Here is a 144,179-nt window from a genome sequence, read left to right on the forward strand (position 1 = left end):
AAAATTACATAACAAATCTGATTCAGAGCCTGATTTTCCTGGACCCATGGAAACCTAAATTTTCTCCTTTCTGCTAAACTTGACTGTTCTTCAAAACTGTTTTAAAAATGTAAATTTGTCCCTTAAAAATAGATTCTGGTAAGGAAGTTGCCACTGATTGACTGTCAATGTCCCTGCCTGAGGCTGCCCATCTGTAAAAGCTTTTGTAAGATGAGCCCATTGAAATTTCCAAGTAGGAGCATCATACACAGTGTCAGTATATTTGAACTATTATCTTATTGTATAACATTAGTTTCTTATTCTTAGATTTCTGCAGGATCAACCATCTTTCAGAGATTAATTAAATTTTCTTGTACTTGAGAACCAAGACTCATAGATGTTTTGAGCCTACATGGTCACACTGGAATGACATCTTAAATGCCAAGCACAAAGGAGTCTGACTGGGTGATTGAGATGACAGGAGAAAGAGGCTTAATAGAGATTTAATCCTTTATTGGAAACAAACTTGAATAAAAATCCCAATCGTGTGTGTGTGTGTGTGTGTGAAAATGTACATATGTTTGTGGTTACTTTTTGCAGATTTTTTTCCCCTTGTAGTTGATTTCTAGTCTCATAGCATTGTGGTTGGAAAAGATGCTTGATATTATTTCAGTTTTCTTACATTTTATTGAAACTTGTTTTTGACCTAGCATGTGATCTATGTTGGAGAATATCCCATGTGTACTTGAAAAGAATGTGTATTCTGTTGCTTTTTGATAAAATGTTCTACACATATCTATTAAGTCCATTTTGCCTAATGTGTCCTTTAATGTCAGTGTTTTCATTTTGATTTGTTTCCTGGATGACCCGTCCATTGATGTAAGTAGGATATTAAAGTCTCATACTATTATTTTGTTACTGTCAATTTCTCCTTTATGTCTGTAAGTATTTGCTTTATGTGTTTAGGTGCTCTTATATTGGGTGCTATGTATTTACAATTGTTATATTTTTATGTTGGATTGATCTCTCAATCATTATATATTATCTTTCTTTGTTTCTTGTTACAGTCCTTGTTTTCAAGTCTTTTGTCTGGCATAAGTATTACCACTCCAGATTTTTAAAAAATTTCCATTTTCCTGGAATGTCTTTTTTCATCTCTTCACTTTTAGTCTGTGTGTGTCTTTAGACCTGAAGTGAGTCCCCTGTAGGCAGCAAATATAATGAGTCTTGTTTTTGTATCCATTCAGCCACTCTATGTCTTTTTATTAGAGCATTTTGTCCATTTACACTTAGAATAATTTTTGATAGGTATATACTCACTGCCATTTTGTTTATTATTTTGGAGTTGTTTCTGTAGTCCTTTTTTGTTTCTTTTTCTGTTGTTCTTTTACCTTGTGACTTGATAACTATGTTTAGTGTTATGTTTGGATTTCTTTCTCTTTTGGTATTTTTATCTATTATGGTGACTGCAGCCATGAAATTAAAAGACGTTTACTCCTTGGAAGTAAAGTTATGATCAACCTAGATAGAATATTAAAAAGCAGAGACATTACTTTGCCAACAAAGGTCCGTCTAGTCAAGGCTATGGTTTTTCCAGTGGTCATGTATGGATGTCAGAGTTGGACTGTGAAGAAAGCTAAGTGCTGAAGAATTGATGCTTTTGAACTGTGGTGTTGGAGAAGACTCTTGAGAGTCCCTTGGACTGCAAGGAGATTCAACCAGTCCATCCTAAAAGAGATCAGTTCTGAATATTCATTGGAAGGACTGATGCTGAAGCTGAAACTCCAATACTTTGGCCACCTCATGGGAAGAGTTGACTCATTGGAAAAGACCTTGATGCTGGGAGGGATTGGGGGCAGAAGGAGAAGGGGATGACAGAAGATGAGATGGCTGGATGGCATCACTGACTCGATGGACATGAGTTTGAGTAAACTCCGGGAGTTGGTGATGGACAGGGAGGCCTGGCGTGCTGCGATTCATGGGGTTGCAAGGAGTCGGACACGACTGAGCAACTGAAATGAACTGAACATATTTACTATTTTTGACATCATATTTTACATCTTTTTGCTTTGTGTGTTCCTTAACTACTTATTGTGAAAATAGATGATTTTACCAACTTTGTCTGTTAGCCTTCCTTCTATGTTTGTACATGGTTGATTTACTACCTTTACCATATTTACCTTTACCAATGAGTTTTTCCTTTCATAATTTTCATGCTTTTAGTTGTGGCCTTTTCTTTTTCATTTAGAGAAATTCTTTTAACATTTCTTGTAAAAGTGGTTTCATGGTGATGAACTCTTTTAGCTTTGCTTCTCTATAAAATTTTTTTTATTTCTCCTTAAAATCTGAATGAAAACTGTGCCAGGAATTCTTGGCTGCAGGTTTTTCCCTGTCATCACTTTAAATATATCATGCCACGCCCTTCTGACCTGCAAAGTTTCTGCTGAAAAGTCAGTTGATAGCCTTATGGGAGTTCCCTTGTATATAATTTGTTGCTTTTCCCTTTTTGTTTTTAATATTCTCTATTTTTAAGTATTGCCATTTTAATTACTATGCATCCTCTTTGTGTTGATCTTATTTGGAACTCTCTGTGCTTCCTGAACCTGAATGTCTGTTTCATTTTCCAGGCTAGGGAAGTTCTTAGCTCTTACATTTTCAAATATGTTCTCTGTCCCCTTTATATTCTCTTTCTAGGACTGCTCTAATGTGAATATTATTATGCTTAGTATTGTCTCAGAGGTCTCTTAGACTATTTTCATCTTATTCTTTTTTCTGTTCAGCTTCAGTAATTTTCACTACTCTGTCATCGAGCTCACTGATAAATTCCTCTGTATCATTTAATCTACTGGTGATTCTTTCTAACATGTTTTTCATTTTACTTACTGTGTTCTTCATCTGTTTGGTTCATTTTTAAATTTTCCAGCTCATTAAAAACTTCTAACTTCTCACTCTGTTCATCCATTCTTCTCTCAAGTCCTTTGATCATCTTTACAATCAATATCTTGAGTTCATAGTTCAAGGTATTTTATCCATCTTTTTATCTCCAATATCTAAGATAGTGTATTATATATACCAATAAAGTGTTAGTTGCTCAGTCGGGTCTGACTCTTTGCAACCCCATGGATTATAAACTCTGTCCATGGAATTCTCCAAGCAGGAATACTGAAGTAGAGGCACTCAATAAATGATTATTAAGTGAATTACATTTTGGACCAGTCTTTAGGCCAACTGGAAAGCCTTCTCCAGATCATGTTTTGAGAACTATTGCCATAGCAACATGTCTATGAATCTTCCTTTATTTTATTTAAAGCATTCTCTAGCAAAATGAATAACTCATGTAATCTCAGTCCCAGTTTTATCAACACAGATATTAATAGCCACTCTGGGTCCAACTCTCACTTCCAATTAGGACACAGAACTCCATAGGCCTATAAAATTCATTCTATTAGAAAGGAGTGGTCTTAATTTTTAAATTTTACACAACAGTTAACCAATGGCCTAATGGTTTTTAAGCCCACAGTTTTCATTTCTACTTTCATTATGAAACTGATACATTCAACACATACATCTTCTACTACAAATTCTTCAAGTAACAACACTTAAGATCAAAGCTAGATTAAAAATAAATAAATGGGCCATGACTCCCACTCCACCCACAAAATGATCCAAGCAGGAAATTTCTGCTTACCCATTGCTCAATCTAACCTTGCTAAGGAAAGAGACCTTTGGGTGGAGAAGTTCTTATGCAAATAAATTCCTAAGGATGATGCTCAGTAAGAGAGTCACCTGTCTGGAAAACACTAAGCCCTATGTCACTTGTAATGGACCAATCTGGAGTCCAAATAGATGACAGAGCGCAGTATCTCCCAGGTCTTCCCTTCCTCCTCAGTTCCACTGCTGAGGCAGACTTTAGAGGCACAACTTCTTCCTCCATGGATTCCCTACTCACCACATCTAAATACTACATCAGGTGATTTCAGTTTCTTCAACTACCTCTCTGTGAATCTCATGGTAATCTGGTAAATATGCTTTTTATGTGGAAATAATGGTAGGTGGATTCATGGCTAACATTTATGGACCACTATGGGACAACAATTATGCTAAGCACTTGACAAATTATTTACAAATTTAATTCTGTCAGCAACAACACAGGGTAAATATCCTTTAGTTTATTATTATCATCATCCTCACTTTAGAGATAAAACTGAAAGAGGTTAAGGCCAAGTCGCTTAACTTCCAGGCTAGTACCTGAACATTATGTAACATTGCTGTAGCAAATGTCACCAAACACAATTAATTCAAACAATTAACTGTGAAACAGGGTGGGACCTGGGACCTTTGCTGCAGTGATGTAATGCTTGCACCTGGACAAACATCTCCTTGAGCAACAAAATAAAAAGAAACTATAAGAGACTAAAAATAACTGTATGCATGCATAGTTGGGGCAAATTGGGCAAAAAAGATACAAAAATACCAAAAGACCCAACTGCCACTTCTGAAGAGCTGGGAGCAAAAGCCCAGTGTCAGGAGCAGAAGCAAGGTACTGTGCATGGCCTCCACACAACACCACTGAAAGATTCGACAAAACACTTAAGCTACCCTTCCTGCCTGACCCATGGACACACTACTACCCTTACTCCATATAAGAAACCAGCTTGCTCCCACTTTGGGGAGTGGGCAAGGGAAGCTATTGTTTTCACTCCTTCCTGCAGCCACAGGAGCCTCAATAAAGCCTTCCTTAAATTTCTTGTCTGGCACTTAGTCAACTTTTATTGATTGGGGAAGGCCAAGAATCGTGATTGGTATCAATTGCTTTCAAACTACCTGAGCATAAGTCCCTGGCAGTTTGGGAGCCCATGAGGACTTCCTGAATTAATTCAAAGATATATTAGTCCCAACAAGTCTGTAACCTGAAATTCTATAAACCTCTCTATGTGTCATCCTAGTAGGTTTTTTATTAGCTGCATTTTCCCAAAGTTTATTAACTGATGAGAAATGCTTTGTTTTCTTGTGACAAAGCTATGTATAATAGTAGTTTTTCTTGAAATAGTACCTAGTAGTCAGCTAAAAGATAAAGGCTATTTTATGATGGCGACATTTTATTGGTATAGACTAGCTAAAGAATGAAGAGAATACCTACTCTACTGAGATTGATTAAGAAAAGGAAAGAAAGGTTGGGCTTCCCTGGTGGCTCAGATGGGAAAGAGTCTGCCTGCAATGCAAGAAACCCAGGTTCAATCCCTGGATTGGGAAGATCCCCTGGAGAAAGAAATGGCTACTCACTCCAGTATTCTTGCCTGGAGAATTCCATGAAACAGAAGAGTCTGGTGGGCTACAGTCCATGGTGTCACAAAGAGTCGGACATGCCCAAGTGACTAACTTAAAATAACAAGCTAATTCCTAGGGTGATGATGCCCAGTAGTCTTTCTTCTTTGGTGCAGTGGGGAGAGCTGGATGTCCATTTTTAAAAACATGGTGGGTTGAGAATGTGGAAAAGAGAAAAATTTTAAGGATAGCTGCTGTGAATTGGAGGAGGTAATAGTAATACTGATTTATAGATGATAGATTGTGGCTTTAGCTAAAACACACAAATTTATAGTGAATTGTGGCTAGGATTTTCTTCCACAATGCGCTGTGGAACCTTAAGGGTAGAAATCTGTGAATTTGTGACTGGAGGGAAATTAATAGAGTAGAAAAGGGAAAAACTGTCTCCAATCCTAGACTTATTAAGAAGACTAGTCAGAAAAGATGTATATAGTCTAGGAAATTGAGAAGAGTTGAGAACCTGTATACATTCATTCATTATTTCACAATCTTTTATGGAGGATCTATCACATATTAGTTATCTGTTAAATTCTTTAATACAAGGATGAATGAGATCCTGGCCAGAGTTAAACATTAATACGTGGCAAGGCTGTCTCTAAATGCTATGGAATACATGTATACAAATCTACTTTGGAAAAGTTGGTTCTTTTTTTTTTCCATTTATTTTGATTAGTTGGAGGCTACTTTATAATATTGTAGTGGTTTTCTAAGTGGTGCCAAGTCTGTCTCACATTCAGACCATAAAAGAAACAGGGAGAAAAGCTCAAGTTATTCAGACAGTAGGTAGAAGCAAACAGTCAACTAATACATGACAGAGAGAGAATAACTAGGAACATAAACAGAGGTCAAAGGTGGTAAGAAGGTGAAGGTTTAGGAGGTGAATGATCCTGGAAGAGATGTTTGAGATGTAGGAGATACGAGAGTCCAGGCTGAATCTGGCCACTGGAGAAATGCCATTCTTTGAGGTTAGAAAAAAGATATAATTTTGTGTGGGGATTAAATTCTCTGGGCTTCCCCTACCCCTTCCAATTCATCATTTGAATTGCAGGTCTCTACCTCTAGGAGCTAACTGAAAGAGTCAAATGAAAAGAATAAAAATCATTGGCAGGGATCCAAGTCCATGTAATGTGGTTGACCAAGAGCTATCATTATTATTTTTACTGATATTTTTGAGAGAAGGAATCAAGGCCTATAGATTAATTTGATGAACACAAAGACAAAAATGCTTGGTCTGTGTCCTTGGAGATTATTTACTTTGTAGGTGTTTATTGCCTATCTTCTTCAAGCTAGATTTTAAGCATTATGAGGGCAAAGACCATGTCTGTCTTGTTCACAATTGTTTTCACAGAACAATGCCTGCACAGTAAATTGTTTTACATTACTTAAACAATAGCAGTAGACTGTGATAAGTGCTGTAACATCAGTATGCATTGGTGCTCTGGAAGCAGAGCATTAGCTCTACCTTGGAGTTGGGGGAAGTGTTCTGAAAGAAGGTGGCATTTGAATTTGAAGAATGGGTAGGACTTTGTAAAGTGGAATGGAAAGAGAAGAGTCTTCCAGAAAGACTGGAACACCATAAATAAAGGCAAAGCATTATGAAACACATGGAATGTTCGGGAGCTATTGAAAAGTTTATTTTTTGAGCACTGATACTTTAAAATGTATGCAGTCTCAGTGGAAAGTAAATTTCTTCCCATGCAAGTATACTTTACTTTATGGAATAGTAGTAAAAGAAGAATATTAAATTACTTTAAAAATCGACTTTGGAATGAAATTCTTCTGTCATGTGGATAAACCTGCCAACAGTGAATCTCTCCTAAAAAGCTTTTCCTTCCAAAGAGGACTCATATATGGCCACCCAAGAGGTTTTATTTAAAAATATGAAGAAACTGAAGAGTATAAAGGGAAGGTAATAGTGGATAATGCTTCTAAGAACAATAAAAATTAGAAGGATAAAGCATAATGGTTATATAATGTGAGGAAGGAACACAATTTGTTCACCATTTAAGGACTATCACTAACCTAACCTTTCATAAAAACTGTATGGTGGAGGTGGAACCTAAAGGAATTTTATTCAGTGAACATTTACTATGTAACAGGTGCTTTGCCATCATTGTCTCACTTAATCCTCACACCAGTCCAGAGAGGAAGTCCAGGACTCATCATTTTATAGATGAGGTAACAGAGAGGAAGCATAGCTGGGTAAACTACTCGGGTGGTAAATGAAACCGAAATCAAGGCCTGCCTCCAAGGTCATAGTCTTTCCCCCACTCTATCCTGCTTCTAACTTAAGAAACTGTTTAATTAGAGAGAAAAACGTTCTTCCTTAATACGAAACACAATACAAAAGAAAGGCACAGGTCTCCGTGTGTGTGTGTGTGTGTGTGTGTGTGTGTGTGTGTGTGTGTGTGTTAGTTAAGTGAGTTCAGAGCCAAGTCCTCTTGCACTGTGAAGCAAAGTTCCCCAAACAGCCCCAGGTCTCGTTGTTCATAATTCATCCATTATAATTAACCCCAGGGTTAAGGTATTGTTTCTGAAACCTGATAAAAATGCAAATATGTAACCTGAGAGGATTGACGCGACCTCAATTACAAACCAAACTAAAGAGCTGGCTCTTTAACTTGACCGGACTGGTCTAGTAATCGGGAAAGGCGGGTACTGCTGAGGCTTCCCTGCAGGTGAGGTCCCCAGGCTCAGGAGAGCAGGTGAGGGCTGAATGTCTGGATTGGAGAGATCTCACTTGGTAAAATAAGCTGAGCTAAAAAACAAACTTGGCCCACTGAACAATTTTCTGGGAAGGGAGCGAGGAATACAGCTTGCCTTCTTATTCCAGGACTCTTTAGGAACCCCATAGACAAGACTCCTGAGGTTCACCATCTTCCAGCCTGTACTCCTTGCTTTCTGCTCAAGCAGCCAGGTCTGCAGATTTAACCCTTCGGCTCCAGGCGCCCGCGCTCCCTCCCCCGCGACTGGGCATGCTCAGTGGCCTCCCGGGTTGTGCTTCCAGGGAAACCTCCGCACGCCCTACCCGGGGCTTCTCTCGGTTGCCTCTCGCCGCCCGCCGCCTGGGGCCCATCCCAGCTTGCTCAGCTCCTAGCGACCCAGATTCCGGCCCTGCCCCCGCCCCGCCCGCGTCCGCAGCTAGTGCGGCAGCCGCGGCCGTCCTGGTCCAGGCTCTGCGCTGGGACCGACCTCGTCCAGCGCCGGGCGGAGCGCGCAGTCGGAGCGCTTGAGAGAGCAGAGATGGAGACCCGACAGCCGCACGCCGGGACCTGCTGAGCTTCTGCGGTCGCCGAGTTCACGTGAGTAGCGGCGTCCTGGGGCGACCCACCAGGAGCGGAGAGGAGAGGCGCGAATGCCCTTGAAGAGGAGCGAGGTGGCAGCGAGGACGCGAGGCATCGCGCGAGCAGTGCAGCGTGTGGGGCGCAGCAGGAATGCTGCGGGTGTGGGCAGAGGGTGTTGGAATGAAAAGTGCATGCTACCTCGGTGCAGGGGCTTCGTGGTCATTGAGGACCGTCATCGGTCCCCCCATCTTGCCACCCCAAATTAACACCCAGGGGATGCAGGTCGGCAGGAGAGGCTGTTTACATCTTGGCTGGGGCGCGAATCACCTATTGACCGAACGCCGAGGGCTTTTGAGAAGGCATGGTAGGCAGAGACCAAAATAGGAGCCGAGACAAGGGCGGCCGGGCCGGGCGAGTGGCCCATCGGGGTCTCGGGGCCCCTTGCCCCACGGCCTGAGGCCCCAGGGGCAGTGCAGGACTTCGGGTCGGCGGGCCGCAGAGCTGGAGGGTCATCAGCGCCGGGAACCCGGGGACCTGTCTGAGGGGCTGGCGCGCGGTGCCTGCTACTACCCGGACACCCTTCACTTAGGAGAACATCTCTTTCCTAGGCAGGTAGAATTGAACAGGCGACTGGGGAGCGACGGCTGACAGAGCTGTTAAAAGCAAAACAGTTAGTGTGGTGGTGAGGTGTGCGATTGAGTGCCTTTGCCCCCCCCGCCCCCCAAGTGTGGGTGCTCCTATTCACCGTGTTTCCTCCCGACCTCTAAGTGGCGAGTCCGGTAACACACCTGATAAATATTTCAGCAACGACCTCGTCGGCTAGGTTGCTTCAGATCAAGTTTAATGAATATGTTTGTCAGCCTTTATGCTCTGCACAGGCAGGTGGAAGCCCCGTGCCTCAGTTTGCCAGATCTTATCCCTTTCCTATACCCACTAGGGAAAAGATGCTGCTAACCCCCCCCGGTGAGCTTTAGATTGGTACCGTAAATTTGAGTCTGTCGTTCGGAGAGACTAGTCTTGGGCAGATATCCAAGCGTTGTTCTGCATCTCTGCAGTGTGCGTGTTGAGCCTGGAGCTTGACAAACCGGAGCTTCCAATATGGTGGAAAGCAGGTAATATGCTTATGTTGGAATAAACGTCTTAATTCATTATCATCTTAAGACACCAAGTAGTTACACAGAATTAGTCTTTCTCTCCCTAGAAGTTGAACCTGAGATCTAGTTGAAATTTGGAGGAAGGCAAAATTTGTATTCCTCTACAACTGGGAGGCATTTATCTCTCCTGAATTCTTCCGTGGAAATAAGAAATGAACGTCTTTTCCATAATCACTTGTCAAGAATACTGAAAGAACACAGTAATGTAGGGCACTTTCAGGATTGGAACAAGCTGTAGGGCATCTTTCCTTACACTTTGGGTTATAACTTCCACTATAACACACACACCATTAGTGCTCTACAGTGGTACTCCTTTGCTGAAGAAACCTGCTTTTTTTCTCCCTTAGTGATACTCTTAATATGTCTCTAAACAACTTCTGAGGAATTCCTCTGTTGACCAAGATTTCAACCTCTAAGATTTACATTATGCTGAAAGAGACAAGTCTCTTCTCTTCTAAGACCATGCACATTGAAGCTGAACAATTCGGTGTACAGATATTTTTCATTTAGAGAAGACTTTTCCAGCAAAGACCCACTGCAGTTACATCACAGGCTCCACCTCCGCCTCCCAGGCTGCTTCTCCCCAGCCTGTTAGTGAGGACAGTATGTCTCACTGTGCTTGATGAAGAAAAGGAATCCCCAAAAGAAAGACATATATTTCTCATATTGTTTTCAAAATTAAATTTTCAAAAAATTTTAGTTATTAACACATATATGCAAGGGCTTAATTCAGGAATAGTATTGATAATGACTCTGAATGTCAGCTTTCCAAGAAATCTGGGGCAACATTACAATATTCTCTGTGCTGAAATTATTGATAGATGGTATTAGACAGGAAGTCTATGAAATTAACAAACTAAGTAAAAATTTTGTATAAGAAAGAGCATTTCCTAAAGTTTGTTACTGACTTGCTCAGAAAGTAACCCAGTATCATTAACAGACATTAAATATGACCAGTTAAAGTTTGCAGAGCTCAGATACAAACCTCCAGGTGCTCTAAAGATGCATTCTTTGAGTCCTGTGAGAATTTTTAAAGAGTCACTGGTAAAGCTATCCAATTTAGCAAATAAAAATATAAGCTGCTCATGACTTAAATTTTAATTTCAGATAAACAATGAATAATTGTGTTTAGTATAAGTATATCCCGTGCACAATCTGGGGTATACTTATACTAAAAATTGTTTTATTTGTTGTTCATCTAAAATTCAGTTTTGACTGAGCAGCCTGTATTTTATCTGGCAACTCCATAGCCACTGGAAATGTTTCGGTCCTCTTTTTGGGGTCACCGTGTTTTGAAAAATGAAAGTGGAGCGGAAATCATATGCTTTTCTACAGACAATCTGGGACAAGGCCAGTTCTGGTTCAAGCTATTGAAAATAACTCATGCTTAAAAGTGAGCTGCATACACGTTCCGACTCACCTCGTTGTACAGCAGAAACTAACAGATTGTAAAGCACTTATATTCCAATTAAAATTTTTTTTAAAAATACTTTTAAAAAGTGAATTGTTCAACACATCTCTGCTGGCTAGATTTAGTGAGAGGTGCCAAAAGATCCAAAGATGAGTAAGGGAAGTGGGGGTAGAGGAAGATATGTAAGATATGAGACTTGCAGGGTCCCCTCGAGGAGCTTGGGAAAGCCACTGAATTCTGCTTAGCGGCTCTAGTCAAAAATGATGAGCAGTTTTGACAGGTCCGACCTTGAATGAGAGAGATCTTACCCTGGGAGGCAAGGAATAAAGAAATTCATGCCTTTATACCTAATGGAGTGGAGCTAGAGGTTGACGGCCTCAGTCAGAGGACAAAGAAGCGTGCTGAGAATGGGGAAAATGAAAAGGGAACGCTAAAGGACATTATATAGTTGGTGATGGGAATGGAAAAGGGAGCTGAAAAGGGATTGGTAAATGGTACTTGGGTGAATGCATCTCACTGCATTTTAAAAAATAGTTGGTTTGCCTTTTGACTAATACCTAAAGGACTTCTACACAGTTCTGCTACCTTCCTGGTTTCCTCAGGTTAAAAAAAATCATCAAACAAATCTGGTGTATAGTATTTTAAAGTTTTGTTATTTTTATGTAAAAGATGATATTTAAATTTGATATTTGTGATGCTTATCAATATTTGGTTGCTTCAGCACAAATTCCTGAAATAAGATAAGCAGATGTTTTGGCTTTAGCAAGTCTGTTTCTTCCAATAGGAAAAGATACTAAATTGCAATCATTTTCTGATTAGTCCAGCTATCTTTAAGGAAGCAAATTCTGATAATGGAAAAAAATGTAGATTTTACAGAAATAGAACTATGTGAAAATGACCATATGCTTGTAGTACTAGAGAATACCTACTTGGAATATTTCAAATGTAATTAATTCTGTAAACACACCACTTATATTTGTGTCTCTGAAGACCCAGTGGGTACTTTCACTATTGATCACTATAGGAATTTTCCAGGAAAGTTGAAGATCAAACTACTATGGTCCAAGTAGAGAACAGAAAATCTCCTTTTTCTGAAGGTTCCCATTTGCCAGTCTCAAGCAAATGATGATAGAGTGCCATTCTAGATTGCGCGTCTGTCAACAGATATAGTTATCTCTAGGGACCATCTTCAGAAAAGCTTCATATGATTGAGTATCCATGCAGTGCTGTGCTGTGCTTAGTAGCTCAGTTGTGTCCAACTATTTGGGACACCATGGACTGCAGCCTGCCTGGCTCCTCTGTCCCTGGGGATTCTCCAGGCAAGAATGCTGGAGTGGGTTGCCATGCCCTCCTCCAGGGGATCTTCCCAACCCAGGGATCGAACCCAGGTATCCCATATTGCAAGCAGATTCTTTACCATCTGAGCCACCAGGGACGCCCAAGAATGCTGGAGTGGATAGCCTACCCCTTCTTCAGGGAATCTTCCTGACCCAGGAATCGAACCGGGGTCTCCTGCATTGCAGGCAGATTGTTTACTAGCTGAGCTACCAGGGAAGCCCTGAGTATCCATATGTATGGTTAAATTTCTACTTTATATTACAGTAAATAAGCATATAAAATATAAACTTTAAATTACAGCAAGTTTTTAAAATCACAAGTTTACTCTATGCTAAAATGCATAGTGAAGCAGTTAATTCAGGTTTTTCTTATCAAATTCCTTAAAAAATTCCTTAGCAAATTCCTTAAAAATAGAACAGAAAACACTGTATTTCAAGTATTTGTATTGTTCCTCTTTGTAGTGTCTGGCAAACATACTGCCTTATAATTCTGATAGTACATGAGAAAAAGAGTGATCAAAGACATATTGAAGTTGCCAAAATCTCAAAGCAATTAGACTACAGTTTCTATTTTCAGCAGGGTTTCACTTATTAAAGTGATATGACTTATTAAAAAAGCCTTACTTCAGTGATCTCTAAAGACAGCTTATGTGAACTGTCACCCAAAAAGAGCTTTAACTGAAATTGTTTGCCCAGTTCACATTCTAAGTCTTCAGTAAATAGTCTGAATTTAGAGAATCTGAAGACAGTATGTTTTTGCATCCCAGGAATTTTTAGCCCTCCAGTTCATTTATGCTGACCATGAGCAAGTCTTATTTAACACTAGTTTCTGTGCTGAAAAATGAAAGATATACACATTTCAAAAGAGAATATTGTGTCAACTCCAATCACCTTTGTCTATAAAATAAACATTAATTGTGTTCTAAGGGATAAATAACTTCAATCTCAATGTAATTAGACAATTTCTATATTGTCTGTGTACAATCTGTAATGTTTTTGATGCCATCAGAATAATTCAGAATTTGCTGTTTGATCTTTTGCTTTTTTTTTTATATAAGTCAAGATGATTGTGGTAAATGTTTAAGGAGAGCTCATTAAGCCCCCTTAAAATCAGTTTCAAACAAGCTAATGACTACAGATTCAAAAGTCTTTATATAACTTTTAAATGTAGTTTCCATTTTAATTATTGGGATTGGGACTTTGTTAATTAGAATGTGTGGTATAAGGTCTTATTTCAGCTGATATAATTCTCAGTCCTTTTTCCCTTGTATAAGTAAAGATGCCGTATGTTTAGAAGCTTTCATTCATGATGAAACTAATAACTTATTTATACCACGGCTGCTTTTTGGTTTAGCAAATGTCATCAATGATAACATAAACTCTGTTCCCTTTTTTTTTTTTTACATTACAGTTTGGCATTATAAATATTTTAAGTGTGAATCAGTCTCTGGAATGAATTAACTATGCAAGTATATTTCTTCCTTTTGCTTCAGAAGAAGAATCAAGATGCTGTACCCTTCAGTATTTGAAAGCCAGATTTTCTGAAGATTCTGTATTCTAGTAGAACAGTTACATTTTAATTTCAGATTTTCTTTGGTCTTAGAATCCATTTGGATTAGCAAAACTCTTAAAACAGTTGTTTTTAATTGAGAAGTTTTATCATATATTCTTTAAAATGGTAAACATTTATCAAAGCTATTTTAATTAATATATATTATGCACATCATTAATCATAATAGTAGTAAATATATATTCACCCAACATAGGACCACCTAAATATATAACTTAAAACTTTGAAAACTTACATTAAAATATCTGGCATAGAAATTTGATGTTCATATTCTGTCTCATGTATGATCTGTATGTAGCCCAATATGTGAACTTGTACATGAAAATCAAGACATAAAACAGAAGGAGTGGATTAAAGTTTTTGAATGTTTGTATCAAGTATTTTTTCTATTATTCCTTTAAATTGTAGATAACCTAGAATATTTAAAATAGAGCCAGACTTATCAAATTTTTACATCTGCACCAACCTTCTGGAATATATCTGTCAACTAGACTCTTGAGTAATCTTTGTAGATGAAATGAAAAAATGAGGTCTGGGATGAGATCTAATAGCTGGATTCATCAGCTGTAACCAAAGAATGTTTCTAAGTGTGAAAGCCACATAGAACCTTGTTTCTGTTGGCCTGCTTCAGGTCTCTTCCCTTGACCCTGACATTTCTACAATTTTATCAATGACTCAGATATACTTGGGCTTCCCAGGTGGCTCAATGGTGAAGAACTCCCCTGCTAATGCAGGAGATGCTGTAAAGACGTGGGCTCTATCCCTGGGTCAGGAAGATCCTCTGGAGGAGGAAATGGCAACCCACTCCAGTATTCTTGCTGGGAAAATCCCATGGACAGAGGAGCCGGGCAGGCTACAGTCCATGGGGTTGCAAAGAGTCAGACGCAACTGAGTGACTGAGCACAGACACACACAGATAAACTATACATATATCAGGTTTGTTGATAATGCAAAGCTCCAAGAACTAGTGAATTTGAATGACAATCAGGGTTACACTTAACATCCCTTAGCCCAGAGCAAGAGCTGAAACTAAAATTATGTGCAGAAAGAGTTGGTTTCATTTAGTTTCTAAAATTAGTTGCCTAAGGCCAGGGAGTGGGAATCCTTCTTTAACAACAGTTTGAGTTGTAAAAGTTAGTTCACTTGAGTATTAACCAATAGTACAGAAGAAATTAATGCTTTCTTTGGTTGGATTCATAGAGTCCATTTGAAAAAATCAAAAATAGACACTATTAATGAGCTATACTGAAAGTGATGCATTTTGGGTCATCTATCAGGAAAAGTAGTAAGGGAATGCCTGACTCTTGTGAGCCTGGGTAGGATGTTGGCTCATATGACTTTAAAAGCAGCTCCTAAATCTGATTATGCATTTTACATTGAGTTCTTAGGCACTTATATATGAATCTGCCAACATCTAATTAGTAACATTTAAGTAGCACATAACTATTGTACATCCTTTCCTTGATTAATAATGAATATCTCTCCTCATTCTTTTCTACTTAAATATTATTCTTTAGATAATTAACCAATCATCACTTAAATGCTTCTACTTTGTGACCACCAGTGGGTTCACCTAGTTAGGATCAGACTTGAAATTCTTAGATAAAATAATATGTTCTTTGAATAGCCACAAAGTAGCCACAAAGGATCATCTCCAGGTTCTAAAATAAAATGGCACAAACTAGACAAGATGAAAGGCAGACATGTATTCACTCAGTGTAGTCTATGTGTACTCTGTTTGCAGTGTATTTTGGCTTTCAGAGGTATTTGTTTATAGAGTGGATGCCTATCTTTACTCTTGAACACTGCTGTATTGAGGGGGCTGTCTCACATTATGAGACAGAGGCCACTTTCTCACTATAGCAGCTAAAAGTGCCAGATGCTTTCTCTCCCAGGCATCTTTGCGTGTGATAAGACATGGACTCATCAGAGACATGGACCCAGACTCTGCCCCAGCAGCACATATTTTTTTGGCAACACTCTTGGTTAGTCCTGGGGAGGGGTCAGTGGAGCCAGCTATTGAGTCTGGACCTGATAATGGAAGTAAAGGTGTCTTTATTAGATTGGCTCTATGTTGTCATTTTAAGCATTAATTTTGTCTACGTAACCTCCAAACCCACTTCTCCAGTCCTCCTGGAGATTCTGTAGATTACCTTCAAATTCCTTTTCTGCTTAAATAGGCAGAGCTAGTTTCCATTCTTTGTGATAATAAAAAAGCCTGACTGGTACAAGGCGAACAAGTCCATGCTTACATTGGCATCTTAGTCAGTCACTGGGACCTACTGAGTACAAAGTACTCTGAAAGGCTCAAAAGGAAATATTTATTCATTTTCTGAGTATTTCTGTAACAAGGCATCTTGCTTGTCATTTGGTAGGAGAGGCAAGCAAAACTGGTATTTTCAAATTAGTGCTATGAGGACAAGTAGGAGAAGGTAGGGACGCCACTGTCAAACTTTGATAAAGGCAAATATTCTTTGAATTCCTGACTCTCAAGATTGATTTATTGTAGGGATGAAAGGCTGGGGTGAGAAAGAATGCTGTGGGGGAAAAATATATGTTTCATAAGAGTCAAATTGTTTTCTTTTTTTTTTCATTTATTTTTATTAGTTGGAGGCTAATTACTTTATAATATTGTAGTGGGTTTTGTCATACATTGACATGAATCAGCCATGGATTTACATGTATTCCCCATCCCAATCCCCCCTCCCACCTCCCTCTCTACCCAATCCCTCATGAGACAAGTGCTCGGGCCTGGTGCACTGGGAAGACTCAAATTGTTTTCTTCATCTTAACTTTTATGAAATTAGAAAACATTAGAAAAATTAGAAAACAAGTGTGTCATGTTTTCATTGTCACCTTTCTCTCTTCAACCCATCTAACATATTTCACCAAGTCTAAGATGTCACTGAATATATACTACTACATTTTTACTATTAAGAAAAAGGCTCTGTAAGTAATTACTAAAAAATGATGATACATAACAGCATACTGGGGGCTCTAGAGTAGATTTAAAGAGAACTTAAGATAATTAAATCAGTCATGGAAATGTTGTGAGTTAAACACCAAATTCCGTTTCATTGTTCTAGTAGTCTCCCAAAGCTGTTATAAAATAGTAGATTTACGTTATGAACAAATTCAGGTACTAATCATTTTAGCTTTGTTTGACTATAAAACATGCCTATATACTTACAGTGACTCTCAGTTTTGTGGATGGCACATTTATTTTTTATGACTTTTCTATTTGTACAAAAGTCAACAGAATAACATAATGGATTATAGTATTTGACAATTATCAATTCATGATTGATGCTGTTTGATTTTTAGCACCTACTCTCTATCCACCCAATTTTATTTTGAAGCAGATCTCAGACATCATACCATACCATTTGTGAATATTTCAGTGTATAGCTCTAAAACACATACTTAATATATTGTTTCTACTTTCCTAGGACCTTTTAAAATAAACAAATTGTGTGTTTATTTTAATTAGGTTTTAAGCTACCTTTTGGGGGAGATTTTTAAAAAGAAAACCATATGAAGAATACACCAGTGCCCACTGATTTCTTTTTAAGACATTTATATGATGCTAGTAGGTCATATCATAATCCTGCAATAATATATATCTTGATTTTCCACTCTGCAACTTTCTTTTGAATATGTTCTCTAGTTGAAGATTTGTTTAAAGAATATACTGCTGTTCTTGCCATTTCCAAAGCAACCTTCAGAAATGTCATATCTATTCTGTTATTATTTTTGGCCCCAAGAGGAGGATTCCTAGTTATTATATCAAATGACTTGAACGGTGTCAACATTTGTCAGCTCAAACTCTTCCACTTTCCCATTAAATACTTTCAACACATTTTAATTTGTGTCAAATTCAACAAACAACCTACAGTATGTGGTCTGGTGGCATACTATTATAAAGTAACTCGGTCTTTTTGAATCTATCTACTTGATGTAAGCTGACTAGGAACCTTAGTTTCTTATTTTTTGTTTTTTTAAAGTGTGGGTTCACAGGGTTTCAGGGCACTGGACCTCAGGAGGCTGGAAACACCACCCTATGTATGTCACCTTTTTTTAAAAACAAATTTTGTCTTTAATCAAAGTAATACATATCATTTAAGACATTATATAATTATACAGTATTATAATGTAAAATAGACCTGTTGCCCAGTCCTTCTCCATTCCACATGTGTTTCTCAGGTGTACTCACTTTAATTGTTTTAGCTTATTCTTCTGGTGTATTCCACCTTACTTTTAAATAATACTCTAATATTGCTATTTCTCAATATTTAAAAATATCAGATCTACTGATTTTCTACTATGGAAGTGAAGATTTAACTTTCATACCTAACATCTTTCCCTTATATACATTCTTTTCTCTTTCCTCAGTTCTCCCATTATCTCTGTTTTTACCTAAGAGAGTTTCACATGTATCTTGGTTTGGATGGTTTTCTGAAGGGTAAATCTGAGGACTAGTAATCTGTCTGCCACTGTTCTGGGAGCTGAATGGGAGAAGAAGGCTGGATAAATCTCACCTTTATCATGTAGACTTTCATTTAACTTCCTAATATTCAGTATAGAGCTCAGCCTCATTTCTTGTTTCTAGAAATTCAGAACCTATTTAGCTCATCCCCTTCAAGAGTTAATCTCACCTCTTCTGATGGAATGGAGAGGGGTTGTGCCTATTCTCTTTAAGTGGGGAGGAGGTCCAGACCCTAACTTATTCTTATGAAAACTTTCAATGTGTTGTTTCATTCTGCATTCCCATTTTTAGAGGAGTTTGGCACCCCTAACTCTTGAACATGACTGAGATTCTGTACTCTGAATTATATTGCCTTTGGGTCACTTCCCTCACTGTAGGTTTAGTCAGGTAGGTGAAGTAAATTACCATTTGCTTAACTATCAGCTTCCAGATTCTGCTGACATCTCATGTGCATTCCTGTTGCCCTTAGCCTTATGGATTTACACTTTTTGATTTCTTTATGTTAGTTGGATTCAGTTCAGTCGCTCAGTCGTGTCCAACTCCTTGCGATCCCATAGACTGCAGCACGCTAGGCTTCCCTGTCCATCACCAACTTGGGAAGCTTGCTCAAGCTCATGTCCATCGAGTCAGTGATGCCATCCAACCCTCTCCTCCTCTGTTGTCCCCTTCTCCTGCCTTCAGTCTTTCCCAGCATCAAGGTCTTTTCAAATGACTCAGTTCTTGGCATTAGGTGGCCAAAGTATTGGAGTTTCAGCTTCTGTATCAGTCCTTCCAATGAATATTCAGGACTGATTTCCTTTAGGACTGACTGGTTTGATCTCCTTGCAGTCCAAGGGACGCTCAAGAGTCTTCTCCAGCACCACAGTTCAAAATACAATTCTTCAGTGCTCAGCTTGCTTTATAGTCCAACTTTCACATCAGTTCATGACTACTGGAAAAACCATAGCTTTGACTAGACAGACCTTTGTTGGCAAAATAATGTCTCTGCTTTTTAATATGCTGTCTAGGTTGGTCATAGTTAGATTATGTGTTGGAATACATGTGTTTTATTTTCATGTTTAGATGGAAGTCTATAAACATGTTTAGATGGCAAGAATACATGGAAGAACTATACAAAAAAGATCTTCATGACCCAGATAACCACAATGGTGTGGTCACTCACCTGGAGCCAGACATCCTGGAATGAGGAGTCAAATAGGCCTTAGGAAGCATCACTACAAACAAAACTAGTAGAGGTGATGGAATTCCAGCTAAGCTAGTTCAAATCCTAAAAGATGATGCTCTGAAAGTGCTGTACTCAATATGCAAGCAAATTTGGAAAACTCAGCAGTGACCAGAGGACTGGAAAAGGTCAGTTTTCATTCCAATCCCAAAGAAAGGCAATGCCAAAGAATGTTCAAACTACCACACAATTGCACTCATCTCACACACGAGCAAAGTAATGCTAAAAATTCTCCAAGCCAGGCCTCAACAGTATGTGAACTGTGAACTTCCACAGTACGTGAACTGTGAACTTCCAGATGTTCAAGCTGGATTTAGAAAAGGCAGAGGAACCAGAGATTAAATTGCCAGCATCTGTTGGGTGATAGAGAAAGCAAGAGAATTCCAGGAAAACATCTACTTAGGCTTTATTGATTACGCCAAAGCCTTTGACTGTGTGGATCACAACAAACTAGAAAATTCTTCAAGAGATGGGACTACCAGATGACCTTACCTGCATCCTGAAGAATCTGTATGTATATCAAGAAGCAACAGTTAAAACTGGACATGGAACAACAGACTGGTTCCAGATTGGCAAAGGAGTACGTCAGGGCTGTATATCGTCACTCTACTTATTTAACTTCTATGCAAAGTACATCATATGAAATGCCAGGCTGGATGAAGCTCAAGCTGGAGTCAAGATTGCTGGGAGAAATGTCAATAACCTTGGACATGCACTGGACACCACCCTAGTGGCAGAAAGCAAAGAGGAACTAGAGTCTCTTAATGAAAGTGAAAGAGGAGAGTGAAAAAGCTCAGAGCTTCTATATTGACTTCAGAAAGGGCAGTAGATCCCTTATGTGAGATCTGCTCGATTTCACATTGCTTGTGGGCAAAGACTGTTTTACTTATTTTGAGTCTCTAGTGAACGTAATAAGTGCACAATGATGTTTATTGACTAGAATTAAGAACTGAGGTCTGTTCCTACCAATTGGATGTATGTCCTTGGATAAATCATGTATTGAATTTGTTTGAGGCCACACAAGGTCACTTAGGAAAGGTATAGCAGAAGAATAGGAACATTGGGGAAAACCTAAACCTAAAGGGCAGGCAGAGGAAGAGTGTGAGATAGACAGGAAATCAGGAGAACATGGAAACATGGAAGCCAAAAGCAGACCTTTCAAGAAGTAGCATCACATGAAATAATATCAAATGAAGATAGGAAAATAGAGCTTGAATTAGACCATGCTCTGCCTTCAACCAAACATTTATATACTCACTCACTCAGTCTATGTGTGGATAAATGTTTATCATTCCTGAGACGTTTATGGTCAGAGTGATGTTAGTAGTATAAGGAAGTAGTCTTGAACCCTGTGTATAGGTGAGAATATGAATGGAATGACTGTGATGACTGTGATAGCGGAAGGGAACCAGAGCTCAGGGAGACTATGCAGTATAGAGTTGGGAGGCTGCTTTTGAGGCTAAGAAGGACATGAGTTAGTCATATGTGATCACCCTATAACATATTACAGACTTAATTAACCTGGTTTACCTGGAGAAGGAAATGGCAACCCACTTCAGTATTCTTGCCTAGAGAATCCCATGGACAGAGGAGCCTGGTGGGCTACAGTCCATGGGGTTGCAGAGTCAGACATGACTTAGCGACTAAACAACAACCTGGTTTAACCTGAATAAAAATGTTTGAGTCAGAGAATATGTTTTATGTTTCATCATATTGCAGATGGTGATTGCAACCATGAAATTAAAAGATGCTTACTCCTTGGGAGGAAAGTTATGACCAACCTAGACAGCATATTAAAAAGCAGAGACAGTACTTTGTCAACAATGGTCCATCTAAGTCAAGGCTATGGTTTTTCCAGTAGTCATGTATGGATGTGTGAGTTGGACTATAAAGAAAGCTGAGTGCTGAAGAATTGATGCTTTTGAACTGTGGTGTTGGAGAAGACTCTTGAGAGTCCCTTGCACTGCAAGGAGATCCAACCAGTCCATGCTAAAGGAGATCAGTCCTGGGTGTTCATTGGAAGGACTGATGTTGAAGATGAAACTCCAGTACTTTGGCCACCTCATGCGAAGAGCTGACTCATTTGAAAAGATTGAGGGCAGGAGGAGAAGGGGATGATGGAGGATGAGAAGGTTGGATGGCATCACCGACTCAGTGTACATGGGCTTGAGTAAACTCCAGGAGTTGGTGATGGACAGGGAGGCCTGGCATGCTGCGGTTCATGGGGTCACAAAGAGTCGGACATGACTGAGCGACTGAACTGAACTGAACTGAAGCTTCATCAGGTTAATGTCAGCAGTATAAAATACTTGAGAAGTCTATCAAGGCTACTATTTTGTTAGAGTGCCATGCAAACAAAAAGTAAATTCAAATTTTCCCTGAGCTTAGGCCATGCCCAGCCACTTCAGAAATACTGTTTTGGCTACAAAGAAGTAGATTAACTCAGCACCACTTATGGAAAAACAATTCAAAGGACATTTCTCATCAGTAGTGTCTCAGAGTATCGTACATTGCATACCAATTATGATTTGTTCCTGTCTTTTATATAGATTTTCTGGTTAACAGTAACTAGTATATTAGCAGGTATGCCTCCTTTAAAACAAAGCTAGATTTAACAAATAAAGTAATTCTTTTTGCTTTCTATAGAAAACATTTAGAGAAGTTATTTAATGAGCACCCGGTGAGCAGGGACTTAAATACCATTTGCAAAATGCTTTCTTCTACCACCCAAAGCCATTTTTGGTGTTTCCTCTTTAGGGGCAGATAATTAGAACTAATTGCTATTTTTGTTTTCTGTTTGGAGAACAAATAATTAGGACTAATTACTATCTTCCTTCCCGTCACTTGTCCTACACAATCAGCAAGTCAGTTTGATTCTACCTTTGAATTATATTTTACTTCTGTTTGCTTCTCTTTATCACCATCTTTGGTGTGCTAGTTCAGGTCATAACCTGCCAGAATTTATCTAAACAGTCTCCTAAGTGATTCTTGACAAAATGAGCTTTTACTGTAGGGGAGGATATATTAAGAATGACAAAGCATTAATAATAATACTAGAAATGAGTAGCAACTCATTGATTGGATATTGCATTTAACTATGCTATGCTTTGGTTGATTCAGTTCTTAGAGCAATCCTTTTAAAGGTAGTTGTGATATCTCTCCCCATCTAACTGAACCCCAGAGTGATTAAGCAACTTGTCTAAAGCGATTTGGCTATTGGCGAAGCTCAGACATGAATTCTGTCTCCAAAACTTGTGCTCTTAGCCACCATGCATCTTCTCTGCCATATTTGACAAACTTCCCTTAAATAGTAAGGATCCTTTGTAGTGTTAAACTATGTTGCCTTACCCAGAAAGGGCTCCCCCTGTGGCTCAGTGGTAAAGAATCTACCTGCAGTTCAGCAGCCCCAGGAGATTCAGGTTTGATCCTTGGAGGAGGGCATGGCAACCCACTCCACTATTCTCGCCTGGGAAGGTCAATGGACAGAGGGACCTGGTGGACTACAGTCCATTGGGTAGCAAAGAGTAGGACACAACTGAAGCAGCACAATTTAGCATGCATGCACATGTTACCCAGAACAGTACCGGCACACAAATATTCAAGAAGTTTTTGTTTTGTCTTAATGGAAAGACTCAGGAACCACTATGTACAGGTCATGAAGCTGAAGTATTATACTTGATTTGTCCCGCATCATTATGAATGAGTTTTTTTTTTTTTTTTTAGGTAAACCAGTTTTCTAGCTAACTGAAATTAAACCATTAAGTATAATTTTTAAAAATTTTTATAAAAATCTTTCTGAAATGTACTCCATTACTTTATTGCCTTAGTACTATGACAATCCTAATTTAATATTATCCTGATGACAAAAAGTATTGTTAGGAACAACAAATGTTGCATATGCTATTTATTTATCATTTCCTCTGGGCTGTAGTTTTAACTACCATTTATATGCTGAGGAAACCCAAATCTTTGTATACAACTAAGATTTCTCTCCTGACCTTCAGAAACATGTATATCTACAACCCCTCTTGAACCTGAAAATTCAAAATGAACCTAAGATCCCCAGAAACACCCAGACCCTCAAATCTGCATTTCCAAAATTCCATATCTTAGTGGAAAATTCTACTGTCTAACTAGTTGCTAGCCATAAACATGGGCATAATGTTGGACTCCTCCTTTTCCTTCACTAATCACCCTCAATCAGTCAATTAACAAACGTCCTATTGATTTTACCTTCTAAATATCTCTCAGATCCATCACACTTTGTCTGTCTTTTGCTTTATCCTGCAATTATTGTGTTTGCCTAGATGATTGTAATAACCTTAAAAATGATGCACCTAGTTAATAATTTCACCACAATCTAATTTATTCTACATTCTACAGTGAGATTACATTTTTAAGAGTATAACTCTGATCATGTCACATCCCAGTCTACAACTTTCAATAGTTCTTCACTTCTCATGGAGTAAGTTTGAAAGGTCTTTAATATTACATAAAGCCTTCAATGACCTGATCCTTTCTTGACCATCCATATTTTGCCATCTCCGTTTGTACCTGTTCTTCTCACTGAGCACTACACTAGGTCATATTGAATGTTTTCCCCTCCATACATTGTGTGTAATATATTCTTGCTTCTAGGACCTTGCATGTGCTATTTGGGGGAACCCCCCGAACCCTACATCTAAGGTAAGCACCTCTTACATTCACTGTCACAGCACCCATCTCCACTTGTAATATTGTGGTTAAGTACCTATTTGTTTTTGTATTGGTATACCATCTTCTCTTCTCCCTGCCTTAAGACTGTTGGGTCTGGAAGATGGAATTTATAACCTCTTGTTCACCCTATATCCTTAGTGCCTAACTCTGTGTTTAGAGCATAGTAGGCGCTAACATATTGTAATAATTTTTTAAAATAGCTTTAGAGTCACAGAAGCATTACAAAGATACTATAGCGCTGCCTTGTACTAGTGCCCATTTTCCTCTGTTGTTAATTGTGTGTGTGTGTATGCACGTGTGCTCAGTTGTGTCCAACTTTTTGTGACCCCATGGACTGTAGCCTGCCACGCTCCTTTGCCCATGGAATTTTGCAGGCAAGAATACTGGAGTGGGTTGCCATTTCCTTCTCCAGAGGATCTTCCTGACCCAGGGGTCTAACCCACATCTCTTTTATCTCCTTCATTGGCAGGCAGATTCTTTACCAGCTGAGCCATTACTCAGCCACAAAAAGGAACAAAACTGGGCCATTTGTAGTGAGGTGAATGGACCTAGAGTCTGTCATACAGAGTAAAGTAAGTCAGAAAAATAAAAACAAATATCATATGATATCATATATTAGCATATATGTGTGGAATCTAGAAAAAATGGTACAGATGAAGCTGTTTGCAAGGGAGAGATAGAGACGCAGATATAGAGAACGGACATGTGGACACAGGGGAGGGGGAACAGATTGGGAGGACAGCACTGACATGCGTCCACTGCCACGTGTGGACACATAGCCGGGGGAGCTTCTGTGTCGCACAGGGAGCTGTGTGGTGCTCTGTGATGACCTGGGGTGGGATGGGGGGCTAGGAGGAAGGTTCGAGGGGGACGGATATATGTATACACACAGCTGATTCACTTAGTTGTATAAAACAAACCAAAACAACATTGTGGAGCAATTATACTCTGATTTTTAAAAACCTTATATTAATATGCTATATTTGTCACAACTAATGGATAGATATTGATCCCTATTAACTGAAATCTATGCTTATTCAGATTTGCCTAGTTTTAACTTAATGTCCTTTTTCTGTCCTAGGATCTGATCCTTGATACCACATTGTATTTAATAATCATGTCTCCATAGGCATCTCTTGACTGGAACAGCTCCTCAGACTTTCCTTGTTTTTGATCTTGAGAGCTTTGAGGAATACTGGGTATTTTCTGGTATATCCCTCATTAAGTATTTGTCTGATGTTTTTATCATGATTAATCTGGGTTTAAAGGAGGAAAACCACAGAGGTAAATTGCTGTTATTTTTCTTTCTTTAAAAGATTTAATTTTTGCCCCTCCAAATCTGAAATACACTGATGCTCCAAGAAGGTGCCAAGTTTTATCAGTTTTGTCAAAGATAAACATCACTGGTTAACAACTTTCATATATCCACAAACCTCATCTTCAATACTGTGACATACTTTCTGACAATCACACTGCCGCAATTTTGTATCTTTGTAGTTTCCTATTCACCCAGCATCCCAAACACTGAGTCCCATATTCAGACACATCAAGGCCTTCCTAAGCTCAACCCTATTCCAAAACCATATTCTAAGTAACTAGCCAAAGCTTTGTACATAGCTCACAGATCTCAGCTGCTCACCCCCCACAACTTCTGCATCCTCACTCCACAGGGTATTGACCACAAGTCACAAGTCCATGGAGAAAGTCTTACATCATGTATACTTTTGTCTGAACCTGGACATCTAGAAGCTGGGCCAAAACTCTTAGGATTCCTTGGAGGTGTCCAGGCAAGGTCAGTAAGTCAGTGTGGACTGGGCAGACCAGCACCTGAGAGAAAGGATGACCATCTCCCTTGTGGGTTCAGCAAATTTGCAGTTTGGGGCTGCATTTCTTAAAGTGCCACTTCATTACATCAAGGGTATATACTGTGAACATGAATTATCACTGTAGTATTCATCTTTATCATCCACCCAAGTTAATATTTGTCAGCTTTCTCAACTGTAAAGTTACTTACTTCTACACTTTCCATATTGTACTCAGGAAGTCACTACAGGCATACCTCAGAGATTTTGTGGGCCTGTTTCTGAACCAATGCAGTTAAGTGAATAGTAAGAATGTTATGGTTTGCCGGTGCATATACACGTTATGTTTAAACTATACTGTAGTCTATTAAGTGTGCAGTGGCATTATGTCTAAAAAATGTGCATGCCTTAATTATTAATATAACATATTTACTGCTAAAAAATGCTGGCCATCACCTGAGCCTTCTGTTAGTCATAATCTTTTTTCTTGTGGACTTTCTTGCCTTGATGTTGAGGCTGCCAACTGATCAGGGTGGTGGTTGCTAAAGACTGCAGTGACTGTATCAATTTCTGAAGACAACAGCAAAGTTTCTTGAACAATTTCTCTGTGGTGTTTGATGGCACTTTACCCACAGAAGAACTTCTTTCAAAATTGAAGTCAATCTCTCAAAGCCTGCTTCTGCTTTATCAACTAAGTTTATGTAATAATCTAAATCCATTGTTGTCATTTCAATAATCTTCACAGCATCTTCACCAGGAGTTGATTCCTTCCCAAGAAACCACTTTCTTTGCAACTTCTCATCTGCTCAAGTTTTATGAGGTTGCAGCAATTCAGTCATAGCCTCAGACTCCACTTCTAATTCTAGTTCTCTTACTGTTCCCACCATATTTGCAGTTACTTCCTCCACTGAAGTCTTCAGCCCCTCAAAGTCATCCATGAAAGTTGGAACCAAATTCTTCCAAAATCCTGTTCATCATGAATGTTCTTAGTAACATCTGGAATGGTGAATCATTTCCAGAACGTTTTCAATTGACTTTGCCCAGATCCATTAGAGGAGTCACCATCTATGGCAGCTATAGTGTTACTAACATATTTCTTAGTTAATAAGACTTAAAAGTTGGAATGACTCCTTGACCCATGGCCTACAGGATGGATGTTGTATTAGCAAGCATGAGAACAATATAGATCTCATTGTATATCTCCGTTAGTGCTCGTGGGTGATGACCAGGTGTATTGAGTAGTGATATATTTAAAGGAATCTTTTTATCTAGCAAAAGTTCCCAACAGTGGGTTTAAAAGAGTCAGTAACCCATGTTTTAAGGAGATGTGCTATCATTCAGGCTTTGTTGTCCCATTTATAGAGCACAGGAAGAGTAGATCTAGCCTAATTCTTAAGGGCCCTAGGATTTTCTGAATGATAAGTGAGCATTAACTTTAACTTAAGGTCACCAGCTGCATTGGCCCTTAACAAGAGAGTCAGCCTGTCTTTTGAAACTTTGAAGTCAGGCAGTATCTTCTCTTCTTCATCTCTGAAAGTCCTAGATGGCGTCTTCCAATATAAGACTGTTCTGTCTTCATTGAAACACTGTTTCATGAAACCACATTCATGGATTATCTTAAGCTTCATACTTTTTAAAAGACACAAAAGTACAAAGAATAGTATACAGTCCCACTACTCAGAATGAACACATTTATCATTTATTTTGCTTTTTAATAAATAGAATATTTTAAAAATTGGAGGCCATTATCTCACTCCTCAATAATAAAACCCTCCCTCTTCTCAGAAGCAACCACAATCTTTTTTTTTTTTTTCATTTATTTTTATTAGTTGGAGGCTAATTACTTTACAATATTGTAGTGGGTTTTGTCATACATTGACATGAATCAGCCATGGATTTTAAGTTGACACTTAACACTTTTTTCATGCATAAAATATTTACAGAAATTGCTGTGTATTAAAATACTGGCAAAACTCCCAACAAACAAGAGTCTAGCTACCAGATGGCTTCAAAAGTGAGTTCTACCAGACATTTAGAGAAGACTTAATACCTGTCCTTCTTAAACTACTCCAAAAAATTGCAGAGGAAGAAATTCTTCTAAATTCATTTGATTAACTCACCATGATACGAAAACCAAAGATATCACACAAAAAGAATATTAAGGCCAGTATCACTGATGAACATAGTTGCAAAAAACTCAAGAAAATATTAACAAATCAAATCCAACAATACTCTAAAAGGATCATTTACCATACGCAAGTGGGATTTATCTCAGGGAAACAAGTAACCATAATCAATCAATGTGATTGATTAACAAATTGAAGAATAAAATCATACTATTGAGAGGGGCAAGATACAAGATGGTGGAGTAGAAGAACTTGAGTTTAACTCCTCTCATGAAAAAACCAAAATCACAGCTAACTGCTAAACAGCCATCAACAAAAAAGACTCAAACCTACCCAAAAAGATATTCTACACCAAAAGACAAAGAAGAAGCCGTAATAAGATGGTAGAAGGAGCACTTTTATGATATAATCAGATCCTATACCTGCCAGGTGAATGACCCACAAACTAGAAAATAATTATATTTCAGAGGTTCTCCCACAGGAGTGAGAGTTCTGAATCCCAACCTCAGGGCCTGGCATTGGGAGAAGGAGCTGGCAAAACATCTGGCCTTGAAGGCCAGTGGGACTGGAGTGCAGGAGCTAAGCAGGACCTGAGGGAGACTCTATTCTTGGAGGATGCACACATGGTTTCATGTGCACTGCGACCCAGAGAAAAGCAGTAACTCCACAGGAGCCTGGGTCAGGCCTACCTGCAGATCTTGGAGGGTCTCCTGGGAGATCGGAAATGGCTGTGGTTCACTCTGGGAATAAGGACACTGGTGGGGGCCCCAGAGAATGTTCATTGGTGTGAGCTCTCCTGAAGGACACCATTTTGGCAGCAAGACTGGGCCCACGCAACAGTATACAGGCTTCAGTGCTGGGACACCTCAAGCCAAACAACCAACAGGATGGTTAAAAGTGCCTAAAGTCATCCTGAGCCTACTGCCAATTCTAAATGCACCCCTTGATGTGGCCCTGTCCACCAGAGGGACAAGAACCAGCTCCACCCACCAGAGGACAAGCCAGTCCCTCCCACCAGGAAGCCTGCAATACTCACCAGGGGCAGACACCACAAAATAAAAAGGAACTATAGTCCTGCAATCTGAGGAATAGAGACCACAAACACAGAAAGATAGACAATAAGAAATGGCAGAGAAATATGTTCCAGATGAAGGAACAAAATAAAAACTTGGGAGAACAACCAAGTGAAGTAGAGATATGCAAACTACCTGAAAAAGAATTCAGTGATGACAGTAAAGGCCATCCAAGATCTTGGAAAAAGAATGGCGACACAGACTGAAAGGATACAGGAAATGTTTAATAAAGAGTTAGAAGCTTTAAAGAACAAACATAAATGAACAATATAAATTCAACGCCCATTTATAATAACAACAGCCCAGAAAGTGGACATAGAGGGAACACACCTCATCATAATAATGTCATATATGACAAACCCACAGCTAACATCATACTCAACAGTGAAAAGCTGAAAGATGTTTCCTCTAAGATCAGGAACACGGCAAGGATGTCTACTCTCACCACTTCTATTCAACACAGTTTTGGAATTCTGAGCCATGGCAATCAGAGAAGAAAAGGAAAAAGGAATCCAAACTGGAAAAGAAGAAGCAAAAGTGTCACTCTTTGCAGATGACATAATACTATACATAGAAAATCCTAAAGATACTACCAGAAAATTCCTAGAGCTTATCAACAAATTCAGTAAATTTGCAGGATACAAAATTAATACACAGAAATCTGTTGCATTTCTGTACACTAACAACAAAAGACCAGAAAGAACAATTAAGGAAGCCTCCTGCTTACTATCATATCAGAAAGAATAAAATACCTAGGAATAAATGTACCTGAAGATACAAAAGCTGTAAGATGTATTATAGCTTTTGTGTTTGTATTCCAAAAACTATAAGATGCTGATGAAAGAAATCAAAGATGTCACAAACAGATGAAAAGATATACCATGTTCTTGAATTGGAAGAGTCAATATTGTGAAAATGACTATACTACCCAAGACAATATACGTATTCAATGCAATCCCCATCAAATTACCAATAATATTTTTCACAGAACTAGAACAAAAAAAAAAAAATCTTAAAATTTGTATGGAGATACAAAAGACCACAAATATCCAAAACAATCTAAAGAAAGAAAAATGGAACTGGAGGAATAGGCACCCTGACTTCAGACTATACTACAAAGCTACAGTTTTCAAAACAGTATGGTGCTGTCAGAAAAACAGAAATAAAGATCAATGGAGCAGGATGGAAAGCCCAGAAATAAATGCACACACCTATGGTCAATTAGTCTATGACTAAGGAGACATTGAAGGCGGGAGGAGAAGGGGCGACAGAGGATGAGATGGTTGGATGGCATCACCGACCCAATGGAGATGAGTTTGGGTAAACTCTGGGAGTTGGTGATGGACAGGGAGGCCTGGCATGCTGCAGTCCATGGGGTCACAGGAAGTCAGACATGACTGAGTGACTGAACTGAAAGAGGTGAAAATATATGATGGAGATAAGATTGTGTGTAAGTGGTGCTGGGAAGACTGGACAACTGCATGCAAAAGAATGAAAGTAGAACATTCTCTAACACCATCTATAAAAACTCTAAATGGATTGAAATCCTAAGTGTAAAGCCAGATACTATAAAACTTTTAGAGGAAAACATAGGCAAAGCATTCATTGACATAAATTGCAGCAAGATCTTTTTTATCCACCATGTAGAATAATGAAAATAAAAACTAAGCAAATGGGACCTAATTAAATTCAAAAACATTTGGAAAACAAAGGTAACCATAAATGAATTGAAGACAGCCCGCCAAATGGGGGAAAATATTTGCAGATGAAGCGACAACAAGGGATTAATCTCCAAAATATACAAATGGCTCATGCAGCTCAATATAAAAAAAACAAACAAACCACAAATAGCCCAATCAAAAATGGGCAGATGATATAAATAAACATTTCTCCAGAGAAGACATACAGATGGCCAAAAATACATGAAAAGATGTTCAACATTGCTTGTTATTCATGAAATACAAATAAAAAATACAATGAGGTATCACCTCAAACTGGTCAGAATGGCCATTATCAAAAAGTTTGCAAACAGTAAATGCTGGCATGAGTGTGGAGAAAAGGTAAATCTTGTCTACTGTTGATAGGAATGTAAATTGGTGTAGCCACTATGGAAAACAATATGGAGCATTCTTTAAAAACTAAAAATATTACTACCATATGACCCAGCAATTCCACTCCAGAGTATGTTCCCAAAAGATACGAAAGCACTAATTTATAGAGTTATATGCACTCAATATCATAGCAGCATTATTTACAGTTGCCAGTGTATGGAAGCAACCAAAGTGTCCATCAACAGATGAGTGAGTAAAAATGGATGTGGTGTATATACACAATGGAATACTACTCAGCCATAAAAAGTGAACAGATTTTTGCTGTTTGCAACTTGGAGGATGTTATGCTAAGTGAAATAACTGAATACTGTACTGCATGGTATCTCTTATATATGGAACATAAAAAATAAAATCAACTTGTAAGTAGACAAAAAAGAAACATATTCTGATATAGAGAACAAACTAGTGGTTACCTGTGGGGAGAGGGATGAGAGAAGAGCAAGAGAAAAGTAGGGGATTAAGAGATATTAATATAAACTACTATGTATATAACAAATAAGCTATAAGAATGTATTGTACAGAACAGGGAATATATTGAATATTTTACAATAAGTATAAATGGAATATAACCTTTAAAAATTATGAATCACTATGTTGTACATCTGAAACTTATGTAATATTGTAAATCATCTATACTTCAATTAAAAAGAGAAGAGACTGTCTTTTGTTTAGGCTGAGTTTCCACATTCCTAGGCTGTTCTAGTTGGTAATTATGTCTCTACTGAAAGCCATTTGTCCACACATGTAGTTTCTTGCCTTATCTTTGTTGGCAGCTAGTGTTGTTTTTCTGTCTCTCATGAGGTAACTTCATTCTGCTGTTGCTCTCAACCACTCTCTATTCTCTGGTCTGTTTCTTCATATCTCATCCCAGTTTACTGCTTTGTAGGCAGCTGCTGGTGTCCTTCCTTGTTGGAAGACCATTACCTTGATATTGTAGATTTTGTGAAAGTGTGTTGTAAACTGACATGCATGAAACAAATATATAATTTCACCAATTTATTTAGAGTGCCCTCCAGAGATGGGGTTAGGGACATATTATTCATTTGTTTGGAGTACTTACTTTTTATCAGCTTTTTTTTTTTTAAAACTTAAAAAACATCACCAGTTGCTTCGAGTTACTTTTTGAGTTATACTTCTGAAAGGTTGAGGCTGCCAGATTTAAGACCATCTGATATCTGGAAATCAGAATAGTTAATTTATTGGTTCTTCATTTTTATCTTTCATATAAATACTGTTCTTCAAGGTATAGGAACAGTATCCAAAATAGATGAAAAGTTTACTATTGAAGAGATTGCTCATGAAACTAGCAATTTCTCCAACAAGTGACTTGGAAGACATTGTGTAATTATAAAGTAAAAGGCTTTAGCTTTAATCTCCACCCATTGAATTACATTGCTGTGTGGTAAATTTGGTTGATAAAGTTTTGGGTACATAGCACCTTATCTGCTTACTAAGATTAGCAGAAATTTGAGGTTTGATTTTTCTAGCCCCATTAACAGTAAATATATCTAATTTCTTCCCACAGTTTACATTTACTTTGACAAAGGCAAATTTGGAAACAGTTACTTAAGAACAGTTTGTATAACATCTGGATAATCAAAATAGTCACAATGAAGCACTTCCTGAGGTGAGTATTTATGGTTTCCCGGATGAGCCCTATGAAATGGAGAGACTTCCTTAACAATTAGTATAGTATTTCTGTTCACCATATGTGATCCTATAAGCGGGTCCCTTTGGATTGCATGAAATAGCATTGTATTTTGGCTAAGAATAATTTGGCCATAGAGTTCCTTCTGCTAACTTTATATGCATACTGATCCTAAGAGAGAGCACTTGCAAGTAGGAGATTACAAGAGATTATAAAAGAATATAGGCACAAAAGCATGGGGCAGGTATACTTCGATGCTTTGTGTTTATAAAGCCCAAAGGTTTAGGTTTGAGGAATTAGTAGTCAAGGAATCAGTATAATTTGTATAGAATCATTTTCTTTGAAAAAAGTAATTTTAAATATAGATTTTGGTTGGCCAGCCAATCCATACAAGCATTTTCAAATCTTCATTTTTGGGGGAAAATATATAGTCTAAGATTTTGCATTTTCTGCCTCGGTGATTCCTCTGAAATCTGCATTAATTTTTGGTTCCCTGAATATTATGCTGTATAGGGTGCCGTGTATGTTTGTGTATTTTAGAATGATCTTGTTTTGTTTTGAAAACCATTTAGTTGGACATACGGTCACAATTATTTTTAAGAGTATTGACTTCATTCACAATTCTATAAATGCTCAGAAATTTTACATTAAATTAAAATATGACAAACTAAAGTTAATTTGGTCCTGAAAGTTACAAAATGAAACACACTTTCTACAATATTGAGTTTCTTTCCTGCAAGATGGTGACCTACCTATATTTCATATTCTCATCCCTTGTTCTGGCTATTTTTTCTAAGAAAATAATTAGTTGGCTTATTTCTTTTAGGAAATGATTTAATTCTTTCAGTAGATGCAATTTAAGATTTTCTTTTTCCCACTGGTTTTCATTGCGTTGTTATTTCTGGAGCACCTAAATCATTTGGGTGGAATTCACTATGTTTTGGTGTGTCTACTGGTGTTTATTCAATCTTAGAATTGTGAAAACTCAGAAGGTTGGAATTAAATCATTTACATGCATTAGCATTTATTTTGTTGTGCAGAATATTCCTCAACCTGTTTATTTTAGATGTGTAAAAAGATAGTATTTGAAAAATCATTGGGACATTTACCATCAAAGTACTTAACGCATACATTTTTGGTTGCCGTGGCAATTAACCTATCTGTTTACACATTCATGAAAAATTAGTAACTATAAATCTCCCTTGAATGTAAATGTGGTATTTGTTAGCTATAGAATCATATTAACAGATAGCTTTAGTATTGGTTGAAGATTAGGAGTTCCTTTTGTAAAGGCGGGGTGGTAATGATGAAGTGTGTACCAAGCCTTGAACTACTGAATTTCTTCTTCAGTGTTTTATTTGTTTCAGAAAAACTCGAGTGGCCTCAAAACTAGCCATTTAGAGAGAAATAGCATTTGTTTCTATTAGTTTTTGTTAAGTTGAATAGGTATAGAGATTGTATTTTTAATATTAATTTGTATTTGATGATTTGAAACTGATACAGTGGAAAATCTACCACTCTCATTTCACACAGAGCAGCACCAACGGTGATGGAACTGGCATATCCCTTTCAGTTATGTGTTCTGATACAAATTTTTCTCTTTTAACTTGGCACATTTGTTTTATAGACGTGACTTAACTTTGAAGCTAGGATAATAAATTACACATCAAGAAAGAAATGTGAGGATTTTCTCATTAACCCTTAGTTTTGAAGTAATAAAAGGAAACTCAGTCATCATTTCTTATTAGTTGATTATTGCTTTTAACTTTAATTTTTGTTTTTAATTAATTTTAATTAATTTGCTCTTATTAAGTTGTAACTTGTATGTATTCATTATATGTTAATGTTTGTGGGATTTGGAGAAATAGGAGGACAAGGAGCAAGAATCCTGCATCACAGGCTCTATCAGGTCATTTAGATCGCCTTCTGTTCCCTGTGGTCCATTCCTACAGATGCTGGACAATTTAGCAATCTTTTCATTGGAACCAAAGAGAAGGTTGCATAAATATAACTTGAACAAATCATGTGTTAATTCCTGAGCTCAGCAAATATATTATGCAGAATAAGGAGCTGACTTTCACTGAGGAGAATCAGCATCATTTAAAAGCTCACAGAGTGATTAATCTACTTCTGAGTTACTCTAGAATAAGCAATTTCTGAGGTCATGTACAGCCTCAGAAGAGATGAAGTTGATCTTAAAGAAACAAAGTGTGGGAAAAAATGAATTTTAATCCACATTTCAGGTACATGGAACCCACACTCCTCTCTGAGTACCTGCTACCATCACGTACTTTAATGGTGTAACTACTCAAAGCTTAAGGGAATAGAAAACACATTACGTGAGATATTAGAAATAAATGCTATAGGATTAATACACCCAGCTGAAGGGTGTGTTTTAAGTTGACATTAGATATGGGATATTGGATAAGTACCCCATAGTCACCCAATATGACTTTAGCCTTGATCTACATTAAAAAAACACAGGGGATAAAACTGAGAAGAAAGTATGTCTATGTGTGATCAGAAAGAGGGGACACTTTTTGAGTCTGAAATAGAACTGAAGCTTAGAGATTAGTTTATTTAATATATTTTATTAATTTCAACTCAGTTGATGTTTATAATAGAGAGAACCTAACACTTATATTAAGATCTTTTCCTTTACTAGAATTTAGTTATTTAGATTATATACTTTTAAGGTCACTGGAACATTATTAATTTTGAATTTTTCTAATAAAGGGGATGTTAGAAGTCATCCCATATAAATAATTGCTTTCAACTATTTCAGCCTCAAGATCTCAGTTTCTTGGCATGGACCTTACTGCTTACTTTCCTTCCTTAGGCAGAAGAGAGGAAAATGAAAACATCTGCCAACCTCACACCTCCATGGGAGAAACTGAGATATAGAGCAGACTTGTACTGGCTGTGAAACAGTAGAGGGAGAAACAATATTTCCCTACTGTGATTAATAGATACAGGCTTCCAGTTCACAAAAATATCTATAAATGGAGCTTTAGAAGTTCACGCTTGATTAATAGCTTCATCCACTGATTGAATTAGTACTGTTTAGTACTACTAGTAATTCTAGTACTATGCCACATTTTAACTTTTATTTTCTCTTCCTAACAACTGTAATAAAATAGGAATTAATACTTCACTTTATAGCACAGGGCATAAAGTTTATTAGCAAAGTTAAAAAATCTCAGGCAAAGCACACAGATATTGAATGCATGCCTATCTGACTTCAAAGTTTTTTTCTCTTAATATCTGTAGCATGTTACTCCCTTACTGTATACCTGTTGTGAGGCGTTCTGGGTGATACAAAAGTGAATATGAGATGGCCTCTTCTCTAAAGTAACATACCACTTGGTAACGAGATAAAGCCACACATATAAAATTAAGATGTAAGAAGGAATGTGATTGGTGACATGCTGCAGCTATTTTGTGACAGGAATATTCAGGGAAGGCTTCACTGAGTTGATGTTGAAGGAAAGAGATAGAGGATGTAATAGATGGAGAAGGTGCTTATGAGCAAAGCCTGAGGAAATATGACCAGCTGCCACAAGCATCATGTGGTCCAGGTTTATTGGAAGTAAATCCTGTTTAGGGTGAGTACAAGATAAGGTGCAAAGATAAATTTGGGGGGCAGTTCTTGGACACCTTTGGAAGCATGGCATAAAACAGCCCAGAAGCATGGTAACACTTTCACCAAGAAATAGTATGGACCTTAAAGAAAAAGATGAACCTGAAAGTGAAAGTTAGTCACTCCGTCGTGTCCGACTCTTTTGTGATGCCATGGACTGTAGCCCACCAGGCTCCTCTGTCTGTGGAATTCTCCAGGCAAGAATGCTAGAGTTGGTTGCCATTTCCTTCTCCAGGGCATCCTCCCAACCCAGGGATCAAACCTGGGTCTCCTGCATTGCAGGTGGATTCTTTACTGTTTGAACCACTAGGGAAGCCCTTAAAGAAAAAGATGTCAGGCAAAAAAAAAAAAAAAAAAATAACACCACTTTTCCCCTTTTAACATATGTCTGACTTTATCTTAGAGCCAGATATCTAGTCCATTGCTTCCATTATGAGTAACTTGTGCAGAGTCACACAGCTCATAGTTGTATTGAGGCTAGATTTGAAGTCAGACTTCAGACACTTTTCTATTTAACTGGGTAGCATTTCCATTCAGCACCAACTGATTTCCATTGCTTTTGAAGGGCTGAAGGTGCAGGGTCATGTAGTTCTTCCAGAATTTGACTAGCCTCACTTGAGACTTTAACTGAGCTTATTTTTTGGATGTTTAAACAAAGTCCTGAAAAAATGGTAGATTTATGTTGCATCTGAATACCTCTCTCATCGTAGACTGGTACTTTTAGCCATAGTTTTCTCTCTCTTTTTTTTTTAGGACACATACATACACACCACATATGTATATACACACATAAATATACATGTGTATACGTATATGTGTGTATGTATATATATTATACATAGACCCATACATAGGTACACATGTTTACACATATATATTTCAAATTACTTTCTTTCCTGCATTAAAACAAAGTATCCATACCCTTGTTGAAATATGTTAACCTGAATAGTTTTCTAGGCAGTTTCCTATAGGTTATCTCACCAGAGCTTGCCATGACATATTTTTTGAACCTGCAATATTGGTTCTCCTGCCCTGTCTGTTTCCTTTCCCAGGTTAGGGAAGTTTTCAACTCTTATGTCTTCAGATATATTCTCTGTCCCTTTCTCTCTTTTCTCTTTCTGGGACCCTTATAATGTGAACGTTAGTATACTTGATGTGGTCGCAGAGATCTCTTAAACTGGCCTCATTTGTTTTTCTTCTCCATTTAGCTTCAGTGATTTCCACTGCTGTGTTTCCAGCTCACTGATTTGCTCCTGTGAGCAAATGTCTCATCTAAGCCTAATTCTTTCTAGAGTATTTCTTATTTCAGTTATTCTATTCTTCACCTCGGTTTGGTTCTTCTTAATATTTTCTAAATCTTTTTTAAAAAATTCTAATTTCCTACTCTGTTCATCCAGTCTTCTACCAAGTTCTTTGAACATCTTTAAAGCATTAACTTTACCTCTTTATCAGGTAGATTGCCTGTCTCTACTTTACCTAGTTCTTCTTCTGGGGTATTTTCTTGTTCCTTTGGAAGATATTTCTCTATCTTCTCGTTTTGCCTGATTTGCTGTTTTTATTTCTATGTATTTGGTAGGTTTGTTTTGTTTTCTGACCTTGGAGAAGTGGTCTTTCATAGGAGATGTCTTATGTATCCCAGCAGTACACTCACCTCTTATCACCAGAGCTCTGTGCTCTTGGGGTGCCCCCTATGTGGACCACATGCATCCTTCTACTGTGTGTGTGTTACTTGCTTAGTCGTGTCCGACTCTATGCAGCCCCATAGACTGTAGCCCACCAGGCCCCTCCATCCATAGGATTCTCCAGGCAAGAACACCAGAGTGGGTTGCCATTTCCTTCCCCAAAAGGAACTATAGAAAGAAAGAAAGTGAAGTTGCTCAGTCGTGTCCGACTCTTTGCGACCCCATGGACTGTAGCCTACCAGGCTCCTCCATCCATGGAATTTTCCAGGCAAGAGTACTGGAGTGGGCTGTCATTGCCTTCTCCACCTTCTACTGTAGTGGGCTGAATGCTGTAGATGGTCTGGTAGGCATGGCTGTCCTCACCCCTCACCCCCACCCCTGCCTTGATCAGTCAGTTGCAAAGTGAGCTTTGTGCAGAAGCTGCTGGCAGCTGCTGGCAGGGATGGGTCATAAGACAGCTCGGTATAACACTTTGGGGAGTCCAAAGGCTAGTGTTGGCCCTCCTGTGGGTTGACCTGGGATCCAGGACAAGTGTTTGCGGGCCTGGGGGTCTTTGATCAAGTGTTGGCCTGCTGATGGGCAGAGCCTGTTCATTACCTGGCTCACTGCATGGCCTGGAATGTCCCCAAATAGTTTCAGCTCATTGGTGAGTGGGGCTGGATCCCACAATGACTGGCTGAAGGGTCCACAATGTCTCAAAACTGGTATCATATCAGCCTGGGGTAGGCAGAGCCAGGTTCTGGGTTCTCCAGCTGCACAGCCCTGGGGGTCCTAGAGCTGAGGTAGGATGATGTCTGTGTGTTACTGGGGGAGGCCAGCTCCTGACTCAGCTGGCTGCAGGGTCTGGGGTGTCCCAAAGCTTGTATAAGCCCACTAGTGATCTAGGGGCTGGATCCTAGGGTGCCTGACAGAGAGTCTTAGAACCGGTGTTGGCCTGCTGTTGGGTAGGCTGGGTTGTGACATTTTAGGCTGTGGGGGGTACTGCCATGGTCCTGGAAGTGGTGTCTGTCTCCTGGTGGGTAAGCCCTGGTCCTGGGGTCTCAGGCTGTAGGACCCGGGGTCCTGGAGCTGGTGTCAGCCTGCTGGTGGGTAGGGCTGAGGTCCTGGGGTCCCAGGGCTAGTGCCGGGGCCCTGGTGTGTGGGGCCAGGTCTTGGGCCCTCTGGTGGGCAGGGGGTCTTAAGGCAGTAGTCCTGTTGGTAGGTGGGACCGTGTTCCTACCCAGCTGGTTGTTTGGCCTAAGGCATCCCAGTACTGGTGCTGACAGGCCGGTGGATAGGGCCAGGTCCCAGAGCTAATAGGTTCCAGGGAGGATTCCAAAATGGCACTTGCCGGCATACATGTCCCTGTGGTGGGACACACTCCCCACAAGGGCTGCTGCAGTGTCTGTGTCCCCAGGGTGAGCTCCAGCTGCCTCCTGCCTCTCCAAAAGGCTCTCCAAGATCAGCAGGTAGGTCTGACCCAGGCTCCTTTCAAATGACTGCTTCTGCCCTGGTTACCAGAGCATGTGAGATTTTGTGTTGTTGAGTCACTCAGTCATGTCTGACTCTGTGGGATTCCATGGACTGGAGCCTACCAGGCTCCGCTGTCCTTGGGAATTTCCAGGCAAGAATACTGGACTGATTGCCATTTTCTTCTTGGGGATCTTCCTGACCTGGAAATCAAATCTGCATCTCCTGCATTAGCAGGTGCATTCTTTACCACTGAGCCACCAGGGAAGCCCCGTGAGATTTTGTATGCGCCCTTTAACAGTGAGGTTGTTTTTCCTACAGCTCTCTGGGTCTCCTGACTGGCCTTCAGACCTTAACTTTTTGGTGATCATCTTCCTGGTGCAGGATCCCCAGACTGGGTAGTCTAATGTCGGGCCTGAACTCTTTGCTCCTTGTGGAGACCCTCTGCAGTTGTGATTGTTCTCCCATTTGTGGGTCACCTACCCAGGGGTCGGACTGTGCCTCATCTCCACTCCTCCTACCTGTCTTGCAGTGGTTCCTTCTTTATAGCTTTAGTTGGAGAAGATCTTTTCTGAAGGTCTTTTCTGCTAGTCTTCTGGTCTTTCTTATCAACTGTTGCTCTGTAAATAGTTACAATTTTGGTGTGCCATGGAAGGAGGGGAGCGATCAGTCTTCCTACTCTGCCGTCTTGGTCAGTCCCCTTGTCTAAATGTTTCCTGAATGTCAAGGCATAATGTGTTTGCTGATTCCCTTACAAATAAACTAGTAAATATGTTGTCCAAATAGAAAAAAAAATCTGAAGTTTAAAAATAAATCCTGTAAAATGTATGGATTTAACATTGTTTATAATTGAAGTGATCTCATTAGTAATTTAAGAGACGCTTTTGTCTCTTTTCTTTGAAAGGAAAAGAATAAACCATTAATTTATTATTTCAGTTGTACCACAGTCAGCTATTGCTCTTTAATCCCTCATATGAAATGTCCCTGGAATTAAAAAATAGTGCCCTTTACTATAGCAACAGCATTTGGAATAATGTCTATTCATGATAGATTTATACTCACTACTTTTGAAAGGCAGCATGTCTCTTCAGATAAAGAATGATGGAAATGAGTGGGGGAGGGACTTCCTTGCTGGTCCAGTGGCTGGGATGCTGTGGTTCTACTGCAGGCCATGCAGGGTCCATCCCTGGTCAGGGAACTAAGATCCCACATGCCACAAGGCCAAAAAAAGAAAAAGAAAAATGATGGAATTCCATCCAAGGGGCTGCATACTGCCTCACTGCCGCTCAATGTGGGGGAAATAATCTTGTTTCTCTAGAGGCTCACAAATGGTTTATTTGTATGATTTCACATTTCTAATTCATGTATCAAGTCCTCCAGAGCCTCTTTTCCTATGGATTCTCGTTATTTAGAAGGGCCCATTTACTAGGCCAAATACCTGTTGACAAGTTAATTTCCATCTGACTGCCAGTGCTCCTAATTGGGAACTTCAACTAAAAATTTTTAAAATGTCATTTCAGAAAGTATATATGATGTTGGAAACATTCAGTAGTGTGCTGTTCGTTATGGCCATTCAGATGAAAAGTATTTTGTTTAAGAAAGTTGCTTTGATCCAAGAATTATGATTATTTTGTATGTGTCCTTCCTCACCAATAGTGTACTTCTTGTTTATTATAGGATTCCTTCAAGCAAGAATTAACTTTCAGTAGCAAACTCATTGAAACTGTTCAAAATAAGCTACTTTTCTCTTCCTGTTTCAAAAGAAGATAATCAGAATCACAAATTTAAGATGACAGAGTAGTGTACAGGTACCCACACCCCCACCCCACAAGCAGGAGACTACATGGTCCAAGGTATATCTCCTGTTTTAGAGGCCTTATCACTGCTGAATGGATTCCTCTAACAAAGAAGTACAAGACAGGAGCTCACTTATTTGGTAGAGATATGATTCATTTTGAATAATTTACATTGGGTGGCTATTCTTGTGCAAACTAGAGGATGAATGTTAAATGATAAAAGTGATCATTTTTGCCTTATGGAAGGACATTGCTGTGAATTCAGCCATAAACTTCACTCTGCAGCATATTAGTAAATAACAGTAACAGAAAATGTTGGAAATAGAACATGCATAAGTAGCTCTTGTTTATTCATTCAGTTTTTGCTCCTGGACAGGGATGTGAACCCTGGGCCCTATATAAGTAGCTGTATAAGACTGTATAAGTAACTCTTATGTTAAATCAGATTCTTCCAGTGCTTAAGCCAGGCATTCATCTTTGAAACTGCAGTAGCTCCTTTTGGAACATGATCAAAAAGCTGTGATTGAAAAAAGAGAAACAAACACAAAAAAACTACTGACAATACATATAGTTGTTAAAAATAGGAGATGGTGGGAATTCCCTGACAGTCCAGCGGTTAGGACTCTGCTTTCAATGTGGGCCTTGGTTCAATCCCTGGGCAGAGAACTATGATCCAGCAAGCTATGCAGCGTGGCAAACAAACAAACACACAAAAAAACACATGCATATAAAAAAACAGAAAACAGGAGATGTGACAGTATTTTCTTTTTTTAGTCTTGAGAATTTGATTAAGTTCCTATAAATATAGCAGATCTTTGCAGTAGTGATTTGAGAATCTTCCATAAGAACTAAGAAAACTGAGGATAGTGCTATGCCTTCACTCCAGGCATGCTGTCAGAAAGGAGATAAAATTAAAAGAAGGAAAAGTACTATAAATCCAAAAGTTCCTATTCCTAAACACAGAATGGAAAGAGACACACCTTTCTCCCTTTTTCCCTCCTTCCTTTCTTTTTTTCTCCTAAACCAACTACTAATTAGCTTAAGAGCATTTAAAGATCCACTTCTCAATTTCTTCCTTTTCAGGGTAAACATGACAAACCAATATAACATTCTCCCCAAATATTTAATCATTTTTATTGTTCTCTGGACCTTAATCAGTTTCTCCATACATTTTACAATTGATGCACTTAAATAGATTCAAACATTTAAGGAGTGATCTACTGGTAGGTGGCATTTGATGATGAAGAACAGCCATCCTGAGGTGCTCATATGGAGGTTTTGCTGATCTGGTCCTTTCATGAGGAAGCAACTTGGGTACTTGTTCTCATAAAAATAAGGCTTCCAAATTAAGAGGAAGCAGTGATGTTTGCTTCTCTGACCATGCCTTAGGTTTATGATCTAAATGCAAAATAAATAGTATCTGGCAAAACATGGTTTGATCTGATGATTGGCTGGAAAATACCTCACATAGAAAGAAAGTACAGTGCCTCCCATAACAAGCTGGTTACTTAATGAAATATTTGTGGGCATGTTGGCCGATTAAAAACACAAGGGGAAAAAATCAAAATATATCCTGGATAGTATTGATAAATAGCATAATTGGACTATCGGCCCAGAAATTATGAAAGGGTAAGGAAGCAGTGTATAAAAGTTAGCGCCTGTAATGCAGGAGACTCAGGTTCAATCTCTGAATCTGGAAGATCCCCTTGAGAAGAGAATGGATACCTACTCCAGTATTCTTGCCTGGAGAGTTAATGGACAGAGGAGTCTGGCAGACTACAGCCCATGTGGTCACAGAGTCAGACACAACTGGGTGACTAACACTTTCACAACTGAAAGGAGCATTTCTCTTTCATGGTTTGTGATAGTCTTCCTGTGATTATATGAGAGGGTTGTGATGTACTTTACAGAGCAGTGAGCCCTAAGAAATGAGGCATCATCTTTAACTCCTCATTGTGGGTTTCCACCAGATTTTGTTGTCTTTGACAGTGTGAATAGCCTCAGGGGAACTGAAAAAAAGACATGCATAGAACATGATATCTTTTCTCTCCTTTTGTGTAAGACTGTCTGATGCAAAATAATTCCCCAAGCATTTTCTTCTCATTTGCAAGGAGGCCAGTGGGAGAAATTACAGATGGGCTGAAAGTCACTCTACATCTGACTGCTCCCTACCACCTAGAAGGACACCTCTAGGTCTCAAGCCACACCTTTGTATAGCTCTGATGAAGAATTTGCATGGGGGAAACTTTCTGCAGTTTAACTTAATTGGCTTGTACCTAAGTAGGGTGAATACAAAGATACTCCTTAAACAGTAATTAGAACCTTTTCTCTAGGAAGATTTAGTACTACAAGAACCTGATTATTATGCAGTCCTAATGTATAGACTTAAAAGAGGCTTCATCTGAGTAGCTGGTCCACATGCTAGACAAACTTTACGGGAAGTTGCACATGGGTACTGTAGGGGCAGATGTCATAGAAAGCTTTATTTTTGACTTAGTAATATGATTAATGCCAACCAGTTATTAATATCATTACCATTTGGCTGATAACCAGTTAATAAGGATATTGCTCAATCGCTTCTTCTGTCATAGCTATCCAATAGTTGGAAAAATGGAAAATTTTTTCAAGAGAGCGAGTTGAAGTTTTGTATAATTTCTCACTCGTCTAATTAAAATATTCCATTTTAATCATTTAATCATTTTCAGGGTTACATTTTTTTAGAAGCTGGTAATCTAAATCTTAATAGATCTTAGAACATATTTGACTAAAACAGTTGAATTGCAGACTTCACCACACAGTAAATCCATTTTTTTGTCTTTCAGTAGAATCTGACTTTATATAGAAATTTCATATGTACTTGTTTGTAATGATTTTTCATGATCACTGTTATAACTTTCTTTTTTCTTAAAATAATGTATCCATATTAAAAAAGAAAATTACTTAACCAGAAAGCAAGTAAAAATTACTCATAATTCCATTACCCAGACAAATCTCTGTTAACCTTTTTGTTGTATATCCTGCCAATCTTTTTCTCCTTGTTTGTATGTCATCATTAAATTTTTTTGTTTTATTTATTATAAGAAAAGACATATTATTCCATACATGTTCTATGGATATTTTGTTATTAGGTCCTCTAGAATCCAATTTTATTATCTACAAAGGATTCTCTCATATTCAATGTAGCAGCTTGGTTACTTGTATGTTTCCTCTGTTCCCTTTGCATTTATATGATATACACTTCATGCTTTTATACAAGTTAGTTTGTTGAACTTGTTGTTTTTAACTTAGGCTGTTCTAGGTATTGGAGCCAGAGCATTGAACAAAGGAACACAATTAAGGTGTTTGTTCACATCAGGGCTTCATCACATCACTGAGGCTAATGTTAACTGCACTAATTCATCTGAATGACCCTGGATCACCATATGTTAGAATTGGGGGAAATTAGTGAACATCTGAGAAAAATATCTTTTAGAAATGACACCAATAAGAAGTATTATAAATAATTCTGCCTTCTAGGAAAATAACTCTACCTTCTAGGGAAGCTCTCGTATTCAGAGAAGATGAGTTGAATACAAGTTCCTGGATAATAAATCTTTACCTCTATAGCCTGAGTCATTTGAGACTCCGAACAGTATCATGAAGTAGTAGACATATTAAAAACTAAATATGTGGACTTACATATTAAATATGTAAATATGCAGAATCATGTATTAAATATGTAGACTCATATTAAAAACTAAAAGTTCGCATAAAACACAAATTCACATGTGCCAGAGACATTGTGAATAAGTACATGATTGGTGACAATACACTTTATAGTTTGTCCAATAAAGTATAGTTCCAATACTTTATTGGAGTGAGACAGGGTGTGCAATGAAGAAAGCTTTGTTTAGCAGGAACCAGGAACAAACTTCTCAAGAGGGGGAGATTTTGGAAGGTTTAAATCAAAGAATGTTGAAGAACCAAAGGTCAACATGCTTGTTTAGTGAGCTGATGAGGAGGCGTTCTGGCACATCCAAGAAGTATTGGGATTGGTCAGCAGAGAAGACAGGTGGCCACACAATCAAGTCCTCAAAGAGGACAATAGTACCAAAACAAAAGCAGAGGGAAGGAGAAAAATGGGAGCAAGGGAAGAAATAAACAGCAGCCAAAAAAGGCATGAAGGAAAAGCTGTAAATTTACTAGGGTGAGCTGAGAGGTGTTCACGGAGGCAGATGAGAGTTGCTATAGCATGTTCTTCCCCATGTCTGTAGGAGAGACAGCTTCTAAAACACAAGGATTCTGTGTTCAAGGTAGTGATCTGTTTTAACAATATTTTTAGGCAAAGGTAGGAAAAGAAAGAATTTCCCATGCTTCACTCTCTGTTGGTGTATCAAATTTACTAGAATAGGCATTCTGGAACTTGCTGTCATAGTAGCAAGTAGCAAGCCTTACAGACCTAGGGCTTCACTCCTGATGATGGATTTTGTAGCTACCTCAAATAAAGTAACATGGGATTGAAATAATGAAATACGCTTGTGAACCCAAGAAGTCTAATGGTTGATTTTCTTCTGGGCTTGTTGCTTGCTGGTGGTGGCTGCTTTCTATTCTCTTCCAGAGTTCTGTTGGAAGAGTGCTGTCTTTTATTTTTGACAGAATGCTGATCCAGGTCTGCCTGTATTTTTATTGTAAATTTTTGTGGCGTTGCCTGAAATTTGTAATGAGAAAACTGACTGGAAGATGTGAACTGCAACGAATCTGTTATAATACCAAGCCTGGAGCTTCTAGAACCATGAAAATTGGTAAGCATGAAACAAAGAAGTAAGCAAAATGTAGGCTTTCTGTAATTGAGGATACAGTGTTATATTTCAGTACAGTAATTGTAAACCACTTGTAAAAGATAATATTTGAATAGCTTTTAAAATTATCTCTTTTCCAGAAACATCACTGAGAGATTCAAAAAGTAAGGTAAGTAAAATTGTTTCTGTATTTTTCAGCAACTTCTCACTTGGAGGCTTACCTCCAATCATCCAAAAGTAAAAATCTTAAGAAACAAAATATACCTTTGGCTATGGGCTTCCCTGGTGGCTCAGATGGTAAAGAGTCTGCCTGCAATGCAGGAGACCCAGGTTCAATCCCTGGGTCAGGAATATTCCCTGGAGAAAGAAATGGCACCCCCTCCAGTATTCTTGCCTGGGAAATTCCATGGACAGAGGAGCCTGGCGGGCTACAGTCCACGTGGTCACAAAGAGTTGGATACAACTGATCGACTAAGCACTTGAATACTAAGGCAAACTGAGAAGAAAGATTTTTTTCCCATCACAAAACACTGCTTTTTATCTGAAAACAGGCACTCATGAATTTCCAGACAGATTTATGCTGCACATATTACTTCCTTCTTGAATTCATCCCTTTTTATATCTCTTTCCAAATCATAAATATTCCATGGAAATAAGAGAAGTGTTATCTCTCTGCTAGTTCCTCAATATCCAAATCATTTAACTTTATACTCAAGATTTTCCAAGCCACTATGCTAGCATTTATAGCACATAGTTAAGCATCCACATAAGAAAGAAAAATTTGTTTCTTAAGATTCTTGAATATTTAATTTTGACATCCTTAAGACTATATCTCCCATGTACTTCACACAGTAATAGATGTATGCTCATTAACAGTGGAAACCATGTGAGTTCAGTAAGAAAAAGAAAATATATTATTTCTATGTGAGTAACTTGAAACAGATGAAAGTGGTAAAAAAAAAAAAAACAAGCTTATGTATTTTTGTTTTATGTTTATTACCTTAATCAGAAAAATACCAAATTTACTAGAATTTAAAGGCTACATCAATTTTTGTTTTTAAGCTTTAAACAAATATTTGAAGCCCCAATTTAAATAGACCCCACTTAAGATACTAGTGTTCATGACAAGTGAACTGATTTAAACTTGTTTTCTAGCTATTACAGACTTCAGTGAGTGTTCACCCTGATGCTATTGAAAAAACTATAGACGACATCATGGAACTGAAAAAAATTAACCCCGACATAAATCCACAGTAAGAATATGTTCATTGTGTTATAAATATAAAACAGAAGTCACATGCCACATACTTAGTATTTCTAAATATTCTGTTTCTAAATACTTTTTCACACATGCTTTCTCTGTCTCTCTCTTCTTTCTTTGCCCCAGATAATTATCTGCATGTTTTGACTTTCAGGTGAAAAATAAAGAAAAAAGATGCCTTTTTCATATTTGTAAATAGCAGCAACTTTGTTATTCTGTTGTGATTTATGTTTATGCTTTTGAGATGCAATGAATGTAAGAAATCTGATGGACACCCTTGATATCAGAAGATGAAATAAAGGGAGTCCATTCATCAACAGTCACTCCATATGATGCCTATGTTTTACATTAACAGTAAATGTACAAATTGTAAATGTGCCTGAGCTGACTCTGCTGTATGAAGAATATTTCTTAAGTTCATGACAGGCTGTTAATCTTGGAGACAGTTACTACCTTCTTGTGAAGAAGACAGACATGTGTGGGAAGAGAGATGACTTTTATATGAAGACTTTAGAATTTTGTAATTAGTTGTCTTATCTTGGAAGTATTAAAATGCATTTGGTGATGTACATGACATTTAAAATTAGCTTTATATTTTCCATTGGGTACAGGAATTTTTCTGTAAAATTTTAGTCTAAGGATATTGGGTAGAATAAATTCTGTATGCAGATACATTCAGATACAGTTTAGGTAGGTAACAGTCAAACTGTCTTTTAGATGTGCATGCTTAACTTCAGATGTTACATTCAGAGTGCACTTGGCATAGGTCTATATATTGGAGGGATTCCAGGTACTAGCTAATTGCTCATCACAAAACTTCATTTCTACATGGTATCCATAGCATTCTTCTGCAGATGCTTCAGCTAATTAGCTGCTTTCCCTTATTCAGCTTTATTAAATGTGATTTAGTTATATAGTAAATGTCTTTTTGAAACCTACTGACTTATTTCTCTGAAATTGTGGTAAGAATGCAATTCATTTAAAATTTAAGGTTACAATTATGCATGAAAGATATATTAGACCTGTAATCATACTTAGAGATTGGGTTAGATTTAATAGCAAATCTTTTCTGTCTCTTTTATGAAAGTTATATATTTCATTCAGACGTGTTTCCTTACCATCTATTCTTTTGATTTCCTTTAGGAAGAAAAAACTTTTATAGGTAGTATTTAATTGCAGTTTTGGACCATGAATTTTAAAATCATTATAACGGCTCAAAGACATCTTCATTAATCAAAATAGGAACTATTACAATCAACACATTTTTGCCGATGAGAAATGTTCGTTTATTCCTGTAGCATAAAAACCCATGCTTTGGGATTTGACAAACCCTTGGAAAGCATTTTCTGCCCCCTGCTGGTTGTAGAAGTGTTTTCCTTGCAAAAAGTTGTTAAGTTGCTTGAAAAAGTAGTGGTTGGATTTTGAGGGGTCAGGTGACCACAGTGGGTAAGCAGAACACCGTAGCCTAATTTGTTCAACTTCTGAAGTCTTGGTTGTGCAACATGTGGTTGGGTGTTGTCATGGAGAATTGGGCCCTTTCTGTTGGCCAGTGCTGGTTGCAGGCATTGCAGTTTTCGGTGCAGATCTTCAGTTTGCTGAGCAGACTTCTCAGAGGTAATGGTTTCGCCAGGATTCAGAAAGCTATAGTGGATCAGATCTGCAGCAGACCACCGAACAGTGATCATAACCTTTTCTTCATGCAAGTTTGGCTATGAGAAGTGCTCTGTAGCTTCTTCTTGTTCAAGCCACTGAGCTGGTTGTTGCCAGTTGTCATACAAAATCCACTTTCATCACACGTCACAGTCCAATTGAGAAAAGCTTTGTTGTTGTTACATAGAATAAAACACTTCAAAATGACAATTTTTGATTTTTGGTCAGTTCATGAGGTACCCACTTATCGAGCTTATTCACCTTTCCAATTTGCTTCAAATGCTGAATGACCATGAAATGGTTGACATTGAGTTCTTCATCAACTTCTTGTGTTAAAAGGGTCAGCTTCGACAATTGCTCTCAGTTGGCCATTATCAGCTTCCAATGGCTGACTATTGCACTCTTCACTTCCAAGGCTCTCATCGTCTTTGCAAAACTTCTTGAACCACCACTGCACTGTACATTCATTAGCAGTTCCTGAGCCAAATGCATTGTTGATATTGTGAGTTGTCTCCGTTGCTTTACAATCCATTTAAACTCGACTAAGAAAATTGTTCAAATTTGCTTTTTGCCTAAACATCATTTCCATAGTCTCAAATAAATATAAACAGCATCTAAGAAGTCATTAGCAAAAAACATAAAGCAAGAAATGTGCATTAAAATGATGTATAACATGACCACATTTATTTAAGACTGTATTCCAATATCAAATGGCAAATTTCAACAATGCAGAAATTAGGGTTACGGTTAGAGTTAGGGTTAGGGTTTAGGGTTAGGGTTAGACCCTGACACAATAGATTGTCTTTTACAGCCGAATAGGAATTTTAGTATTTTTTTTTCCAGTTTGACATTGACAAGATGTGATCTTTAAAAAATTAAATAATTTTCTGGAAAAAAAATCAAGAAATAGAGCTGGGGGAAATACTATTTAATCTATCAAGTCATCACTACTATTAACCTTACTTTGTTTTGTACATTTTTTCAGATGCCACTTATGGTGGTGGTAAGAATTACTACTGTAAAATTGAATTGGCTCCCTTGTTTTCTTTTTTATTTCTCCCACTCTCCTCTTTCCTTAACTCTCCTCTCTGTCCTCTGTTGATTTTCTGGGTGATGAGTACCACTGTGCCTTTTTCCTAAATTTAAATATCAAATTCAGGTTTTTTTTAATTGAGCATTCAGTTTTATATAAGTTTAGTGTTCTGGGTTACCTGACACTGCCCTTTGTGTTTGAAATAAACATACAGTCCTAAAATAAGATTTTCTATTGCCCTCAACTTTGAGTTAAACTCTATACATCTCTTCCCTCTCAAAAAGATGGTTATGACACTGTCATTGTGATTATGATGTCATTGTGATTATGATGACCACTGCAACAAAAAATGTTCAAATTTAATGAGTGAATTAGAAGTCAGAGTATATTGAACAGTAATTCTTGGCTTGAATCATATGAAATTGCTATTGTTGAATCACAAAGTTGAATGACTACAAAGAAACTAGCAGCCATCAAATGAGTACAGGAGGGTAATTTATGTAACAGTAATTTATAGAAAAACAGGATCTTGGTGATTATTTAGTCACCTGTTCAATGAACTCATAATGTTATTTGACTGCTTAAGGAGACTCTATTTTACGTTTTGTGTTATAGGAGAGAAAAACAGCATTCAGATCACAGGAAATAATGATCATCTCTATGTCATGCTTGCCAGATTGATTTTTGTTCCCATGATATGTTTTAAGGGGAAAATCACACAAACTGTACATTCAGAGAAGACTGAGAAAGATAGTAAAACATCTGAAAACCATGTCCCATGAGAAGGAACTGAAGAAAGTGGGGATTTGAGATAAGACCCTGGAGATGAGACTAGAAGAAAATTCCTGTCTTAAAATTAATATACATGTCAGGGAAATGTGGAAATAAATTTTCTCTGACAACAGCATTTGAACCATTTTGTAATAAAGCATGTTTGGTTTCAGCATAAGAAAAAGCATTCAGACAAGTAGAGTGGTTCAAATGGAATGGGAAATGTAAAATAGTGAGTTCTTTCTCTTGGCATTGCCTTATCTGTCAGGGGTGCTTGCAAGCAGAAGTGTTTTAATTTTTGTTGTTTTCATTTGTTTTGAAATTTCTCTTACCCCTAAGCCCCTGGGATGATTTCTTTCTCTCACACTAATAGCTGCCCCCGCACACCCTTCTGAAGAGTTTCTGATATATCTACCTAAGCGAGTAAAATGATCCCTAAGAAACTGTGACCACCTGTATTTTCTACATCTTTCAAGTCACCTGCATAAAGAGCTCCCATGTTTTTAAGCCATATTATTGCAATTTGACCTAAGAAAAAACTGGAATGAGATAAATTTTAACTAACTTCCACAATTGTCCATGTGGAGTTTCAGTTAAAAATTGTGCTTCTATTAGATCCTATTTCATAAATATTATATAAATATGAAAAGCCCTATTGTACATACATCAAGTGAACAAATGTCAAAGAATATGTTTTGTTTTTCCTAATATGTATTTCTTCTATTTTTTAAAACCTTAGATTGGGAATCTCTCTTCAGGCTTGCCTTCTGCAAATTGTTGGCTACAGAAACCTTATTGCAGATGTGGAAAAACTGCGCAGAGAATCCTACGATTCTGATAATCCCCAACATGAAGAGATGCTTTTGAAGGTTAGTACTTGAACACATTTCAGTTCTTCACTTAGGTCAGCTAATGTTTGCCAAGCCCCTGCTGTGTGCTAGGCCCTGGTCTGGATGTGGGGGAAACAAATGTGAACATGACATGAACACTGAACTAAGAGGTAAAGCCTACCTTTTCTTGCTAGTTCAGATGTTGAAGGTTAATTTTTCAATAGAAAATTCATGTGAGAAGTTAAAAATAAAGCCACTTTTCATGTGTAATCTGAAAAGGTATCAGAGGTGATTTCTATGGCCTCTCACATTTGGCTCAAGTTCAGATTGTTTAGAGCTTCCTTGGTGGCTCAGATGGTGAAGAATCCTGTGCAGTGCACGAGACCTGGGTTGGATCCCTGGGTTGGGAAGATGGGAGAAGGGAATGACAACCCACTCCAGTATTCTCGCCTGGAAAATTCCATGGACAGAGGAGCCTGGTGGGCTACAGTCCATGAGGTCACAAAGAGTCAAATACAGCTGAGCAACTATAATACTTTCCCTTTCACTTAGATTGTTTAACTGTGTTGAAAGCCAATAGAAATAGCATTTGTCAAAGAGTGACCTAGGATTTCCATTTATGGCTTTCAGTAGATGGCAAAGAAGATAAAGTTGGTTTCTGCTTCCACAATAGCTCCCTGGGGAAATTACCCAAGATCTTAATGCTGATTATTTATTCATGTAACTTGGAGAGTATTAAAGAGTAGGTAAAAGTTTATATATGGTGTATTAAAGCTGTTTGAAGAATAATACACAGTTTTAAACACTCCTTCTTGGCTGTCAAAGCAAAATCTTAAAAATCTTATCTGATTTGATACTGTATTATGACACATCAATAAAACTTTAAAAAATCAAGACACATCTTTAGAACTATTGTTTTATAAATTCATTTCTGAAAACAGATTTTTAAGTTGGAGTGCTTCTTTGTCTTTTTCTAGAATTCAAAACGGCAGTAATGAAATTGGAAGAAAACATTTGTTTAGCTGCTTTAACTTATTTTATTGAAAAATGTAAATAGAAACTGTAATTTGGAAAATGTATCCTTTTGTGATTTTGTGTGTAGTATGTATTTTTGTATATGTAAATACTTAAGCAGATGACTCTTTTATCCCTACTAATGAGTGCTAGATCTGATGTCAATCTTTAAAAGTAACAATAGTTTCATTCTTAACAATGGTTTCTTCTTTTTCTCCTCTGCTTACTTTTAGCTACTTAGTGGCTGAGCTTCATCCCTTTGGTTGTTTTTTCCCTGTGTTCTGCTAGGGATAGTCAACTTTAATTAAATGAACTCAAAGGCGGGAAATAAGAGGTGATGAAAGAGAAAAGAAGTGTTGTAGTTAACGCACTGGCCATATGCTCCTGAACAGTTCATTAAAATGACTAAAATGCCCTCTGAATCAATGACATTTGGTTACCTGATATACATCATCTTAGTTGATCTGTTGTATGTGTCCTGGCACATAGGTTTTCAGCAAAAATGAGTGAATGAATGAATTATTGAAGTCATTAGATACAGATCAAGAACTTTTATGATATGACTTTTATCTGTGGTCACAATTTGAGTATGTCGGTGTTATTTTTATAGTCACAGCTATAAGAGATAGGCGGGGGATGATTGTTTCTGTTATTTAGTAGCTAAGTCGTGTCTGACTCTTTTGTGACCCTATGTACTGTAGCCTGCCAGGCTCCTCTGTCCATGCGGTTTTCCAGGCAAGAATAGTGGACTGGGTTGCCATTTCCTTCTCCAGGGGATCTTCCCAACCTAGGGATCAAGCCGTGTCTCCTCCATTGGCAGATGGATTCTTGATGATTGTTATCTTAATTTTTTTCATCATTAACTTTATTTAAAAAAACTTTTTTTATAGAGGTACTGTTGATGTACAATATTATGTTTCAGGTTATACACAGTCAAATTGAAAATGAAAGTGGCTCAGTTGTGTCCAATTCTTTGAGACCCCATGGACTATACAGTCCATGGAATTCTCCAGACCAGAATGCTAGAGTGGATAGCCTTTCCCTTCTCCAGGGGATCTTCCCAACTCAGGGATTGAACCCAGGTCTCCCATATTGCAGGAGGATTCTTTACCAACTGAACTATCAGGGAAACCCTAAATAATAATTCATAATTTTCAAAGGTTATACTCCACTTACTTATAAAATATTGGATATATTTCATGTGCTATACAAAATACCCTTATAGCTTATTTTATACATAGTAGTTAGTACCTCTTAATTCCCTACTCTTATCTTGCCCCTTCATGCTTCCCTCTCTCAACTGGTAACCACTAGTTTGTTCTCTATATCTGTGATACTTGTTTAACGTTTTATTTACTAGTTTCTTCTTCTAGGTTCCATATGTAAGTGATATCGTGTAGTATTTTTCTTTTTCTGTTTGATTTATTTCACTTAGCATAATATCCTCCAAGTCCATAGGGCTGAATTCCATTGTATGTATAATATATATACCATGTCTTTATCCATTTATCTGTTGCTGGGCACTTAGTTTGCTTCCATATCCTGGCAACTGTAAATAATGCTGCTATGAACATTGCAGTACATGTATCTTTTCAAATTAGTGTTTTCAGTTTTTTTGAACATATATTCAGAAGTGGAATTGCCGAGTCATATAGTAGTCCTATTTTTAGTTTTCTGAGAAACTGCCATACTGTTCTCAGTGAATGCACCAATTTATATTACCACCAACAGTATACAAAGGTTATCTATCTTTTCTCTACATCCTCACCAGCAGTTTTTACTTGTGGTTTTTTGATGATAGCCATTTTGACAGAAATGAGGTGATATCTCATTGTGGTTTTGATTTGCATTTCTCTGAGGATTAATGACGTTGAGCATCTTTTAATGTATCTGTTGGTGAAATATATGCCCTCTTAGAAAAAAAAAGTCTATTCAAATCTTCTGCCTAATTTTAATCATATTTTTTTAAAATTTTTATTGCAGTACAGTTGATTTGCAATTTGTGTTAGTTTCTGGGGGCTTCCTAGGTGGCTCGAGTGGTAAAGAATCCCACTGCCAATGCAAGATACACGAGAGATGATAGCTTCTGGTATATAGCAAAGTGATTCAGTTTCATACGCACACATATGTATATATATATTCTTTTTCATATTCCTTTCCATTATGGTTTATTACAGAATAATGAACACAGTTCTCTGTGCCATACAGTAGGAATTGTTGTTTATCCATTCTATATTTAATAGTTTGCATGTGCTAATCCCAAATTCCCAATCAATCCCTCCTTACCCACCGTCTTGGCAACCACAAATCTGTTTCCTATGTTCTGAGCCTGTTTCTGTTTTGTAAATAAGTTCATTTGCATCATACTTTAGATTTCACATGTAAGTGACACCATATGGTATTTGTCTTTCTCACTTACTTCTCTTGGTATGATTATCTCTTTCTTGTTGTTCAGTCACTCAGTCATGTCTGACTCTCTGCGACCCCATGGACTGCAGCATGCCAGGCTTCCCTGTCCTTCACCATTTCCCAGAACTTGCTCAAATTCATGCCCATTGAGTCAGTGATGTCATCCAACCATTTCTTCTGTCTTCCCCTTCTCTTCCTGCCTTCAGTCTTTCCCAGAATCAGGATCTTTTCTGGTGAGTCAGTTCTTCCCATCAAGTGGCCAAAGTATTGGAGCTTCAGCTTCAGCATCAGTCCTTCCAATGGACATCAGGACTGATTTCCTTTGGGATTGACTGGTTTGGTCTCCTTGCTGTCCAAGGGATTCTCAAGAGTCCTCCAACACCACAGTTCCTGCAAATGGCATTATTTCATTCTTTTTTATGGCTGAGTTGTGTTCTATTTTTATCCATTCATCTGTCAATGGACAGTTATGTTGCTTCTATATCTGGGCTGTTGTAAATACTGCTGCTATGAACATTTGGGTACAGGTATCTTTTCAAATTATACTTTTGTCCAGATATACGCCCAGGAATGGGATTGCTGGATCAGATGATCAGCCTATTTTTAGTCTGTTGAGGAGACGCCACACTGTTTTCCACAGTAGCTATACCAGTTTACATTCCCACCAACAGTGTAGAAGGATTCCCTTTCCCCCACACCTCTCCAGCATTTGCTATTTGTAGCCATTTTAATGATGGGCCATTCTGACCAGAGTGAAATGATATCTCATTGTGGATTTGATTGGCATTTCTGTAATAATTAATGATGTTGAGTATTTTTTTCATATGCCTACTGGCCATCTGTATGTTTTCCTTGGAGAAATGTCTGTTTAGATCTTCTGCCCATTTTTTGGTTGGGTTGTTTGTTGTTTTGTTATTGAGTTGCATGAACAGTTTGTATATTTTGGAAACTGAGCCCTTGTTGGTTGCATTGTTTGCAAACATATTCTCCCAGTCCATAGACTGTCTTTCATTCTGTTTATGGTTTCCTTTGCTAGGCGAAAGCTTGTAAGTTTGGTTATCCCCTGTTTGTTTATTTTTGCTTGTATTTCCATTGCCTAGGGAGGTTACTGGTGCTAGACTTTGTTTATTGAGAGGTTTTATTATTTTTTTTTTCATATTACTGATTCACTTTCATTACTTGCAATAGAACTGTTTATATTTTCTATTTCTTCCCCAGTCAGCCCTAGGATATTGCACTTTCTAGGAATTTTTCCATCTCTTCTAGGTTGTTCATTTCATTGGCATACAGTTGTTTATAGTAGTCTCCTACAATCCTTTGTGGGCTTTCCTGGTGGCTCAGATGGTAAAGAGTCTGCCTGCAGTGCAGGAGACCTGGGTTCGATCCCTGGGTCAGGCAGTCCCTTGGAGAAGGGAATGGCAACCCACTCCAGGATGCTTGCCTGGGAAATCCCATGGACAGAGGAGCCCGGCAGGCTACAGTCCATGGAGTCACAAAGAGTCGAACACAACTGAGTGACTTCATTTTCTTCACGATCATTTATATTCTGTGGTGTCAGTTGTAATTACTTGTTTTTTTCCTTGTTGAGTCTAACTAAAGGTTTATCAATTTTGTTTATCTTTTCAAAGAACTAGCTTTTAATTTCATTGATCTTTATATTATTTTCTTTGTCTCTGTTTCATTTATTTCTGCTCTGATCTTTATGATTTTGTTACTTCTGCTAACTTAGGTTATTGTTTGTTCTTTTTTTAGTTGCTTTAGATGTAAGATTAGGTCTTTATTTGCATTTTTTCTTATTTCCTGAGGTAAGGTAATAGGTTTTATTAATATAAACTTCCCTCTTGGAACTACTTTTGCTGCATTCCTGGGTTTCAGATCATTGTGTTTTCATTTGTCTCTAGGTATTTTTAAATTTTCTCTGATGTCTTCAGTGATCCATTTGTTTTTTACTTTTATATTACTTAGCCTCCATGTGTTTGTGTTATTGTAGTTTTTTTCTTGTTGCTGCTGCTGCTTCTAAGTCACTTCAGTCATATCCAACTTTATGCGACCCCATAGACGGCAGCCCACCAGGCTCCCCCATCCCTGGGATTCTCCAGGCAAGAACACTGGAGTGGGTTGCCCTTTCCTTCTCCAATGCATGAAAGTGAAAAGTGAAAGTTAAGTCGCTCAGTCGTGTCTGACTCTTCACGACCCCATGGACTGCAGCCCACCAGGCTCCTCGTCCATGGGATTCTCCAGGCAAGAGTACTGGAGTGGGGTGCCATTGCCTTCTCCCATTTTTTTTTCCTTGTAGTTTATTGCTAATCTCATAGCATTGTGATTAGAAAAGATGCTGGATATGATTTAAATTTTCTTAAATTTTTAAGGCTGACCTTGTGGCGTAGCATGTGGTTAATCCTGGAATATGTCCCATAGCTCCTGAGAGTAATGTATATTCTGCTGCTTTTGAATGGAATGCTCTATAAATATCAATTAAGTCCATCTGGTCTAATATGTCATTTAAGGCCTATTTCCTTATGATTCTCTATACGGATGATCTGTTTGTTGATGAAAGCAGAGTGTTAAGTCCTCTACTATGATTGTGCTGTCGATTTCTCCCTTTATGGTTGTTAGTATTTACCTTACATATTGAAGTGCTCCTATATTGGGTGCATATATATTTATAATTGTTGTACCTCCTTCTTGTATTGATCCCTTGATCATTATGTAGCATCCTTCTTTGTCTCTTATAACAGTCTTTGTTTTAAAGTCTATTTTGTCTGATACAAGTATTGCTACTCCAACTTTCCTTTGATTTCCTTTTGCATGGAATACCTTCTTCCAATGCATCACTTTCAGTCTGTATATATGCCTACATCTGAGGTGGGTCTGTTGTAGACAGCATATATAGGGGTCTTGTTATAGTATCCACCCAGCCAGTCTATGTCTTTTTATTGGCACATTTAACCCATTTACATTTAAGGTAATTATCCATATGTGTATTCCTATATCAATTTTCTTAATTGTTTTGGGTTTGTTTTTATAGGTCTCTTTCATTTTCTTCTCTTGTGATGACCATCTTTGGTGTTGTGTTTGACTTGCTTTTACTTTTCTGTGTGTATATATTGTGGTGTGGAGGTTTGCTGTTCCCATCAAGTTGTGATATAACAGTTCATCTGTTTACATGGTTTTTTGTCTGTCTGTTTGTTTTGTTTTGTAAATTGCTAGTCTCTTTCCCACCTAGAGAAGTTCCTTTTGTTGCACAGTTGATTGGGTGATTCTCTTAGCTTTTGCTTGTCTGTGAAGCTTTTGATTTCTCCATCAAATCTGAATGAGGCCTTCTAGGTAGAGTGTTCGGCTGTCGGTTCTTCCCTTTCATCCCTTTAAGTATGTTGTGCCACTCCTCTGTCTTGCGGAGTTTTTCCTGAGAAATCAGCTGATAACTTTATGAGAGTCCCCTTGTATGTTATGTAGTTTTTCCCTTGTTGCTTTTAAGATTTTATCTTTGTCTTTAATTTTTGTCAGTTTGATTACTCTGCATCTCAGTGTGTTCCTCCTTAGGTTTGTCCTGCCTCGGACTCTCTTCTAGATCTTTGTTAAACATTTCTTACATCTTCTCAATCTTTGCTTCCATTTTCCCCCAACATCCTGTATTATCTTCAGCATTATTCTGAATTCTTTTTGTGGCAGATGGCCTATCTCCACTTCATTTCATTGTTTTTCTGGGATTTCATCTTTTTCTTTCCTCTGAAACATAATCTTCTGCCTTTTCATTTTGTTTAGCTTTCTGTGATTGTAGTTTTCTTTCTGGATGCTGCAGGATTTCAGTTCTTTATGCTTCTGTCTGCCCTCTGGTTGATGAGGCAATCTAAGAGGCTTGTGCAAGTTTATTGTTGGGAGGGACTGGTGGTTAGTAGAACTGTATCTTTCTCTGGTGGGCAGGACTGTACTCAGAAAACTTTAATCTGCAGGGTGGGCCTGCACTCCTTTTCTGTCAGTTGTTTGGCCTGAGGCAACCCAGCCCTGGAGCCAGAGGCTCCTCTAGGCCTCTAGGAGGGCTTACACCAATGAGTACTTCCTAGAACTTCTGCTACCAGTGCCCTTGTACCCACACGTAAACCACAGCCACCCCCACCCCTCTGCAGGAGACCCTCCAACACTAGCAGATAGATCTGGTTCTGTCTCCTTTGTTCACTGCTCCTTTTCCCTGGACTCTGATGCACACAGGACTTTGTGTGTGCACTCCAGGAGTAGAGTCTCTGTTTCCCCTAGTCCTGTGGAAATCCTGCAGTCAAATCCACATTGGCCTTCAAGATCAGATTTCCTGAGAAGTCCTAGTCCCTTTGCCTATTCCCCAGGTTGGGAAGCCTGACGTGGGACTCAGAACCTTTGCAACAGTGGGAGAACTTCTATGGTATAATTGTTCTGCAATTTGTGGGTCGCCACTACGCTAGTATGGAATTTGATTTTATTGTAATTGTGCCCCTTCTACCATCTCATTGTGGCTTCTCCTTTGTCTTTATACATGGGGTGCTTTTTTTGGTGGGTTCCAGCATCTTCCTTTTGATGGTTGTTCAGCATTTAGTTGTAATTTTGGTTCTCTTACAGAAGGAGGTGAGCGCACATTCTTCCACTTCACCATCTTGAACCAATCTCCTGCTTTTTTTATTTTTATGATCTAGTAGGTTGATTATATCTCCCATACTTGGAGTAGTGGCTTTTTGTAGGAGATGTCCTATGTGTCCCAGCAGTAAACTTCCCTCTCTTTACCCGAGCTTTATGTTTTAGGGAGTCCACCTGTGAGAACTGCATGGGCTCTTCTGTTGTGGGGAGCTGATTATGTAGGCAGTGTGGCAGACTTGTTAGTCACTGATCCCGTTGGTTGCCAGACTCTGCTTTGTGTGGGGGCTTCTGCCTGCTGGCTGGTGGGACCAGGTCAGGCGGCAGCTGCTGCAGAATCGTGGGTAGCCCTGAGGCTCGTGCTGGCACATTGGTGGGTGGAGTGCAGGTCTAGGGAGCTGGCTGCAGGACCAAGGGGGTCCCAGAGCTGGTGTCAGATTGCTAGTGGATGGAGTCAGTTCCTGATACAGTTGGGTGTAAGGTCTGGAGCACCCCAAAGCTTGTATTGTTAGCCTGCTAATAAGTGGGGCCAGAGCCTAGCTGGTCCCAGTGCAGGGCCTGGCCTACTGGCCGATAGGCCGTGTACATAGGCTTGTGACTGTTATCTGCTCCCTGGTGGGTGAGGCTGCTCTAGAGGCTAGAGAAGGTCCCCTAGGGAGCAGGGCCAGAACCCAGGTGATTCTTAGACTGGTGCCTGCCCAGTAATTGAAGGAGTTGGATTCCTGGTTCTCTGATTGGAAGGGCCATATTCCAGAAGCAACTGTGGGTTTAAAATGTCATAAGGTCACCTAATCTGCTGGTGGGTGGGGCTCTGTCCCCATCCAGTTAGTTGCTTGGCCTGAGATGTCTAAGTGCTGGTGCCTGCAGTATTCTGGGCCAGAGCAGGGCTGGGTCCTGGGTCTACAGTGGTGCTTGCCAGTACCACTATCCATGTGGTAGAATGAACTCCTCAAAATAGCAGCCATAAGAGTCTGTGTTCTCGGGGTGAGCTGCAGTTGCCTTCTCTCCCCCTGGAAGACTCTGCAAGATCAGCAGGTAGGTCTGACCCAGGTGCCTATCAAATTAATGCTTCTTGGCTGAGTCCCACTGCGTGTAAGATTTTGTGTGTGCCCTTTAAGGGTGAAGTTTCTATTTCCCCTAGCCATTTGGTAACTCAGAAAGAAAGACCCCACTGACCCTCAAAGTCAGATACTCTGGGGGCTCATCTTCCCAGCACAAGACCCCCAGGCTGGGGAGCCTGATATGAGACTTAGACCTCTCACTCCTTGGAGAGAACCTCTGCATTTCTAATATCTAATTATCCTCCCATTTGTGGATCACCCACCTGGAGTATGGGACATGACTATATTGTAACTCCACCCCTCCTACCCGTCTTGTTATTCCTTCTGTTAATCTTTAGTTGTAGAAGATTTTTTTCTGGTAGATTTTGGTCTTTTTCATTGATGATTTTTCTGTAAATAGTTGTGATTTTGATGTGCCTGTAGTAGGAAGTGAGCTCAGAATCTTTCTACTTTGCCATCTTGCCCAATCTTGCTTTTCATTACTGCAGAGATAAGCAAACTAAAGTATGTTAGTCCAGTCTCCAATTCACACAGCTAGTGAATTACAAAGCTATGGCTGTCTACTTCTATAATAGGCACTTTGAGGAAAGACATATGTTCTACCCTCAAATGGCTTGTAATCTAATTTGGGAGGTATTCTACATCTACAAAAGTCACTAAATCTTATCCATAGAGTGTCTCTAAAATACCTCTCAAATGATTTCTGTTCCCACTGCCTTATTTTAGCCATCATTTCCAACTTGAGCTAATAGAATAGCCTTTTAATTCTGCCACTGACCATTAGCCTCCTTCCTTCCATCTTCTAAAGTACCACTGGAGGGATTATTTTCATTGTATTCTCAATTACAAACTTCAGGTTTCCGGTGTCTGGTAGTAGAAAACCAGAATGCATCTTCACATGCATTTTGGACCCTTCCCAGTTTATTTCTTTAAGCTATTTCTCCTTTATCCTATTATGTACAGTACATTTTGCCCCATACTCTTGTCATTCACCATGACCCAGATTAAGCCACGCCATCCAACTTGGGGTTCACAAAATTCTTTAGAGCTAAAATAAGAAAACCAAAACTTGTAGGTCAAAATCTGGCCTGTCACCCATTTTTCTAAGTAAGGTTTTATAGGAGCACATCCATGCTCATTGATTTATATGTTGTCTATGGCTGCTTTTATACCCCATTGAAAAAATCAAGTAGTTGTGGCAGTGAGCTTATAGCCAACAAAGCCTTAAGATATTTGCTGTCTAACCCTTTACAGACAAAGTTTGCTGACCCTTGGTTTAGAGGCTTGAGTGATATATTGCCAGATTGTTTAATTGCTTTCATTTATATAAACATAAGAGACCATTATCAGTGTTTCTTCTTATAAACTATGAAAAAGAAATCTGGGGCTTCCCTGGTGGCTCAGCAAAGAATCTGTCTGCCAGTGCAGGAGACATGGTTTCCATCCCTAGCCCAGAAGGATGCCACATGTCACAGATCAACTAAGCCCAGGCACCACAACTCCTGAGCCCATGTGCTGCAGCTATCAAAGCCCATGTTTCTAGAGCCTCCACTCTGCAACAAGAGAAGTGACTGCAATGAGAAGCCCATGTACTATTGCAACTAGAGAATGGCCCCTGCTCACCACAACTAGAGAAAAAGCCCAGCAACGAAGTCCCAGAACAGCCAAATAAATTAAATTATTTTAAAAACCCAAAATTATAAAGTTATTTTAAAAAGAAAAGAAAAAAAAAAGCCTTGATTGTTATGGTCATTTAAGCATAGGCTGGGATAAAACTGATTAACATCAGTTTACACTTATGTAGCACTGTCCATATGCGTTATTCAAACGGACATCCTTATTAAGTGTTTTCTAACCAAATTAATAGTAAAGGCAAAACTTTAGGTGCATTCATGTACTTAATGGGAAAAATTTAACTCAAAATTAAGAGGTCTGATCTTAGAGCTGCTGCTTCTTCAGTGGAAACATAGACAAATGCCCTTTTTCTTTCTGTTCTGCAGCAAACCAGAGACAGGGCAGAAGTGTTCAAATACACTTGCGATAAAGTCTGAATGCAAAGAGGAGAGAATTAAACAGGGCACAGGATGGTGGACTGACTCAGCATGCAGCTTTCACATCTCTGGCTTGTCATCTGCACAAGAATGACCCTTCTAACCCTTGTCTTCTGCGGATGGCAGGTGGCTTTGTAATAATTCTACTCCCAGTAGTATAGCCTTAGATGGCTAGACTCATCAAAGCCCCCCACCAGAGGCCCACCACCTTAGTTAAGATTTCAGTCAGCTTCCAGGTGCAAGAAATGACCTTACCTTTCAGAGCTACCCTGCTGCCTCCTGGTATTTTTCTGGGAAGAGCCTATCTATCAGAAGAGAATCCAGTAGGCAGTAACTCAAGCATTCTTACAGGAAATGTACACTTGGTAGCACTTCATGTAAGTGGTTTAGCATCACTGGTTTTCATTTTCCATGAAAGTGACGTTAAGAAATTAAGAACACTTTTTAGCCATTAATCTCGTCTGTTGTGATACAGGAAATTATTAAAATGGAATTTCTTTTTTAAATTTATTTTTAAAACATTTTATCATTCAAAGCTTTTACTTTCCCAAACCAAGTATTCTCTGAATGAAGGAAGTTTATCATTTAACTGTAGAAATGAAATGCTTGCTGTTGGCATTTTACTCCACTCACTTGATCAAACCAGGTATTTTTAAATGGTGTAGGGCCTTGAGATTACTTCCAGATATTGTTCAAGTGAATATGATGAGCTTTACAATCTGTTTTTGTTTGCTTGGTTTTCACTGTGGCAGTAACCAAATCAGTTCCCAGAGGATTTTTTTTTTAAGGAGATCTTTTCTCTCAGTTTTTTGTACTCGTCCAGTGAATTATAGCATTTTGTCTTTTGATGAATAAAGAGCACTGGCAAATTCTTATATGGGGAATATAACAAGAGATTTCTGGGAGCTTCCCTGGTGGCCCAATAGTAGAGAATCCACCTGCCAATGCAGGAGACACTGGTTCGATCCCTGATTTGTGAAAACCCCACATGCGTCAGAGCAGCTAAGCCTGTTTGCCACAACTCTTGAGCCTGTGCCCTAGAGCCCAGGAGCTGCTCTACTGAGCCCATGTGCTGAAACTACTGAAACAATAGAGCCCATGCATCATAAAAAGAGAAGCCACTGCAATGAGAAGCCTATGCGTTGCAACTAGAGAGTAGCCCCGCTTGCCTCAACTAGAGAAAAGCCTGCGCAGCAATGAAGAACCGGCACAGCCAAAACTAAATAAATATTTTTTTTAAAAAAAAGAGATTTCTTATATCAGTTTGATATTTTACTTTCAAGCATGATAGATATACTTTCTTTTCTCTGAAAATTTTTCTCACCCTTTAGATTGAATTTACCTCTTGTGCTAAAACAAAATATTGTATCATTTGAATAATAAGTAATTTTGCATTAATGCCTAAAAGAACTTTGATGAATTACAACTTTTTGTTAGTATTTCCTGTCATTGAACTTTCCTTTATACTATGTCAGATGTGACATATACTGTTCCCTTTAAGTTTTAAAATCCATATGACAGAATTAGCAATTTAAAAGGTGAATTATAGGGAGGGGGGATCGGGATGGGGAATATGTATAAATCTATGGCTGATTCATATCAATGTATGACAAAACCCACTGAAAAAAAAATAAAGGGAAAAAAATTTTTTTTAAAAATTAAAAAAAAAATAAAAGGTGAATTATATCTTAAATAGTAACAGGAAATTTTATATTTCTATTTATCCTTGTCTATAATGAAGATATAACATGAAATGTTATTAATATCCTAAAAAGTAAATTGTTTACATACCCATCTTCATTTACTAGAAAAAACTAATATTTTGAACATTACATATATATACAGTTGAGGGTTTCAGTTTTTCTCACTCTCTCAAGTAGTAATACATACTGCGTTTATTTTTCTATAGGAAGTTGAAAAAGTACAACCAGTTTCTTAAGCAGTGAAGAGCATAATGTCTAGAATTTATATTTGTCCAGTAAAATGCAATTGATCATAAATTATTTTAGGTAACTGTTAACAATGATAATATCTTTTTGAGGTTTATTCCTGAACATTATCCAAGAAAGCAATGGCAACCCACTCCAGTACTCTTGCCTGGACATTCCCATGGACGGAGGAACCTGGTAGGCTACAGTCCATGGGGTCACTGAGAGTCGGACTCGACTGAGTGACTTCACTTTCACTTTTCACTTTCATGCATTGGAGAAGGAAATGGCAACCCACTCCGGTGTTCTTGCTTGGAGAATCCCAGGGATAGGGGAGCCTGGTGGGTTGCTATCTATGGGGTCGCAACAGAGTTGGACACAACTGAAGCAACTTAGCAGCAGCAGCAGCATGAACATTATTATCTTTTTATTTTTCGTTGTTGCTCAGTCATGTCTGACTTATTATGACCCCATGGACTGCAGCACGCCAGGCTTCCCTGTCCTTCACTGTCTCCCGGAGTTTGCTCAAACTCATTTCTATTGAGTTAATGATGACATCCAACCATCTCATCCTCTGTCGCCCTCTTCTCCTCCTGCCCTCAGTGTTTCCCAGCATCAAGGTCTTTTTCAATGAATTGACTCTTTGCATCAGGTGGCCAAACTATTGGAGCTTCAGCTTTAACATCAGTCCTTCTAGTGAATATTCAGGGTTGATTTCCTTTAGGATTGACTAGTTTGATCTCCTTGCTGTCCAAGGGACTCTCAAGAATCTTTCCAGCACTACAGTCCAAAAGCATCAATTCTTCAGTACTTAACCTTTCTGGTCCAACTGTCACATCTGCACTTGACTACTGGAAAAACCATAGCTTTGGCTATATGGGCCTTTGTCGACAAAGTGATCTCTCTGTTTTTTAATATGCTGTCTAGGTTTGTCATAGCTTTTCTTCCAAGAAGCAAGTGTCTTTTAATTTCATGGCTGCAGTCACAGTCCACGGTGATTTTGGAGCCCAAGAAAATAAAGTCTGTCACTGTTTTCACTTTTTTCCCCATCTATTTGCCATGAAGTGATGGGAGTGGATGCTATGATCTTAGTTTTTTGAATGTTGAGTTAAGCCAGCTTTTTCACTCTCCTCGTTCACCTTCATGAAGAGACTCTTTAGTTCTTCTTCACTTTCTGCCATAAGGGTTGTATCATCTGCATATCTGAGGTTATTGATATTTCTTCCAGCAATCTTGATTCCAGCTTGAGCTTCATCCAGCCCAGCATTTCGCATGATGTTCTCTGCATACAAGCTAAATAAGCAGGGTGACAATATATTTTTATTTTTAATTGAAGTGTAATTGCTTTACAATGGTGTACAGCCACATGAAATAGCTCTATGTATATACATATCCTCTCCCTATTGAGCTTCCCCACCACCGTCTCACCTGTCTCGGTCATCACAGAGCACCATGCTGAGCTCCCTGTGTTCTATAGCAACTTCCCACTAGCTATCTGTGTTGCACATGGGTGTATATATATTTCAATGCTGCTCTCTCAATTCATCCACCCTCTCCTTCCCGCTGTATTCACAAGTCCATTCTCTACTTCTGTGTCTCTGTTCTTGCCCTGTAAATAGGTTCATCAGTACCATTTTTCTAGATTCCACATATATGTATTAATATATGATATTTGTTTTCCACATTCTGACCTACTTCACTTTGTATAACAGGCTCTAGGTTCATCCACCTCACTACAACTGACTCAAGTTCATTCTTTTTATGGCTGAGCAATATTCCATTGTGTAGATTGTACCACAATTTCTTTATCCATTTTCTGTCCATGGACATCTAAGTTGCTTCCATGTCCTACTTATTGTAAATAGTGCTGCAGTGAACATTGGGGTACATGTGTCTTTTTGAATTATGGTTTTCTCAGGGTATATGCCTACTAGTGGGATTGCTGGGTCATATGGTAGTTTTAGTCCTAGTTTTTTGAGTAATCCCCATACTGTTCTCCATAGTGACTGTATCCATTTACATTCCCACCAACAATGCAAGAGAGTTCCCTTTTCTCTACATTCTCTCTCGCATTTATTGTTTGTAGACTTTGTGATGGTAACCATTCTAACAGGTGTGAGGTGATACCTCATGGTGGTTTTGATTTGCATTTCTCTAATAATGAGCAGTGTTGAACATTTTTTCATGTGTTTGTTGACCACTTTGTATGTCTTCTTTGGAGAAATGTCTGTTTAGGTCTTCTGCCCATTTTTTGATGGAGTTGTTTTTCTGATATTGCATTGCATAAACTGCTTGTATAGTTTGGAGAGTGATCTTTTGTCAGTTGTTTCATTTGCAATTATTTTCTCCCATTCTGGGGATTGTCTTTTCATTTGTTTATAGTTTTCTTTGCTTTGCCAAAGCTTTTAAGTTTAATTAGGTCCTGCTAGTTTATTTTTGTTTTTATTTCCATTACTCTAGGAGGTGGGTCAAAAGGATCTTGCTGTGAATTGTGTCAAAGAGCGTCCTGCCTATGTTTTCCTCTAAAGAGTTTTGTAGTTTCTGGCCTTATATTTCAGTCTTTAGCCCATTTTGGGTTTATTTTTGTGTATGGTTTTAGAAGGTGTTCTAGTTTCATTCTTTTACATGTAGCTGTCCCATTTTCCGAGCACCACTTATTGAAGAGGCTGTCTTTTCTCCATTGTATATTCTTGCATCCTTTGTCAAAGCTAAGGTGCCCATAGGTACATGGGTTTATCTCTGGGCTTTCTATCTCATTTCCTTTGTCTGTATGCCTGTTTTTGTGCCTGTACCATATGCTGTGATAACTAGCTTTGTAGTATAGTCTGAGTTCAGGAAGGTTGATTTCTCTAGCTCTATTTTTCTTTCTCAGGGTTGCTTTGGCTGTTCAGGATCTTTTGTGTTTCCATACAAGTAGCAAAATTTTTTGTTCTAGTTCTGTGAAAAAAAATGTCATTAGTAATTTGATAGGGATTGCATTGAATCTGTAGATTGCTTTGGGTAGTGTAGTCATTTTCACATATTGATTCTTCTAATCCAAGAACATCTTTCTTTGTTCAACTATATGATCCTTATTTATTCTCATCCCTGTTATAGATGAGAAATGAAACTCAAGTCAGTTCACTTTCTTTTTGTTAACAGTGCTGCTAATTGTTTTGCTATAAAGTTAGCTAATCATTTCTGAGGACTTGAATAATGCATGACCTCAAAATTATTCCTTTTCTTCCCTTCCCTTTACTCTCTTAAATGTTTTTGAAGATTCCAAAAATCTTCTGTAGAAGATTGTGTGTATGTATACACACATATACACATAAACATATCACTGACTAGGAACTAAAACAGAAAGATTAAACACACTAAAATATACACAAGTATACATTCCATTGCCTTCAGTACAATGACATCATCACATGTCATTCAGCCTCTGGAAAATTCCACTGTATTTTTATGAGAAGATGAGAGTAAAAAGACAACTAACCTCTTAGTTCTATTACAAAATAATTTTTGCTTCCCAGGCTTCCTGGAAACATCTTAGACTCCCTCAAGGAGTCTTTCAGTCATACTTTGAGAGCTGTTGTCATAGATAATTGAAAGATAACCAGATCTGCAATTGTAATATACTTGCATATATTCAGATTTCCCAAGTTCTTCTTAATAGTGTAGTTTACTAAATTTTAGCCAGTAAGAAATAGTATTATATCTGTGTATATTAACAAGCTAATTTTTTCTTTGTCTTCAGTTATGGAAATTCTTGAAGCCCAATACTCCACTGGAATCCCGGATTTCTAAGCAATGGTGTGAAATTGGTTTCCAAGGTGATGATCCTAAAACAGATTTCCGAGGAATGGGACTTTTGGGACTGTACAATTTGCAGTAAGTAAAATGAAGAATGGTTGAGTTTTAAAGTGATGTCTGGCCTCCTCATATTGAAATGTCAAAGTTGAGTTATTAGTCCTAGAGGCCACTGCCCAGAAGACTCCAAGTAAACATTCAAGTCCTCTGACTTCAACTCAGGTTCATAAAATTTAAAAAACTACTACCATCTTCCTTTTATCTGGCAAACTTTATGCATTCTTTTAAACAAGTCTCAAATTTATTTTAATTATTTTATTATGAAACATTTCCATTGTATACAAAAACAGAGGAGAGATTATAAAGAATCCCCTTTATACTGATCATCCAGATTTAGTAATTATTGACATTTTGAAATACTTGCAGCACTTTTTTTTTGGTAGAATTATGTTAATGAAAATCTTATACTGTTTGTAGTTTCAGTCTCATATGTCAATATGTAGCTTTAGAAGACATGAATATTACCTTATGTTAACCCCAATGACATTATTACACCTAACAAAATTAACAATGATTCCTTGGTATTATCTATATATCCTGACCATATTCAAATTTCCCAGTTCTCTCAAAAATGTCTTTTATAGCTGGTTTGTCATAATCCAGTTCCATGTAAGATCTCTGCATTGCACTTAATGATTATCTCTCTGGTCTTTTTTAATTCAAGCAATTTCTCCCCCTCTGTCCTCCCCTTTTGCACCCCCAATCCTGTCATTAAACTCATGCAAGAATCTAGGTCAACTTTCCTGTACTATGAAATATCCCACAGTCTATATTTGTCTGTTTGCATTTGTACCCATCGTGGCATTTCTTGAAAATAAGAGATATTCGAAAACACTTGAATAGGTTCATGTTGAGAGTGTAGCATCCGCACTGTCAGTTTTACGCTGAAATGAGTCAGAGGAATCACAGCCTGATGTCTCCATTGCCGTCTAGCCATTTAACCATTTCCTAATTTTGTTTTTCTTCCCACAATTTTTGGCTGGAAATCTGTAAAGACTGTTTCTTTTATTAAATACGGTTGTTTGGTTTCTCTAAAAGACAGGCAGGATAGCTGCTCAAGTAAATAAGTTACCAATTTTCAGAGGAAGGAGTTGGTGCCCTAGTGCTTTTGTTAGTGATCAAACTTTGGGTTTTTTTTTTGGCTTTATCTCTATATTTTTAAATTATCATTTTAACTCCTGGTTTTTGTGTGCTTATGTGATTTAATAATTGTCCTCATTATTTTTTTCATGCTTAAATTGGGTCATTTGTAGCCATTCATTTTCAAGAAAAAAGGAGTCCTTATGGTTGTTCTTAGGAAGGGTAGTGATATGTTTTTAAAAGAAAAAATGACGTTTTTAATAGCACCCATTTCCCCCCTAGATCTTTGCTTTTATTTTAAATTTATGAAGTTTAATAATCACTCATGCCTTTTTTTAAGATGGTATATATTTTATACAGTTTTAAAGGTCACCTTCAATTTACAGTTATGAGAAAATTTTGCTTCCACTCCCCATGTTTTAAAATACATCCTTGTAGCTTGTCTTACACCCAACAGTTTGTATCTCCTACTCCTTTACTCCGATTTTGTCCTCCTCCCCCTCTCCACTGGTAACCACTAGTTTGTTCTTTATATCTGAATAGTCACCCATTCTTTTATAAAGTGTTTTAAATGTTACATTATTATGTAATGTGTGAATGGATAGAAAAGTAAAGGTGGGGTTGCAAATAAGTATGTAAAGGATGAGCTTTTGATAAGTACAGCTGGGACAGTTGACTTTCCGTTTGAAAAATAAATATCTACCTCACCTCAGTTTACAAGTGGAATGTCAAAAACAACTATTTACAACTTTTAGGAGAAAATCTTTGAAATATGTGAGTAAAGAGGGATCTCTTAAAGACAAAAACCAAAAAAGCACAAGCTGTAAAAGAGAAATCAATGGATCTCAGACATTAAAAGTGAAACTTTCTGCAAGATAAGCCACCATAGATAAAATGAAAACCAAGGTTGACATTCATATATGATAAAGGATCCATCTCCATTATAAGAGGCTCTGAGGCTTCATTTATCTTATTTATTTGAATGCATTTGAAGATATACTGGACCAAGAAATATTAACAGATAGGCTATAAAAGGAGAAACCTAGATGACCAACAAAAGTATGAAGAGACTCAATTTCATTAATAATCATGGATATGTTTATGAAATTTGCTATCTTTGAACTTTTTGAAAGAAAATTTAAGAGCTTGTTTTATCCTTTAGATATATTCAAGAAATTATATATGCATCAAATCAAATAATATATGCTATTCTTAATTGTATTTTATAATTGTCTTTATGAAGTAACTTTTATGATGTATTTTTGAGGGTATGTAAGCTTTTTGCATTTGTTAGGAAATTCATTGCCCTTTTCCCCCCAAAACAGAAATTTAACATCTCTATGCTCTGTAAGATGTTTCATCCAAAATTTACCCCAAGAATATTCTCCAAGAAGATACACTGAACCTCATCTAGTCTCATCCTTCCTCTGCTGTTTGGCTGTCAGAACCTCTCACCATGTTGCCTTCATCCAGGCTTTTTCTGCCTTCTGAGGGGCCTCATTCTGCCTTCCTACTAAAAATCTATAACCCTCTTCTGTAAAGCAATTATCCTTCAATTAAAAAATAAATAAAATTAAAAGCAGACAAACAAAAGAATCTATAACCCTCATTAAGAATATCTTTGGCTCTCTGGGGAATGGTAAAGTTCACAGTTAAATTTTCAAACCTCCTGGAATCATTACTAAAACTTTGTGGGTTTTACAAGTACCCTATTAGATTCTCATTGTATTTGGAAAATTCTGTTATGAAAAGCAGTTCATTCTCTGGAGCAGCTGAAACAAGTGATATCACTTATTTTGGTATCCGTTTCTGAATCCAAAATGACCTCAAATTGGGTTGAAATGAATGTATTCTAAAGGTCTGGAGTTATGGTTTTCTTTTCCCTCCAACTATAGGTATTTTGCAGAAAGAGATGCTGCAGCAGCTCAGCAGGTCCTCTCTGATTCTCTTCATCCCAAATGCAGGTAATCATTAAAAATAAAAGGTGAATTAGGTTTTGTAGATTAGGTAGAATCAGCTTCATCTCCTATATGGCTCTATTGATGAGATTCTCAAGAGAGTCAACCCACCAGAAGTGAGGCTTAAAGCTCTTTCAAACAAGCACTTTTGACAAATGCTGAATAGGAAGGTTAAAATGTCAGACTTGTTACAGGTTTTAGGATATAAAGTGGCACTGTTCAAGTGAAATATGTATTTACCTGAAGGGATTAGTAGTACCTCTGGTGTCTGGGAGGATTGAGGAGATGGGCATAGAAGAAGGAGAAAGTAGAGTATGAAAGAGGTGGGAAACAAGGGACCACAGAGGGGGAACAGAGGGAAGAATGGAAGTCGAAGTCAGAGACCAAGTGAGAAAGTCTAAAATTGCTGAGGCTCTTTTATTTTCTTAATAAAATTCTAGATTGTAAATTGTTTGTGTTTTCATTTAACTTTCTAAATTTTTTTTAACTGATTGCATTAAGGGATATCACTAAAGAGGAAATAAGGTATTTTTCTTTGCTTTTGCTTTTTCTCACTTTTATTTTAGGCTAAGTATGGGTAAGAATTTTTCAAGAAATATAAATTCATGAAAATTTTCTAAAAGCAAACATTTCCTGACAGTTTATATAATATAGTTCATTACATTTGGCTTGCATTTTGGTAAAGGAAAAATCAGATTAGACTGACCTGATAGAAAATGTCACGAGTCTTTCTACAGCTGTGTCTATTGGAAAAACATTTTGAAACGTCACCTAAAGGCTGAACACATTACCACATACCTCTGATCCCATCTACTCCAAGAGATGAACATTTTATTTGGGAATTTTGTTGCACAAAGCATATTAACTCTCCTATTAATGTATTTCTAATTGTATTATTATGAAGAGTATATACATGCTTTAGTCACTCTTATTGTAAGGAGTTCTTCTATTATGTATTCATATTTTTGTATCACTTTTTTCTCCTCAGCATGAACAGAGTCCTTGTTAGTGTTCATGATTACTAAATAAGGCCCAAATTTTATCATACCACTCTCAGAATCTATGAGTGGTATAGACTGACTTTGGGGCTCCCCTCTTATCTTACTATTATACTGACTATAGCTTCAATGGCTAAGATTCATTAAATTATACTATACTTCCCAAATTTATAATTATAATCTTTTACAAGGTTAAATTTTCATTTTCTTTACCTTTTATTTACTTTAAGAAAAACACTAAGATCCCTTAACTCTTTCTTCATATATTGCATGGCTGAAATCAAGCTATTTTAATTTTTTAACTACATCGAATTACATGTTTCTGTTAATGTAGAGATTCTGAAATCTCTATAATTAAAATTGACTGAGGAGTCTGTGAGCACTGTTATTCTGTGGAGAAGCATTAGTTAGAAGACATGAATCCTTCACGGTCCTTGGGAAGTGGCAGTAAGCTTAAAATATTTGTTAATAAACTGTTGGAGAGGGATTAATTTTGTCTATGAGCGATCTTGAAAGAAAAGCTTTATAATTTTATATCCTGTGTTGGCCATCAGAGAGGGAGTATTGAGGGTTTGTGTGTTTACTCTTATTTAAGAAGAAACTAGAATGTGTGGGGTGGAGGAGCATGCAAATCCTTTGTCCCTCAAGCTACAAATAAAATTGACTAGATGAAGTTCAACTATTAACCACTTGAAATTGATGGTAAATGTCACTGAATACAAATCAGAATGTCTTGAAATCACCACTGTCCTTCACCAGTGTCTGAAAGAAATATTTATTAACCCATTGTGATATCACCCTAGATTCTTTCAGACCCTGAATATCTCAGGTGTTGAACAGGGAGAAGCCAGGAAATACTAAGGAAGGTTTTTCCCTGCCTACCCTTCAGCAAGCATTATACATTGTTGCTCTTGTGAAGATCTATCCTGAAGTAACTTGAGGGATAAAAGTAGATTCAAGTTTAAGAGGAGAATTTTGACAGTTTGTTTTTGTGCTTGTTTGTGGTGTGTGTCTCCTGAAGAGAGGAGTTCCTTCTGTTTGGGTTGGGACATCCTATAGAGTATCATTACTTAAAAGTATTGAAATGAGTGGAGGTCATTTGGCCTTTTCTTATATTTCCAATGCAGGTAGATGTAATTTAACAAAATACAGAGACACTATGTATTTATAAAGTTTTGTTGAAAAGAGCTGCTTATAAATTTGTTTATACAAAATTTCTTTAATTTCACACCTAACTCTTTTTAGTTTGGGTATGAGTTGTTTAAGGTAAAAATCTCCTGATGCCTCTTTGGCTGATAATTGGCAGTTACACTTTAAAAAGAAGTGGCTTATTTTAACATGAATTAAAGACAGTTTCTTTGAATTAGAGCCAGTCATTTATAGAATAGAAAGTACTTAGAGTAAAACACCAATTTTGCATCTTTTTCGTGGGCTTGTGCTGTGTGTAACATGTGTGTCTTTTGATGTAGTGTTTGCACTGTTTTATGAAGAACTCTTTCTGTTACTTATATGGAAGCTAAATGTTCATAATAACTCTAGTTTTAGAATTGTATTTAGTTCCAAGACTAACAACAGTTTTTAGTGTAGAACACTGAATGAAGGTCACGTTGGCCGCAAAGAAGAATGCAAGGTGGTTCCTGCCTACCAGATGTTGGCAGTATGGAAGTGGGTGAGAAGGGGTATAAGAAAGTACACAAAGTAATAGAATGCAAGCTAGTATTTTCAGAAAGCCTTTATTATAGAACCCTTTCCTCAGATAGTCTTATTCAGAAGCTGTAAGTATAAAAAAGTGTTAAAATGTATCTGCTGCGGTTTAGTTGTCTTGGCTTAGCCAGAGGAAATGCTACAGCACTTGTTGGAACAGAATTTTTAAAGCTTATGTGTCTCTCCTTGCCTTTTCCCCTCCCTCCCTCATTTTCTTCTTTCCTTCTTTTTTTCACTATCAGTAAATGTTTATTTGGCATCTGCTGTGTATAAGACATCACAAATAAGGCTAAATAATATAATTTCCATGAGGGAAAACCAGATGAAATGCAGGGTGGGGAATCATGAGAGAATGAGGTAGCATCTTGCTAGAGGAGAGAGAGATACCAGGCAACGTTTCATGGAGGAAGTATTGTTTGATAATTAATGGATAATATAAAAGAGTATGCTTGATTTTTAGGTCTGTCTCTCACTACCATAATATAGTGAATAAGGGATAAGTACCATGGCTTTAAATAATTCCATTTCTGAGCTCTGTATAAATTACACTGGAGCTTTTTAGTTAATAACATTTAAATTGATTAGTGTTTGATAACTGAGTTATAGACATCCCCACATCTAGTCAACAGTTTAAAAAAAAAACATTAAAAGAGAACAGGTGCTAATTAGAGATCAAATCTTACATATTTATTTATTTGTTCACTCATTTATTCAGCAAATTCAGCAAAGCAGAATGGGAGAAGAAAAGGATGGATAAAGCAATTGGGTGAGTGTGGGACTCCATATATAAAGGGTTGTCAGTCCGAACCAGAACCAGAACAAAAATATCCTAAGAGCACTGCAAAAAATGACGAGGATGAAAATCTCCTTGTCCTGATGGAAATAAATAATCCAGTTTTGAAAAGAACCTGCTTATGTTTTTTGGATTTACTTATATGATTATATGATACTGCTTTGCCTATGTTCTAGTCAAAGGTTTAGAAAGTTACAACTATATGGAAATGATTTTCAAAAGTCATAATTTGGAATTGTATTTGCTAGTTTGAAGGATTTCTATCAAGTGTCAGGCTATTAGTTAAAATTTTACTTTATAAAATTTTTTATAATGCCTCATGTCATCCAAAAATATTTCTGAACAGAGAACTTCTTTTTTATGTGCTGGATTTATAGTGCCAGAGAAGACTTAAGAACTGCGTTTGACTTAATTTTGAATAGACGTGTGGAAAATGAACTAGAAAATATACGCTGAGTATTAAGATACTAATTTTTCCTCATTTTAAGAGTAATATTTTATTTATTATAGAAATTTTAAAAAATACAGAGAAGTAAACAAAAACACCCTAGTCATATCACTCTAATATACCCATATTAATATTTGTAGTATTTGAGTCTCTGAATATTTTTGTTCGCATTTGAATGTATATAATAAAACTTGGCTTGTTCCTTATATATTGTTTTATATCCTGCTTAAATCATCTTAAGGAATATAGTTTTACTAGCTGTAGTACACTATATGAGATTATCATAATTTATTTCACCAATCATCTTCTTTAGGATATATGAATAATTTACATATCTTTGCTATATAAATGACTATCCTTGCGTATAAAGCTTTTTCATTTTCTGTTTTTTTCTCATATATTTGGGAATGGAATTAATAAGTCAAGGCATACAAACTCTCAGTTCTCTTGGCAAACATTATTAAAATTTTCTGTTAATAAGATTTAGAGTTTTGGTAAGGCTGTGAGGAAGGGAAATCTGCCATTCTCATAATTTAATTTAATGTAAAAATCAAACTATCATTTTTTTGAGATGCTTGCTTCCCATATGTGACACACAGTTGGCGCTGTGGCTTGTACTTTACAGGTACTCATTTGCAATTGTGGGCATCAATATAACTGATCTGGCATATAATCTACTGGTGAGCGGAGCACTAAAAACCCATTTCTACAACATCGCTCCAGAAGCTCCAACATTATCTCACTTCCAGCAAACATTCTGTAAGTGTCTTGTTGCTTAATTATTGCCATAGACTTCTATAGAGAACACTCTGGACAAGGGCTGAAGCTGAGAGATCTTTGTGATTTGGTTGCTTTGGAGCCTTTGAACTCCTCCTTTGGTTTTTATTTTATTTTCTCATTCAAAACCACATATTTTCAGGCATCATGAATCTTTGCTCGTTCCCACCTCTTGCCAATATATTCAGTGTATCAACTTCCCATCTGACTTAAAGACATCATGGATGTCTTTCTCCCTCTAATCCAGCATGTCGCTTAACCGCACAGGCTTTGAAGACAGCCTGAGTTTACTCCAGATCTACATTTACTACCCTCCCCTAAACCTCAGCTATCTCATCTATAAAATGGATGCAAAATGAAATGAAGATAAGGTGGTTTTTTTATTAGCTAGTCCCATTGTTAGTATTCCGTGAAGATTAGAAAGAGGAGGTGGTGGTTTAGTGGGTGATACAGATGGTGTTGGAGTTGTTGGTATTAATTTTACTGCTACCACTACTGTTGCTACAGAGGGTAGTGTTTGCAGTTCCCTCTAACTGCAGGTGCTAATAGAGGGATTGTTGTTGACCCTGAACCTGAGCTTGCAGTTGTGCTGAGGTTTCAGAAGATAGAGATCAAGACTGTTTAGTAGAGTCCTGGGATGCTATTGTCTAATTTTAAAGGCAGAATCGTAAAGTGTAGCTATATGTCATTATCATCTTTGCAGGCCAGACATTAACTGGTTTGGAGGAACATAGAAAGATAATCTGCCAAATCATCAAGTAACCCTAAGCAATTTATAGAAGAAATGCCTTTGAAGTTATTTTATAGTTTTTGTTGTTCAGTCACCAAGTCATGACCGACTCTTTGTGACCCCATGGACTGGAGCACGCCAGGCTCCTGTCCATTTAAACATTGCTTATTGTACTTAAGCTTTTTTAGCAAGAAAATGTCAAAGTTCTTCTCTTTTTGTTTATTTTGGCCCTTTTTTTTCTGCTGTTAAGTTGGTAACCAGATCTGCTCTCTTTCTGATTATGGTTAAGACCCAATCATTCCAACCCAGATCTACCACAGGAAAGTATTGTTCCCTGGTTCATTTTTTAAATGTGGTAAAGTCAAAAGTTAATAGATATTTATTTTATTTAAGTTCCTAAATTAATAGTGCTTATATTATGTAGGATTCTGTCATCTTTTATATCTGTCTAATCAGGACATCCAGTTTAAGATGACATAATTAGTGTATGTATTACACTCCCTTCTGAAATTCCACTCAATAGAAAGTTCTTAGGAAAATCCTGAGACAGAGGATGAGATGGTTGGATGGCATCACCGACTCAATGGACATGAGTTTGGGTAGGCTCTGGGAGTTGGTGATGGACAGGGAGGCCTGGCGTGTTGCAGTTTATGGGGTCGCAGAGTCGGACACAACTGAGCGACTGAACTGAACTGAACTGAACTGAAAGAAAGAAAGCATAAACCCACAAGGATAAAAATCAGAAACAAGACAAGAAAATCTCATTTTGAAAGCTGGAAAACAGATTAAGTGGTGAATGAGTTAGTGGTCTTAAGAAAGCAGATGCCTAACAGGTGGCACAGAAAGTAAGAAGCAACCTGACTTATTCTGCAAGACTCTCCAAAAAGTTCAAGAATTGGCAGCATCAACATATCTTGGAAATGAGGGTTAACATAAGACCAAAACTAGCAAGTTTGCTTGAAAATATGTTAAGAATCTCTTAGAGGCCTAAATCCCATTTTCCAAGAGACAGCTTCTGTCCTGCCCCCTCCTCAGCAAAAGCTGGTTACTTTCCAGAGAGAGAAATTAAAGGGTCTCTGGTCTGATGAGAATCAGGCACAGCTAATGGCAAACCATACTGAAAGTGATGATGAAGACTGGCTCCCAGGCTCCTTCTCCTACCTGGTTCCTGTCACTTTGGCAGCCAGTCAAGAGATTGACAAAGGCCTTCTCTGAAATCTGAACATCCCAAGAGAAAATAGCTGAAAACGCTGACCTCTGGGTCTGCCCCATGAAACAGCCCAGCCATATCACTCTACAGTCATGCTCACGATCAGCAAACCCTACCTAGTGCTTAGAGCTGCCAATTGACTTTTACTCCAATTGGCTTTTTATTTAGTAAAATACACTGCAGAGATCCAGGTATTATCAGATGTTTGAGTGAGATGCTTAAAAACATGTCCTCAAATTCTTGGACACTTCTTCTGTTAAGAAGTAGGATTTTTGTGTTTCTGTCATCCCAGCCCAACTGGGCTGACCAGTTGGTTGACCAATAGAATAAGCAGAATTCATACTATGTGACTTCTAGGGCTACGTTAGGAAAGGCTTTCATTTGTGGGTAAAGAAGATGTGGTACATATATACAATGGAATACAGTATTACTCAGCCATAAAAAAGAATGAAATAATGCCATTTGCAGTAACATGAATGCAACTAGAGATTATCATACTAAGTGAATAAGTCAGAAAGAGAAAGACAAATACCATATGATATCACTTATATGTAGAATCAAAAATATGACACAAATGAACCTATCTATGAAACAGAAACACACCCATGGACATAGAAAACAGATTTGTGGTTGCCAAGGAACAGGAGACTGAGGAAGGGATGGAATGAGCTTGGAGTTAGTAGACACAAGCTGATATATATAGAATGATAAACAAAAAGGTCCTACTGTATATATAATGGGGAACTATATTCAATATCCTATGATAAACCATAATGGAAAAGAATATTATAAAGAATGTGCATATATGTATAACTGAGTCACTTCACTATACAGAAGAAATTAATACAACATTATAACAGAACTATATATCAATAAAATAATTTTTTTAAAGAAAAAAATTTTTGATCTGGAGATCAGGGATTGAGCTGCCTTTGGAAGCATGAACCACCACGTAAGGGATCTGATTCCTTTGTGTTGTGAAGAAATCCAAGATATACATAAAAGTCATATGTAGTAATCGAGATTGACAGCCCCAGAGGAGGTCCCAACGGATAGTCAGCATCCGCTACTAGAAATGTGAATGAATATGCCTCCAAATGATTCCTGCCGCCAGCTGTCAAGTCACCACCCCCAACCTTCAGATCTTCCCATTTGAGACTCCAGGCATTGTGAATCCATCCCTCTTATCAGTCAGTCAGTTCAGTTGCTTAGTCATGTCCAACTCTTTGCGACCCTGTGGACTCTTTGCAAGTCCATGGACTTCCCGGTCCATCACCAACTCCTGGAACACATTAAACTCATGTCCATTGAATTGGTGATGCCATCCAGCCATCTCATCCTCTGTCGTCCCCTTTTCCTCCTGCCTTCAATCTTTCTGAGCGTCAGAGTTTTTTCCAATGGGTTGGTTCTTCGAATCAGGTAGCCAAAGTATTGGAGCTTCAGCTTCAGCATCAGTCCTTCCAGTGAATATTCAGGACTGATCTCCTTTACGACTGACTGGTTTGATCTCTTTGTCGTCCAAGGGACTCTCAAGAGTCTTCTCCAACACCACAGTTCAAACATCAATTCTGTGGTGCTCAGCTTGCTTTATGATCCAACTCTTACATCCATACACGACTACTGGAAAAACCAGAGCTTTGACCAGACAGAATATTGTCAGTAAAGTAATTTCTCTGCTTTTTAATATGCCGTCTAGGTTGGTCATAGCTTTTCTTCCAAGGAGCAAGTGTCTTTTAATTTCATGGCTGCAGTCACCATCTGCAGTGATTTTGGAGCCCCTGAAAATAAAGTCTTGTCACTTTTTCCATTGTTTCCCCATCTATTTGCGATAAAATGAAGGGACTGGATGCCATGATCTTCATTTTTGAATGCTGAGTTTTAAGCCAACTTTTTCACTCTCTTCTTTTACTTTCATCAAGAGATTCTTTAGTTCCTCTTTGCTTTCTGCCATAAAAGGGTGGTATCATCTGCGTATCTGAGGTTACTGTTATTTCTCCCAGCAATCTTGATTCCAGCCTGTGATTCATCCAGCTAAGCATTTCGCATGATGTATTCTCCATATGAGTTAAATAAGCAGGGTGACAATGTATAGCCTTAACATACTCCTTTCCCGATTTGAAACAAGTCTGTTTTTCCATGTCCTGTTATAACTATTGCTTCTTGATCTGCATATAGATTTCTCAGGAGATAGATCAGGTGGTCTGGTATTCCCATTTCTCTTGAAGGGTTTTCCACAGTTTGTTGTGATCCACACAGTCAATGGCTTTGGCGTTGTCAATAAAGCAGAAGCAGATGTTTTTCTGGAACTCTCTTGCTTTTTTGATGATCCAGCAGATGTTGGCAGTTTGATCTCTGGTCCCTCTACCTTTTCTAAATCCAGCTTGAACATCTGAAAGTTCACGGTTCACATACTGTTGAAGCCGGGCTTGGAGAATTTTGAGCATTACTTTGCTAGTGTGTGAGATGAGTGCAATTGTGTAGTAGTTTGAACATTCTTTGGCATTGCCTTTCTTTGGGATTGGAATGAAAACTGACCTTTCCTGTCCTGTGGCCACTGCTGAATTTTCAAATTTACTGGTATATTGAGTGTAGCCCTAGATAGCAATAACAGTAAGGAAAGCCTCAAGCATGAGAGAGAGTCTAAAGCTGGCAGAAATAAAGCCACTCTAAGTGAAAAAGTTGGCTTAAAGCTCAACATTCAGAAATCTAAGATCATGGCATCCGGTCCCATCACCTCATGGGAAATAGATGGGGAGACAGTGGAAACAGTGTCAGAATTTATTTTTTGGAGCTCCAAAATCACTGCAGATGGTGACTGCAGCCATAAAATTAAAAGACACTTGATCCTTGGAAGGAAAGTTTTGACCAACCTAGATAGCATATTAAAAAGCAGAGACATTACTTTGCCAACAAAGGTCCGTCTAGTCAAGGCTATGGTTTTTCCAGTGGTCATGTATGGATGTGAGAGTTGGACTGTGAAGAAAGCTGAGCACCGAAAAATTGATGCTTTTGAACTGTGATGTTGGAGAAGACTCTTGAGAGTCCCTTGGACTGCAAGGAGATCCAACCAGTCCATCCTGAAGGAGATCAGTCCTGGGTGTTCATTGGAAGGACTGATGCTGAAGCTGAAAGTCCAATACTTTGGCCACCTCATGTGAAGAGTTGACTCATTAGAAAAGACCCTGATGCCAGGAGGGATTAGGGGCAGGAGGAGAAGGGGACGACAGATGATGAGATGACTGGATGGCATCACCGACTCGATGGGCGTGAGTTTGAGTAAACTCCGGGAGTTTGTGATGGACAGGGAGGCCTGGTGTGCTGCGATTCATGGGGTCACAAGGAGTCGGACACGACTGAGCAACTGAACTGAACTGAACTGAAAGAAATAGAAACAATGCAGAGAGAAGAAAATTTTAGAAATATGTATCATTAATATCCCCAGGAGATAAGAGAATTGCTACTGTGGTCTACGGCCATACTACCCTGAACGTGCCCGATCTCATCTGATCTCGGAAGCTAAGCAGGGTCGGGCCTGGTTAGTACTTGGATGGGAGAATTGCTACTGTGAAACAAGAACAAGATGCCATAGAATGAGCATTCGGAGAATAAAAGAGTACTCTTAGAAATTAAAAATCAGATTACATAAATGAAACCTTGAGGGAGAATTAGAAGATGAAGCCAGAAACTCTTCCAGAAAGTAGAAAAAGAAATGTGGATGGAAAATAGAAAAGAAAGGTCGAAAGGACCATTCTTAGACGTCTATAATAGAAGGGCCAAAAAAAGAACAGTGAAACTAAGGGGAGGGAATCAAAGTAATAAATCAAGAAAAATATTCACAGCTGAAGGATGACTTCATATTTCAGCTAGTAAGAACTAGTGTAACAGATTAAAATGGATTCACACTCAGGTCCATATCATTGTGAAATTTTATGACTTAGGGAAGAAGTGATTCTAAAAATTTCCAAGTCTGTCACATAAAGACTTGAGAATTAAGATGGCATTGTGTTAGTATGCTGTAATGTTCTTTATCTTTCTGGCTTACTTCACTCTGTATAATGGGCTCCAGCTTCATCCATCTCATTAGGACTGGTTCAAATGAATTCTTTTTAATGGCTGAGTAATATTCCATGGTGTATATGTACCACAGCTTCCTTATCCATTCATCTGCTGATGGGCATCTAGGTTGCTTCCATGTCCTGGCTATTATAAACAGTGCTGCGATGAACATTGGGGTGCACGTGTCTCTTTCAGATCTGGTTTCCTCAGTGTGTATGCCCAGAAGTGGGATTGCTGGGTCATATGGCAGTTCTATTTCCAGTTTTTTAAGGAATCTCCACACTGTTTTTCCATAGCGGCTGTACTAGTTTGCATTCCCACCAACAGTGTAAGAGGGTTCCCTTTTCTCCACACCCTCTCCAGCATTTATTGCTTGTAGACTTTTGGATAGCAGCCATCCTGACTGGCGTGTAATGGTACCTCATTGTGGTTTTGATTTGCATTTCTCTGATAATGAGTGATGTTGAGCATCTTTTCATGTGTTTGTTAGCCATCTGTATGTCTTCTTTGGAGAAATGTCTGTTTAGTTCTTTGGCCCATTTTTTGATTGGGTCATTTATTTTTCTGGAATTGAGCTGCAGGAGTTGCTTGTATATTTTTGAGATTAATCCTTTGTCTGTTTCTTCATTTGCTATTATTTTCTCCCAATCTGAGGGCTGTCTTTTCACCTTGCTTATAATTTAGAAAGGTGATAACGATAACCCTATATGCAAAACAGAAAAAGAGACACAGAAATACAGAACAGACTTTTGAACTCTGTGGGAGAATGTGAGGGTGGGATATTTCAAAAGAACAGCATGTATACTATCTATGGTGAAACAGATCACCAGCCCAGGTGGGATGCATGAGACAAGTGCTCCGGCCTGGTGCACTGGGAAGACCCAGAGGAATCGGGTGGAGAGGGAGGTGGGAGGGGGGATCGGGATTGGGAATACATGTAAATCCATGGCTGATTCATATCAATGTATGACAAAACCCACTGGAAAAAAAAAAAAAAAACAAGTCAAAAAAAAAACTATAGTCCACCTAGAGGGATGGGATGGGGGAGGGGGAAGCTTCAGAGGCTTGGGATATATGTAGACATGTCTGATATATGTTGTACAGCCGAACTTAACATTGTAAAGCAATTATACTCCAATAAAAAAAATACTTTAAAAAAAAAAAAAAAAGATGGCATTGGACTTCTCAACAGCAACATTTTATTCCAGAAGATAGTAGAATAACATCTTCTAACATTTGAGAATGTTATTTAAAATCTAAGGGAATATAGTTTCCAATTTAGAATTCTATAACCAATCTAACTTACTAATTAAGTGTGGGAATAAAATAAACACATTTTTTAAGTGCAAGGTCTTAAACATTTTACTTTTTTGTATCTTTATAAGGAAGCTCTTGAAGGATATATTTCCACAAAATAAGAGAGTAATCCTTACAGGAATAAGTGGGGTCCAGAAAGAAGGAGATCTGTCAGGGAAGAGAAGAGAATCTTCAAAATGAAGGAAGTAAAAAAACCAAGCAATGGAAAATATGTTATTTAGAGCTATGGAAGTCAGTAATCAAAGAATCAGCTGAATGAATTGAAATGTTGCTTATTTAAGGAAGCAGGAATTAGGATACATGCATGCCAGTGTTCATTGAAGCATTATTTACAGTAGCCAAGGAATGGAAGCAACCTAAATGTCCATCAACAGATGAATGGATAAAGAAGATGTGATATGGACAGATAGATAGATACACACATGCATATATATATATACATATATATATATATATATTTATATATATATATACACACACACACACAATGCAATATTACTCAGACATAAAAAAAAAAATGAAATAATGCCAATTATAGCAGCATGGATGGATCTAGAGATTATCCTACTAAATGAAGTAAGCCAGGGAAAGACAAATATCATATGATATTGCTTTTATGTGAAATCTGAAAAAATACAAATGAACTTATTTACAAAAAAAAAAAGATAGACTGACCCACAGAAATGAAAAACAAACTATGACTACCAAAGGGGAAAGGTGGGGAGGTTAAATTAGGAGGTTGGGATTTACATATACACACTATACATAAAATAGATAACAAAGAAGGACCTACTGTATAGCACAAAAGTATACTGAATATGTTGTAATAATCAAAAAGGGAAAGAATATGAAAAAGAATAGGTATACATATGTATAACTGAACTATTTTGCTGGACACCTGAAATAATACAACATTGTAAATCAGCTGTGCATCAATAAGTTCACTGACTATGCTAAAGCCTTTGACTGTGGATCACAAGAAACTGTGGAAAATTCATCAGAGATTGGAATACCAGGCCATCTTACCTGCCTGCTGAAAAACCTGTATGTAGGTCAAGAAGCAACAGTTAAAACTGGACATGGAACAATGGACTGGTTCCAAATTTGGAAAGGAGTAGGTTAAGGCTGCACATCGATATTGTCACCCTGCTTATTTAACTTCTGTGCAGAGTACATTATGCACAATGCCAGGCTGGAAGACTCACAAGATGAGATCAAGATTTCCAGGAGAATTATCAACAACCTCAGATATGCAGATGATCCCACTCTAATGGCAGAAAGTGAAGAGGAACTAAAAAGAGCCTCTTGATGAGGGTGAAAGATGAGAGTGAAAAAACTGACTTGAGACTTAACCTTCAAAAAATTAAGATCATGGCATCTGGTCCCATCATTTCATGTAAATAGATGGGGAAAAAGTGAAAACGGCACATTTTATCTTCTTGAGCTGTAAAATCACTGCAGATGGTGATTGTAGCCACAAAATTAAAAGATGCTTGCTCCTTGGAAGAAAAGCAATGACAAACCTAGACAGTGTATTAAAAAGCAAAGACATCACTTTGACAACAAAGATCCATAGAGTCAAAGCTATGACTTTTCCAGTAGTCATATATGGATGTGAGAATTGTACCATAAAGTAGACTGAACACCAAAAAAATTAATGCTTTTGAATTGTGGTGCTAGAGAAAAAGACTCTTGAGAGTCCATTGGACACCAAGGAGATCAAACCAGTCAATCCTAAAGGAAGTCAATCCTGAATATTCATTGGAAGGACTGACGCTAAAGCTGAAGCTTCAGTACTTTGGCTACCTTATGTGAAGAGCCAATTCACTGGAAAAGACCCTGATGCTGGGAAAGATTGAGGGTAGGAGGAGAAGGGTAACAGAGGATGAGATGGTTGGATAGTATCAGAATTCAATAGACATGAGTTTGTGCAGACTCTAGGAGATAGTGAAGGACAGGGAATCCTGGCATGCTACAGTCCATGGGGTCACAAAAAGTCAGACACAACTTAGCAACTGAACAGCAAAAACATGTATGACTTGAATAAAAAAGCAAATTGTAAAATACTTAACATTTTAATGACTTATTAATGGAAAGTGGAAGCCCCTTATATTTGTGATTACAGCTCTTACTTTGACAACTAGGTGATTATATTTACTTCTATAATAGAGGAACTAGGCCTCTTTAGAAGAAACAAACTGTGCCCTGGATTTTTTATTCCTCTATCAAACATAATCAGTTTTGCACATCTCCTCTTTAATATTCTTGCAGTTACCTGTGTCCTTATGTATGTTTCAGTTGTGTACTAATCAAATGCAGTGAAGCAAAACCAGGACACAGTCAGGCAACAACAAATTTGCTGCAGTCCTGGGTTGGAAAGGCAAGTTTGTATTTCAAACAGGCATTTCATCTAGGTGAAAGAATATAAGAGCTCTATCATTTTGACTTTACAGTATTATTCAGTGAGCACTGACTGCACTACCAAGTCAATATGCTATGAAAATTACATTCAATCTAAAGCTCCACTGAACATGCAGCTGCGTTGAAATGAAATAAGATTAGGTACAATGAGGAGAAGGAAGTACAATGGCCAGAAGAGAAAAAAGAATTAGCTTTTCTTTGACCTTCAAAGAAGGAACTATACACAGGAATAATAACCAGAAGAAGAGAGTCCACTGGAAAAGGCAGTTTATTTCATGTCCTAGCTTCCAGCTATAAATGTATGATTGTATACCATCTGTTTAAACCCACTGTCCTCATCTGTAAAATGTAGACTTATCTGCATTCCCTATTCTATAAAACTGTTGTGAGAATTAAATAAGAGACTGTAAGCAGTAGTCTGGCTTCTCTTTCCTTCCTCTGCTCTACATGTCATTATGTTAGCTTCCTTAGCTAACAAACCATTATCTGAAATTTTCTGCCTTGGTCCCTCTCCAAAAAACTGAGAGTTGGGGAGCATGGAACTTTACCATTTCCTTGTATCTGTTACATGCTTGTTAATTAGCAGATGAGCCAACTGATCAGTAAGCCAAATGGATTTGTGAACACTCTGTAATGTTATATAAATTAGTGAAGTTTTATGATTATAATACGTACCCTGGAAGCCAAGCCACCATTTTCACAATTTGATTAGAATAATGTTACAGTGTCCAATTATTTTTCTGATGTGGTAGAGAAAGAAAGTCCCACGGAATCAGTTTGCAAGATTTACAGCTTGACTTTTGTAACCTTGAGAGGAAGAAGAATGGTGTTAGATTATTAACAACCCCTCCACCTTCAACTCTTTATTCTAGTCATTTAAACCTTTCAAAATGTTTTCCTATAGTTGCATGTAAAGCAGAAAAATGGTGAAACCAAATGGATTTGTATTCTTCTAAAACCCTGTGCTGTCCTAGAGTGAGTGAAATTCTCATTGTGGAAAAGTGAATTCCTCATTAAAGAATTTTTCACAGTGCCTGTCAATTGTCAAGAGTGGTAAGTAATACAAAGCTAGTGGAGGTGATGGTATTCCAGTTGAGCTATCTCAAATCCTGAAAGACGATGCTCTGAAAGTGCTGCACTTAATATTCCAGCAAATTTGGAAAACTCAGCAGTGGCCACAGGACTGGAAATGGTCAGTTTTCATTCCAATCCCAAAGAAAGGCAATGCCAAAGAATGCTCAAACTACTGCACAATTGCATTCATCTCACACACAAGCAAAGTAATGCTCAAAATTCTCCAAGCTAGGCTTCAACAGTATTTGAACAGTGAACTTCAGATGTTCAAGCTAGATTTAGAAAAGGCAGAGGAACCAGATATCAAATTGCCAACATCCATTGGATCATCGAAAAAGCAAGAGAGTTCCAGAAAAACATCTGCTTTATTGACTATGCCAAAGCCTTTGACTGTGTGGATCACAACAAACTGTGGAAAATTCTTCAAGAGATGGGACTACCAGACCACCTGACCTGCCTCCTGAGAAATCTGTATGCAGGTCAAGAAGCAACAGTTAGAACTGGACATGGAACAACAGACTGTTTCCAAATAGGAAAAGGAGTACGTCAAGGCTGTATATTGTCACCCTGCTTATTTAACTTATATGCAGAGTATATCATGCGAAATGCCAGGCTGGATGAAGCACAAGCTGGAATCAAGATTGCCAGGAGAAATAACCTCAGATATGCAGATGACACCACCCTCATGGCAGAAAGTGAAGAAGAACTAAAGAGCCTCTTGATGAAAGTGAAAGAGGAGAGTGAAAAAGTTAGCTTAAAACTCACCATTCAGAAAGCTAAGATCATGGCATCTGGCCCTATCACTTCATGGCAAATAGATGGGGAAACAATGGAAGCAGTGACAGACTTCATTTTTCTGGGCTCCAAAAATCACTGCAGATGGTGACTGCAGCCATGAAATTAAAAGACACTTGCTCCTTGGAAGAAAAGGTATGACCAACCTAGACAGCGTATTAAAAAGCAGAGACATTACTTTGCCAACAAAGGTCCGTCTAGTCAGAACTATGGTTTTTTCAGTAGTCATGTATGGATGTGAGAGTTGGACTCCCTAAGAAAGCTGAGCGCCAAAGAATTGATGCTTATGAACTGTGGTGTTAGAGAAGACTCTTGAGAGTCCCGTGGACTGCAAGGAGATCAAACCTGTCAGTCCTAAAGGGAATCTGTCCTGAATATTCTTTGGAAAGACTGATGCTGAAGCTGATGTGAAGAACTGACTCATTTGAAAAGACCCTGATGCTGAGAAAGATTGAAGGCAGGAGAAGGGGACGATAGAGGATGAGATGGTTGGATGGCATCACTGACTCGATGGACATGAGTTTGAGTAAGCTCCGAGAGTTGGTGATGGACAGGGAAGCCTGGTGTGCTGCAGTCCATGGGGTCACAAAGAGTTGGACACTACTGAGTGACTGAACTGAACTGAACTGATTGATATTTCAGTTCTAAATATGGTAGAAGAAGGGTATAGTGGGGAAGCAGAATACAACAAGTAGGTTCTCATATCAAATACTTAGCAGTTATTCCAAAATGTCCCCAATCTAGACAACATTTTTGAGACAAAAAAATTGAATATGAAATTACAGTTCAAAGCAAAAATGTCTTATTAACAATTTCATGTAGTTTAATGACCAGTCTGTATTGTTCAGAGTTGATTTATAGTTTTGATTGTCTCATAACAGTCAGAATGCAATTGCTTGACTTGTCAGGGTAATTTAAAACTTTATTCAAATCAAATTTCAAGAGAAAAAAGGCTGAGTGGAGCACTTTTGAAAAATCAGACCATTATGTTAATTTAACTAGGAGGGGAAGAATGAAGTAGTTACTGTCTACCTTTCAGAATATGTTCCAGATGTTTTTCATACTCTAGAAATGGCAGAATTGATTTTTCTTCCTCTTCTAGAAGAGTGAGAATAATTCTGGGACCAAGTACAAAAATCTTGTAGATTGGTAGCTTCTACTTGCACTAGTTTTAAAGAATAATTTTTTTTCCTTTTTTTTTCATTTATTTTTATTAGTTGGAGGCTAATTACTTTACAATATTGTAGTAGTTTTTGTCATACATTGACATGAACCAGCCATGGATTTACATGTATTCCCCATCCCGATCCCCCCTCCTTAAAGAATAATTTATAATAGTAGTATTTATTGCATTTTGATCTCGTCTTTGTGCTTCCGAGTTGCTGATACTTGGTTTGACATCTCTTTCAGCATTCAGGGTGATTTTGAATAAGATTAAGGATTTTTTCTTCCTCTTGCATTCTTGTCACTTGTCTTATCTCTAACAGGTTATTTGATGCACGAGTTTCATAAGTTTTGGATTGAAGAGGACCCTATGGACATAATGGAATTTAATCGTGTGCGGGAGAAATTCCGCAAGAGGATCATAAAACAGCTGCAGAATCCAGACATGGCATTGTGCCCGCACTTTGCTGCCTCAGAAGGTTTAATCAACATGTAGTCACCCACACTTGTTTTAATGGATACCCCGGAACACTGCCTCATTATTGTGTTAGATCTCTGCTTAGGTCCCAGCTCATGCCCTGAATGCACTCAGTGATTGTATGCATGCCTTTTGTTACAGTGTTTGCATATCTTGGTCATAATTACCAGATCCCCAGATACCACAGTTTCTGGAGTATCTGCCATCCAGTGACCGCTCATATTGTGGCATCATGCAGTGTTACATCTTGCCTTGACACCCAGTATGGAGAGAGTTTTCTATTTTTTTAAATTGTCTTCCTCTCACTCATAATTGAGCATTGAAGAATTGTATTTCTCTAGCTGTATTTTATATGTAAAAGATTTAGCTGAATCTTGTTCTGTGAAAGCCTTTTAATTTATTGATATGTTTTGTGACTACAGCTGCTAGCTCTTCAGACCAGGTTCATGCTTGGACCTCATTCCAATAAAGTATAAGACTGTAAAATGATACAAACAGACACATGATAAGATAAATCATTATTACAAACACTACTGCACTTCATGAAAATGTAACAAGGCTTACAAGAAGCAAAATTTAGGTAGGTGTTGTTTTTGTCTGAAGTACTACAGAATTATATTGTAATTTACCCCCAGTTGTAATTGTGGCATAGTCATCTGGACATCATATTAATTTATTCTCATAATTTTATTGGCTTTGATGCCTAAATATGTTTATGATGCTTCAGCCTCAGAAAAGAAGTACGCATACTGCAAATGCTGCAAAAGCTTTTTCACTGCCTGCCTCTTGCTGAACTCAAGTTAAACCCAGGCCCTGTTCTGATCCAAGCATCTTTGCTTGGGGCACTGAGTGCTGGCTGGTTTGTTGTTTATGTCAAAAAGTAATATTAAAAAAAATTTTTGCAAGAAAATGTGTTGCAAGAGAAGAACCTGACTTATGAAACTAATGGCCCTGTCTTTTATCAGTGGAAGAAGTAAATTGCTTGGCAGGGGAACAAAATCAAATCATTTCGAAACTGCTTAAAGTCATTTTAAAAACCATGATTTAGTTAAGAATTATGATTATAGCCTGTTGAATAGTATTTTACCATGGCATTTCATCCCCATGGTATTTTATACCTTCTGACTATCAATTTTAGTATTATTAGACGTTTGTGTAATCATTTGCTTATTTAAGTGAATTTTGACTACGGCCTATCTCAGTTATGAATAAATTACATGTCATTCTACTATAATGCATAGTGGATTTCATTTTAATATTTTTGTGTTTGTACACCTTCTGAATATGCAAATATGTGGGTGGGTAGAATGTCAAAGACTGACAACCTGGAGCTATATATAAATCATGCCATTGTTCAGAGTAACCAGGTATGATTTACAGTGTGTTATGTCTGAGAGAGTGCTTTTATTTAACTAACCTTGAGGCCTGATGTTGGTATAATGAATGAATAAGATCCAGCTTTTTCTTTGCAACTTCCTTTAAAGCCTGATTTCTCTACTGTTAGCTGATATAGAAGATATTAAGGTGGCTGTTGTTTCCTAGTCCATTCTAGCTCCTCTAGGATTTTCTGTCCGTTCCCTTTCAGCTGTGTGCCAAGTGGCAGGATTTTGCATTGCATCTTATATACCTTTGTGCCCTTTCTTAGAATGGGGAAGGGAAGGAATTGATTTAACGCATGATATATACGATGAGTAGTGACAGGAATATATATTCCTCTTCAGAATAAGTGAGAATTTGTAAACCTGGTAAGTGATCTGTTTTGGGAGCCCTGAGTTTCCATCACAGCCGTCACTGTTATATATGAAGGTGTTATTCTCTTTTCACGCCACATATATGTATTGTCTCTTCCTATCCAGTATGGTCATGTGTCACTAACATGGCTTGATAATGTATGGGTTTTAACCAGCTCATGTCTCTTCTGTAAGGCAAGAGATCAGTTCAGTTCAGCCGATCAATCGTTTGTGACTGTTTGCAACCACACAGATTGCAGCATGCCAGGCTTCCCTGTCCATCACCAACTCTCAGAGCTTGCTGAAACTTATGTCTGTCAAGTCAGTGATACCTTCCAACCATCATCCTCTGTCATGCCCTTCTCCTCCTGCTTTCAATCTTTCCCTGCATCAGGGGTCTTTTCCAATGAGTTAGTTCTTGCATCAGGTAGCCAAAGTTTTGGAGTTTCAGCTTCAGCATCAGTTCTTCCAATGAATATTCAGGACTGATTTCATTTAGGATTGAATGCTTTGATCTCCTTGAAGTCCAAGGGACTCTCAAGAGTCTTCTCCAACACCACAGTTCAGAAGCATCAATTCTTTGGTGCTCAGGTTTCTTTATAGTTCAATTCTCACATCCATACATGACTACTGGAAAAACCATAGCTTTGACTAGACAGACCTTTGTCGGTAAAGTAATGTCTTTGCTTTTGAATATACTGTCTAGGTTGGTCATAACTTTTCTTCCAAGGAGCAAGTGTCTTTTTATTTCATGGCTGCCATCACCATCTGCAGTGATTTTTGGAGCCCAAGAAAATAAACTCTGTCACTGCTTCCATTGTTTCCCCATCTATTGGCCATGAAGTGACGGGGCCAGATGCCATGATCTTAGTTTTCTGAATGTTGAGTTTTAAGCCAGTTTTTTCACTCTCCTCTTTCACTTTCACTAAAGAGGCTCTTTAGTTACTCTTTGCTTTCTGCCATAGGGGTGGTATCATCTGCATATCTGAGGTTATTGATACTTCTTCCGGCAATCTTGATTCCAGCTTGTACTTCATCCAACCTGGCATTCACATGATGTACTCTGCACAGAAGTTAAATAAGCAGGGTGACAATATACAGCCTTGACGTACTCCTTTCCCTATTTAGAACCAGTCTGTTGTTCCATGTCCAGTTCTAACTGTTGCTTCTTGACCTGCATACAGATTTCTCAGAAGGAAGATAAGGTGGTCTGGTAGTCCCATCTCTTGAAGAATTTTCCACAGTTTGTTGTAATCCACACAGTCAAAGGCTTTGGTGTAATCAATAAAGCAGAAGATGTTTTTCTGGAACTCTCTTGCTTTTTCAATGATCCAACAAAAGTTGGCAATTTGATATCTGGTTCCTCTGCCTTTTCTAAAACCAGCTTGAATATCTGGAAGTTCACAGTTCACATACTGTTGAAGCCTAGCTTGGAGAATTTTGAGCATTTCTTTGCTAGCATGTGAGATGAGTGCAATTGTACAGTAGTTTGAGCATTATTTGGCATTGCCTTTCTTTGGGATTGGAATGAAAACTGACCTTTTCCAGTCCTGTGGCCTCTGCTGAGTTTTCCAAATTTGCTGGCATATTGAGTGCAGCACTTTCACAGCATCATCTTTTGGAATTTGAAATAGCTCAACTGGAATTCTATCACCTCTACTAGCTTTGTTCATAGTGATGCTTCCTAAGGCCTACTTGATTTCACACTCCAGGTTGTCTGGTTCTAGGTGAGCATGCACACCATCATGGTTATCTGGGTCATTAAGATCTTTTTTGTAGAGTTCTTCTGTGTATTCTTGCCACCTCTGCTTAATATCTTCTGTTTCTGTTAGGTCCATACAGTTTCTGTCCTTTATTGTGCCCATCTTTGCATGAAATGTTCTCTTTGTACCTCTGATTGTCTTGAAGAGATCTCTAGTCTTTCCCATTCTATTGTTTTCCTCCATTTCTTTGCATTGATTACTTAGGAAGGCTTTCTTATCTCTCCTTGCTGTTCTGTGGAACTCTGCAATCAGATGTATATATCTTTCCTTTTCTCCTTTGCCTTTAGCTTCTCTTCTTTTCTCAACTATTTGTAAGGCCTCCACAAACAACAATTTTGCCTTTTTGCATTTCTTTTTCTTGGGGATAGTCTTGATCACTGCCTCCTATACAATGTCACAAACCTCCATTCATAGTTCATCAGGCATCTGTCTATCAGATCAGGCAGAGATAGTTGATGGTAACAAAGCTAGGAGCTTTCCCTCCCAGCTCCTTGAATGATTTCTCTCTGTTGTTTCTTAACATGACTACACAATTTTAGTATGAACAGACTCTGCCAACTCCTTCTAGTTCTGAGTATTATTAGATTTCTTGTTCACACCTCTTTGTGAAAGATGTATTCTATCCTGTCATATGAAGTGAGGTGTGAAAAAAAAGGGGAGAAGCTTTCAAAGGCATACTTTAAAGTGTTATGTGCTGTGTGTTTTTCCCTTGAACATTTTTAGCTTGCTTATAGTTACTCCATTGAACAAGGGTCAACCGCTTAAAATGTAAATTATATAGCATGCCTTTACCAGGTTTTTCAAAACACTACTTGCTATGATAAAAACAGTTTGCCCAGGAAAGAAAACTTTTTGAAGCACCATTTCTGAAAATTGTGACTTCAATCTGATTTTCCTTCTCACAGTTATTGTTATTGTAGTGAAAAAAAAAATGTTTTTTGCTTGGTCACCCACCATCTTTACTATTTGAATTGAAGCTTAAATATATACTAATCTGAAAGATAGGTCTGGAAGATACAGCTTCCAAACCAGGGTACTTCTGAGAGAAAAAGAGGATGTTGTTAATTTCTTTAGGACAGTAGGGTGAACTGCGACAATTTGCAGAAACTGAGATATTAGGTGACTAAGAGAGACAAAGAGACAGACATAAGTAGGAATCATCCACTCAGTACTCAATTAGACAAATGCAAACTAACTTCACTTTCTAACCTCTGGCAAGAAAAATACATCATAGGGACATAGACATTTTGATATCTAATGTACTAACCCAAAATCTTAACACACATCAGAGATAAGGGCTTGGTCTGAACTGAAAGGTCACCTGAACAGGCTGGGCTTATAGGAAGTCAGAAATGGGGAAACAAAATCCAGCGACCAAACTTCATGGTGACAAACTATCTTGATCCATAAACAGAGAGGGCCAGATCCATACTGAACAGGAATGAGGAGGGGACCAAGGTTGCTGGAATGTAGAGCTAGGGCATGGGAGGTGGAGGGAAGAAAGAAGAGGCAGAAAGGAAAAGTGCCAGCCAAGCCCAGAGCCACATCTAGGAAGCTGAGCTATAGTGACACATGCTTCATTAAAGCAATGCCTCTGACTCTTCAGGGAGCTTGACAGAAGTGACTGCTCTAATCCGGAAACAAAATGGCAAAAAGCAGGACAAAGTATAATATCAAGTCCTAGAAGATGAAAGAGATTCTGGTATGGATTTCATTTCAAGAATTAACATTTAGTGAGTGTTGCTGCCAAGTGCCAGGACTGCTAGTCTTTCCCTTACATTATTTCATTTCCTCAACAATATGCAAAGTGAGATTGTTTGCATGCTTGTTTTCCTAGGCAAACAAGCTTAGAGAATTTAAAAATATTACCAGAAGTCTCAAGAGAAAGAAAATCACAGGGAAGTATTACCTCATACCTGTTGGAATGGTTATTATCATAAAGAAAAGAAATAGCAAGTATTGGTGAGGATATGAAGAAAAGGGAATCCCTTGTGTGCTATTGATGGGGATGTAAATTGGCATAACCACAGTGGGAAACAGTACAGAGATTCCTAAAAATAGAACTACCCTAGGGTCCAGAAATTCCACGTTTGGATATTTATCCAAAGGAAATGAAAACACTAATTCAAAAAGATACATGCACCTCCAGGTTCATTGCAGCATTATTTATAATAGCCACATCATGAGATTAACCTAAATGTCCTTCGATGGATGGATAGGTAAAGAAAACATGATGTATTTATATACACAATGGAATATTATTCAGCCATGAGGAAGAGGGAAATCCTTTCATTCATAACAACATAGATGGATCTTAAGTCAGAGAAAGAAAGACAAGTACCATATGATCTCACTTATATGTGAAATCTTTTTTTTTTTTAAAGTAACTTTTAGATACAAAGAACAGATTGGTAGTTGCCAGAGGTATGAGGTATGGGCTGGGCCAAATGTGTGAAGATAGTCAAAAGGTAACAAGTGAATAAACAAATAAGTAGCATCACATAGTGAAGGTGGTCAAAAGACAATAGATAGATCGTAAATACATAAATGATAGATAGAGCATAGCAAGATCTTGAACCCAGAGCCTTAAACGCCGACTTAATCATTATGCTATCTACCTAGTTGGAATTATTTTCTGTCAAGGGTAGATTATAAACATGTAGATTATATACCCCTCCCACATTATAATACACTATACATAAATAACATCTCTTGCTCAGATGTCTGTAGGATAAATTCATACTTTATCATACTATCCCTCAGAACTTGCCATATTTTTGGTCAGAATTTCTTCCTTGATACAGAAAGAACAATTCCAACAGGATTGTGAACTCATCTCCAGATCCTTGCTTCCTCCAAGAGCAATAGAAGCCGGCGTACCTCCTTCTGGCCCCGCAGTGGAAAACCTCAGCAAAGTGCCCTTGCAGGGCCTGACTGCAGTATATTCAGGCTAGGAGCTATAGGGCATCATGTGGAAAAAGAAATTTATAGAGCTTCAAAGATGTGAACTCTTTGTAAATAAAACATTCCTTTTACTTCAAAGATTCTTGTGTCCCATGACCTGACATAGCCTCTAGAATGCTACTACTCATAGGCACCTTAACATGTGTGATGTCATCTGTTAACAACACTGGGATACTTCACAGAAACCAGGGGGTAGGTTTGCAAAAAATGTTGACTTCAGTTCAGTTCAGTTCAGTCGCTCAGTCGTGTCCGACTCTTTGAGACCCCATGAATTGAAACACAGCAGGCCTCCCTGTCCACCACCAACTCCCAGAGTTTACTCAAACTCATGTCCATCGAGTCGGTGATGCCATCCAGCCATCTCATCTCTGTCTTCCCAAATGTTGACTTAGTACCTTTCTATTATTTTATCTATTATATACGTAGCATTTTGTCTTGCAAAGAGACTATAGAGGAAAGTTGATGGCAACTAGAAAAGTGTGGCAAAGAGACGAGAAAGGTGAGATTAAATTTGTAAAACAACAGTTAAACCCCCTCTGTCATGCAAGGTGAATCAAGACAGGGTTGGGGGTTGGGGGAGTCCCTTCATGGTGGATCAGTGCCTACCAGGCAAGAGCTTGAGTGAATTCCACAGCATCCCAAAACATGGGTTTGGAATAGACTCTCCTAGGGAAATTTCAAAGCAAGTATTAGTAAGAAAAAAAAATGGTGTGAGTGCTTCCCATTGTCCCAAGGCTGCCAGGGCCTGTGTGCTGTGCCAGACACACTGTCAGTCTGGGTTCAGGTGAAGAGCTCCTGCACGTCTCTTCCTCTTCTCTTTGGGGGCAAACCTAAACCACACCTTGGCAGAGGGAATGATCTGATAGGTGCACTCTGTAGCCAGGCAGTCTGGATCTGGCTGCCAGCTGCTCTGTCCCTGCAGACTTTGGGGTCTATGGGATGTCACCATAAGGAAGGAAATCTCCAGTCCTCAGGGAGGCTGAGCGTGCATGTAGGTCCTTCTGCTGGGAGAAAGAAGAGCAGATGGTTTCTCCCAGAAGCCCAGAGAGAACTTGTGAGTTATTTTTTGCCAAATTTCATATAACACCCATACATTTATATTCTAGATGTATTAGCTCTTCTGTGCAAATCATGTAGCAATTACTGAGGAATAGAAACATCAACAGCCTGAAGCGGTATGATACCAAGAATTTTGTAATCCACTTTTGGTCAAGTTTTTACTATTTCTTCAGGGTACACTAGGAAAAATCTGCAGGCAGAAGACCCATATTCCAGTTTCTGTGCTGCTAGCCTCCTCAGGCTCATGACTTACCCTCTCAATGTTGGCTTACCATCTATAACAGAAAAATGTTACAGCTCCCTTTCAGAAGATTACTGTAAGAATAAAAATCAAATAAACTATCATTAATTAAAGTGCTTGGGAAGCTCCAAAGTACCAATTAAACACATTGGTAGTAATTATGGTACTAATTATGTCTAATTATGGATGGCTTTTATCTGTTTGGTTTTTGGCTGTGAGCTCACTCTAACAGAAAATTAAGCTATAAAATTTGTCCTTGTAGCCAGTGTCCCCATTAATTTTATTCAGCAAGCATTTATTGAGAACTTATTTTTGTATCAGGGATTTGCCAACTCTGGGAATCAAATGGGAAAGAAGATGGTGCTATTGATCTCATGGAACTCATAGACTAAGTCTACTGCCTTGCTTCTTGCTCTAAAAAATATTGATCTGGTCATTCTCCACTGAAACCTTACAAGGTTTAGTCTCAACTGTTAATAGTTTAGAAGTAAATCAAACACTTCCTTTGCTTTCCCTTAACTTACTTTGTCAATATAACTTGACACTGTACCCACCTCTAACAAAGGACTACATGTTTTGTTGTCATTACCCAGAGGCACAAACAGGAGTTAGTATAGAGAAAATGGAAAGTTATTATGGACTGGATATTTGTGTCCTCCCAAATTCCTGTGTTGAAATCCTAACCCTCAAGGTGATGATATTAGGAAATGGGATCTTATATCACCTTTGGTGGTAAAACTCATAAATAGGATTAGAGCCCTTATAAGAAAAGACAGAGAGCTTCCTTTCTCTCTCTCTCTCTGTCTTTCTCTGCCCTTTGAGGATACAGTGAAAAGATGGCCATCTACAAGCCTAGAAGACAGTCCTCACCAGACACCAAAGCTGCACCTTGATCTTGACTTTTCAACTTCCAGAATTGTGAAAAACAAAAGTTTCCTGTTTAAGCCATTCATCCCACAGTATTGTTACAGCAGCTCCCCCAAATTAAGACATCAATGCGGATACAGGTCCCAGGCGAATTGCCAGCCCTCCCACCCCAAATGCTTCTTGAGAAGTTTCCCACAGTAGCCAAAGCTGCTGCTGCCCCAGATGCACACACCCCCTGATGGCCATTCTCAAAGAGTTTCCTTCTTTCAAGGTGTCAGTCAGGTTGGCTAGCTTCCTACATGCTGGAGAAGACAAAGTCTTCGCTTACTAGCCAAACTTTTCACCTCACTGAAGACAAACCACCTAATTGCAACTTGGCAGGTAGCTCAGTGATAAAGAATCTGCCTGCAAATGCAGATGTAAATTTGATCCATGGGTTGGGAAGATCCCCTGGAGAAGTAAATGGCAACCCACTCCAGTATGCTTGCCTGGGAAATCCCATGGACAAAGAAGCCTGGTGGGCTAAGAGTTGGAGACAACTTAGCGACTGAGCATGCACAACTATCAGAGAAGTTATTTGAAGTCTGAGGCTAGAATGAACCCAGGAACTTGAAAACACCAAGAGAATGACAATAAAGATAACAGAACTCTGCTGCCTAAGTGTTCTGACACTATATAAAAGCATACCAAAACAGAATAGAGCCATTCTTAAATAAACCAAAGACTCTCACACAGATTAACAACAATCTGAATCTTTTTTTCATGATTTAGAATAAAGATAGTAAATTTAATTTAGAATACTAGCCAGTTCAAAGAAAGCTATTAAAATATCCTTATGACATAACTAGACTTGGAGTTACATTTACACATAACTAATTTCCTGGCTTTAGGGCCTAACTTGTACTTGTGTTCCTACCTCTATTTAAATATGAAATGGATTAACATGCATGAATGTGCTACACAAATGTGAAGATCCATCTAAAATGCTATTAAGTTGCTGTGGTTATTTAATTTAGTTATTTGTTTTATTTTTGTCTTGTTTTTAATCATTTAAGTTGTGAAGTTTAATAGAGATATAAGAAATGTAGCAAAAATGAAATATAAATTATTTACACCACTCAGGTCAAGGAAGAAAATATCAGCATCTCGGCCACGCTCCCTTCATGCCCACTCCTTTGAAGTCATAACTCTTCATTTGGATGGTAGTATCTGTTTTAGTTTACCATATAGTTTTACCACCTGAATGTGTGTTTTACATGTATATATTGCCATCCCTGTATACTTTGTTGGGTTTTTCCTTCTTTTAAACTTCATCTAAATGCAGTCATACTGTATATAACCTGTTGGGTCCAACTTTCTCCCTCAAAATTTGAAATTCATCTATATTATCGTATATACTGGAGGTTTTATTTTATTTTCATTGCTGAATGTTTTCTATGGTGTGAACATATCATAGTTTATTCTCTCCATCTGACGACATTTGCCTTTTATCGAACTCTTAGTTCCACAAATATTTAATGTGGTTATTGATATGGTTGGATTTAGTTCTGTAATTTTACAACTTGTTATTTATCTCATCTGTTTTTAAACTTTATTTTCAATAGACTTTATTTTTTTAGCACTTTTAGGTTCACTGGAAAATTGAGCAGAAGTTTCAGAGTTTTCTCATCTGTTCCCTGTTCTCACGCATACTGTCATTAACAACATCTCCCACCAGAGTAGTACAGTGGTTCTAACTGCTGACTCTACACTGACATATCGTAATCACCCCAAATCCATAATTTATATTAGGGCTTACTTTTGATGTTATACATTATATGGATTTGAACAAATATATAATGGCATATTCTTTGATCTTTTTTCCTGTCTAACCTTCTTTTAGCTTAATTGATTACTTATAAAATTTCCAATTAACTTTAGCTTTTTAGCAAAGTTTTCCTTTTAAAAAATTTATTTATTTTAATTGGAGTATAATTACTTTATAATACCGTGGTGGTTTTTGCCACACATCGACATGAATCAGCCACGGGTGCACATGTGTCTCAGCTATCCTGAACCCCTTCCCACCTTTCTCTATACCCCAACCCTCTGGGTTGTCTCAGAGCACCGGCTTTGTATGCCCCACTTCATGCTTCAAACTTGCACTCGTCATCTATTTTACATATAGTAATACACATGTTTCAGTGCCATTCTCTCAAATCATCCCACTGTTGCCTCTCCCTCCCACATAGTGCAGAAGTCTGTTCTTTACATCTGTCTCTCTTTTGCTGTCTTGCATATAGGGTCATCATTACCATCTTTCTAAATTCCATATAAATGCATTAATATACTGTATTGGTGTTTCTCTTTCTGACTTATGTTGTCTGTAAAATAGGTTCCAGTTTCATCCACCCCATTAGAACTAACTCCAATGCATTCCTTTTTATAACTGAGTAATATTCTATTGTGTATATGTACTACAACTTCCTTATCCATGCATCTGCCAATGGACACCTAGGTTGCTTCCATGTCCTAGCTATTGTAAACAGTGCTGCAGTGAACATTGGGTACATGTGTCTCTTCCAGTTTTGGTTTCCTCAGTGTGTATGCTCAGCAGCAGGATTGCTGGGTCATATGGCAGTTCTATTTCCTGTTTTTAAAGAAATCTCCACACTGTTCTCCATAGTGGCTGTACCCATTTGAATTCCCACCAACAGTGTAAGAAGGTTCCCATTTTTCCACAGCCTTTCCAGCATTTACTGTCTGTAGACTTTTTGATGGCAGCCATTCTGACCAGCATGAGATGGTGCCTCATTGTGGTTATGATTTGCATTTCTCTGATAATGAGTGATGTTGAGAATCTTTTCACGTGTTTATTAGCCATCTGTATGTCTTTTTTGGAGAAATGTCTGTTTAGTTCTTTGGCCCACTTTTTGATTGGGTTGTTCGTTTTTCTGGTATTGAGCTGTATGAGCTAGTTGTATATTTTGGAGATTAATTCTTTGTCAGTTGTTTCATTTGCTATTATTCTCTCCCATTCTGAAGGCTGCCTTTTCACCTTAATTATAGTTTCCTTCATTATGCAAAAGCTTTTAAATTTAATTAGGTTCCATTTGTTTATTTATTTTTTTATTTCCATTAATCTGGGAGGTGGGTCATAGAGGATCTTGCTGTGATTATAGTTTCTGGTCTTACATTTACATTTCAGTTTATTTTTGGGTATGGCATTAGAAGGTGCTCTAGTTTCAGTCTTTTACACGTGGTTGACTAGTTTCCCCAGCACCACTTGTTAAAGAGACTGTCTTTCCTCCATTGTATGTTTTTGCCTACTGTGCCAAAGATAAAGTGTCCATAGGTGTGTGGATTTATCTCTGGGCTTTCAATTTTGTCCCATTGATCTGTATTTCTGTCTTTATGCCAGTACCATACTGTCTTGATGACTGGGCTTTGTAGTATAGTCTAAGTCAGGCAGGTTGATTCCTCCAGTTACATTTTTATTTCTTAAGATGGCTTTGGCTATTCAAGGTTTTTTATGTTCCCATACAATTGTGAAATTATTTGTTCTAGTTCTGTGAAAAATACCATTGGTAACTTGAAAGGGGTTGTGTTGAATCTATAGGTTGCTTTGGGTAGTGTATTCATTTTCACTATATTGATTCTTCCAATCCACAAACATGGTATATTTCTCTGTCTATTTGTGTCATCTTTTATATCTTTCATCAGTGTTTTATATTTTTCTATATATAGGTCTTTTGTTTCTTTAGGTAAATTTATTCCTAAGTATTTTATTCTTTTCGTCACAATGGTAAATGGGATTGTTTCCTTAATTTCTCTTTCTGTTTTTTTCATTGTTAATGTATAGGAATGCAAAGGATTTCTGTGTATTAATTTTATATCCTGAAACTTTACTATATTCATTGATTAGCTCTAGTAAGTTTCTGGTGGTATCTTTATGTTTTTCAATGTAGAGGATCATGTCATCTGCAAACAGTGAGAGTTTTCTCCTTTTCCAATATGGATTCCTTTTATTTCTTTTTCTTCTCTGCTTGCTATGGCTAGGACTTCCAAAACTATGTTGAATAGTAGAGGTGAGAATGGGCACCCTTGTCTTGTTCCTGATTTTAGAGGAAATGCTTTTAATTTTTCACCATTATTGTTCGTTATTGATTGACTCATCTTTATTTCTTCTAGGTCCTTTCTAAACATTTCTTGCATCATCTCAATCCTTGTCTCTAGTCTATTTATTTGTAACTACATTTTATTTTCTAGATTTGGGATCATCTTTACTATTATTATTCTGAATTATCTTTCAGGTAGAATCCTTATCTCCTCCTCTTTGGTTTGGTGGATTTTTATCATGTTCCTTCACCTGCTGGATATTTCTCTGTCTTTACATTTTGTTTAGCTTGCTGTGTTTGGGGTGCCCTTTCTGCAGGCTGGAAGTTCATGGCTCCTTTTAAATGTGGAGTCCACTCCCTGTGGGTGAGGTTGGACCAGTGGTTTCTCAATGTTTTCTGGTTGGGGGAGCTTGCACCTGTATTCTGGTGAGTGGAGCTGGATCTCTTATCTCTGGAGTGCAATGCAAGTGTCCAGTAGTGAGTTTTGAGGTGTCTATGGGTTTGGCATAGCTTTGGGCAACCTGTCTTTTAATGTTCTGGGCTGTGTTCCTGTTTTGCTGGAGAATTAGCACGATGTGTCTTGCACTGGAACTTGTTGGCTCTTGGGTGGAGCTTGGTTTCAGCATAGGTATGGAAACTTTTAGGTGAGTTCTTGTCTATTAATGTTTCCTGGCGTCAGGAGTTCTCTGATGGTCTAAATTTCTGGAGGTAAGCCTAGTGCCTCTGGCTTTCAGGCCTTCTCCTACAGTAGCTCCAAGACTTCTCTGTCCATACAGCACAGAAGATAAAGCCCCTTGGTTAATGGTGAAACAGTCCTCCACAGCCAGGAACACCCAGAGAAATTTTCAGAGTTATATAAAGATGATAAGATAGAGGAAGGAGATAGAGGTGAACTCGAGGAGAAAAGGGAGAGAGCAATCAAGCCAGTAATCAAATCCCTAAGTGAAAATGGATACTGAAGATTAGATTCCTAAAGGTACAAAATTGATAACAAATATCAAAAAACAATGATTAAAAACCTAGAATAGAGGTTAGACTCTCAAAAATACAATATGAAAAATACAAAACAAAATCTTATCACAAAAATTTTTTTAAATATATATGGAATTTGTTTTTTTTTAAATAGAAGTTTTTTAAAATGGTAATAGTAGGCTATATAAATGAAAGTTAAAGGAATAATAACTAAAATTTTTTAAAAATTAAAAAGTTATAATAGTAAAAATTTATCTGGGAATTTCTCTAGAGCTGTTGTGAGCAGTATGGGGTCAGTTCAGTGTCAAATAGTCCCTCATTCCAGCCTGTATTTGTTCTCAAGGTCTAAGGTTGCCCCTCAAATGCACAGTCTCAGCATTAACTGCAGGGTTTTACTCTGTTACACCTGTCACTTCCAGAGCATTTTCCCCTCTTTGTTTCTGCTTCCTCTGTTTGCAAGTCTCTTCAGTGTCTAACTTTCCCTGACACAAGGGGGCAAAGGAGGACACTTAGTTAGGCTCACTTGTTCCCTTGTGCTGTGGGGAGGGAGGGGCACTGCAAACAAATGCCGCTGGCGTGTGTGGAGAGTGCTCGCAGCGGATGGACAACCCTGGGTTTGCCAGAGCCCAAGGTGGCATCACTTCCGAGTCCACACTGCTCAGGCTTCAGGGCGCTGTGCACGGGCACTGTCCCCTGCAGGCGCTGCATGCTGCTTCCCAGGTCTAAGCCACCCAGGCTCCCAGGTCCTCTGCAAGGGTGCAGACCCAGATGGACTGTGTCTTTTGTACCCTTCCCAGGTGCTTGGCAAGTGCACTACCCCTGGTGGGCCGTGCGTCTCATGCACCTCCCTAGTCCCGGCCTCTCAGTGTCCTAGGTGTGCCTTTAGTGCTCAGTACCAGATGAGCCATGTGTCTCCTCCGCAGAGCTGATCTCAGGCTGTGACACTCCTGACAGAAGTCAACCGTCCAGGATCCCAGGAAGACGTGGTTATCAATGGGGAGCCTGCTCACGGTTTGGTGGAAGATGCAGTCTCTGGGGTCAAGATTGCAGCAGCCCCTTGCCTTGCAGTTCTGGCTGTTGCACAACTGCCTCTCGGCCTCTGCGGAGGAAGGGCCCTCTATGGCAGATGTCTTGCTCTCCTCTGATATTTGCTCAATCCTTTGTTCTGTGAGCATGCCAGGGGTCACCATGTGGAGTTAGAACCTCTTGTGGGAAAGGGTTTTTTTTTTTTTTTTTGGTCTCTCTGGCAATCCCACGGTTGGGTTGCTATCTCACATTAGCTCCCTCAGATTGTCCTCAGGGCATCCAGGCCCAGTCTTAACCCTAAGGACCAGAGATGCAGCTTGTGCCTCCCTGCCCAGCCCCACTCACTGCTGGTGGATGTAAGCATCGGTGTCACTTCTGTAGTAGTTGTAGTTAGGTGTGTATTCTGTAAGGGTTTTTTTGTTTGCTGATTATGTTGTCCTCTGAGATTCCAAAGTTCCCCACAGACACGCCTGTGAGAGGGTTTCCTACTGTGTGGAAACTTCTCCTCCTTCAGGACTCCCTCCCCAGGATGGATCTCCATCCCTAAATCTTTTGTCTCTGTTTTCATCTTTTATATTTTGTCCTACTTCATTTCAAAGAGACTGGTCTGCCATTCTGTGTGCCTGGTGTCCTCTGCCAGCATCCAGAAGTTGTTTTGTGACAGTTGCTCAACATTCAAATGATCTTTTGATGAATCTGTGGGGGAGAAAGTGGTCTCTCCATCCTATTCCTCTGCCATTTGGGACCACTTCTAATTATGTTATTTTTTTATTTTTCCCCCCAGCTTCTGAAAGCATTTTTTATTAAACTTCTTAATATAACTATTTCATACAACAGTGCTATCAAAAGGACTAATATGGAGAGATCCTATATACCCTTCATCCACTTACCCCCAATGATAACATCTTGTGTAGCTGTGCTATAATGCCACAAACAGGAAATTAACATTGATGTAATCCACCAACTTCGATTTCACCAGTTATGTTAAAATAACTTTTCATATCTCTAGGATAAATCCCTAAGTGTGCAATTGCTAAATAATGTGGTAATTCATGTTTAGTTTTCCGAGAATCAGTCAAATTGTTTTCCAGAAGGGCTATACCATTTTACACGAAAGATAAGAATTTCTTGGTACAACAAATAATGCTAATCATTCCCCAGTATTTTATTGACTCATCTCTCATAGTAATTGAAATCCCTAATAATAAGCTGGAGCGCATGGCTACCCAAGACTAAAGACTTACATTTCCTGCCTTCTCTTCCAGCTAGGTGTGATCATTTGACAAATTTTATTAAGCAGAATGTAAGTGGGAGTGTTGTGAGAAGCTTCTAAGAATGTTCCATTAAAGAATTGCCCTCTGTCATTTTACTTGTTTCTAGTTCCCTCTGCTACTATAAACTGGATGTGATATTTACCATCTCAGACCATAAATACAAAAGCTACATTGTAAGGATGTTAGTGATGACCTAAATGTAGCCCAGGTCCCTGAGGGCCTCAGCTGATCTACCAGTCCTAGACTGTCTTCTCCAGACTTTTCTGTGAAAGTGAAACACATTATCTTTCAGTTTCAGTTGGTTTAGTCTGTTCTTTATTTAAGTCTTTATTGTTTATGGCTGGACAGAATTCTGACAGAATATACCAGGTGCCAAATCATAGAGACATACACGATCCATCCAGGGAACACCATTAGCTCAGCACACCTTTGGACAGAGTATTCATTGACACCTAAACTAAAAATGAGCCAGAAGCCAAGGACGAAGGCAGAGGCCTGATCATGAAGGGTGTGGTATACCAGGCCTGCTAATGTTCAGGAACACAGAACTTTGATTAAAAATTTTCCCTAACAAGTCAAAAAATGCCCACATGCCCAGATGTGCTCTCTCACAAACAACTGAAAGGGAACCTTGACCTTGACACTATGCTGGAGCTTCCCCTGAATCTACTGCTTTCTGCGGGTCTGCCAGGCGCTCAGCCCTCCTGGCTTCATTGCTGATTTGGTACTGACACTGCAGCTGTGGGTCTTGCAGACATTATAGGAGATAATCTAGAGTCAACCATCCCCATCACCTGGTCCCTCTAGCAGAAAGTTTGTAGCTACAGTCTCACTAAACATGTTTAAGAAGACCACTGGTTTGTTTTCTTTTCTTTTTAAATTTTATCAGTGATAATTTGAGTCACTGAAGCAAAAATTCCAGACAGTACATCTTCTGTCAACGCTTCACAACTCCTTAAATAATGGGACCATGAATATATATGTCTTATTATCACTGATGCAAGGAATGACAGTTTCAGCTCAAATAATCATATTTATTTCCATCTCACTGATCAACCATGAATATCCTGTTTTTGTTTCCTACCACTCAGCAGCTCCACGTACCTGATGCAGATTTGTTTACGGTGCTGTTATATAAGTAGAATATCCCTGAAAAATGTTCTTTTTTCTTTCCTTCACAATCAGAGAGCTAGGGAACTGTGCATTCATTCATCCATTTATCAGCAAATATTTACTGGGGGCCTGTTATATGTTAGGCATCATGCTAATCTCCAGGATACAAAGAGGAATAAGATGAGCACATTGCCTGCAAGTCTAGTTGGAAGATAGACACATAATCCATTACACTGCAGTGAGGTGAGTGAAATAGTTGGACTGTATTAGGTGTTATAGGAGACAATACTATGGAGACAGTATGGACAAAGGCACCAAGGTGAACAGAGCACAATCTGAATGGAAACCTGTAGGTTGATTTGCCAACTACATGTTTTTGCAACTTACTTCTACATTTTAGCACTTCCTGGCCCTGTTCTTCCAAGACCTCAGGCTGCTCTGGTGCCTGCTGTAGCAACCTGTTTAGGCTGCAGCCCTGTGTCCAACTCTTTCCTGCCATCTTCCTTACTTCTCAGAGTAGTTTATTACTATCTGGGACTTTTTTTAGCTAGAGCCTATTTACAATAGCAACAGGGAAATAAAACAAATCCATAGGTACAAAGCCAGTAAGAAGTGAGACCTATATGAAGGAAATGACAAAATTTTACTGATGAGTCAGATTTGAATATTTGAAAAGAGACAAGAATCTGGATGGGAAGATTCATATTTCATCTATTTAAAATATTTAAATCAACCTACAGGTTTCCATTCACACATTTATTGAAATATTATTAAGTATCACCATGGCCTAGGCCCTGGGGCAAAATAAGCTGAGGAGAGAAGATTCATATTCATGAAGTGAATACAGCATAATGATACTTGTTGAGAGAGCTAATTCTTAGGTAGGTTGGTAAGGAGTCTGGGGGCCCTCAAGGAGGAGAAAGGGACAAGAATTTTTTTTTTTTACATTCCTTCATCTTAGTCACATAATACACTTTTTTTTTCTTAAGCTCTGAGTTGTTATGGCAACAATCTATTTCACCTAAGACTAATTTTCTTTAAGCCCAGAGCTAATGATTACACAATGAAAGAACTCATCTTGCTCAAGGGTACATTTTTCCTTAAACTCTGTGCTAATGATTATATAACAACAAAGTATCTTGCTTAAAGACAAGTTTCTCCTTCTTAAGAACCTTCTAACTAATCCTGTTATCCTAAGATGTATGTTGTGGGAGTGGGTCTCATAAGACATTTATAACCTTGAGACATTCTTTTGATCTATTGTTAGTAATCAGTTGAAAAAGTATATAGGGCCTTGATAAGACTAGTGAGTGGGGCACTCTCTACCCACTTCTGATGTCTATGTCAGAAGCTTTTTCTATCCCTTTTTTCACTGTAATAAAACTTTTGCCACATGAAACTCTGAGTGCCTGAAGCCACGTCTCTGGTCCCGAAGGTAAATTCTCTCCTTCTGAGATCACGAATCCAACACCATTCACCATAAGCTATCATCTTGGGGGCTCATCTGGTATCTTCAAGACAAAGGACAAGGTAAGCAGAAAGTTCTAGTCTCTCTGCTTTCTCAGTGTACGAGTTTTCTGCCTTTTTTTTTTTTTTTTTAACTAAGTCTACAGTGTGCCTGTGTGTGTGATTGATTGAAAGTCTGAGATATACAAAAGAAGTACAAAGGAAGTGTTGAGCCTGGGTTTGTAGTTCTGTGGCGCCTCGTAACGACTGAAGGCAGCCCTGAAAGGGGTTTATACTGATCCTGCCAATGCGAAGAGGCACCCAACATCCCTGTGAAGGGGAGCAGCAAGAAATGGGCAAAGCGTGTGGACTGAACTTTCCTTTCTCGGTCAGCTTTCTCTGGTCTCTTTGACCATTTCATAACTGCCTGGGGAATTAGAACTACTAACCTAATCTGTTGGATCATAGACTTTCAAGGGACTTGTGATCCATGTTATTACTGTGTATTTTACATAGACCCCAAGCTTATATGCATAGTCACGAGGCACCCAGCCTTGCTAGCAGCCAAAAGTTACATCTTGGTTGTTTTCTCGTGCACTGCTGATGGGAGCTAGGTGGAGCTCTAGCTCCAGGAGTGTCTCTCTCTTGGCTGCTTCCATACTGGACCAGAGCCCTAAAAGTGAGTCCTTTCCAATGGCTGTAGTTCCAGACTATATGGATGGAAGTGCTGCTAATGAACATGAGGTTTCTAAGAACATAGGATGGGAACCCCAGAATCTGGCCAGATTGGGAGCACAGCGGGATTCTTTCCTTGGCAATGCTAGCTCTTAGCAGACCAGATAAAGTTCTCCAGTGGCTTCTGTCTTAACTCCCTAGATATTCCTCCTGTGGAATCTATGAAAATGAACTGGAAGGATTGGCCCTTGTAGTTCGAGGACAAAAATCACTTTTTCCTTGCTGGCCGACCCGCCACCCCCTCTTTTGCTGTCACATATAGTGGTGTGGTGACACTGAGAAGAGACATCTTGGCTTTTTCCATTCATCCCTTTATGACTCACTGTTTCTACTGAGGCCAGGAATATGCTCAAGAATGTGCACAGGCACACAGAACACAGATGCTTTCCCTAGCACTCCTAGCTTGGGAAACATTCCAGAAGACTACTCTGCTCCACCCCAGGTGGCACCAGAGGAAAAGGGGAAATCAAGCCAAGGTCTTAATGGTAAGGAACTATAAATCAATTTGGAATGCCCATCAGGTCTACCCCTGGTGCATCTCCACCCTACCTCGATGGTAGAACAAGGAAGGCTGACAGGAATGAGTAAGTTGCCTCCATTGGTAAGGGACAGACTAAGTTCAACCAGGGAAGCAAAGCTTTGGTGGAAAGTCTGAATCCACCCCCATCTAGAGCAAGGAGGGATGACTCCAGCAGAAAAAAAGCCACAGCGCTGGATGCCACTTTTTTCCTTCTTACAGATGGGAGCTAACAGTTCCAGAAGCACCCTTTTGAAAGGTATTTTAAACTGGGATAAATTCGATCCCCAAGCTTAACATTACTTGGAGAGATGTAGTGAATATCTTAGGACACAGGCTGACTCCTGACTCAAAAACTCAAGTTTTGGAAAAAAAAAGCTACTGCCTTTGGAGATGAATGGCTTGAACATGAGTCAATAGGAAAGAGGTAACAAGAGATAGCAGCCCTCCCTATTGGGGAATCAGTCCCCACAATAGAGTCAGACTGGGACTATAACACGGCTAAAGGAAAATGGGATCAAAGTCACTTTGTCAGATGTATTCCTGAAGGACTCAAGTGGGCATGCGCTAAGACTAAATTCTCCCAAATTGGCAATCATAGAATAGGGAGAGAAGGAAGGTCCTGGTAAATTCCTAGATAGACTATGGGAAGCCATTTGCAGATTCACTGAGATTGATCCTGAAAGTGCGGACGGAGGAGTAATCTTAAAAGATAGATTTCTCACTCAGGTGGCTGCAGATATCTGCTACAACTATTAAAACAGGTGTTCAGACCAAATCAGTCCTTAGATAAACTGCTGAAGCTGGCTCAGATGGCCTTCTATGGCAGAGAGTATGAGGAGGAGGAGAAGAGGCAGAAAAAGACCAGGGAAAGACTGAAACCCTAGTGATGGCTGTCAGATCTGCTCTGAAACAGTCTGAGGAAAAATGCCCAGAGGGGCCCAGGTGAAAAGGGATGGACTTACTATTACACTGGAAAGGGGGGACACAAAGCAGGGTTGCTGTCAGGCATTTAAGCCGCCTCCAGCTCCATGTCTGGTCTGCACAGGACCACACTGAAGAAGAGACTGCCCTCAGAAGCATAAGCCCCAGGGGTCAGACTCTCAAGACAATCAGGAGTGAAGGTGCCGGGGAATCCCCCACACAATCTCCCATCCTAATTACATCTGAGGAACCCCAAGTATTAAAAACTGGGGGACCAATCAGTCGATTTCCTTTTGGACACTGAGGCAATGTTCTTTGTGCTCACTGAAGCCTCTGATCCACTTTGCTCCTGATCTACTACCATAATGGGCTCTCTAGTTGAGGCAAATGCTATTATTTCAGTCATCCTTTAAGCTGCAACTGGGCATTTGTGCTGTTTTCTCAAGAGTTCTCATTGTGCCAGAGTCTCCCTCACCCTTTCAGGGGAGGAATATACTGAGCAAGGTCCAGGCCTCTGTTTTCATGTATATGAAATTCACTCTTTTTTTCCCATTAATTGAACAAAATGTAAATTCTAGAGTGTCAGCTGATGGAAAAACTGAGTCGAGCACAAATGCTGTTCCTGTCATTATCAAGCTCAAAGACCCTCACCTGTTTCTGCATCAAAAGCAGTATCCATTAAAGCAAGGTTAAGGAGGGGTTAAAACCCATCATTAAAAATTTAAAGGAACTAAGGCTATTAATTCTCTGTAACACTCCATGAAACACTCCTATTTGGGTGTAAAAAAGTCAAATAATAAATGGAGATTAGATCAAGCTTTACAAATAATAAATGAGGCTGTGGTTCGTTTACACCCCATGATGCCTAGTCACTATACTTTATTGTCTGAAATTCCTGAACAAGCCAAATATTTTTCAGTCATTGATTTAAGGGATGCTTTCTAGAATTAAACCTATAATAAACTAAAACCTTCCTCAGTTATCAATGCAAAGAAATGGAGGGAAACAATAGAATGGGAAAGACTAGCAATCTCTTCAAGAAAATTAGAGATACCAAGGGAACATATCAAGCAAAGATGATGCTGTGAAAGTGCCACACTCAGTATATCAGCAAATTTGGAAAACTCAGCAGTGACCACAGGACTGGAAAAGGCCAGTTTTCATTCCAATCCCAAAGAAAGGCAATGCCAAAGAGTGTTTAAACTACCACACAATTGCACTCATCTCACACGCTAGCAAAGTAATGCTCAAAATTCTCCAAGCCAGGCTTCAGCAGTACATGAACCATGAACTTCTTGATGTTCAAGCTGGATTTTAAAAAGGCAGAGGAACCAGAGATCAAATTGCCAACATCCGTCAGGTCACTGAAAAGCAAGAGAGATCCAGAAAAACATCTGCTTCTGCTTTATTGACTATGCCAAAGCCTTTGACTGTGTGGATCACAGAAAACTGGAAAATCTTTAAGAGATGGGAATACCAGACCACCTGACCTGCATCCTGAGAAATCTGTATGCAGGTCATACAACAGTTAGAACAAGACATGGGACAATGGACTGGTTCCAAATTGGGAAAGGAGTACATCAAGGCTGTATATTGTCACCCTGCTTACTTAACTTCTTTGAAGAGTACATCATGAGAAATGCTGGGCTGGATGAAGCACAAGCTGGAATCAAGATTTCTGGGAGAAATATCAATAACTTCAGATATGCAGATGACACCACCTTTAAGGCAGAAAGTGAAAAATTAAAGAGCCTCTTGATGAAAGTGAAAGAGGAGAGTGAAAAAGTTGGCTTAAAACTCAACATTCAGAAAACTAATATCATGGTATCTGGTCCCATCACTTCATTGCAAATAGATGGGGAAACAGTGGAAAGAGTGACAGACTTTATTTTGGGGGGCTCCAAAATCACTGCAGATGGTGACTGCAACCATGAAATTAAAGATGCTTGCTCCTTGGAAGAAAAGTTATGATCAAACTAGAAAGCATATTAAAAGGAATAGACATTACTTTACCAACAAAGGTCTGTGTAGTCAAGGCTATGGTTTTTTCAGTAGTCATGTATGGGTATGAGAGTTGGACTACAAAGAAAGCTGAGCACTGAAGAACTGATGCTTTTGAACTGTCGTGTTGGAGAAGACTCTTGAGAGTCCCTTGGACTACAAGGAGATCAAACCAGTCAATCCTAAAGGAAATCAGTCCTGAATATTCATCAGAAGGACTGATGCTGAAGCTGAAACTCCAATATTTTGGACACCTTATGTGAAGGACTGACTCACTGGAAAAGACTCTGATGGACAGGGAAGACTGGCATGCTGCAGTCCATAGGGTCACAGAGTTGGACATGACTGAGCGACTGAACTGATACTAAACCATCCTCTACTTACCATGACTTTAAGACAATTGAGAGGATTCTTGGGCATTACAGGCTATTGCTGCATTTGATTTCTGGGTTACAGGGAACTTGCCCAGCCTTAATATAAACTTATAACTGAAACTCAACAGGTCAAGCCTGGTAAGTTTATCTGGTCATCAGAAACTCAAAGGGCTTTTAAGGCTCTTCAAACTGCTCTCCTGCAGGCTCCTGCTTTAAGCTTGCCCACAGGGTCAGGGTTTAATCTGTTTGCTACTGAAAGAAAAGGTATGGCCTGGGAGTGATGGCACAACCGAGAGGGCCTCAACAACGTGTAGCTTATCTAATGAAGAATTCAGTTCAGTTCAGTTCAGTTCAGTCGCTCAGTCATGTCTGACTTTTTCGACACCATGGACCACAGCATGCCAGGCTTCCCTATCCATCACAAACTCCTGGAGTTTACTTAAACTCATGTCCACTGAGTCAGTGATGCCATCCAACCATCTCATCCTCTGTCTTCCCCTTCTCTTCCTGCCTTCAATCTTTCCCTGCATCAGGATCTTTTCCAATGAGTCAGTTCTTCGCATCAGGTGGCCAAAGTATTGGAGTTTCAGCTTCAACATCAGTCCTTCCAATGAATATTCAGGACTGATTTCCTTTAGGGTGGACTGATTGGATCTCCTTGCAGTCCATGGGACTCTCAAGAGTCTTTCCCAACACCAGAGTTCAAAAGCATGAATTCTTCGGTGCTCAGCTTTCTTTATGGTCCAACTCTCACACCCATACATGACTACTGGAAAAACCATAGCCTTGACTAGACAGACCTTTGTTGGCAAAGTAATGTCTCTGCTTTTTAATATGCTGTCTAGGTTGGTCATAACTTTCCTTCCAAGGAGTAAGCATCTTTTAATTTCATGGTTGCAGTCACCATCTGCAGTGATTTTGGACTCCCCCAAAATAAAGTCTGACACTGTTTCCACTGTTTCCCCATCTTTTTGCCATGAAGTGATGGGACCAGATGCCATGATCTTAGTTTTCTAATGTTGAGTTGTCACTCTCCTCTTTCACTTTCATCAAGAGGCTCTTTAGTTCTTCTTCGCCTTCTGCCATAAGGGTGGTGTCATCTCTGTATGAGGTTATAGATATTTATCCCAGCAATCTTGATTCCAGTTTTTGCTTCATCCAGCCAGGCATTTCCCATGATGTACTCTGCATATAGTTTAAATAAGCAGGGTAACAGTATACAACCTTGATGTACTCCTTTCCCAATTTGGAACCAGTCCGTTGTTTCATGTCCGGTTCTAACTGTTGCTTCTTGACCTGCATACAGATTTCTCAGGAGGCAGGTAAGGTGGTTTGGTGTTCCCATCTCTTGAAGAATTTTCCACAGTTTGTTGTGATCCACACAGTCAAAGGCCTTGGTGCAGTCAATGAAGCAGAAGTAGATGTTTTTCTGGAACTCTCTTGCTTTTTTGATGATACAATGGATGTTGGCAATTTGATCTCTGGTTCCTCTGCCTTTTCTAAATCTAGCTTGAACAGCTGGAAGTTCTCAGTTCACGTACTGTTGAAACCTGGCTTGGAGAACTTTGAGCATTACTTTTTATCATGTGAGATGAGTGCTATTGAGAGGTAGTTTGAACGTTCTTTTGCATTGCCTTCCTTTGGGATTGGAATGAATCTGCCATTTTATATTAGAAAACTGTGACTTAGGGAATTTAATTTACTTGTTATTTAACAAATTGCTAGTAAGTGTCTGATTCAGGATTAAAACTTAAGTCTAATTGTTGTCAAACTCATGTTTTCCCACTATGTTCTCTTCTGAGGGAGAAACTGTGGAAAGAATTCCTTTGGCATATCTTTAGGAAAAGGATATTGTGTCACTAGGAAGATTGTCTAGCCAAGATCCTATGATGATTCATATTTAGATCATGTTCCTTGAGAGTAAGGAAAGAGATCTGTAAGCAACTGGTTTTAGCATCTGAGAGTTGTAAAGAAAGTTCTCAGGGAAACCATCCAATGATATTGTTGGAAATCTCAGAGGTCACAGGGCTATTTATTCCTCTGCACAGCTAAAATTTCAACCCTTGCTAAAATTTTTGTTCTATTTCCAGCCATAATGAAGGTTAAAGCGTTTATTATTAAGCAACCATAAAAAAGAGTGAGAGATTCAACAAACTTCTGATTCAAGCACCTCTGATCCCACTCTTTTCAAGTAATTGTTCAATTATAAAGCTAAATATTAAATAGAGAGTCCTAGGCATCCAGTTAGAATGATGTGCCAATATACTTTCCAGTCCAAAAGAGAAACATGGTCATAAATATCCTCACAATCACACAGTTTCAATTGTATAAATGTGGAATATTCAGAAGAACATTTGCCGATGTAATTGAATTGCAAATAAAAAGCAATACTTATAAAAATATATGCCCTGTACAAAAAAGTAAAGGTCAGATACTATGGCATGATTTCTCTCAGAAGAGGTAAGCTTTCAATTCCACTCCATATATGAGTGATAATGTTGCTTTTACAGCTAAGTGTGAAGCATTAGGCTTGCTTTATCTTTTCATTGTAGATAGAAGGAATATCTTATTATTGGGAGGATTGGTTTGTAGATTTACTGCAACCTGAGCTAAAAGTTCATATTAATCATCATGGTATCAGAATAAGCATATTTGGGACACAGAAAACACCAGGAAAAGATGGAAAAGGGGGAAAACAGAACCAACTACAGAGATCTATAAGGAAAATATATTTTGTTACACACAACTTTCTTAGGAAGAGAATGCTTTATGACTCAGGAGCTAACCATGAGTAATGTTAAATATCAAAGATATGATTTTTCATGAGATATTCAAAATGGAATGGTCCAAAACCATCGTTAAATTCCATGACATATGGTATCATATATAATGTGTTTCAGGTTGTTAATCTGTCAAATTACAAATGGTTCATTTCCAAAATCAAGGTGTGGTTGTTTCATCACATGTATCAAAAATCAAATCTTACAAGTTTAGCTTTCCGTTTTTTTGGTTAGTCAGCTATAGTCATTCTGACAGAGTGGAGATGGAATCCGTTACTGACTGGGCCTGAAGGAGGAAGAAGGTCAAGATGGTAGAGTAAGATGGTATAGAGATCACCTCCCTCTAAAAACACATGAAAAATACATCTACACATGAAACAATACTCACAGAAAACTAACAGGAAATAGGCAGAAGGACTCCTACAAGGTTGTAAGCAAGATATACACATAATCAGGTAGAGTGGGAAGCAAAGCACTAGGTTGGGACGTGTGCCCCGGGAGGGGACTCAGAAGAAAAGGGAGATCACATGGTAGACTCCCACTCTGGGGAGTGAGCTAGTCAAGCCACAGACTGAGAATCCCAGCCCTGGGATCCCACGCAGAGGAGGCAAGCTCCCTGAGCTAATCAGGGAACCACTGGGGCAGATAGGCTGAAGAGGCCTAGACTCCACTCAGGAGTGGGCAGGTGCTGGATTTCCCATAGACAGGGCAAAAAGAGGTTTGCCTTAGCAGTTACTGCTTCCACCACACTCCCAGTCTGTGTGAAGTGAACATCCCAGTCCCACTCACTCCATGCCACAGCTTGGCACTGGATCTGTGATGGTCAGGACCAGGGGAAACACTGGATCCAGAGACACAGAAGCAATGCGGGTGTGATCCAGGTAGGGTGGCAGTGGCCATTATTGGCACTTAAATGCACTTAAATGCACAGAAGCCCACACTTCTGACAGAAGTGCCGCCAATTGAACTCCCACAACCTCCACACCATACTTGTCAGTTTCAGCCAAGTGAATGCTTCAGCACCTCCCACTCCATGACACAACCTAGCACTAGATCTCAGGTGGATGTAACAAAGGAAAAGATACCACCACAGGCTGCACTTGAGCAGAGCCAAAGACACTTAAACGGGCAGTACCTCTGTAAGTGCACAAACCCCTTACATAAGCACCCTTCCTTTGGGGCAAAGTCCCAGGGAGGGGAGAAGGAAAAACATACTCTTAAAGGGAACAGAGCCAGCTCAGGTTCAACCCTCAGGTCTTTCAATTAAGCAACTTGGGAACAACTTGGGAGCCAGTGATGATGGCCACTGATCAGAGATGATGTCCCATGTCACACCCTGAGTAGTCTCTAGCTTCTCCAAAACCAGCCACACTTCATACCAAGGTGATAGCAGTCAGCAGACATGAAAGACATGACTGGTATCCACATCAAATCCTGCCCTCCCCCTCAAAGGCACTCGAGACACACAGTCTACCCAGGGACACTCCTACATAAGGACACTCCTTCAAAAGCACCATGGGTGGCTGTTTCATCTAAAACGTCTAAAACTAAATACAGTGAAAGGGCAGAGGAACTGTTCTCAATTGAAAGAGCAAGAGAAAGAAATAAACAATGAAAGAGAGTCTATTAGAAAATGAATTCAAAGTAACTGAATTAGGAAAGAAAATTAATCTAAGCACTGACTCATTTTAGAAAAACACCTAAAAAATATCAAGAAGATCCAGACAAAAATAGATAACTTAATATTTGAGATGAAAAGCACTCTAGAAGCAACGAACAGCAGACTAAATGACACAAAGAACGCATAAGTGATGTGGAAGACAGAACAATAGAAATCACTCAATCACAACAGCAGACAGAAAGACAGATTTAAAAAAATGAAAGCAACATACAGATCTGTGGGATAACTTAAACCTTCCATATTCCCATTATAGAGATTTCATAAGTAGAAAGGAAAGAGAAAAAGATCCAAAATTTATTTAAAGAAATTATGGTTGAAAACTTCCTAAACGTAAAGAAAAAAATGGATAATTGGGTACAAGAAGCACAGGAGGTCCCAAACAAGATGAACCTAAATGGACCCAAACCAAAATGTGTCACAGTTAAAATGGCAAAAGTTAGAGAATTCTAAAGGTATCAAGAGAAAGGCAGTCATATACAAGGGAGTCTCAATAAAAGTATTATCTGATTGCTCTGTATAAACTTTACAGACCAAGAGAGAGTGGCATGATATATTCAAAGTGCTAAAAGGTAAAAACCTGCAACTAGGAAACTCTGCTTAGTCATTTCAGTCATGTCTGACTCCTTGTGACCCAATGGACTGTAAGCCTCCAGGCTCCTCTGTCCATGGAATTCTCCAGGCAAGAATACTGGAATGGGTTGCCATGCCCTCCAGGAGGATAATCTACCTAGCAAGATTATAATTTAGAATAGAGAGATTAAGAGATTCTCAGACAAGCAAAAAAACTAAAAGAATTCATCAATATTAAACCTACCCTAAAAGAAACATTGAAGGTTTTTCTCTAAATATGAAAGAAGACTCTATAGGAAAGGAAAAATCCCAATTAGGAAAGAAAAATATGTAGTGAGGATACTGAAGATCACTCAAATAAGAAAAATGTAAAAGCAACTATAACTGTAATAAACAGCAAAGGAATAAGCATAATGATGTAAAATATGACATCAAAAACAAAATGAGGGTGAAAGGACTAAAAATAAAGATCTTTTAGAATGTATTTGAACTTAAAAGACTATCAGTGTAAATCAAGTACTATAATTACAGTTTGTCATATATGAACCACATGGTAACCACAAATAAAAAATCTACAATAGAGGAACAAGATGGAGAAGTAGGTGGACATGGAGTACATCTCTCTCCACAGATACATAAAGGAATACACCTTCAGAACACCAGCTGAAAGCAGGCAGGAGGACCTGACCAGTGGAAAAGAATACATTGTACCATGCAAAACTCAGTAGGATGAAGGAACTAGGGGGGGAAACAAGAATGTTAGTAAGACTGGACCTGCCCTCTGTGGGTGGGGGAACTAAAACAGGGATCTGATCCCCATGTCATGGCAATTGTGTGAGTCAGAGGAGAAACATTCAAGGCTGAGAGTGAAACAGCTGATCTGTGGCAGCCTAAATGGAATGAGAATCAGACAGTCCTTGCTGCAGCCATACGTACCCCGGACAGGAACCGCTGGTCCCCTGGAAGGTGCAGTAGCTGGGAACTGTAGTTTAGGGATTGTGGAGCAATCCCAGGGAGAGGGCTGCTGTTGACTGTGGAGAGATGGATCCAGGGGGTGTGAGGGAAAAGATCATGGTGGGAAATGCCAGTGGAGGAAAACCAGGCAGGCATGGAAACAAGGTGATACTGCTGAGTCATGCATAGGGGGCAGAGCCATCACCATAGCCTCTCTCTCCCCACATGCCAGCAACCGGTAGCTGAACAATAGAGAGGCTGGCCCATCAAATGCCTCACACACTGAACCACAGAGTAGGCCCCACCTAGGGTGCCCCTTTAAATGCCTGATGCACCAATCTACAGAGCAGGACCCCAGCCAGGGGGGGCCCTCTATGTGCCTGATGCACCAAACAACAGAGAAGGACCGAGGGCAAGGGAGCCCTCTAAGTGCCTAAATGGGTGGAGCTATGGAGAAAAACTGGCCAAAGAGGCCTTCTGATCGTCAGCTACAAGAGTCTCAAAAAAAGACTCTGATAGGGCCTCCTGAAGCAGAGGCAGTCCCTGTCCCTACACAGTAGGAGCCACCAGGGTCCCTGCAAGCCAAGCAGCTGCTCCACCTTCATGCTCAACTCTCACTGGGGCAAAGCTGCCATAGACAAAAAAAAAGTCTTGTGTCTACGCATGCAGGGTTGCTTCAGTCGTGTCCAACTCTTTGTGACCCTGTAGACTGTGGCCTGCCAGGCTTCTCTGTCAGGGAGGGAGGGTCTCCAGGCAAGAATACTGGTTGCCATACACTTCTAGAGCACTATATTTCCTGCTGCCCTAGCTGCCAACTCCCCTGAGTACCTGGTGCTGCCAGAACCACTATGACCCAAGCAGTTGCACCACCTCCACACCTGGGCCTCACAGGGGCAAACCCAAGTCCTCCAGGGCAGACTCAGGAGCTAAGCCCAGTGGATGACCCACATGTAGAGGTGGAAATAAAACCACAGTTGAAACCCAGGGTTAAGAATGAAGACCCAAAACTTTCCCACGAGCTGTACAAGCTGCAGATTAAATCCACATAATCAACTAGGCAAATACTGTGTCTATGGAATATATAAAAGGACATTGAGAGCTCCCACAAAAGAAAATGCACTAGTTCTGATAGCTGTGGACATTGGAGGCAAGAACACACAGGAGTAGGACCAGACTAGAATCTGAGCTGCCCCCACAGCAGGTCCAAGATCAGCACAGTGTTAGAAGGCATCCTAGGGAGGTGAGATGGACTGTGACTCCCAGCGAGGGAAAGGACTCTGACAGTAGTGACTCAAGAAAAACTATTATTCTTATGTTTTGACCTGTCCTGCAGATTCTTTTGGAATATTGCTTTCTTTTCCTTTTTCCTCACCCCACCCCCATTGTACTTATCAGTTTTATTGGCATTATGTAATCCAATTAAACTTTTCAGCATTTTTTCCCTCAGTCAAATTTTTTATTGTTGTTATAAACCTCTGCCTCTACTTTGGGCTTTTGCAGTTCTATGGAGCTTTCCTTCTCTCTCTCTCTCTTTAATTTTAATTTTTTAAACCTATTATTATTTTTTCTACATTTATTCCTTTGTTTGCTTTTCCTACTTACTGTTCTTTTCCCTTTGCAGTTAATCTTTAATGTATATAAATCTTCTTTATCTACCTCTATTTAACTTTGCATATCTCTTGTTTCTTTCTTTTCTTTCTCTCCTTTTTCTCAACATATTTCTTAGTTTTATTTTCATTGCTTTATTCCCCAATTGGCACCTTGCTTTAGTTTTGTTTTCAAGTTTGTGCTTTAGTTAATTTTGTTCTTAAATGATAAATATAATTTTTTTATTCCCTTTGTTCACTGGGTCAATCTACTGTATTTTTGTTGGACAGTTTTTACTTTACTCATGGGTGTATATGTATATGTGTATATTCAATTATTTCAATTATTATTTGCCTGATTTTTTAACTGCCATTTGTCTGGGGTTCGTCTTTGGTTTCTCGTTTTTGGATATTTGTTTTAATCTCACTTAATGCCATAGCAAAGCACTTGTGGAATCTTTGTTCCTGACCAGAAATCAAGCCCTGAGCCTTTGGAGTGGGAGCATTGACTCCAAGACCCTAGACTACCAGAGAACTAACCATAGGGAGTGTCAAATAATGAGAATTCCCACAAATGAAACCACTTGAATACAAGACCCAGCATCACCCAACCACCAGTAGCACCCTGTGCAGAATGCCTCATCTAGACAACAGCAACAACAAAAATACAAACCCAATGACCAGCAGACAGGATTACCACCTCACTCAACCTTGTCCAACAGAGGAAAAATAAGCAAGCAAACAAACAAAAACTCAGCATAAATCTCACCATACATGAAGCTTACACAAACCACTGGATCAACCTTAGAAGGGCAGAAACCAAAAGGAAGAAAGAATTCAACCTTCTTAAAGGCAAGACTTCCACTTTCTCTGAAGCCTGGAAAAAGGAGACCTCAAACACAATAAGTTTAAAAAAAAATACTGAAAAGGCAGAGAAATACTGCACAAATAAAGGAATAAACTAGAAACACAGAAGTTCAAATAAATGAAGAGGAAATAGGCAAACTACCTGAAAAAGATCAGAATAATGATAGTAAAGATGATCAAAAACTTTGAAAACAAATTGGAGAAAATGCAAGACTCAATTAACAAAGACCTAGAAGAATTAAATAATACACATACAGAAACAACACAATTACTGAAATTAAAAATGCTCTAGAAGGAATCAATAGCTGAATATTTGAAGTGGAAGAACGAATCAATGACCTGAAAGATAAAATGTTGGAAACAACTTCTGAAGAGCAGAATAAAGAAAAAAGAATGAAAAGAACTGAGGTTAGTCTCAGAGACATCTGGGACAATATAAAATGCACCAAAATTTGAATTATAGAAGTCCCAGAAAAAGAGAAAAAGAAAGGGTATGAGAAAATTTTTGAAGAGATTATAGCTGAAACTTTCCCCAACATGGCAAAGGAAACAGTCAAACAGTCCAAGATGCACAAAGAGTCCCATACAAGATAAACCCAAGGAGAAACATACCAAGACACATACTAGTCAATCGAATAAAAACTAAACACAAAGAAAGAATATTAAAAGCTGCAAGGGAGAAGCAACAAGTAATATACAAGGGAAACCCCATATACTTAACAGCTGATCTTTCAGCAGAAACTCTGCAGGTCAGAAGGGAAGGGCAGAATATATTTAAAGTACTGGAAGGGGAAAATCTACAACCAAGATTACTGTACCTGGCAAGGATCTCATTCAAAATTGATGGAGAAATAAAAAGCTTTTCAGACAGGCAAAAGTTAAGAGAATTCATCAGCATCAAACCAGTTTTACAATAAATGTTAAAGGGGCTAATATAGCCAAGAAACAGAAGAGAAGAAAAAAGATCTACAAAATCAACCCCAAACAACTAAGAAAATGGCAATAGGAACATATATATCAATAATTACTTTAAATGTAAATGGATTAAATGCTCCAACCAAAAGACACAGACTGGCTGAATGGATACAAAAACAAAACCCATCTATATGCTGTCTACAAGAAACCCACTTCAGATCTAAAGACATATATAGACTGAAAGTGAGAGGATGGAAAAATATATTCCATGAAAATGGCAAGTAAAAGAAAGCTGGAGTAGCAATCCTCATATCAGACAAAATAGACCTTAAAATAAAGATTATTACAAGAGATAAGGAAGGACACTACATAATGATCAAGGGATCAATCCAAGAGGAAGATATAACAATTGTAAATATCTATGCATGCAACACAGGAGCACCTCAATACATAAGACAAACACTAACAGACATAAAAGGAGAAATTGACAGTAACACAATAATAGTAGGAGACTTTAACACCTCATTCACACAAATAGACAGATCATCAAAACAGAAAATTAATAAGGAAACACAATTCTTAAATGATACATTAGATGAGATGGATCTCATTGATATCATCAGGACATTCCATCCAAATGCAGAAGAATACACCTTCTTCTCAAGTGCACACTGAACATTCTCCAGGATAGACCACATCTTGGGTCACAAATCAAACCTCAGTAAATTTAAGAAAATTGAAATGATATCAAGCATCTTCTCCAATCACAAAGCTATGAGACTAGATATCAATTACAAGAAAAAAGTGTAAGAAACACAAACAGATGGAGATTAAACAACACATTTCTAAATAACCAACAGGTTATTGAAGAAATCAAAAGAGAAATCAAAAAATTTCTAGAAACAAATGACAATGAAAACATGACAACTCAAAACCTATGGGATGCAGCAAAATCAGTTCTAAGAGGGAAGTTTATAGCAATAGAATCATACCTCAAGAAACAAGAAAAACATCAAATAGACAACCTAACTTCACACCTAAAACAACTTGGAAAAGAAGAACAGCAACAACAACAACAACAACAACAAAAACAAAAACCCACCAAAATTCGTAGAAGGAAAGAAATCATAAAGATCTAGCAGAAATAATGAAAAAGAAATGAAAGAAACAATAGTAAATATTAATAAAACTAAAAGCTGGTTCTTTGAGAAGATAAACAAAATTGACAAACTTTTAGCCAGACTCATCATACAAAAAAAGAGAGAAGAATCAAATCAATAAAATCAGAAATGAAAAGGAGAGATTACAACAGACAATGCAGAAATGCAAAGGATTATAAGAGAGTATTATGCACGACTATATGGCAATAAAATAGATAATGGAAGAAATGAACAGATTCTTAGAAAAGTTCAATCTTCCAAGACTGAACCAGGAAGAAATAGATATTATTATCAATACAATCACTAGAACTGAAATTGAAGCTGTGATCAAAAATCTCCCAAAAAAGCAAAAGCCCAGGACCAGATGGCTTCATAGGAGAATTCTATCAAACATTTAGAGAAGAGCTAATGCCTCTCCTTCTAAAACTCTGCAGAGGAAGGAATGATTCCTAACTCGTTTTACGAGACCACCATCACCCTGATACCAAAACCAAAGACAACACAAAAAAGAAAACTACAGGCCAATATCACTGATGAACATAGATGTAAAAATCCTCAACAAAATTTTGGCAATCAGAATTCAGTAACACATCAAAAAGCTGAAGCACCATGATCAAGTCAGGTTTATTCCAGAGATGCAAGGATTCTTCAATATATACAAATCAATCAATGTGATACACCATATTAACAAATTGAAAGATAAAAACCATGTGATAATCTCAGTAGATTCAGAAAAAGCCTTTGACAAAATTCAGCACCCATTTATGATTAAAACTCTTCAAAAAAATGGGTATAGAAGGAACCTATGTCAACATAGTAAAGGCCATATATGATAAGCCTACAGCAAACATTATTCTCAAGGTGAAAAACTGAAAGCATTCCCCCTAAGATCAGGAACAAGACAAGGGTGTCCACTGTCACCACTATTATTCAACATAGTTCTGCAAGTCCTAGCTACAGCAATCATAGAAGAAAAAGAAATAAAAGGAATCCAGATTGGAAAAGAAGAAGTAAAGCTCTCAGTGTTTGCAGATGACATGATACTGTACATAGTAAACACTAAAGATAGAATCAGAAAATTACTAGAGCTAATCAGTGAATTTAGCAAAGCTGCAGGGTGCAAAATCAAGACAGAGAAATCATTTGCAGAAAGAGAAATTAAGGTGTCAATCCCCTTCACCATTGCAATAAAAATAATTAAATATCTAGGAATAAACTTACATATGAAGACAAAAAAAAACTGTATACAGAAAATTATAAGATGCTAATGAAAGAAATCAAAGATGACTTAAACAGATGGAGAGATATTCCATGTTCCTGGGGAGGAAGAATCAATATTGTGAAAATGACTATAATACAAAATGCAATTTACAGATTCAATGCGATCCCTATCAAATTACCAGTGCCATTTTTCACAGAACTAGAACAAAAAATTTAACAATTCGTATGGAAACACAAAAGACCCCAGATAGCCAAAGCATTTTTGAGAAAGAATGGAGCTGGAGGAATCAACTTTCCTGACTTCAGATTATAATACAAAGCTACAGTCATCAAGACAGTATGGTACTGGCACAAAAACAGAAATATACACCAATGGAACAAGACAGAAACCCCCAAAATAAACTCACACACCTATGGGTACCTTATTTTTGACAAAGGAGGCAAGAATATACAGTGGGGCAAAGACAGCCTCTTCAATAACTGGTGCTGGGAAAACTGTACAGCTACATGTAAAAGAAAGAAATTAGAACACGTCCTAACACCGTACACAAAGATAAACTCAAAATGGATTAAAGAGCTACATATAAGACCAGAAACTACAAAACTCTTAGAGGAAAACATAGGCAGAACACTTGATGACATAAATCAAAGCAAGATCCTCAATGACCCACCTCCTAGAGTAACAGAAATAAAAACAACTAAACAAGTGGGTCCTGATTAAACTTAAAAGCTTTTATACAGCAAAGGAAACTCTAAGCAAGGTGAAAAGAAAACCCTCAGAATGGGAGAAAATAATAGCAAAGGAAACAACTGATAAAGAATTAATTTCCAAAATATACCAGCAGCTCATACAACTCAATACCAGAAAAACAAACAACCCAATCAAAAAGTGGGGGAAAGACCTGAACAGACATTTCTACAAAGAAGATATACATATGGCTAACAAACACATGAAAAGATACTCAACATCATTCATTATTAGAGAAATGGAAATCAAAACTACAATGAGATATCACCTCACTCTGGTCAGAATGGCCATCATTAAAAAGTCTATAAACAGTAAATGCTGGAGAGGGTGTGGGAAAAAGGCAAAGCTCTTGTCTTGTTGGTAGGAATGTAAATTGATACAGCCACTGTGGACGATGATATGGAGATTCCTTATAAAACTAGGAATAAAATCACCACATGACCCAGTAATCCCACTTGCAAGCATATACTCTGAGGAAACCAAAATTGAAGAAGACACATGTATCCCATTGTTCATCACAGCACTATTTACAATAGCTAGGACATGGAAGCAACCTAGATGTCCATTGACAGATAAGTGGATAAAGTTGTGGTACATATACACAATGGAATATTACTCAGCCATAAAAAGGAACGTATTTGAGTCAGTTCTGATGAGGTGGATGAACCTAGAACCTATTATAGGGTGAAGTGAGTCAGAAAAAGAAAGATAAATATTGTATTCTAACACATACATATGGAATCTAGAAAAATGGCAGTGAAGAATTTATTTTCAGGGCAGCAATAGAGAAACAGACATAAAGAATAGACTTATGGACATTGGGAGAGGGGAGGAGAGGGTAAGATGTATGGAAAGAGTTACATGGAAACTTACATTACCATATGTAAAATAGATAGCCAACGGGAACTTGCTGTATGTCTCAGGAAACTCAATCAGGGGTCTGTATCAACCTAGAGGGATGGGATAGGGCAGGAGATGGGATTGAGTTTCAAAAAGGAGGGGATATATATTTACCTATGGATAATTCATGCTGAAGCTTGACAGAAAACAGCAAAATTCTACAAAGCAATTATCCCTCAATAAAAAATAAATAAATTTTTTAAAATGGGAGAGGATATATGTATACTTATGGCTGATTCATGTTGAGGTTTAATAGAAAACAAAATTCTGTAAAGCAATTATCCCTCAATAAAAAATAATTTTACAAAATCTACAATAGATACACAAAAGATAAATAAAAAGAAACCCAAGCATACCACAGAATAAAATCATCAGGGTACAATGAGCAAAACAAAAAGAAGAAATGAACACAGAAGAACTACAAAAAAAGAAAAAAGAAAACCAACTGGTAAATAAGGATTAAAATGGCAGTAACTTCATACTTATAAATAATAAATTTACATGTCAGTGACTTAAATACTCCAATCAAAAGAGTTGGGTGGCTGGATAAAAAAACTAGATCCATCTATATGCTACTTACAAGAGCCTCACTTCAGGGTGAAAGACATATAATGACTGACAGTGAGGAGATGGAAAAAGATATTTCACAAAAACAGACACAACAAGAAAATGAGGGTTGAGCAATATTCAGATTAGAAAACATAGAGTTTATACAAGGCCATAATGAAAGACAAAGAAGGGCATTACATTATGATAAAGGAATTGGTTCAAGAAGATGATATTATACTCATTATCATAGACACACTCAATACAGGAACACCTAAATATATAAAGCAAATTACACCCCCCTAACAGACATGAAAGGAGAAATTGACAATAATATAGTAATAGTAGACTTGATATTTCACTGACATCATAGACATGTCAACCAGACAGAAAATTAGTAAGAAAATAGAGTTTCAAATAACACAATAAACCAGTTGGTGTTAATTGATGCCTGAAAGACATTATATTCTAAAATAGGTGAATACACATTCATTTCCAGAGCATGTAGAACGTTCTCCAGAATAGATCATATACTAGGTCACAAACCTCAACAAATTTTAGAGAATAGAAATTATATCAAGCGTTTCCCCACTGATGTGAAACTAGAAATCAACTACAGAAAGAAAACTGGAGAAAGAATAAATAAAAATGCTATGAAAACCCAATGAGGCAATGATGAAATCAAAGATAAAAGTCAGAAAAGACCCCAAGACAAGTGAAAATGGAAACACAACTTTCTATCAACAAAATGAAAAAATCTACAGAATGAGAGAAAATATTTGCAAATGGTGAAAGCAACAAAGGGTTAGTATCCAAAATATATAGGCAGTTCATACAACTCAATATATATTTTTTTTAAAAAAATCAAAGAATAGGCAGAAGAACTGAATGGACATTTCTCCAGTGAGGACATAAAGATGGCTAACAGGCACATTTACATGAAAAGACGTTTAACAGCACTAATCATAATAAAAAAGCAAATCAAAACCACAATGAGATACCGCCTCATACCTGTCAAATTGTTGCTGTTGTTATTCAGTCACTCAGTCGTGTCCAACTCTTTGGGACCCACGAAGCGCAGCACCTAAGGCTTCCTCCTCCTCCACTATCTCCCAGAGTTTGCTCAAACTAATATCCATTAAATCAGTGATGTCATCCAACCATCTCATCCTCTGTCACCCCCATTTCCTCCTGCCTTCAATCTTTCCCAACATCAGGGTTTTTTTTTCCCAATGAGTCAGTTCTTCACATCATTTGGCCAAAGTATTGGAGCTTCAGCTTCAGCATCAGTCCTTCCAATGAATATTCAGGACTGATTTCCTTTAGGATTAGCTGATTTGATCTCCTTGCAGTCCAAGGAACTCTCAAGAGTCCTCCAGCACCACAGTTTGAAAGCATCAATTCTCTGGCACTCAGCCTTCTTTATGGTCCAATTCTCACATCCACACATGCTGCTGCTGCTAAGTCACTTCAGTCGTGTCCGACTATGTGCGACCCCCTAGAGGGCAGCCCACCAGGCTCCCCCATCCCTGGGATTCTCCAGGCAAGAATACTGGAGTGAGTTGCCATTTCCTTCTCCAATGCATGAAAGTGAAAAGTGAAAGTGAAGTCGCTCAGTCATGTCCGGCTCCTAGCGACCCCATGGACTGAAGCCTACCAGGCTCCCCTGTCCATGGGATTTTCCAGGCTAGAGTACTGGAGTGGGGTGCCATTGCCTTCTCCAACATCCACACATGACTACTAGAAAAACTATAGCTTTGACAGTATAGTTGGACCTTTGTCGGCAAAGTGATGTCTCTGCTTTTTAATATGCTGTCTAGGTTTGCCCTAGCTTTTCTTCCAAGGAGCAAACGTCTTTTAGTTTCATGGCTATGGTCACCATCTGCAGTGATTTTGGAACCCAAGAAAATAAAGTATGTCACTGTTTCCACTTTTTCCCCATTTATTTGCCATGAAGTGATGGGAGTGGATGCCATGATCTTAGTTTTCTGTGTATTGAGGTTTCAGCTAGCCTTTTCACCCTCCTCTTCCACTTTCATCAAGATGTCTTTTAGTTCCTCTTTGCTTTCTGCCACTAGGGTGGTATCATCTGTGTATCGGAGGTTATTGATATTTCTCCTGAAAATCTTGACTCCAACTTGTGATTGATCCAGCCTGGCATTTTACATGATGTACCCTGTATATAAGTTAGTTTTCTGTGTATTGAGGTTTCAGCTAGCCTTTTCACCCTCCTCTTCCACTTTCATCAAGAGGTCTTTTAGTTCCTCTTTGCTTTCTGCCACTAGGGTGGTATCATCTGTGTATCGGAGGTTATTGATATTTCTCCTGAAAATCTTGACTCCAACTTGTGATTGATCCAGCCTGGCATTTTACATGATGTACCCTGTATATAAGTTAAATAATCAAGGTGACAATATGCAGCTTTTTTGTACTCCTTTCCCAAAATTGAACCAGTCCATTGTTCCATGTCTGGTTCTATTACTTCTTGACCTACATATAAGTTTTTCAGGAGGCAGGTAGGGTTGTCTGATATTCCCATCTCTTGAAGAATTTTCCAGTTTGTTGTGATCCACGTAGTCAAAGGCTTTAGTGTAGTCGATTAATCAGAAGTAGTTGTTTTTCTGAAATTCTCTGGCTTTTTCTATGATCCTGTGGGTGTTGGCATCAAAATGACTGCAAATAACAAGTGTTGGGGAGGATGTGGAGAAAAAGGAACACATGTACATTACTCTGTTGGTGGGAACTGATGCAGCCACTATGGAAAACACTACTGGGGTTTCTTCAAAAACTAAAAATAGAACTACCATATGATCCAACAATTTTACTCCTGGGTATATCCAGGCAAAAATTAAACCCTAATTTCTAAAGATACCTACACTCCATTGTTCATAGCAGCATTATTTACAATAGCCAGACACAGAAGCAAACCAAGTGAACATTAGATTAAGAAAACGTGGAATATTGTGAAATAGTATACAATCATAAAAATGAAATACTGCCATTTGCAGCAATGTGGATAGACCTAGAAAATATTATTCTTAGTGAAATAAGTCAAAGACAAATATCACTTATATGTGAAATCTAAAAATAATACAAATGAATGTACATTCAAAACAAAAACAAACATAGATATAACAAACAGACTTGTTGTTACCAAAGAGGAGAGAGAAGGGAGAAGGAACAAATTAAAGGTATGGGGTTAACAAATACAAGCTACTATGGATAAAACAGATAAGCATCAAGGATATACTGAATAGTGCATTATCTTGTAACAATCTATAATGGAATATAATCTGCAAAAGTACTGAATGACTATGCTGTACACTGGACATGAGCACAATCTTTAAATCAACTATATTTCAATTTATAAAAGGGGGCTTACAATATCACTAATTCCAAGTGTTGCTGTTCCACACACAGAGAAATCTCAAAGTGGATTTTAAGACCCTATAAATGCCTTGTCATTCTGGATGAAGATGGAAAGTTCAAGGAGTATACAGCAAAGAACAGGAGCAGTTTTCAGGTTTAAATGCTGTATAGTCACCATGAAACCTCTGAACATCTGAAAAGTTTGTGTTGTGAAGACAGACTGTCTTGGAATTTGGCAGAATATATGTGAGTGTGTGGGTGCTGGGTTTCACTATACATGTTATCACTATAGACACATTAAGTACTGAAAATAGAGTTTTTACATTGCAGTTCTTTTGAGGCTGTCAGAGGAATATGAAATGGTTAAGTGGTTGGAAGAGAAGGCAATTCACACTTGGATCTGGGTCAAATAGCATTGGTTGGAGCCTGTGACCGCTGTCTCCAGACTGATATCACATTGCGCTAACCCTGTATGAAATGGCTGCTGCTGAGACTGCATTTTCACTTTACCTCTCGGGGAGAAATAACAAAGTTCTGAATTTTTAAAATCTGAATCCTAAAGACTACTATATGCTGATTTTCTACTCTGGCATGCAGTCTGACTCCAAAAAAAAAAGAAAAAGATTAGTATCAAATGGGAACATGATTTGGAAAAATCTTTAGATGTTTAATGCTTCTGAAGCTATTAAAACTTGAATGACAACTCCAAAATTTTTCTGAAAATGTATCAAAATAGAAATCTTACATACAAGCTAATACACTCTAACCTCATGTTTTCTTTTAATTAAACGAATCTGTGGTCTGGTCTGAATCTTCAGATATAAAGAAGAAAAGTTGTTTTGAGAGAATCTATAGATCCAACATGGGAACTGAATTCTGTGATCCTTCTGAGAAAGTAAAAATGTGTGAACTTCTCAGTCCAACCAGTGCCAAGTCCTTCATAAGAGGTGCAAATCCTGTGGATTGGCATTTAAGTATGTTGTAAATTAGCATTTCTCAAACTTTAGTGAGTGTAAAAATCATCCAAGGAGCTGATTTTAAATATAGTAAGCCAGACTCCACACTTGGAGATTCCAATTCAGTAGGTCTGGGGTTGGTGCAGGAATTCACAATTGTTTAAGTGTTTCAGATATACACTGTACTTATCAGGAGTAAAATAATCTGAAATTCTCTTTCCTCTGCTTTCAAAAAAGAATCCCCCAATGTTCACAAAGTGTTGTATGTTCTTTCTTAAAATATATAGAATTGAAATAACAGCAGAATTGTTTTTGTTGTTTTTCAGTTGCCCAGTCATGTCCAATTCTTTGTGACCCCATGGACTGCAGCAAGCCAGGCCTCCCTGTCCCTCACCATCTCCCAAAGTTTGCTCAAGTCCATGTCCATTGCATTGGGGATTCCATCCAGCCATCTCATCCTCTGACTCCCTCTTCTCCTTCTACCCTCAATCTTTCCCAGCATCAGGGGCTTTTCCAATGAGTCAGCTGTCCACATCAGATGACCAAAATACTGGAGCTTCATCTACAGCATCAGTCCTTCCAACGAGGGTTGATTTCCCTTAAGATTGACTGGTTTGATCTCCTTGCTGTCCAAGAGACTTTCAGGGGTCTTCAGCACCTCAGTTTGAAGGTGTCAATTCTTTGGTATTCTGCCTTCTTTACAATCTATCTCTCATTGTGAAGAAGATATAGTATTCAATATTATTGAAATAACAGCAGCATTACCTACCACTAATCTTTAACATATTTCTTAGGGACTACTATGTCCCAAGAATTGAAAATCCTTTACTTATGTCATAATAATATTAAGTAACACTTAGTAATTACTAATTGTCAGGCACTGTTATCTGATTAAACACAAGGTATCTAAATAATGGACTTCTCAGGTGACTCAGAGGTAAAGAATCTGCTTACCAATGCAGGAGACGTGGGTTCAATCCCTAGTCCGGAAAGATCCCTGAAGAAGAAAATGGCAACCCACTCCAGAATTCTTGCCTGGGAAGTCCAATAGACAGGGGAGCCTGGCAGGATACAAGCCATGGGGTTGCAAAGAGTTAGACATGACTTAAGTACTGGAAAAAAAAATTCTAAATAATACTTTAGGTAATCTTATTCGTACAAAATGATACTATAGTCTACTTTTACAGCTAAGAAAATTGTGACTCACGAAAGATTGGTAACTTTTCTGAGCTTCGCTGGTGGCTCAGATGGTAAGGAATCTACCTGCAATGCAGGAGACCTGGATTCTATCCCTGGGTTGGGAAGATCCCCTGGAGGAGGACATGGCAACCCACTCCAGTATACTTGCCTGGAGAATCCCCATCAACAGAGAAGCCTGGCAGGCTACAGTCCATGTGGTCACAAAGAGTCAGACATGACTGAGTGACTAAGTACACACACACATTAGTAAGCAAAATACAATCTGTGAATTCAAAGACTGTGCCTTTTCCAGTGCCTTACTTTAAAATGATCTAATGATTGGAAGACAAAAACATCTCCCAATGTGACAAATTCCTACAAGTGCATATAATTGGCTAATTTTTAAAATTGCAATGTAGTTGATTTACAACTTTGTGCTAGTTTCTGGTAACTGATTAATGCTGTTGAGAGAGTCAGTACCTAGGCAGGTTGATAAGAAGTCTGGGTTCCCCAAGGAGGAAAAAGGGATATGGGGTTCTCAAGGAGGAAATGGGGGCCTGGAATTCTCAAGGAGGAGTAAAGGACAATCGTTTCTCTCTCTCTCTCCATTCCTTAGTCTTAGTCACATAAAACATTTTTTTTCTTTAAGCCCAGAACTGATGATTACACAACAAATAACTCAGTTTAAACTCTGTACTAAGTATTATATAACAACAATGTATCCTGCTTGAGGACAGTTTCTCCTTCCTGAAAACATTCTGATGAAGCCTGAGAAATCTGTATGCAGGTCAGGAAGCAACAGTTTGAACTGGGCATGGAACAACAGACTGGTTCCAAATAGGAAAAGGAGGACATCAAGGCTGTATATTGTCACCCTGCTTATTTAACTTATATGCAGAGTACATTATGAGAAATGCTGGGCTGGAGGAAGCACAAGCTGGAATCAAGATTGCCGGGAGAAATATCAATAACAGATATGCAGCTGACACCACCCTTATGGCAGAAAGTGAAGAGGAACTAAAAAATCTCTTGGTGAAAGTGAAAGAGGAGAGTGAAGAAGTTGGTTTAAAAGCTCAACATTCAGAAAACTAACACCATGACCTCTGGTCCCATCACTTCATGGGAAATAGATGGAGAGACAGTGGAAACAGTGTCAGACTTTATTTTGGGGGGCTCCAAAATCACTGTAGATGGTGACTGCAGCCATGAAATTAAAAGACGCTTACTCCTTGGAAGGAAAGTTATGACCAACCTAGATAGCATATTAAAAAGCAGAGACATTACTTTGTCAACAAAGGTCTCTCTAGTCAAGGCTATGGTTTTTCCAGTGGCCATGTATGGATGTGAGAATTGGACTATAAGGAAAGCTGAGCACTGAAGAATTGATGCTTTTGAACTGTGGTGTTGGAGAAGACTCTTGAGAGTCCCGTGGACTGCAAGGAGATCCAACCAGTCCATCCTAAAGGAGATCAGTCCTGGGTGTTCATTGGAAGGACTGGCGTGCTGCAGTTCATGGGGTCGCAAAAAGTCAGACACAGCTGAGCGACTGACCTGACCTGAACTGAAGACTGATATCTTAGAATGTAAATTATGGGAGTGGGTGTGGTAGGATCTTTCTATTGTTAAGTTCTAATCCATTTATCCTAAAATGCAAGTTGTAGGAGTGAGTCTAGTAAAATTTTTGCAACCTTGAGACATTCTTTTGATTTATTGTAATAACTAATTTAAAAAGTATATAACTCCCTTGCTAACAGTAGCAAGGGGGGCACTCTCCATCCCCCTTCTGATGTCTATGTCAGAAACTTTCTCTGTCACTTTTTTTACTTTGATAAAACTCTGATACACAAAAGCTCATGAGTGATCAAGCCTGGTCCCTGGTCCTGAAGCTGAATCTTCTTTGGAAAATATAAATCCAACATCATTCACCATAAACTATCACTGTTGATGAAAGAAATTTTCACATATTCAGGTATGTGGGAAAATTCCAGCTTAAATTTGCTTTGACTTGAATTTTGTTCTAACTATAATTGTCTCCTGTCTCTTATGTAGTATCAAACATAGATGGTGACTGCAGCCATGAAATTAAAAGGTGCTTACTCCTTGGAAGGGAAGTTATGACCAACCTAGAGAGCATATTAAAAAGTAGAGACATTACTTTGCCAACAAAGGTCCGTCTAGTCAAGGCTATTTGTTTTTCCAATGGTCATGTATGGATGTGAGAGTTGGACTGTGAAGAAAGCTGAGCACCGAAGAACTGATGTTTTTGAACTGTGGTGTTGGAGAAGACTCTTGAGAGTCCCTTGGACTGCAAGGAGATCCAACCAGTCCATCCTAAAGGAGATCAGTCCTGAGTGTTCATTGGAAGGACTGAGGCTGAGGCTGAAACTCCAATACTTTGGCCACCTGATGTGAAGAGTTGACTCATTGGAAAAGACCCTGATGCTGGGAAAGATAGAGGGCAGGAGGAGAAGGGGACGACAAAGGATGAGATGCCTGGATGGCATCACCGACTCAACGGACATGAGTTTGGGTAAATTCCCGGAGTTGGTGGTGGTCAGGGAGGCCTGGTGTGCTGCAGTCCATGGGTTCTCAAAGAGTCATGCACGACTGAGCGACTGAACTGAACTGAACTGAACTGGTCATTGTCTCCTGTCTCTTCAGTTCAGTTCAGTTTAGTTCATTTCAGTCGTTCAGTCGTCCATTATGGCTTGCAAGTGTAATTATCTTTTATTTTTTTGTCCGGCTGTTGATTGTGAAAACTGATAAACTTCTTTTAGTAGTATGATTATGTAACTATTATTTGCTTAATACCATTCTATCATGATTGGTCAACAGAAAATAATAGAATTCTATATCACTAATACTACCATTTACTAGAAAAACCTGTAATCATGTTTTAAAATTCAGATGCCTAGCAGGATTATCTGAGAATTTTTCAAGAGTACAAATGCTCAGGTATTACTGTTTTTTTCTCCAAAGCTCCTGGTATGTTTCTAATGAGCAGTCATTAAAAAAAAAAAAGACTAGACTTTATGATGATCTTTTACTTTTATCTTGTTTCATTTTTCTCTTTCATATTCAGTGCTACTATTTCATTTAGTTTGTGTTTTCCAATTTCTCCATCTCCATCTTTTTTGTTTTGTTTTCATTCTTCTTTTTCAAACTTTTATCAAGTGTAGTAGAAAAGGTTTGTGTGTGTGTATACATACACACAAAAAATGCTAAAATCTTATGACACTTTGATTCTACTTGTTTGACTTTCTTTGCATAGAATGCTTGATTTCTAATTTATATTGACTCAAAACTTTGATATAGTTTCATGTATTTTGACATCTAGTCTTACTGCTAAAAGTCTAGAAAGTTTATTATCTTACTGATTAAAAAAATTTTGCGTGTGGCTTGAAACTTCTAATCCAATTCTGAAAATATAAAGAAATACTGTGTCTAACAAAAAAACCAAACAGGAAGTTAATTTGTGATACAGTATTATTAACTAAAGTACAGATTTTGTTCAAATTTCACAAAATTTTATGCTAGTGTTCATTATTTGTTTTCATACCTTCTGCAAGAACTCCACATTATATTTAATTGCATTGAACATCTTCAGCTGCATGCAACAAATTCTGGTAAATTCTCTTTTCATTTTTATTCTATTATAAATATTTTCTCTTTCCTTATTATGATTTCTTAGATACACTTCTCATTCAAAGGTGAACATTTAATTTCCAAATACTTGGAATTTTTAAAGTATCTTTGATATTAATTTCTCATTTTGATATTAATTTATCATTCAAATGATTTCTTCTTTGCAATTATTCTCTGTGTATTTTCAGTCTTCCAACTTTTTTGAATGTTTCAATGGCTAAGTCAAAGATCTTGCTTGGTAAATGTCACATTGCAACTTGAAAACATGTGGGTCATTTTCAAATATCTTCTGATACTGATTTCTAACAGAATTCCACAGTGATAAGAGAAGAGACTATATATGATTTGAATATCTTTAGAACATCAGGTTTTTGCTCTTGGTCTTTTGTCCCTGGATATGTTCCAGTGTCTCCTAGTTTATAGTCTATGGGAACTTGAATAGAATTTGTTTCCTACTTCTATGTAAATTGTATAAATCTTAATTATGTTGAATTGGTTCATAGAGCTTTTCAGGTCAACTATAGCTTTCTACCTCTCTATTTATTCATTCTATTAATCTTTGAGAGTTTGATATTGAAACTCCAACTAAAAATCTTAATTTATCTATTAAAAAAAATTGTAATAGTGGAACTATATGTAACCTTGTTCTGTATTTTCCAAGACTCTTGTAAATGTGTTATCATGTTTTCATAATTTTTTAAAAAAGCAGATTGTTCATCTGCTTTCAACATTAAAATACAGAAGGCATTTAAAAATCAAAATGGAGTAATTGTGGTTCAGACATTCAAAATGGAGCCAGGTGGCTGTGGTTTCAAACATGTTCCTGCGTCACTGAGAACTTGAATTTTTTGAACTGTATCAAAAACAAGAGCATCACCAGCCACACTCAAAACCATATCTGTTAGCAACTGCAAGCTGCAGCCTTGTGGTTTCAAGGACTCTCCTTGAAACTATGCAAAAATTTCAAATCCCAACCAATCTTTGCTTAACAGGCATCTTTCTTTCTTGCCAGCTCCCATCCTAATTCTTGACAATTAACTAATGTAATTTTGCCTATATAAAATCCCCCCATTCTGTAGTCTACATGGAAAAATTCAAGTGTTTCTTGAATCTGCATCTCCCAGGCTTTTGTCCTTACACATATGTGTGTGCTAAGTCACTTCAATCCTATCCAACTCTGCAACCCTATGTACTGTAGCCTGCCATGCTCCTCTGTCCATTGGATTCTCCAGGCAAGAATACTGCAGTGGGTTGCCATGCCCTCCTCCAGGAGATCTTCCTGACCCAGGGACAAAACTCTCATCTCCTGTGGCTCCTGCACTGCAGGTGGATTCTTTACCTCTGTGCCACTGGGGGAAGTCCTTTATCCCTAGTTTTGTTCAAATAAAACACTTTCATATTCCTATTAGAGTTTATTGTTTTCATAAACATTGCTTTGTGTAATTTGCAGGAAAGATATCAGGAAAAACCCACCTGAGATCAGCTGGAGTCAACTTTGGACTGGTACTTGGTACCAAGCATGGGCATCTTGACCCCCGCCCCCACTTCCGGCTTCACAGCAGTCTTTAGGTGTCTCAATGAGTTCATCCTGGTATCTGGATCTACTTATCTTTTTTTTCTTTGAGTTTTATTGAGAAATATTGACATGTAGCACTATATAAGTTTAAAGTGTACAGCATAATGATTTGACATATATCATGAAGCTCCAGGAGAAGGTGAAGAACAGGGAAACCTGGCTTGCTGCAGTTCATGGGATCGCAAAGAGTCAGACACAACTGAGCAACTGAACAACAACATCAAGTGATTATCAAAACAAGTTTAGTAAATAACCATCATCTCATACAAGTACAAAATTAAGTAGAAAAACTTTTTTCTTGTGATCACTACTCAAGATTTAGTCTCTTAACAACTTTCATGTGTAACATATAGCAGTGTTAATTACATTTATTGTGTCAGGCACTACATCTCTAGCACTTAGTCTTACAACTCTGAGTTTATACCTTTTGACTGCTTTCATCCAACTCTCCCTCCTTCTACTTGTTACTTCTGAAAATCACAAATCTGATCTTTTTTCCTATGAGTTTTTTGCTTGTTTGCTTTTAAATATAATTGACCTATAATACTATGTTAGTTCCTATTTCACAATATAGTGGCTCAATATTTCTATGCATCTCAAAATGTATAGATGTCTAGTTACAGGATGACAGAAGAAGATAGTAGAGGAGAAAGACAGGGAGATCGCCAGCCTCCCCACAAATACATAAAAAACTCATCAAGATACAGAATAACTCCTACAAAGCCACCTTTAGACAACAGCAGAAAACTCCAGGCCTCCACAGGGACAGGATAAGCTCCCTGGAATAAGGTAGGAGAGAGGATAGAGACATAAAACGGAAAAGATGGAGAACGTCTGGATGGGAGCTTGTACCCCGAGGGAGGGAGTCATGAAGCGGGAAGAGTTCCCGTGCACTGGGAAGCTCCCTCACAGGGAGGCCCGAGGGGGTCCTGTGGAATCTCAGAAAGCCAGGCAAAGCAGGACTTAGAAGGTAGAAAACAGAGATAGCTGCACTTCTCAGCCCATAAGAAGCTCACGGAATGTGGCAACATCAAAATGGCTGGCTTCGGGAACTGAGAGAGGCCCACAGGAACCCTGCGGCACAAAGGCTGGGCCCAGGGAGCTGAAGGAAGGACACACACGCCTCAGGACACAGAGAGCAGGCTGGTGAGCTGACACAAATGCACACAAGCCCCGCGACGTAAAAGACGGGCCTGGGGAGCCAACACAAGTACACATAAGCCCCACAACACAGAGGGCAAGCTCAGGGGGGTGAGAGAAGCCCACACAAGTCTCCATGATGCAGAGGATAGGGTCGGGGTGCTGAGAAAAGATCCACAGACGGCCCCTATCTAGCAAGCTTTGGCCTGCAGTGCAGGGCGGGACCAGGGAACAGAAGCACTGGCAAAGATTCTGGGGACAAGTAGGGGGCTGGCGGCAGTGAAGACAGGCTGAGAGTGCCACTTCAACGCAGCTGTGGAAATAGACGTGTCTAACACTGCCAAAGCCAGAAGGACTGCCCAAAGACATACTAAACCCATAGACACCCCCAAAACCTTCTACTAGACACTGCACTGCCCTTCAGAGAGACAAGATCCAGCTCCATCAACCAGAACACTGGCACAAGCTCCTCCAGCCAGGGAAACATCACAGGACACTAATCCAACCCCATCCACGGGGGCAGACTCCACAACCAAGAAGAACGAGGACCTTGAAACCTTTTTTTTTTTTTCATTATAAATCACACTCTTTATTCTCCCTACATATTTCTACCTTCACATTAGCTTTCTGTGGTGCTGTGGAGTTTTCCTCTTTGTTTTTCATGTTAAAAAGCAAATTCATTTTAAGATTATTTTTCTTCAACTCCTCCCCCCACCTTTTTTCGGTGATTTTTCTGATTTTGTTTTTGATATATTTGACTGCTTTTCTTAAAGTTCTTTCCTAGATATAGCTATTCCTGAATATATATAAATCTTTTCACATTCATCTATTTATCTTTGCTTTTTTATTTTTTCTTTTGTCTCTTTTTTTATCTTCTCTTCCACCCCTTCCTTTCTTTTCTCTCCCTTCTCCTTTTTTCTGTTTTTTTCTTCTCCCTTTTTTTCTTTCTCTCTTTCTTTTTTAACCTTGTAAGTTAAATTGTTGTGCTCTCTTTGCTGTATTCCCCAGTTGGCACTCTGCTCAGGCAGTTTCCAGACTGAGTGTTAGTTAGCTCTGCTTTTGATTGGTCAATATCACTTTTGGTTTTCCACTCACCAAATCAATCTACTGTACTCTTTTCTTTAGAACACTTTGGTTATAACTGTGTGTGGAAGTGTGGGTGTATTTCCCATTATTTCTGTAATTACCTGCTTGATCTACTTGATCTCCTCCCACTAGAACACAGGCACAAGTCACCCCTAACAAGAAGTCAACACAAACCACTCAACCAATCTTTCCCTCCAAAGACAAAAGCCGAAAGGAAGAAGGAGTAAAACTCTAAAGGTTGGGAAAAGCAGACCTCAAGTGGAACAAGTTAGAATAAAAAAAAAAGACAGAGAAATACAGCACAAATGAAAGAACAAGGTAGAAACACACAATACCAAATAAACAAAGGGGAAATAAGCAATCTACCTGAAAGAGAATTCAGAATAATGATAGTAAAGATGCTCTGAAGACTTGAAAATAGCATGAAGAAAAGGCAAGAAACATTTAACACAGTTAATGCAATCACCAAAGACATAGAAGAAATAAAGAATAAGCAAACAGAGATGAATAACACAATTACTGAAATTAAAAATACTGTAGAAGGAAACAATAGCAGAATAACTGAGTCAGAAGAATGGATAAGTGAGCTGGAAGATAGAATGGTGGAAATAAGTGCTGAAGACCAGAATAAAGGTAAAAGAATGAAAAGAATTGAGGATAGCCTCAGAGACCTTTGGGACAATATTAAATGCACCAACATTTGAGTTGTAGGGATCCCAGAGGAAGAAGAAAGAAAGATACTGAGAAAATTTTTGAAGAAATTATGGTTGAAAACTTCCCCAACATGGGAAAGGAAATAGTCAATCAAATTCAAGAAGTGCAGACAGTCCTTTACAGGATAAACCCAAAGAGAAACATATTGAGACACATATTAATCAAACTCACAGGTGTTAAACATAAAGAAAGAATATTAAAAGCAGCAAGGGAAAATGAGTAAGCAACATACAAGGGAAAACCCATATGATTACAGTGGACCTTTCAGCAAAAACTCTGAAAGTCAGAAGGAAATGGCAGGTTATATTTAAAGTACTGAAAGAAAAAAAATCTACAACCAAGATTACTATATCCGGCAAAGATCTCATTCAAAATTGAAGGAGAAATAAAAAACTTTACAGACAAGAAAAAGTGAAGAGAATTTAGCACCAAAAGCCAGCCTTACAGCAAATACTAAAGGGACTTGACATAGCCAGAAAACACAAGAGAAAGGAAAGGCCTACAAAAACAAAACCAAAGTAATTAAGAAAATGCCAATAGGAACATATATATGAATAATTATTTTAAATGTAAATGGATTATATGTACCAACCAAAAGAGAGAGACTGACTGAATGGATACAAAAACAAGACCCATATATGCTGCTTACAAGAGACCGACTTCAAAGCTAGAGACACATACAGACTGAAAGTAAAAGAATGGAAAAAATATTCCATGTGAAGGGAAACCAAAAGAAAGCTGGAGTGGCAATCCTTATCTCAGACAAAATGGACTTTAAAATCAGGAATAATATAAGAGACAAAGAAGGACACTACATAATGATCAGAGGATTGATCCAAGAGAACATAACCATTGTAAATATTTATGCACCCAATGTAGAGCACTTCAATAAATAAAGCAAACACTAACAGGCATAAGAAGGGAAATCAACAGTAACACAATAATAGTAGGGGACTTTAACACCCCACTTATACCAGTGGACAGATCATCAAAAGAATCAACAAGGAAACACAAACCTTAAATGAAACATTAGACCAAATGGGCCTAATTTATACCCATCCAAATGAATCCAAATGCAGAAGAATACACTTTCCTCAAGTGCATATGGAACATTTTACAGGATAGATCACATCTTGGGCCACAAATCAAGCCTCAGTAAATTTAAGAAAATTGAAACTGTATCAAGTATCTTCTCTGACCATAATGCTTTGAGACTAGATATCAACTACAAGAAAAGAAAAAAAAAACTGCAAAAAACAGACTCATGGATATTAAACAATACGTTACTAAGTAATGAAAAGGTTACTGAAGAAATAAGAAGGTAAATCAAAAGATTCCTAAAAACAAAAGACAATGAAAGCACAACAACCCAAAACCTATGGGATTCAGGAAAATCGTTCTAAAAAGGAAATTTATAGCAATAAATTCCTACAAGAAACAAGGAAAGCATCAAATAGACAACCTAACTCTAATCTAAAGAAGCTGGAAAAAGAAGAACAAAGAAACCCAAAGTCAGCAGAAGGAAAGAAACCATAAAAATCAGAGCAGAAATAAATGAAAAGAAATGAAGGAAACAATAGCAAAGGTTAATAAATCTAAAAACTGGCTTCTTTGAAGATAAGCAAAATTGACAAATTATTAGCCAGAATCATCAAGAGAAAAAGAGAGAAATCAAGTCAACAAAATTAGAAATGAAAAAGGAGGTTCCAACAGACAACCCAAAAATACAAAGGATCATAAGAGAATATTATGAGCAACTATATGCTAATAAAATGGACCACCTAGAAGAAATGGAAAGATTCTTAGAAAAGTTCACCTCCCAAGACTGAACCAGGAAGAAAGAGAAATTATGAATAACCCAATTACAAACACTGAAATTGAAACTGTGATCAAAAATCTCCCAAAAAAGCAAAAGCCCAAGAACAGATGGCTTCACAGGGAAATTTTATCAAACATTAAAGAAAAGCTAATATCTATTTTTCTGAAATTCTTCCAAAAAGTTACTAAGGAAGTAATACTGTCAAACTCCTTCTACAAGGCCACCATCACCCTGATACCAATACCAGGCAAAGACAACACAAAAAGAGAAAATTACAGGCTGATATCACCGATGAACATAGATGCAAAAATCCTTAACAAAATTCTAGCAAACAGAACTCAACAACACATTAAAAAGCTCACACACCATGATCAAGTCAGGTTTATTCTAGAGATGAAAGGATTCTTTGATATATGCAAATCAATCAATGTGATACATCATATTAACAAATTGAAGGATAAAAACCATATGATAATCTCAATAGATGCAGAAAAAGGCTTTGACAAAATTCAGCACCCATTCATGATAAAAACTCTTCAAAAAATGGGCATAGAAGGAACCTACTTCAACATAGTAAAGGCCATATATGATAAGCCCACAGCAAACATTATTCTCAACGGTGAAAAACTAAAAGCATTCCCTCTAAGATCAGGAACAAGACAAGGATGTCCACTCTCACCACTAATATTCAACACAGTTCTGGAGGTCCTAGCGAAGGCAATTAGAGAAGAAAAATAAATATATAAATAAAAGGAATCCAGATTGGAAAAGAAGTAAAACTCTCACTGTTTTCAGATGACATAATACTATACATAGAACCCCCTGCCCCAAAAAGCTATCAGAAAATTACTAGAGCTAATCAGTGAATTTATAAAGTCATAGGATACAAGGTCAATATGCAGAAATCACTTACATTCCTATATACTAACAACAACAGATCAGAAAGAGAAATTAAGGAATCAATCTCATTCACCATTGCAACAAAAAGAGTAAAATATCTAGGAAAAAGAATCTACCTAAGGAGTAAAAAGAACTGTATATGGAAAATTGTAAGACACTGCTGAAAGAAATCAAAGACAGCATAAACAGATGGAGAAATATTCCATGTTCCTGGATAGGAAGAATCAATACTGTGAAAATGATTATACTATCAAATGCAATTTACAGATTCAATGTGACCCCTATCCAATTACCAATGGCATTTTTCACAGAACTAGAATGAAAATTTTCATAATTCATGTGGAAACACAGAAGACCGCAAATAGTCAAATCAGTCTTGAGAAAGAATGGAGCTGGAGGAATCACCCTTCTTGACTTCAGACTGTACTACAGTGAACATTGGAGTGCATGTATACTTTCAAACCATGTATTTCCCGGGATATATATATGCCCAGGAGTGGGATTGCTGGATCATATGATAGCTCTATTTTTAGTTTTTAAAGAAATCTCCATGCTGTTCTTCACAGTGGTTGTACAATTTACATTCCCACCAGCAGTGTGGAAGGGTTCCCTTTTCTCCACACCCTCTCCAGCATTTATTTTTTGTAGATCTTTTGGGTGAGGACCATTCTGACTGATTTTGATTTGCATCTTTTCATGTGCCTCTTGGC

At 38.3% G+C, this 144,179-nt stretch overlaps 1 protein-coding gene and 2 long non-coding RNA genes across 6 annotated transcripts; 2 read left to right on the forward strand and 1 right to left on the reverse strand.

Moving 5' to 3' along the window:
- Positions 1-8,286: 8,286 nt before the first annotated feature.
- ELMOD1 (ELMO domain containing 1) lies at positions 8,287-91,288 on the forward strand. 4 transcript variants are annotated; one of them, XM_043482630.1, is made up of 11 exons: positions 8,287-8,606; positions 33,122-33,223; positions 46,447-46,592; positions 46,730-46,758; positions 47,745-47,842; positions 52,044-52,173; positions 68,939-69,072; positions 72,027-72,095; positions 75,507-75,557; positions 76,658-76,791; positions 89,900-91,288. In XM_043482630.1, exons 2-11 carry the CDS (start codon positions 33,207-33,209, stop codon positions 90,070-90,072), a joined length of 981 nt encoding a protein of 326 aa, XP_043338565.1. In that variant the 5' UTR covers positions 8,287-8,606; positions 33,122-33,206; the 3' UTR covers positions 90,073-91,288. The 4 variants fall into 4 exon arrangements, with proteins under 4 accessions (XP_043338565.1, XP_043338566.1, XP_043338568.1 ...); XM_043482631.1 differs by lacking the exon at positions 8,287-8,606 and adding an exon at positions 25,749-25,768; XM_043482633.1 differs by lacking the exon at positions 8,287-8,606 and adding an exon at positions 41,693-41,823.
- On the reverse strand, positions 39,938-49,864 carry LOC122450350. The gene is made up of 3 exons (XR_006272104.1): positions 49,684-49,864; positions 46,445-46,450; positions 39,938-39,950 (listed from the first exon to the last, which is right to left on the reverse strand). It is a non-coding gene; the product is annotated as an uncharacterized LOC122450350 (long non-coding RNA).
- Positions 91,289-92,650: 1,362 nt separating the features above from the next.
- On the forward strand, positions 92,651-100,752 carry LOC122450129. The gene is made up of 3 exons (XR_006272067.1): positions 92,651-92,670; positions 96,701-96,703; positions 100,612-100,752. It is a non-coding gene; the product is annotated as an uncharacterized LOC122450129 (long non-coding RNA).
- The last annotated feature ends 43,427 nt before the right edge of the window (positions 100,753-144,179 follow it).

The sequence above is a fragment of the Cervus canadensis genome, chromosome 11, assembly GCF_019320065.1.
Source record: "Cervus canadensis isolate Bull #8, Minnesota chromosome 11, ASM1932006v1, whole genome shotgun sequence".
Lineage (NCBI taxonomy): Eukaryota > Metazoa > Chordata > Mammalia > Artiodactyla > Cervidae > Cervus > Cervus canadensis.

Bases quoted from the DNA above. Each gene is read 5' to 3' on its own strand.
- ELMOD1 (XM_043482630.1), top strand. The intron at 52,174-68,938 runs GTTAGTACTTGA...CTTTGTCTTCAG, and splicing joins ATGAAGAGATGCTTTTGAAG to TTATGGAAATTCTTGAAGCC. The intron at 75,558-76,657 runs GTGAGTGTGGGA...TGTACTTTACAG, and splicing joins AGGATGGATAAAGCAATTGG to GTACTCATTTGCAATTGTGG.